Genomic DNA, 144,179 nt, shown 5'->3' with positions numbered 1-144,179 from the left:
ATACTGTTATTTCATTATATGTTAATCTAATATACTAGCATGTGTGGAAATATTTAAACCACGTGTGTTACAACTAACCCCGCATTATAGTTTGTGCCCTGAGCTCCCCATTACTATTTTACTGCCATAAACCATGGTTAATGTTCGTAAGGGTATATCACCTTATTAAACGTGAGCATATGGGCGAGGCTTCCGGTTCATTAGCCACTATAAGGAAATAAGAAGAATAAAAACGCGCAGTAAACGGTAAAAGTGTTTGCACTACAAACCAGTGTGTTCATAATTAAGATAATATATTAAAATAATATGGTAAGACACACCAGTTTGCAATATCAAGCGGCAAAACAAGCTATTTTGTACGAACTGTAGTCTGAGGATGAGACCGGAAGACAAAAATTTACAACGGCCGCACCCGCTCTTACGGGAAAAATAAAGGTCCTTTCACACGGGACGCGGCGAGCGGTGAATTCACCGCGCGGCTGCCGCCTTCTCTTGTAGTGGAAGCGTTTTGTGCCGTTAAAGCTGCGTTCACACTAGCAGTGACTTCTGTCGCTGCATGTCGCCATGTCTTCATTTGCATAAAGTTGAGGGATTCTGAACTTTGTCGCGTCGCTGGACACGCCCCATCCGGTCGCCAACGGTCGCTGTAGCTCGATGTCGCTCTTGTCGCCGGGAATCGCCAGCTCTCCATTGAAATGAATGGGATCGCGTCGCTTTGTCGCTTGTTCGCGACGTGGTCTCCGGGTGGATGTTGCCATAGTTACAACTGTCACGGTAACAGTACTTACTAAAACTAAATAAAACGTAACGGAAATTTGTGTCACCCTGTTATTAATTCATTAAGTGGAGTTGTTTTTGAAGAATTGCCTTAAAAGCATAAAAAAACAATCTTCTCCATTTTCAACTGTCCTTTATAATTTCAGTTAAATGTTCTATGATTGGTTGTTAATAATCTGTTCACTGATTGGTTAAAGCCGACGCGGCTACTGCTGCAGCTCACATAGGCCGCGATCACACCGAACGCGTTTTTGCAGCGAGAGGCGCCTTTTTTGAATTGTTTTCTATGGGCAGTGAGCGTTATGCGCGCTGTTTATGCGTCGCCGGCGCCTCGCGTTTTAACCGCCTGCTGCGCCTCGCGTTTTTGCCGGAGCGCTCTGAGCTAGTGATGGGTCGTTCTTGAACGATTCGTTCATTTTGAACGAATCTTTAATGTGACTCGGGACGAACGAGTCGCCTCGGGGAGTGATTCGTTCAGTCGCGCATGCGCAACATCCTATTAGGTTCTGTACTGGAATTAGTTCACCTGTTTTAGAGTCGTTCGTTCACCTTATGGGGCTGTCACGTGATGAACGAACGATTCAAACCCGAAGACTCAAAAGATGAACTAATCAATTCTCCTTCCGGCTCAGGCTGCATAGGTTAACATTACAGGGCTGTCACGTGATGAACGAACGACTCAAACCCGAAGACTCATAAGATGAACTAATCAATTCTCTTTCCGGCTCAGGCTGCATAGGTTAACATTACAGGGCTGTCACGTGATGAACGAACGACTCAAACCCGAAGACTCATAAGATGAACTAATCAATTCTCTTTCCGGCTCAGGCTGCATAGGTTAACATTACAGGGCTGTCACGTGATGAACGAACGACTCAAACCCGAAGACTCATAAGATGAACTAATCAATTCTCCTTCCGGCTCAGGCTGCATAGGTTAACATTACAGGGCTGTCACGTGATGAACGAACGACTCAAACCCGAAGACTCATAAGATGAACTAATCAATTCTCTTTCCGGCTCAGGCTGCATAGGTTAACATTACAGGGCTGTCACGTGATGAACGAACGACTCAAACCCGAGGACTCGAGAGATGAACTAATCAATTCTCTTTCCGGCTCAGACTGCGTTGGTTAGCTAATTGGGCTGTCACGTGATGAACGAACAACTCAAACCCGAAAACTTGTCAGATAAGAGGCGAGGTGAGCGAATCATAGACTAAAGACCCAGGTAAACAATGAATGAATCTTTTCTGTTTCTTATAGCATTATAGTTTTGTTTTGTTTGTAGTGTGATCAACGTTTGTGTAAGCAGTAGATGTGTTAGGGAGGTAAAACGTAACATTTTAATTATATTTTGCTAAAATGAACGAAATGAACGAAATGACTCGAAAAAAGATTCGTTCATTTTGCTGAACGAGACTCAAAGGACCGAGTCGGTAAAATGATCCGAACTTCCCATCACTACTCTGAGCGCCTGAAGTTGAAAAAAAAGCAACTCTGCGCGAAAAAGCGCCCGACGTCATCGCGGTTTTTTCCATTATCCAATCGAATGAATGGAGAGGCGGGCCTTCTGTTGTGGTGACGAAAGTTTTACCGACGCTTAAAAAGTCGGAGACTGCAGTGATGGAGGAGAAACTTTTGGTGTCTATTGCGGGTTACCCGGAGCTGTATGTTTTAAGTTTTTTGCTGATATGACAGTTTACTTAACGGCTAAAAACCAAAGATTTTAGAGCGCTCGCGCTATAATCCTTTGATTAGATTGACAGGACGGCTGATTTGACGGTTGCCTAGCAACATAAAAAACCGCAACGCACTGCTCTTTTTTTAAAAGTCACCAGAAAAAGGCAGTGCAGTGCGCCTCCCGTTTTTAGAACTAAAAAACGCGTTCGGTGTGATCGGGGCCATATCGCGCCTAAAAACGCGTGGAAAACGCTAGGCGCGCCGATTTTTCCTCCTTTCCAAAGCGCTCTGTGGCTTGCGCTTCCGTGGCGTCTGCCGTTGCTAAGCAACCATGACCCGCACTCTCAATGAAGACGCGGAAGTTTCATCAAAGGACAAACGGATTTCCAGCACTAAAAATCACTTGCTGTAGCTCTGCTATTAAATTTATTTTAAAATGTACAGCTATGATCAGCTGTTTCTCCATCTTGGCTGAGCTTTCAATGTTGTTACGGGAAAGGATGAAGTTAATTGGTTAAATCTTGTCACATGACCCGCGGTGAGCCTGCAGCATTCTGAAAGGTTGAGATGTTTTTATCGGCTCGGACGCGTCTGAAAAAACCGAGCGCGTCGCACCGTGTGCGCGTCGCTTCCGTTATGAGCGCGGCTGCCGGGCGTCTACATTTGAAATAACGAACTTGAGCGCGCAAAAGACGCAATATGTGAACGGCCAAAAAAGATAAAACATTCTTATCTTTGGCGGCGCCTTCCGCGAAGCGCAGTGCTCATGGAAGCGGCAGGATTTTGGGTGCACGAGCACCGCTTGTGCCCCACCTCCGCGCCGCCAGCGAAACCGCCCGCGGTTTGCCGCTTTCGCAAACTGCCGCTTCCCGTGTGAAAGGGCATTTAGGCGGATAGAGTAGTACTTCATCCTTCATATCTCCATAGAATCTTTAGCTTTACTCGAAAAAACTTTCCGAAACTTACACAAACCCAGGAGTGTCTTTGGCACAGAAAAACTCGTCTTATACTTAGTCGTAAGTCTAACTCGTTTTTTGAAATTTAAAATGTTTAGCATGAGAATCAACTTTTTAAAAACTTTGTAAATTAAATAGTGTAAAATAGCATTAGATCTCCGGTTTATAGAAATGTAATACTATGATTTACTAATCAAAAGTGACAGTAAAGACATTTTATATCTATATCAAATAAATTCTGCTCTTTTTAACTTTATATTCATCAGAGAAACCTAAAATAATATCACGGTTTCTTGCGCATCGAATCAGCATATTAAAATGATTTCTTAAGGATCATGTGACACTGAAGACCAGAGTAATGATGCAGAAAATTCTGTCTATTTTTCTAGCTATCTGCTTGGAAAAGACAGTGATTTATATTTGCAAATATGAATACTTGTGGAAGCAAGCGCTCTTTAAAGATTTAAAGAGGGAACTTTTTGGGTTTAGACTAAATTTCTACTATTAGGCCTCAAGCTAAGCTTTTACGCAACCAAAACAATAATTATCCTCGAGCACGTGCACGAGCAAGTCAAAGGACGAAAATATATGTGGTTTTTATGCACATTTGCCAGTTACACATGGTCAAATTCACAGTAGCCTATTCATCTGTACAATCTCACATACAATGTCAGTCTTTGTAGGTGCCGGTTGTACAGTCTAGCCCACCCAGATGATGAAAGGTTTTGAAGCATTCATTAGAGTAAGGAAGCTTTGTGTAAGACACAAGACCTTGTTAGTGTGTGTTGACATTATGTGAGGCCTATGACTTGCGCTCCGGTGGGACGGGCGGCTCCTTCATTATTCATGATCCGCCTTGCTGATGCTATTTATACCATTTTTTTGACTCATCACGCTCCAGTGATTCTGTCTGCTTCTGGAAATTTGTCCATGATTGTAGTTCCTCAATACATTTTAAGGCCTTTGTGCTGCTGCACCTGTAATAAGAAAGGGCAGAGAAACGCATTACGCACAATAAATTGCATTAGTAATAATTTATCACATAATTCCCCTATTTTTATCCCTGTTTGGACAGACTGTATTGGCAAAGTCAGCATACAAGCATGTACATATTGTAAAATAAGCAGGATAAAGACAGAAAAAGCCAACTTTGTACATTTTAACATCAAAAACACTATATTGGGTGCAATTTGAGTTGGTATTTGAACTATGAAACTCATCTGTGGGTCTTTGCAGGTCTTGGGTCTCTGGGGGATCTCATTTTCTCTGAAGAGGAAACTGAAAATGCCAAGTTTCTTCACATGGGAGGCTGCCCCATTAAAAGAGAAAGAGGTTTTGGAGCATGTAATTTCAGCAGCAGTCCGCTGGCCATCTGCGAAAGCTGGCCTGCACCGGGCGCAGCTGTTTAATAGCACTTTCAAATATAGAGTCAGATGTCAAGGGCGAGACCACCCATTTTAAAATCATATTCATAGAACAACAATGACTCCCAACTCTGAGGGATTACACTGATATTACTGCTGAAATATATCTTGAAAACCTAAGATTGGTCGGTCTTAGTTGGTCTACGCTGGTCTCTCAGCCAGGCCAAGCTAGTTTACAGTTGGTCACAGAGCCTGGTTAGCTAAAAAGTGTCTTTTAAACCTCCAAACGCATAAGATATGATTGTTATGAAGTTCTAATTCAATTACACACTCATTAAAAGTATTGTAAATGCCTTGAAATTATTTTCTGCAGGGCACTTTTGAGTCTGACACATGGTAACACAAGAAAAGTCTGCCATCTAGTGGTGTATTCTCAACAACAGCAACCTTTCTCAACTTCAGACCTGTCAAACTAGTTACACTTCTCACAAACATTTACCATGGTAACCACGGTTTCAAAAATACCATAGCTACTAGAGCAAAAACAAACACAACAAAAGGGAATCATCTTCCAACGGCATAAACAGGTTTCAAACTATAATGACAGAGGATTTTATCGTAGTACACAATTATATCATGGCAAATTCTTTCAGGGTTTCTAAGACATAGCAGTGCTATTTTAGTATTATTTTATATGTTATTATATTTATTAATATTTTCGATTATCTTATTTTTACACTAGCAGTCAAAAGTTTTTGAACAGTAAGATTTTTAATGTTTTTTTTAAAGTCTTTTTTGCTCACCAAGCCTGCATTTATTTGATCCAAAGTACAGTAAAAACAGTAAAATTTTAAAATATTCTTACTAATAAAAATAACTTTTTTTTCTATTTGAATATATTTTAAAATGTAATGTATTTCTGTGAATTCTAAGCTGAATTTTTAGCATCATTACTCCAGTCACATGATCCTTTAGAAAGCATTCTAATATTCTGATTTGCTGCTCAAAAAACATTTATTATTATGTTGAAAACAGCGGAGTTGTATTTTTTTCAGGTTGCTTTGATGAATAAAAAAAACAGATGGACAGCATTTATATTGTATAATGTTACAAAAGCTTTTTATTTCAGTTAAATGCTGATTTTTGGGTCTTTTTATTCATCAAAGGACCCAGAAAAAAATGCTCACCTGTTTTAAATATTGATAATAATAAAAATAATAAATGTTTCTTGAACAGCAAATCAGCATATTAAAATTATTTCTTAAGGATGTGACACTGAACTGAAGTAACGATGCTGAAAATGTAGCTTTGACCACAGAAATAAATTACATGTTTAAAAATATATTCAAATAGAAAACAGTTATTTTTAAATAATAAGAACATTTCAAAATGTAACTTTTTACTGAACTTTGGATCAGATAAATGCAGGCTTGGAGAGCAGAAGAGACTTCTTTAAAAGACATTAAAAATCTTACTGTTCAAAAACTTTTGACTGGTAGTGTATATTTTCAGTTTTAATTTCAGTGTTTTATTATTTTATTAGTCATTTTAATTTATTAAACAGAATCAGGTTTAATATTATACCTGCACAAATTATTTTTCCCATCACAGCCCTCAAATGTAGTCCACAAAGACACACACACACACACACACACACATATATCCAGTCTGCTCAATCTTTATTGAATAAAGTCGAGATCAGAGGAAACGAACATATCACTTTGTAGCTTTAGAAGGCAGTTTGTGCCAACAGAGACGTGTGCGGAAAAAAAACGGCTTTACATGGCTCTTTAAACATTAACTTGCAAAAATAGAGATATAATCATCAGTGGGCTAAGTGCTTACGGAAGGGGGATCCACATTGGTCACTAGTATTTTAAAGCTAACTGGACTTCACTGAGTGATGCCTATAACACCACAGGCCAGACGACCTCCAGCGTTGCCAGTCTTAAGACTTTCCTCATTGCCTCCCTTACCCAAGTCATCCTCCTTCTCATGGATCTAGAGCAGAATATACACAATGAGGTTAGCTAGTTATTAGATATACTGCTAATTATAAACCCACACAGTTGTTTTCTTACCACCATGGTCCTCCCAATGACGGAGTGTTGCCCTGACAGGGTCACCAGTTCATCCACAATGTCAATTTTTGCAGTACCATTGTCACCAGCAATCACATTACCAAGGTCTCCAACATGTCTGCGGGATACAGTACATTACAGTATTAAAAACACATGTGCTAGATGGCTGTTTGAAATTACACTGAAAAGATAACCGTTTACAGTTTGAGAAAAAAAAAAAAAAAAAAAAACAGATACACTGTTTACAGTTAGAAAGGTCTGCATGATACTAGAAAATAACTGGCATTGCAATATTTAGTTTTCTGTGATACATATTGTGAAAATACAGACATTTTCCTGTCTAAAGATGAATATAATAGTTATATTTGAAAGAAATTAATTAATCATTCTAGAATGACTAGGGGGATTTATCTGCATAGAAAATACAATTTTTAAAAAGCTAAAAAAAAAAAACTGGACATATTTGTGTCAACACTAGAATATACTCTTTATTATAAAAAAAACCAAAAACCTCAAACCATGTTTACCAGGTTTTTTTTTTTTTTTTTTTTTTTTTTTTTTAAAGGCAACATAGTTACCATTTTTGATCCTTTAAATGACCATAAAATAATTATTTTTGTGAATATCATGAACTAAAAAAATATTATTCAAAGTAAGAACTGTTAGGGCTGAGTTTTGACAAAAATTTCATAATTTGATTAGATTCTGATTCACAAGCTTGCAAATTCGATTTGATTTTCGATTCTATATTGAGTATGTTGGATATATATCAGGTACAGGACATGCCAAATTTTCTCAAGGGGAAAAAAATAAAATCTCAGCTAACGCTGTAAAATATACATGGGAGTCATTTGGTATTGCATTACTAAAATATTGAAGATTAAAATTAACTGATTTGTTTACAGTGTGGTTTCATGATATTAGTTAATTATTAATCAAAACCTTAAATGCTTTTTGATTAATACAACTTAATTTAACCATTAAAAAGGAGTCCAGAAAAAGTTAAATGGAAAAGCAAATCCAGTAAAATTTGAGGAAAAAATAAAATAAAAATCATACGGCCCTAAATATTGTAATAAAATATAGAGAATTTGAAATCTGAGACCTTGTTTCATATCAAAAGTAACAAAGCACAAAGCTTATTACGACATTACAACCACATTTCTGGAGGTCACACAACACTGCACAATTTGCATCTCTCCTGTGTCTGACACCCCCATTTCAGGTACTGAGCTGATGATCTGAATCAGGTGTGTTTGATTAAAATTACATTATCTCAAACTATTTTTTGAGCCACTGGACAAAGAAACAAAATGTATCCAACAATAAATCACTGAAAATAAATTTAAATAAAGCTCAAAAAGTTTTCAGTTTACACATCTGTTAGGCTACATTTAAACATGTTCATTTTAAAAATGCATAGCTCAGACAGAATCATAATTTCTATTCATTTTCCACTAATTTACTGACAAGCACTAGCACCTTCAAGCGCCATCTGCCAGTATGTATAACGTTATATGCCTTCTCTCTTCTGCAATCGCTGTTCTGACTCAGAGGACAGAACATATTTCAACATTACACACATTCGACGGCAAAGTTATTACAAACACTCTCTGGTGGCTTAAAATGAGTTAAGTAAAAGCGGAACATAAATTTTATTTATTGTCTTATGTAGCATCATGCTACAGTGTTCGTGAATGATCACGTAACGCACACTTTTGGTCGTGTAGTATGGACAGATATCTTTTCTGAAATGGCACTATGGATGAGGATTGTTTTCATTTTTTAAACAAAAATGCACCAGTGTAAACATAGACTTACGTCTAAGGGGGTTGAGATGCTTTCACGCTACAGCCTCATGTGTGCTGTCTGTTCGACTTTGTCGCAGCCAGGAGAGCTTTAGAGAGCAGTGCTTCGTATGCTTTCGGATCACTCTCGCGGATGTCAAACACTAATTGATTTGCCACCTCGAACACGCCTAGTGCTGCAGACTTTTTAGCACAGTGACGTTCACAGTGACGAGATTAACCCCTTAGGTATCGAAGTTTGGTACTGAACGTCAAGAGGTTTTTTGATACTCGATGATAGAGGCATTTTGGTCAGTGCCTAAAAAGTATCAAACTCGATACTCAGCCCTAGTGTTGGGGGGCTCCAGGAACGTCACTGGGAACCACTGGGCTAGACTAATTGGTTCCTGTGATTTAAGAATCAACAATGTTCCATAAAAATGAGAATTTTTTGTTTTTACCCAGCCCTAAGCAATATATAGTAATAAAAACTATTGCTCAGTGAAATATAATGCTCTTAAAAGCATGAAAAATACTAATTTTTACATGATCCTGGACTGTGTTGCCATCAACCTGTCAGCGTTTCCACACTGTCATATACTGTTGGTTCAAAATAATCATAACATTCATAGCTCAGGTGATTAATTCACATGCTTCTGTAAATAACCAAGTAATTTCAAATGAGATGAACACGTCAGCTAACAGACAAATTATTATAGTGCTCTCTGAACACTGCAATATCTTACTAAATACAGAAGTAGGACACTATGTAGGAAGTACTGTTCTTTTAATATACACCTACTTGATTTGTAGAGATTTACCCAAATCGGACAACTTCGTGGGCAGGTAGAGTTTGTACTGTGATCTGTAACCATACAGCACACTCATTAACTCACCTGACACTATCAGTTGGTCCACCGTGAGTTTTATCATGAGGGTTGAAGTGCGGACCTGCACTGATGCAGCCTGTGAGAAAACAAAATGGTTTGAAGTAAAGTCTTCAGTCCTAATGGGATTAACCTGTACTTTACAATCAGCGACATGAGTAACTGATCTTACCATTTGTGTTGTCTCCAAAAGCATGGACATGGAAACCATGCTTTCCTGGAGTAAGACCAGTGATTTCACCTGAGAGCTTCACTGGAGATGTATCACTCTAAAAGAAACAGATCACTCCTTTAGTCAATGTTAGTTTCATATCACTTCAGAAAACAAATGTATTAATTGTTTGGCATGATGCATGGTTATAAACAATACCAAAGTTGTGGGTTTGGTTACCAGGTAATTTTATTTTTATTTATTTATTTTTTTTTGCGCAACGCACGCATCATTTAATGCCATAACTATGAATAAGACTCTGCTCAGTTTTAATTTGTGGAAGGGTGAATTAAGACTTCTTAAGGACCTCTTAAGACCCCAAAGACACAATTGTGGATAACATGCAGATTAAACTTTATAGTGTTAATTATCAGTGTGAAGACAAAGCATAATAAATATGATTAGATTTGCAACTATAACAAACACTATAAATGGTGTTTTCAACTATTACACCAGCACAGCATGCAACTTGCGCCGTGATCTCTGTCCTATCTGGCAAAATTGTGACAGCAAACAAAGAAAGACAGAAGAGCATGACTCAGCAAATGTGCCTTCCACTTATAATTTCATTGGATTTTTAAGGCCACACCAGTGCCTGCCACCAAACGCTTCAGAAAGTCCCAATTTCATGTGCAAATGCATGACAGACTAATAACGCAAACCTGCCATCGTATCAAAGGTCACTGCTGACCTGCTTTTAACGGTTCTAACGCATTTATGCAATGTAATTTACATTGCACATAAATCAGTCATCTACTGAAATCGTGTAACAGGCCACTGTAGTTTAATATCAGATTTGGCCATCAATATCTGCGTGACATTAGCAGAGCTAATCCCGTGCAAATGCATATCACGCTTAAGCATGTCAAGCTAACGCGTGGAGTCTTGAATTATACGTTACCGTTACATATTTGACATTACGTAAAGCGAGACGTAGTTACAGGCTAGCTCGCTGCGCGGGCTGCTCTCCTGCTACAGGAGCGTCATAACATACGCAGCAAAAACACAATTTTGTTTACCTCTTGCTCGAAATAAACGGTGCCGGTCACTTCCCCGGTGCCTTTAAGCACACAAACAGCCTTCTTCACCATGCTGCCTTTGAATTATTCAAACTGTAAAGTTCTGACTGAGAGTGAAAGAAACGGATACTGTTTGATAAGAAATGGGCGGCGCGTCAGCCGAACTGACCAATCAGGAGGCAGAGGGTAGTGGTCGACGCTGATTGGAGTAAAGTCTGGCGTGTCACTTTGGTATCACGCTGTCATATGGAAGTGACGTTAATGTCGCTTTATAATTCACAAATTCTGGCTTTCTATTTTTTTTTTTTTTTTTTTTTTTTTAAACAAAACCAGTCAAATTTTTTGAAATTGAGATTTATAAATGTATGCATGTATGGTTTGTTAGAACAGGACAACATTTGGCCGAGAAAATCGTCTTTAAAGCTGTGCAAATGAAGTTCTTAGCAATGCATATTGCAAATCAAAAAGTAAGTTTTCATATATTTACAGCTGGAAATTTACAAAATATCTTTATGGAACATGATCTTAATATCCTAATGATTTTTGGCATTAAAAAAATGATAATTTCGACCCATACAATGTATTTTTGGCTATTGCTACAAATATACCTGTGCTACAAACGACAGTTTTTTTGGTCCAGGGTCACATACATGAGATATAGCAACTGATAAATCAAAGCACAAGGTTGTCACTTTGACCTTGACATACGGTCACATGATTTTGGCTAATTCCACAGTCATGGCCTATTCATATAGACATAGATCCTATTCAAACCATAACGAATGGTTTAGAAATAGAGTCACGAGATAAATACCACAGTATGGCTGTATATGCCATAAGGCCCAGTAAACAGTAATCAGTTTATTTAGTTTTAAACTTCTTAACCTTACTAGTTGGCACAAATACTTATATAAATCACTAGGGTATGGGATAAAAAGACTGAAACAACTTGCATACAAGTCAGTTCATTCATTTGGTATGAAAATATTTTATTAAAACCAAATTCCTATCACTGAAATATTTGGAGGTGCTATCTCCAAAAACTTAAAAATTATAAAAACATCTTGTGTTTTTTTTTTTTGTTTTTTTTTTTCTGTATGTTGTAAACATTAAGTTAAAAACATTACAGCAAAAGGGTCTTAATGTCATATTTTAGTCAATGTTTCCATTACTGAAACTCAACAGGGATATCTTTGTAAAACAAAAACCAAAAAAAAACAACCGGCCAGTCAAAATCTACAAACATTATTCGAGTAATGTTAGCATATTTACAGCAGGATCATTAATCGTTTCTTTTCCTTATCTTCAGTTTTAATACAACATTCAAGCTTCATTGAGGTGGGACAATAAATTCACAAGGCAACGCTCCACGTTTGCCAAAAGATGCTTTATAAAGTCTGAAAAACTTGGTTTAGGATGAAAAACCAAGCATCGTATGCGTGCGTAAAGCATCCCACAACAGTTGGACTTGCTTTCTAGCCAGCAGTATTCAAGATTAGCACTGACATGTGAGAAGCTCATATGGTCTTGACATATAAAGAGGCCTCTATGATTCTTCCGCGTGTGTTTGCTCGGCAGATTTGTTCTCTGCTATAGGTTCTGAGGCTTTTGAGTCTGCGGTGGAAGGTGCTGGAACATCTGGCTTGGCTTCGGGAAGTTCTTTAGTAGCGTTTGCACTAGGCTCGTTGGTACTGGCTGCAAGTCTCTCGTTGGGTTCCTCGCTGGTGAGACCCAGTCGATCGAGTCTATCGTCTCTGTCCCAGCGTGTGCTCCTCTCTCTGCTTCCTGCAGAGCGCCTTGTCCGTTCTTCACCATCCCGTCCTCGATCTCTATCTCGATCTCGATCTCGATCTCGATCCCTATCTCCATCCGGACTTCTCCTCCAGTCCCTGCGTTCTCTCTCTCGGTCCCACCCGCCTTGTTTTTCCGGCTCCTCGTGCCAGCCTCCAAATCGCTCGCGACCTTCCGGCCTCTCACCGAAAGGGCGCCGCCCTCCGTACCAGTCCTGCTCTCGATCTCTGCCCCTTCCTAAACCAGGGCGCTCGCCTCTGAACGGTCTCACCTCGTGATCATTCGGCCCGTCTGGTCTGGGTCCGCCAGGTCTCATGAAGGGAGGACCTGGAGGTGGGAAGGGACCCCTCATGCCATGAGGAGGAGGTGGCATGCCGAAGCCTCCGGGTGGTGGCTCTCGGTGCATCATCTGAGGTGGACCCCTGGGTGGCATCATTTGTGGTGGGATGGGTGGCATGCCAGGTCGAGGAGGTGGAATGGGGAAGCGCTGCATGTGTGGGAGCGGCATCCCCGGGGGCCGCTGGAGAGGCATCATACCCGGCCTTGAACCTAGAAGACCTGGTGGAGACTGCATGCCCATGCCTGGTGGACCTCCAGGAGGCACCTGGTTTCCTGCAGAGTTAATGAAATAACAATGAAATGACTTCACGCAGAGAGATTAATCACTGAAAAAAAATGCTGGAGAATGTCTGTGATGCTACATTATCAGCGTTTCCACAAAAAAGATGTTTCTTAAGCTCCAAATTAGCATATTAAAATGATTTCTGCAAGATCATGTAACACTAAAGACTAGGAATGCAAGGATATTGTCAATATCGTGGTATCACGATAGCAAAACTGCCTTGATGATATTGTGGTCACATGACGATATTAAACCATTTTGATCTTCCAGACAAAAATTGTAGATTTTTAAAATATTCTAACATAAAACGTCTTTAAAGTTGTGTTTTGGGCCATTATGCTTTGGCACAGTACTTGTCAAACGAACTAAAATCGAAAGCACAATATGGCTTAATCTCGTCATCAAGTCATGCACTTCGTTCAGGCCATCAGCTCGTGATCCAATGTTTTCCGTGCCCCAGAACGGCTCCGTTTACAGCAAATACAGTGAATTTGTTTATTGCATCTGCTGTGAGTTTAGCACGCATTTGGGAACGCAATGGCCACCAGTTATGCTTTATTATCATGTACTTTATAATATTTTGGTTGATTAATAAATCTACACATAAACACACCTGAGTTGAATCCCTCTGTTCCATCACTGTTGATTCTTGGGCCCATACCTGCTGGATCGTTCGAAAGGTCTTCAACTGAGCTGCCAACTACAGCGAAAAAATCATGTCAGTGTTGCTGTCAAGATGGGGAATATATAGAAACTAAATACTGGCTTACTGGTCAAGCCTATAAAAATCAAATTAGGTACAGTCTATACAATAAAGCCCGCCCACCTGGAGGCATGCCGATCCCTGCTGTAGGTGGAGGAGGCCCACTGGCACCTAGAGGAGGCATGGCACCTGGGGGGAGAAATCCTGAAACAAAGAATAATGGTGTTAGTAAGTGATACAGTACTCTTCAAAAAACAAAACATCTATTCTGACAAGACACTTAAAGGGATAGTTTACCAAAAAATGAAAATTCTGTCATTAATTACTCAGTTGCATGTCATTCCAAACCCGTAAGACCTTTGTTTATCCTCAAAACACAAATTAAGATATTTTTGATGAAATTCAAGAGCTTTCTGACCCTCCATAGGCAACGCAGAGGAAAAGAATCACTGAATAAATTAGTTATTTTTGTTTTCTTTGCACACAAAAGTTATTCTTGTAGTTTCATAAAATTATGGTTTATCCACTGATGTCACATGAGCTACTTATATGATGTCTTTACTATGTTTCTGGGAGTGGGATCATTTCAGTTACATTGCCGTCTATGCAGGGTCAGAAAGCTTTTGGATTTCATCAAAAATAACTTAATTTGTATTCTGAGGATAAACAAAGGTCTCATGGGTTTGGAGGACATGACACTGACATGAGGGTGAGTAATTAATGACAGAATTTTCTTTTTTGGGTGAACTAGCCCTTTAACAACATTGTGTCACTAGTTTTGCCGTACCTGGAGGCATCTGCATGGGGTTAAAGCCCGGCCGTATGAAGGGACCCGGGGGTGGGGGAACCCCAGGTGGGAATGAGGGAGGTGGGATGTTCATGGGTCCTGGGAATCCTGGAGGTGGGACACCAACTGCTCCCATAGGCTGGACAGGAGGAACCTGAAAAAGAACAAAAATAGGACAAATAAATAAACAGGACCAAACCCAAAAACTTTAAGATTAAGAACCAGGGCATTATAAGTTACCTGCATAGGTACTACAGCCGGGCTCTCCTCCACTTTTCCCACCTCAGGCCTGCCGTTTTGAGACTCTTCTGCCTTCTCCAGCTCAATCTGAGAGCTTCTCCACTCTGAACATGGACATGCAAACAATACATTACTATGTGCCCTCAATGGACATGAAAATGAAAAAAAAAAAAAAAAAAAAAAAAAAAAGGAAATTCTGTCATTAATTACTGACCCTCATGTCATTCCAAACCTGTAATAACTTTGTTCATCTTCAGAACACAAATTAAGATATTTTGATAAAATCTGAGAGCTTTCTGACCCTGCATAGACAGCAATGCAAATTACTACCTTTCTGGGCCTTGAACGTGTCAGTTGCATTGCCGTCTATGGTCAGAAAGCTCTCAGATTTCATATTAATTAGTGTTCTGAAGAACAACAAAGGTCTTACGGGTTTGGAACAACATGAGGGTGACTAATTAATGACAGAATTTTTATTTTTGTTTGAACTATCCCTTTAACAATTGGTTGCAAATGTTACCTGGTGCAAGAGTATCAGGGTCCAGCATCCCTCCTTCTCTAAACACATCCAGGTCCTCCATCTTTACTTTGGACCATGGTACATAGGTCACACCCAACTCCACATCCCAATACTGCTTGAATTCAGCCTTAATGCCCTTATTCAGAGCCCAGGCAATCTGGAGAAATATAGTGATGTTTTAAGTCGAAAAGATTCAAGTTTAAAAGTTTCCAATGTTTTGGGGGGGGGGGGGGGGTTGACAATCTGTACTAAAATTATCATCAGATACCTTAATGGCTTTCTGGTTGACTTTGTATGGACCTCTACTTAGTTTCTGCAAGGCTCGATAGGCATCCTGACGATGAATCATGACAATGTAGGCACAACCACGAGGAGGAATCATCTATTGAAATCAGACAAGACGAAATGAGACTTCAGCACAGAAATTCAACATCTTATCTTACTCTAATTCTCAAGAACGTACATTAATTGAATCTATCTGCCCGAACTCCTCTAGTAAACAGGCCACGTCCTGCTGCTGTGTCCTTTTATCTAGCTGCCCCACCCAGAGAGTAGTACTGCACACTGAAAGAGAGAGATACACAGTGTCACACTAGCTTTAGGAAGAAGGTTTATTACTGTGTTTATGCATACTTTATAAATGGGCGAGCGTGACTGGTGGTTACAGTAGTAAAAAAAAGTTGCCTTGCTTACCACTGAGAGTGTTATTCTTTACAGGAGGAAGGCCTTTCTGCCTTCGTTCTCGTTCTTTTTCTCTGTCTCTTCTTTCCTGAGACCGCGATCGAGGCGACTGACGCCGTCGCTCTCGAGAACGAGAGCGCGACCGTCGATGCCGCATTCGTCTCGTACGGGAATTGGATCGTGACCTTCTTCTTTTAGGAGATCTGAAACAAAAACAACAACATTTAACCTTGTCATGAGGACTTAAAAATGTTGTTCATAAGGACAGTGATTTGTTGTACGCACCTCGACCCTGAACGCGACCGTGACCTCTTGCCATCGGGGTAAGGCCTGGTGGATGCATCTGAATTCATCATTTCCTGTGCCACAAGTTATCAGATTAGTATGAAATTCTACAACAACTTAACAGTTAACAATCTGTTATTTTTCTTTTTTTATTTTTGCAATGATTTTACCGGATGCTGATGTCCAGCCATGTGTTGATTGAAGGTGTCATTCTGAGGTGGGAAAGCTGCATGTGCCTGCCCCATCTGAGGCATCATGTCTGGATAGGGTTGAGAGGTCATTAGACCAAAGCCTTGGACCTGTCCATTCGAAGGTAGAACAACCTGAGCATACAACAATAAAAACCAAAACGTGACTATCGATTTATTAAATTACAGAAAAATGTCAAAATGAGATTTCCAGGGTTCATACAGATACTGTAAAATGAAACTTTCAAGGACTTCAAGCACTAATATTTTGATTTTCAGGGACTTCAATCAGAGATCCCACTTACCAAGCAATGTCTTCTCTTTCAAATTAAAACCACAGTTTAAGGTATGCTTTCTTTTTCTTTTTTCTGTTTTGTTTTTCTAATTGTACTTCCTTAATGGTTTGATGTTTTCTACTATTTATTTATAAAAAAAGATCATAAAAAAAGATTTGCAAAACTATTTTGAAATCCTGATCTGAAACAAATGATTCATGATAAATGAATGAAATGATTCACGAACCTGCACCAAAGTCATGATCTGAATCAAATGATTCGCAAACCCACTCCGAAGTTCCAATCTGAATAAAATGATTCACATATATGCAAAGTTCCATCTAAATCAAATGATTTGCGAACCCACTCCAAAGTCCAGATCTAAATCAAATTATTTGTGACACGCAATCTGTAACAGATACACGATCCAATTGGAGCACTTTGAAACAGTAAATCATTTTCAAATTATTGTCTCTTCTAATTGGATCCAGTTTGTGCTAGTGAATCGCTTGAAATTAATAATCAGAGTCACAAGTTTGAATCAGTGTAAATGAGTCACTCAATTGACTCAGTTACTACTGGCTTAGCTGTTTTTTTTTTTTTTGTACTACTTTTATTAACTGAAATAAGCAAAAAATGAATTTGCGTGAACGTATATTAAAGAGATATAAACATTTAAACACTTACTTCAAAGATACATTGTCTTTCAATAACTTAAGCACTTTTCAAGTACCTCTTCAGGAATATTGCTATTTTCAAGGGTCTTCCAGGCCTTAATTTTAAAAAAGTCAAATTTAAGTACTTCTAGCACTTTCAGTACCTTGTACGAACCCTGGATTTCAGCCCAAAATGTCTCTGTATATAGGGGTTGTAGTAATATACCTGTTGCCGCTGTGATACGGCCATCATATGTTGTTGAAAGTGCTGCAGCTGATTGGCTGGTGGAAATCCTGGGACGGTCTGCTCAGGAAATCCCCTGCAGAGACACAGGAGAAATGACAAATTTAAAATTCTGCACAAATGTAATAGGTAATATACTGTATATCAGAGTTCAAACATAGTAAAGGAGATGCTTCCTACATAGTAGGTTGGACAGACGGCGTTTCATCCTTCTTAGCTTCCTCACCCGCTTCTGGCTCATCGTCATAATCAAAGCGATCCAGAAGGGTCTGAAAAATGAAGAGGAAAGAGAAAGTCAGCAATTTTAGGCCAACTAGGGATGATTTTCCAGCCATTACTCCAAAATTCAGTGTCACACGATCCTTCAGAAATCATTCTAATATTCTGATTTGCTGTTCAAGAAACATTACTATTCATGATGAAAATTGCATTTTTGTGGATTTTGTGCATTCTAGGGAAACGATCGGTTATTTTCATTAGAAAACTACAATTTAAATACTTTTTAATCTCAAACACTCATCTTGTTTTGCTCTCCCTGAACTCTGTGTATTCTGGCTCAAGACAGTGGTGTGTTGAAAAATTCCGATCATATTTTCTCCCTCAACTTCAAAAATCATTTCAAAATCATCCTACATCGCCGTTCAAGTTACGACCCAATCTTTGGAAAGTGAACATGCAAAGATGATCAAACACCCTTAACAAAAAAGGTAAAACAGCAATATAGGATGATTTTGAAGTTGAGGGAGAACATGAGATGGGAGTTTTTCGACATACCCTAACTGTCATGAACCGGGAAAACACAGAGGTCGGGAAGAGCAAGACAAAATGAGAGTTTGACATTAAAAAGTATTTAAATTGTATTATTTTTCTGAAAATAACCGTTTCACTAGATAAGACCCTTCTTCGTCGACTGGGATCATTTATAAACGCATTTGGGATCATTTGAAGCCACATTTAAACTGCATTTTGGAAGTTCAAACTCGGGGCACCATAGCAGTCCATTATATGAAGAAAAATCCTGAAATGTTTGCCTCAAAAAACAAATTCTTTATAACTGAAGAAAGAAAGACATGAACATCTTGGATGACATGGGGGTGAGAGTACATTATCTGTAAATTGTTGTTCTGAAAGTGGACTTCTCCTTTAAAACAGATTTTTTATTGTAATTTGTTATTATAAATATCTATCAACTACTCTTTAAGAAAAAAAAAAAAAAGTAGTTTTATCTCACAGTTTTTAGATGAGCTGTACTGTCTGTTTTTAAATACCCAGAGCAGGTTCAAAACCAACTGAAATCTTTTTTCACCTTGTCGAAGGTGGCTTTCTTTTCCACAGGCTGTGGTGCGTGATGGATGTGCTGATGTGTGAGCGTAGAGGTGGCAGTCATAGCCTGAGCCTGTAGGTGGAGGTGACTTCTGTTATTGTCCACAGCTGGAGACTGAGGTTTCCCCGGCGGCTGAAAGTTCTGAAGCATCTGCTGAAGCTTAAGAAAACAGTGAACATGAATATCCTAAAAGGACTAAAATTCTTTCATAATTTCTCTTATTTTCTATGTTAACACCCCAAGGTGTTCAATGCTTTGATCTTTGCAAACATCTGATATGCAGGAAGTCGACTAACCTGCTGTCCTTGAGAAGACTGAATTAGCTGAGCAACAGCCGCAAAGGCATCTGAGTTCTGAAGCTGAGGCACAGCTGCTGCGATCGTGTTTGGCGTCACCACAGGATGAGCCTCCTGCTCCCTCACAGGAGACTGTGGAGATGCTGCAGAAACACATTGATAATGAAGCTATTATAGGGCAGTAAGAAACTCTAAAATTAAACCTAACAAGGTAAAACCTTTTAAAAAAAACCTTTTAAAAAGAGATTTCTGACCCTGCATAGACAGCAACGCAACTGACACGTTCAAGGTCCAGAAAGGTAGCAAGGACACAGATAAAACAGTCCATGCGACATCAGTGGTTCAAACAATGTTATGAGGCTACGAGAATACTTTCTGTGCGCAACGAAAACTAAAATAACTTTATTCAGTAATTTCTTCTCTTCTGTGTCAGTTGTGTTGCTGTCTATGCTGGGTCAGAAATAGTGCTATCTAACATGAAATTTTAAAAACGTCCATTTCCCACTAACATTTGAGCGCTGTTGAGTGGATTCTTAAAGGGGTCATCGGATGCCCATTTTCCACAAGTTGATATGATTCTTTAGGGTCTTAATAAAGTCTATAATATACTTTGGTTAAAAATTCGCAATGGTTGTGTAAAACAACACCATTTTTACCTTGTCAAAATCAGCTCTGTAAAAATCATCAATCGCTCAATCAGAGATATTCTTGTCTAACTTACGTCCCTGCTCCAGCATCGAAACAATAGAGGTTGGACTGTGACAGCTGATCTGAGGCAAGACGCTCATGTCAATCAACTATCATGGGAGCAGCCTCTCGGCGTGATGCCACACCAACACACCTCATCTGAGAATGGTGCGATATGAATTAAAATAAAAATCACTGCATGGATTTTTATCATTATAGGGTAGATTTGAACATACTGCCAATACATGTAAAAGTGAACTTTGCATCCAATAAACCCCTTTAAACACTGCTGATTGGCCATTGCGTTCACATGCTCAACAGATATGACTGTGACTGGCTACAATGATCATCGGTTCAAGCTCTTCAAGCGCTCACGCAGAAGCACATGGGAGCATATGAAAGTCGCATCTATCAGCAGATCCGTCTATGTGCAGATATCAGGGATCCGCTGATAGACGCGGCTTTCAAACGCTCTGATGCAGTGTTGCCAACTCTGCGTTTTTTTCCACGAGATTGGGCTACATTCGTACTGTTGCTGTAGGTTGTTTTTCATGTCCGTGTGTTGAAGCAACCCCAATAACGTAATGTTTAGATCCCGGAATGCTAATTTTATTAGATGAACCGCACCAAAAACGTGCATTTTACCCCCTGAAATGCTTTTACCAGGGGACCCCCCTCGAAATGAGAATGAGAACTTTTGGGCTAGTTTTGAGCAGCAACTGGGCAGGTTTTGTTGTGAAAACCTGGCAACCCTGCTTCTATGTGCTGCTGTGTGAGCACCTGGTTGAGCATGTGAACACAATGGCCAATCAACAGTGTTTAGCAAACTGCTCAACAGCGCTCAAATGTTATCGGGAAATGGACGTTTTTAAAATTCCACTACCAACTGGTATCGTGGTCGCTACTTTTGACAACACTCAGATTTCATCAAAAATATCTTAATTTGTGTTCCGAAGATGAACGAAGGTCTTACGGGTTTGTAACAACATGAAGATGAGTAATTAAAGACAGAATTTTTTATTTTTGGGTGAACTATCCCTTTAAATGATAGACTATTAAAACATCTACACTACAGTTCAAATGTTTGGAGTCTGTAAGTTTTTTTTTAAAATGTTTTTGAATAAAGACTCTAATGCTCACCAAGACTGCATTTATTTAATCAAATATACAGTAAAACATTAAGACTGCGAGGTATTATTACATTTTTAAATAACTGTTTTGACTGTAATATTTTAAAATGTTATTTATTCCTGTTATAGTAAAGGTGAATTTTCAGCAGCCATTACTCCAGAAATCATTATAATATGCTGATTTTGTGCTCAAGAAATACTCAACAAAAACAATTTTGCTGCTTAATGTCTTTGTCGAAACTATGATACGTTTTCATAATTGTTTGTAATGAAATGTTAAAAATAACAGCATTCATTTAAAATAGAAATCTTTCTTTATTGTTACTTTTGATCTATTTATAGTTTCCTTGCCGCATAACAATATTGATTTCTCTCAAAGCAAATCTTACTTACCCCAAACATTTGCTACTGTCTTGCTGCTCATACTTGCGACCAGAAAGACAAGTTTGTATCACAAAACAAATCTCTTAACAGATAAGAAGCACATTAAAATCACTGAGATATTCACAATGTCACACATCAGTTTCTTACCCCCATCAGGGCCATTGTCCAATCCTGTTGAGCTGCTGGATCCAGCAGCCATGTCCAACAGAGGCTGAATGACCTCGATCTTAAACACTCCATTCTTCTGCCACAGGTTCAGCACTCTCACTATCTTACTCTGAAGGAGGAAGAGAAATATTATGAAGTGAGCATTCAAAACTTTTAAATCACAATGTGGGTACTAAAAGAATTATAAAAATAGGCGTATTGCTAAACAGATATTCTCACCCTATCTTCTGTGGGACACAAGCATAGATTCTCAAATGTTCCTGTGATGTTTTTGGTGAACCTAGGTCCAAACACATCTTTATCGGCTCCAAACTGATGCCGTGACTGTCTCACGATGGAATCCACTACGTAGAGTCCTGGAACTTTATACTCGGGTTTGCACTGCGCACAAAACATCACTCAGTAAATGAACACAAGCAACCAATTATCCATCTCAAATTCAGTCCAGATGGGCACCTACCTTCTTAATGAACTTTTCTACGATTTGGACAACATGCTTGTATAACTGGAAGACACACAAAATTAAAACAGATTAAAAAGATAATTTTTAAATGTGCTAAAGCATCTTTGATTAGGATTTAGAAATCTGAGCCGTACACACACTGACCGTATCATATTTTAACCCAACAGCATTAAAGGAGAAGTCCACTTCCAGAACTACAATTTACAGATAATGTACTCACTCCCTCGTCATCCAAGATGTTCATGTCTTTCTTTCTTCAGGCGTAAACAAATTGTGTTTGAGGAAAACATTTCTGGATTTTTCTCCATATAATGGACTGATATGGTGCCCCAAGTTTGAGCTTCCAAAATGCAATCAAAAAGTGGCTTCACACGATCCCAAATGTGTTGTAAACGATCCCAGCCGAGGAAGAAGCGATTTATCTAGCAAAACGATCGGTTATTTTCATTTAAAAAATACAATTAAAAATTTTTTAATCTCAAATGCTCTGAACTCTGAGTATTCTGACTCAAAACAGTTAGGGTATGTTGAAAAACTCCAATCGTATATTCTCCCTCAACTTCAAAAATCATTTCAAAATCATTCTACATCGCCATAAAAGTTACGACTCAGTTTTTGCAAAGTGAACATGCAAAGAAGATCAAACACCCTTAACAAAAAAGGTAAAACAGCGATATAGGATGATTTAGAAGTTAAGGGAGAAAACACGATCAGAGTTTTTCAACATACGCTAACTGTCTTGAGCCAGAATACACAGAGTTCAGGGAGAGCAAGACAAGACGAGTGTTTGAGATTAAAAAGTATATAAATTGTATTATTTTTATGAAAATAACCAATTGTTTTGCTAGATAAGACCCTTCTTCTTCAGCTGGGATCCTTTACAACCGCATTTGGGATCGTTTGAAGCCGCATTTAAACTGCATTTTGGAAATTCAAACTCGGGGCACCATATCAGTCCATTATATGGAGAAAAATGCTGAAATGTTTTCCTCAAAAAACATAATTTCCTTACAACTAAAGACAGAAAGACATTAACATCTTGGATGACAAGGTGGTAAGTACATTATCTGTAAATTGTTGTTCTGGAAGTGGACTTCTTTAAGTGTCCGTTGCGATTGGTGTGATCTCTGCACTTCAACATCAAGATCAACTTACTTTAATGGCTTTTATGGCAGATTTGGTAATGGAGATCATCTTGGCCCTCGAGATGGGAGGCTTGGTGTCCATCAAGGAGAACAACTGCAACAGAGACATAAAGTAAAGTTAGGGCATATGATGCTAATGAGGGCTGAGGTGAAATATGGAAAATATATTATTGGGTAACCTCACCCTAAAAGCTTAAAATTGCTGGAAATGCTTGTTGAGTGGAAGCAACCTCAAGGTAATTTTTGTGCGAAGCATAACAAGTACCATGATATTGCTATGTTTATTGAATACTGTGATATTACACCATGGTTCATGGACATGTAGTATACTTACATATTCCATTTTGCCCTTTATAATTTAATACCATTAAAAAATATAGATGCATCAGAATGTGGTTGACGGGTATAGCTTTTAAATAACTTTAATACTCATATATCCTTGGCACATTCAAACTTGCTTATACTGAACTTCTTGTGGAAAGAGGAAAGTGATTTAATTTAATCGTAGTTAAAATACCTCCCTTTATTTCATCTTAACATGCAGAGACAACTGTAATAAATCAATTATACACTGACTCAGTGACAGTTCTGGAAATAAAAAACTCAATTTGTGAAAAAAAAAAAAAAATCTCCAGTCTGAGAATCAAACAAACAAATCACACCAAATTAACTCTTCAGCACCCGCCCACTTCAAATGAAGCACTGGGAATGATGAAACAGTCAGTCTGCCTACGCTCTCTAAGCTACTTTAATATATGCATATGAATGCATCTGAATACTACAACACAGTATGCAAAAAACAGGACGCCAAAAGACTAATACGTCTTAATTTATAATATTTAAAAAACAAAAAGTACCTGGACGACCTACTAGTTCTGGCATGATTCTGAAGTGATGAACACTTTAAACTATCCCATGAGGCAACAGGAGATGATTTATGAATGTCAGTAAAGCGACTGATGCTAGTAGGTCACGTGACAGTAACATGACACATATAGCACTTTCGAATTTCATTCATACTACCCATGTTTATACTATATAAAACATACTTTTTTAACAGTTCCGAAGTAAGTTCATATTCAAATGTATCACATACTAATAGTTTTGTAATGTTGTGAATCACATTCTATCTGATTGTTCTAACAAAGAAAAAAAAATCTGTATGTGAAAAATGAATGGAAAAAATATTTCCAGAGTGGGCAAACACTGTTGCACTCTCAGCATCCTGACCAGTCCCGAAATAGTGACACTCGCTAAACCAATGCTGTGAGTCTGGGGGAGGGACTATCGATTTGCCTGACCAATAACACACAAGGAAGCGTGTGCGGAAAAACGTGTTTGAAAACAATCATTTTTGCATTCAGTGTAGTGGTAACTTACAGAAATCACACACAATTTACCTATCAGGTTTGAAAAAATAAATACAACACTTTACAAATAACCGCTCATATTTACATAACCTTAAACAACGCATACTGGAAATCTACTGATAAGCACTGAACTACAGTAGGCGGAGGTTAGATGAGCAGAATGTGTTTCTTAAAGGTACAGCAACAAAAACATCCTTTTAAGGGGCCAGAGAAAAAAATAAAAATTTCGTTTGCGACTTATTTTCACGGTTTTCGGTGCCAGAACTTAATGGGGGTTACTAAAATGCTGCTTCTTTGTAGAATATGGTCTCTTAACAATATTTCTGTTAGAATTTTGGACAATTTGCGGGCACATTTGTTTATCTTAACTATTAGCGAGCAATATAAAGTTAGTGAAAGAATGAACTGTGACAGCTTATAGACGTCCCATGACCATGAATGAACCTTTACGCTGGAGACTCATACAAGAGGAGCTAACGTGCACACACAGAGCGCGTAGACTGTAAACAACACGAGCACAAGTTTGTACGTCATCTTATAACTTTTGCAGAGATGTGTATTCATAAATGTGAGATCAGGCGTTGAAAAAAGCAGAAACAAACATGCAAAGTGACCAACTGCAGACCATGCTGTCTATTATCATTGCTAGGCCTGTTATCATGGCGTTTAAAGTATCGTAATACACAGATCAAAGCTTTTACACAACGTTTACGAAAGGACGGTCCCGTATGATCATCTAGATTCAAACTGGCAGCATGCAACTGCGTATTTTAAACACTGAGGCCTTCATCTGGCTTGGGCCGTTGCTACACATTGAACGCTTGTGCTCAACAAACCGCCATTTTATAGTCGTTTCATCTTATTGGATACACACACACCTCATGATTAAAAGCGTTGACGGCATCCATGGTGTCCCGTCTCTGCTTTGCGGTCACTTTCTCCGGTAAAATTAGAAATATATGTGGTACTGTCCTCCAACAGGCCGCCCCAACATGTCCGCCCCTGGCAGCAGACAGACAGCTCGGACTCGGAGTCGGCGCGGTGCTCGCGGTGCAGGATGGGATTGAGAGACTGTTGTTGTGAGTAACGGCCACTAGATAGCGCTGCAAGAACGCACTAAAGAGAGAAAAACACATTCTGTTTTTATAATAATACAAAGGCTTTATCATAAGTTACAGACAGGCATTTAGTTAATAACATACATCAAAATACATAAATCTCTTTAAAACCAAACACTGAAATCGAAACATACGTGACCCTGGACCACAAAACCAGTCTTAAGTAACATAGAAATAGCCAAAAATACATTGTATTATTCTTTTGTGCCAAAAATCATTAGAATATTAAGTAAAGATCATGTTCCATGAAGATATTTCATACATTTTCAACCGTAAATGTATCAAAACTTAATTTTTGATTAGTAATATGCATTGCTAAGGACTTCATTTGGACTACTTCGTATGTAAACAAGTGTTCAAGCAATAAATAAACATATTTTATTATATTATAAACATCATTTTCAACAGGTTTCCGCCGAATGAGAACCACTGATTTAGATTTAACGTGGACACTACTAATTCGTATGTAAATAGGGTGCATTTATTATAAACATCTGTTTTAAAGATTTAAACTATGGTTTAACTATGGTTTTTGTAGTAAAACCATAGTAACCACAAAATAAAAAAAATGATTTTACTATAGGATTTGGAGTAAAACCATGGTAACTACAAAATTAACCATGGTTTTACCTTAGAATTTGTAGTAAAACCATGGTAACTACAACATTAACCATGGTTTTACCTTAGAATTTGTAGTAAAACCATGGTAACTACAAAATTAACCATGGTTTTACTGCAAGAACCATTGTTAACTATCGTTTTTTGTAGTAAAACCGTAACCACAAAATTAACCATGGTTTTACCTTAGAATTTGTAGTAAAACCATGCTAACTACAACATTAACCATGGTTTTACCTTAGAATTTGCAGTAAAACCATGGTAACTACAAAATTAACCATGGTTTTACTGCAAGAACCATAGTTTTACTATCATTTTTGTAGTAAATCAGTGGTAACTACAACATTAACCATGGTTTTACCTTAGAAGTTGCAGTAAAACTATGGTAACTACAAAAATAACCATGGTTTTATCTTAGAATTTGCAGTAAAACTATGGTAACTACAAAATTAACCATGGTTTTACCTTAGAAGTTGCAGTAAAACTATGGTAACTACAAAAATAACCATGGTTTTATCTTAGAATTTGCAGTAAAACTATGGTAACTACAAAATTAACCATGGTTTTACTGCAAGAACCATGGTTTAACTATTGTTTTTGTCGTAAAACCATAGTAACCACAAAATGAAACTACTAATTCATATGTAAATAGGGTGCATTTATCATAAACATCTGTTTTAAAAACATCTTTTTCAACATTTTTATTATACAAAAGATTTAAACTATGGTTTAACTATGGTTTTTGTAGTAAAACCATGGTAACCACAAAATTTAAAAAAATTATTTTACTATAGGATTTGGAGTAAAACCATGGTAACTACAAAATTAACCATGGTTTTTTAGTAAAACCATAGTAATCACAAAATAAACCATGGTTTTACTACAAGAACCATCGTTAACTATCGTTTTTGTAGTAAAACTGTAACCACAAAAGTAACCATGGTTTTACCTTACAAGTTGCAGTAAAACTATGGTAACTACAAAATTAACCATGGTTTTACTGCAAGAACCATGGTTTAACTATTATTTTTATGGTAAAACTATAGTAACCACAGAATTAACCATGGTTTTACTACAAGAACCATGATTTAACTGTCGTTTTTGTAGTAAATCCATAGTAACTACAAAATTAACCATGGTTTTACCATATAATTTGCAGTAAAACCATGGTAACTACAACATTAACTATGTTTTTACTGCAAGAATCATAGTTTAACTATGTTTTTGTAGTAAAATCACAGTAACCACAAAATTAACCATGGTTTTACTACAATATTGACAGTGAAACCATGGTAACGGCAAAATAAACCACACATCTATAGCTTAACTGTGTTTTCTAGTATAAGCATAAAACACAAAATTAAATATGGTTGTACTAAAATATGTGTGCTGACACGTTTATACCCTGGAAGAAATGATTAAGCATGATTTTGTAAATAAAATAAATAAATAAATAAATAAAAGAATGGCTTTTTACTGTCACTTCATATACAGTCAACTAGTTAGCTCAGCAATAAGATAGGATAAGAATATATAATAAGAATAAGATATTGTTTCTACCCCTCTTTTTGGAAGGCTCATGCATTTAGTTACTTTATTAAAACTTTAATAATTATCTACAGTTTTCCACAACATATATATTATCATTGTTATATTATTATTATTATTTTCCCCATTATCATTGTTATTGTTATAGTCATTACAAAATACTTGTGTCTGACAATGAAAATATGAATGTACAAATATGTGTACTCCAAACATTATGATCATTATAAATAATGCAATCCTGGATTATAAACCATGAAAATATGGTTTGACAACACAACATATGGTTTATTAAAGCCTTTGGGCTTAAAGTCTATTCATTATTATTCCAAATGCTGGAGGCTGCCTGATGTTCACCCACCAGCCTTGATAGTTTGGATAAAACTGATGATTCAGTCCCTCTTTCATGAGCAGCTGCATTCACTTAAAACTTGCTGTAGGTCTGTAATAGAAAACAGCTGATGTTCAGCACGTTTGTGAGATGAAGATCATTTCAAATAAAAAAAAAAGACAAAAGGGATTAAGAAGCTTTGAAAACATTAATGACAAAGCATTACGTCTGCTGAGAAGCCTTCCCTGACCTTTGGTGCTTGCATTAAAAAGTGTTCCATTAAAGTCCTTTGTTTGCAGAAATGAAGCAAATGAATATACACTAACATTCAAAAGCCTGGGGTCGATAAGACTTTTTCATGTTTTTAAATGCAAAAGTCTCTTATGCTCACCTAGGCTGTGGTTATTTGATCAACATACTGTAATATTGTAAATTTTAATTTTTTAAAATTTATTTTAATATATTTTGAAATGTCATTTATTCCTGTGATGTCAAAGCTGAATTTTCAGCATCATTACGCCAGTTTTCAGTGTCACATGATCCTTCAGAAATCATTCTAATATGCTGATTTGCTGCTCAAGAAACATTCATTCTCATTATTATCAACATTAAAAACAGTTGTGCTGCCTAATATATTGTCAGAGTTTTTGATTCTTTTTCCGAATGGATTCTTTGACAAATTAAAAGTTCAAAAGAACTGGAATTGTTCAAATGATAAATTCTTTGTAACATTAAAAAAGTTTTACTATGTGCTAATTCTAGCACTCCAACAAATCTATAGTAACTAGAGGGCATCCTTTAGTTAAAGTCAACTCATTCATTTGAAATAGGATAAAAATATTGTCCATATGCAGCTTATCATTCACGAAATGATTGTGGAAAAAGTCTGCAAAACATTTCAGAATATCATGGTAAACAGATTATTTATATGATTTGTCAAAATTTCACAAACATTCAGACTTTTTCCAATAAACTCAGTGACTTATGAGCATATTTGTAAAGTATGAGTGGATTATGAAGCTCCTCCCTTCATTTAAGTATTAACCACCCTTATTAATGTTTATAAACATAGTGTTAATGATTGACAGTGACATGCCGTGGTCCGCTAAAACAAATGGCTTCGATCCAAGAGTGAAATCATGAGCTAAAGCAGATTACGTAACCGTGCCTCTAGCTGCTTGGACTGCTCACTGTCACTGTCTTAATGTAGGAAGAAGGAAATCGTGAAATCCAGAGAAAGTGTCCAGCTTTACTATGGTTTATTTTGCATGCCCAAGTGACCGGCGAACATAGAGATATTGTGTAAGACCATGTAATTTAAACCATGATGCTTGGCATCACACTACTTGCATTGTGTTTTGCTCCAAACGTTTTAAAGATGACATTAAATTTGATTGAGAGAGAAAAAAGGGGTTTTGAAACCAAAATGCGCTCTGTGCGAGTGGAAACGACCCTTGAGGGAAAAAACATTGCTCAATATGAATCTTCTTGTTGCTATGGTGTATTTGAGTAAACTTGCTATCTTGCAGTACCTTGATTCGGTTTATATAATATCCCCTCAAATGTCTAATTGTGTTGACAGCTCGGGGAACGGGTGCAAACACAATTTCCAGGCTGGGATGAGAAGAGGCTGCTTTAAAACAGCCTTGCAATAGTCTGTATAGTCCCGGTGACCTAGTCTGATGTATTTTGCCATTCCTTTCTGAGGGATTTTTTTCATTTTCTTGAGATTTGTGGGCTCTGTGTTTACCTATCCTTCAGAAATAGAGTTCATGACCTTCATAAAATAGTCTACACCAAAATGAATAGGACCATACTTCACTACAGCTTAACCCTGCAAAGCCTGAAATAATCTTCATTTTTTTAAATGGAGGTGTATTGAACCTTTAGACAAAATGTATTTTTTAAAAAAAAGCAATTTGGTGGCGATGCTGAAATTTACAGTTTACATACACCTTGCAGAATCTGCAAAATGTTAATTATTTTACCAAAATAAGAGGGATCATACAAAATGCATGCTATTTTTTATGCAGTACTGACCTGAATAACATATTTCACATAAAAGACATTTACATAATATGCCCACAAGAGAAAATAATAGATGAATTTATAAAATGATTCAAAAGTTTACATACACTTGATTCTTAACACTGTGTTACCTACATGTTTTTTTTTTTGTTTTGTTTTGTTAATAATAGTTGTTCATGAGTCCCTTATTTGTCCTGAACAGTTAAACTGCCTGCTGTTCTTCAGAAAAATCCTTCAGGTCCCACAAATTCTTTGGTTTTGGTTCTTTTTGGTTCTGTCTGATTTTGAGACCCATCTTTTCACATTGAGGACAACTGAGGGACTCATATGCAACTATTACAGAAGGTTCAAACGCTCACTGAAGCTTTAGAAAGAAAAATGATACATTAAGAGCCAGGGGTGTAAACTTTTGAACAGAATGAAGACGTGTACATTTTTCTTTTGCCTAAATATCATATTGTTTTCATTTAGTACTGCCCTTCAGAAGCTTTCCTAGAAGACAAAATAAGTTAAATTTACCCTGATCTTCAAAATTCAAAAGATTTTCACCCCCGGCTCTTAATAAAACAGCTGAATATCAAGCATATGTAAACGAGCAAATGTAAACTTTTGAATGGGATCACTTTTATAAATTCAACTATTATTTTCTTTTGTGAACAGTATGTAAATGACTTTTATGTGAAATATATTATTCAGATCACTACTAAATAAAAAATAACATGCATTTTGTATGATCCCTCTTATTTTGGTAAAATATTAATTAAAATATAAAAGATCAATTTAGCTATAGGCACATAAATCAGAAAAGATATTGAACATTTGCACCGTTATCCCTGGTGAAAAAAACAGCATATGCTGGTAGCTATGTTTTAATGCTGGGATGCTGGTTAGGTATGTTTTGATGCTGGTTTATGCTGGTCTTTTGCTGGTTTATGCTGGTCCTTGACCAGCAACATGACCAGCATAAACCAGCAAAGGACCAGCTTAACTCATGTTGGAATGAGCAACGGAGGCTTGAGATGAGATGCCTAAAAAACTAGTCCTGTACACAACAGCGTTTTAAGGACAAAAACTTGTTTTGAAATACAACAACTGAACAATGTGAGTTGTTGTAACCATAGTATAAGCAGAATAATTGACAATAGACAACTGAATTATTAGAAAAATAATGCACACCTAAGGTGTTCTCCGCTTCTGCATTACCACCTGACTAACCTGACATGTAATGCTTTCTTGTAGCATTTTGATGACAGAGACTTACAGAAAGGATTCTTCTAAATTATATGAGCTAGACTTGATTTTCCATCACCACATAAACAGCACGTGCCCGCACACGTGCAACTGCTGGGCCACTTCTCTGACAAACTATAGTTATTTTTATTATTATTCATTGTGTCACCTCCCTTTTCATCTTTTCATTCTTCAACTTTGATTCATACTTTGTCCTGTGGGCCAGATATTTCCATCCATCAGTCCTGTCTCCACTTGTACAGCTTTAGCAAGCACGTAACATGCAGGTAATGTGTAAGCGCGTATGTCTGTCTGGATGTCAGCGTGCAATGACATTGGGTAAATCTGAGTATGCCAGAGGCCATAAAACCACAGTGCCTAAGCACTGTGTGACGCCTGAAGACAAATGACAATCAAGAACACAACCACTGCCAAACTGAGCTGTGTATGTGCCAAGTGGGAAAAAAACAACTGTGACTAAATTGTGATTAATGAATGAACAATCTGTATTCAATTGGATCATACTTAATGTTGCCTGATATTTCAGCAAAATAACTAAATATCTTTAAAAAAAAAAAAGACAAAAGACAATATTGCATAGATACATAAGACTAGATTTCAGTGAATATATAACATTTTTTTAAATTGATTTCTTAAATAGTTTTAAACATCAAAAGGGTCCAAAAGGGTTACAGAAGAAACATGTCTGAGTGCACATTATATAGTGTCTCTCTGTTAATTATTGATTTGCATGTTAATAATTTAGGTGGACTTTGTAAAGCATAATTTGAACTTTGTGGCTCAGATGAGTAGAGCTCTGGAATGAGCAAGTGTTGGTCCTTAACGCATGCATGAACAATTAAGGTAAGAACCTCATCAGTTAGTAACAATTTAGTTATATTAGTAAGCAGAGCTGGGTAGTAACCGATTACATGTAATCTGGATTACGAAATATGTTTCCAAAAATTAAGTACTTCTAATAGATTTTAAAATAATCGTAATCAGATTACAGTTACCTTTTAAATGATTACATAATTACATTTTATTAATATAGGCCATTCTACAGAATTGGTCCAAAGTCAGAGTTGGAAACGTTCCTTAAAGTTACATACAGATTTTTCAGACTTTTGAACACATTTATCTAAAATGATGGGATTTATCTACTCACACCTTGTAGCTATGAGAGATTGGGACACGTGAATATTTGCTGATCATAAATTTATGGGTTTAGTTCAGTCTCGGCCAATTAGACTAAAACATACACAAATGCGGGACACATTCAAGTTTCGTAATTTACAAAGAAAATATAAAATATATTTTTTGAACTTCACTTTTTTAAAGAATCAAAAAAGATATTGCAACTGGTTCAGGACAACCACCTCCCAGTTGAAAGTACCCAGTAAATTATGATTTTATAAGTATTAAGCTTACTAATATTTTAAATATTATTGTGGGTTTCAAAAGATAATAGAAGAATCTTAATAAACATCTAAGATTTGGATACTTAAATGCTTTTTAAATTTGGTTGTGGGACAGCAGTTTGCTCCAATTCTGAAGAATTTTTTAAAAACATATTTTAAAATTAATTATTTTTTACATGTTTATGATTTAATTAATTATTAGCTTTTCAATAAACTCACAAACCCCTTTGCAGTTTGTTTATGAACCCCAGATTGGGAAACCGTGATTTTCTCACTCTTTCTATTTTTATATCAATATGGTACAAGGTTGTTCTATTTAAAAGTTTTACATATTTTTGTGAGTGCAAAGGAGGTATAACTAAAATATGTTAATATTTATTTTATTTGATCTTTTAGCCAGATACAATGAAGTCACATTTCATTGTTGGATTATTTTTGGCAATTTCTGTTTTCACGCCGAGCTGCAGCGGAGGAAAAGTTTTACTGTTTCCCGTCGATGGAAGCCACTGGGTCAATATGAAAGTCCTTATAGAAGAGCTGCACTCCAGGGGCCACAGCATCACCGTGATCCGACCCAGTTCCAGCTGGTACATCACGGAAAACTCCCCTCTCTACACTTCCATCACAATCGCAGATGAATTCAGCGAATCTGATGACTTTTTGAAGAGTATTTATTTAAAGTGATAGAGATAGAAAGAGGCGACGCTTCTGGACTGTCATTCTTGAAGATCCAGGTCGATTTGTTCTCCATGTTGTCAAAAGCACATGATATGTCTTGTAAAATGGTGTCGGTCATTTTGGAAGATAAGATGCTTGTGAAACGACTTCAGGATGAGCGGTACGACCTGGTGCTCACCGATCCTGCCTTAGCAGGCGGCGTGATTTTAACTCATTATCTAAAACTCCCTCTTGTTCTCAATGTACGATGGATCACAAGTGGTGAAGGACATTTTGCTTTAGCACCATCTCCACTGTCTTATGTACCTTTACCAGGCTCTGGCCATACAGATAAAATGGCTTTCACTCAAAGGGTTAAAAATGTTTTATTTCAGAGCTTTACTTTCTTCCAGGACAGATTTGTGGTCGGTCCACATTATGATGCGTTAATAGATAAGTATTTTGATTACAAAACGGACATTGTTAGCCTCCTTCAAGCTGCTGATATTTGGCTCATGAGGACTGATTTTGTCTTCGAGTTCCCGAGACCAACCATGCCAAATGTTGTTTACATGGGTGGATTTCAATGCAAGCCTTCCAAGCCTCTTCCTGCAGATCTGGAAGAGTTTGTGCAGAACTCGGGAGACCACGGTTTTATTATTATGTCATTGGGAACACTTGTTAGAAGTATCCCCGCCGACATGGCGAATGATATTGCGTCTGCTTTTGCTAGTTTACCTCAGAAAGTCATCTGGAGACATCTTGGAGACCGTCCATCTACCGTGGGCAACAACACTCTTATTGTAGAATGGATGCCGCAGAACGACCTCCTGGGACATTCCAAGATCAAAGCCTTCGTAGCCCACGGAGGAACCAATGGAGTGCAGGAGGCCATATACCATGGGGTCCCGATTTTGGGCGTCCCTTTGTTCTTCGACCAGTTTGACAACTTAATACGCATTCAGGAGAGAGGAGCGGGTAAGATACTTAAGTTGTCAGAGTTCAGCAGACATACTTTTAGACAAGCCCTACAGGAACTGCTTGGTAACACCTCCTACAGGACAAACATGCAGAAACTCTCCAGTCTGCACAGGGACCAACCGATGAGGCCTTTGGATTCGGCTGTCTTCTGGATCGAGTATGTGATGAGAAATAAAGGAGCGACTCACTTGCGCTCAGAGTTCTACAAGATGCCGTGGTACTCGTACCATTCTGTGGATGTGTTGTTGGTTCTGTTTACTGTTGTTGCTGTGTTTGTGTTTTGTACAGTTGCAATAATCAGGTATGCGTGTTGTAAAATGTGCTGTAAGCGAAAAATAAAAAATGAATGATGCTATCTGGATTTTTATACTAAAGTTTGGGTGCAAAAAGAAATTAACTGGGGAATAGTTAAAGAATTTACTCATACTGTTACTAAATGATTTGATCATTTCAAAAATAAATACATTTTTAAAAAATATTGCAGAAGTTATTTATAAGAGTAAATTATTATAAGAGTAATTTGTTTTGGAATCCGATTAAATTTGTCACAAAGAATTTTTGTGATTAACTTTGTTCGAGAATTTGACTTAGATTGGTCACACTGTATGTTTATGATTCACTAAAAAGAACCGGTTCATGAGAGTCATTTGTTTGGGAATCAGACTAAACTGGTTGTGCCATATGTTTATGATTCACTAAAAAGAACCGGGTCATGAGAGTCATTCATTTGGGAATCAGATTAAAATGGTTGCGCCATATGTTTATGATTCACTAAAAAGAACCGGGTCATGAGAGTCATTTATTTGGGAATCAGATTAAACTGGTTGCGCCATATGTTTATGATTCACTAAAAAAAACCGGGTCATGAGAGTCATTCATTTGGGAATCAGATTAAACTGGTTGAGCTATATGCTTATGGTTCACTAAAAAGAACTGGTTCATGAAAGTAATTTGTTTGGGAATCAGACTAAACTGTTTGAGCTATATGTTTATGATTCACTAAAAAGAACTAGTTCATGAGAGGAATTCATTAGGGAATCAGACTAAATTGGTTGAGCTATATGTTTATGATTCACTAAAAAGAACCAAATTCATAAGAGTTATTTGTTTGGGAATCAGAATAAACTGGTCAAGCTATATGTTTATAATTCACTAAAAAGAACCGGTTTATGAGAGTCATTCATTTGGGAATCAGATTAAACTGGTCGAACTATATGCTTATGGTTCACTAAAAAGAACCGGATCATGAGAATCGTTCATTTGGGAATCAGATTAAACTGGTCAAGCTATATGTTAATGATTTACTAAAAAGATCCGATTCATGAGATTCAAAAAGAACTTCTCATAGGAGTCATTCATTAGAGAATTAGACTACACTGTTGTGCTGTCTAAGACATAGACATTAAAAAAAAAGATAGACAACACATCTCCTCTTTCTTCTGCTGTAGAAAAGTGAAGCAAAAATGTCCCAAAGATGACCACTGCAATCTTACTTTGATAATGTCATTTGAAACCAGAGTCTACAGTAGTGATTGTGACGTGGAGCCATACTCCTGCTTGTAATAAAAAATGAATTGTTAAAGGGATAGTTCACCCTCAAATGTTCCAAACTCGTAAAACCTTCATTAAGGTTAAGATATTTTTGATGAAATCCGAGAGCTTTTTCACCCTGCATAGACAGCAATGCAGCTACCATGTTCGAGGCCCAGAAAGGCAGTAAGGACATCGCTGAAATAATTCGTGACATCATGCCTCCAAGCTATAAATTCCAAACTATTAGAAAAATAAACACTTGAAAAATACATCAGCGTGATAGGAAAGTTACAGAAACCATCTTTGGGAAAAATGTATTTTAAGTGTAATTAGATTTTTTTTTTTTGACTAACATCCCATCTGTTTACCTGGTGAGAGTGGCGTTTATGACCTATACTGCAGCCAGCCACCAGGGGGCAATCAAAATGTTTTGCTTTCACTTTTCTGGATGTATGTGGTTTAAGATTTAATAAAATGAACTGGCTCATAGGAATCAATGGTTTGGAAATCAATAAACTGGTCACACTGTATATTTATGATTCATTAAAAATAACTAACCTGACTAAACAAACACTGCAGATTCATAGTGGTGTTGTAATATCACTGAAAAGCACATGATGGAACCAGTTCTGAACAAACCAACTGTAAAATAATAAATAAACTGCTTCATTGTAAGCTCCATGGTATAATATTACATAAAAGCAGTCATACCTGCACACTTGAGCCATACTTGAAAAACACTGCCCTGGGCTAATGTTTCCTGTTTGAGGCCATAGCTGCAGTCTCAGTTTTTTCAAACTCATGCTGACAGAAGAGATGAAGAGGGTGAGAGATGAGTCATTGTTAGCATTCTCTCTGATTCTTTGGAGCAACTTGAGCTCATGAAGGTCACCGCAGAAGGTCACTTCATGTGCCACATGTGCTAACATGCTTGCTTTATTCAGAGAGACTCTCTAATAGGCATAACGGTGTGAAAATATTACTGCTTTTACGCAAGATTAGAGTGAACCTTCAGAGCAGTTGGGCCTCAGATGGCATCCAGCTGTGGTTTGTTAACTTTTTAAAGAAATTACATGCCATAGGTATCAAAAATGCATTTAAAATAACAAAAAAAAAAAAAACCCCAAAATTTCTAACAGTCAGTCAGCAGTCCATACTGTACTATTGTTGGAAATGTTTGCAGATTATCTTGTGGTTGTGTGATGTGATTTTATAAAAATTTTAAAGGGTTCTTAAATCCATACCAATGATTCAAGATGTTAACAGACCATGAACACAACCAGCATTCCAACATATCTGGGTTTTTGCACATAAGAGCAGCTGTTTCACTGACCATGAATAACTGTTTGTGGGTCAGAGGCTGCTGAGCCCTGAAACCACGATCTATTACAGAAGTACTGCAATAAATTTGTGTACAGCATTGCAATTTAACCTAAACCACAGCCATTCAAACAAGGCTCCAGAATGATTAAATGAGAAGTCGGTAACGCTTTAGATTACAACCCGCAAAGAACTACGTAAGTAAACTGAATTTACGGTGTATGTTTCTGTAATTATAGTGTACCTATAAAGAACGTACATGTAGGTATAAGGGAACAAAATGTTATATTTGGGTAATAAAGGGATAACAAACCAGATATTCAACCTGCAAAGAACTACATAAGTATACTGAATTTACGGTGTATGTTTCTGTAATTATAGTGTACCTATTAAAGAACGTACATGTAGGTATAAGGGACCAATATGTTACGTTTTGGTAATAGAGAGTAACAACCAGATATACAACCTGCAAAGAACTGCGTAAGTAAACTAAAGTTACGGTCAATGTTTCGTATTTATATTGTACCTACGTGTAAGTATAAGGGAACAATAGGTTACGTTTGGGTAATAAGGGGGTAGCAAACAGCTATGCAAATAATTTATAATGGATTAATTTAAAAAAAACTTAACAGGTACCTGTTCTATTAAATCGTAAGTTTGGTGTATCTATACGTAAGCTTTTTAAAATTACTGGGAAATTGTACTCTTGTTCCATGTAGTTACAGGGTAATTGTGCCCTCTGCGGGCTGTAAATTAAAGTGGCGATTGTTCCCCTCTTGTTCAACGAAGTTACAGGGTTGGTACATATAACAACGCGACGTAAAATGTGGTTCTACAAAATGTACATTTATTTACATTTTTACAAACATTAAATGTACAATACTGACATATTTACATCATCTAAACATTTAACGTTTACTTAATATGAAATTATAACATTTCATTCTGTTCTGTGTGATTTCTGTTGCCAGCTCGTTTCCAAGAATAGGTCTACATAATGTTATCATGACTACACGTTAAACCCTTAAAATAAATAATATTTCTGCAATCGTTTAATCATTCATGTAATATTAACTTCGTTTGCCGTGGTGGAACACAAAGGCGTTTTCTCTAACATGCTGTGACTAACAATAGAACCATAAAATACACCGAACACGCATCATAATTACAAATTAAACCATTTTATTTGTGTGCTGTAACCCAGATCTTGAGAATCCATACGATTTGCGAGGACCAGAACCAAATTCAAGGCTTTGTCCGGCGATCTTCATCTCCATCTCTAGCAGCGAGTCCAGCAGCAACAGCCATAAACCCGTGCTAAAGTGCATTTGCGACAGGAAAATCGGACGTTCATTGGCTCTCGCCTGCATTCGTCACAGATTACGACATGCCGTGTTTCTGGTGAGATGTGTTGGAATGACGCGCGGGCGCCTTCGAGGAGTGGATAAGGACAATAATCTGGATAATATTTTCAGCGATTAACAGTTTAAATTCTGCTCTCATCCTACTGCACCTCAAACCTACTGTATTCCGCCAGAGAGGACTGCGGCTGCAAACGCATCGTTATTTGGATTACTTTTTGTATGGCTGTTGACATTTTTGCAATAAATAAATGATTGTGATTGCACTTTCCTGTTTTTTATATTTTTATTACTGTTCAGTCATAGTTAACGTTAGGTTTAGAGGTAGAAGTGGGATTAGCGACTATAAAAAATATTTTTAGATATATTTTCAGATTGTGTGTTTATGTATTGTACCTACCCTGTAACTTCGTTGAACAAAGGGGAACAATCGCCACTTTAATTTACAACCCGCAGAGGGCACAATTACCCTGTAACTACATGGAACAAGAGTATAATTTCCCAGTAATTTTAAAAAGCTTACGTATAGATACACCAAACTTACGATTTAATAGAACAGGTACCTGTTAAGTTTTTTTTAAATTAATCCATTATAAATTATTTGTATATCTGTTTTCTACCCCGTTATTACCCAAACGTAACATATTGCTCCCTTATACTTACACGTAGGTACAATATAAATACGAAACATACAGTGTAACTTCCGTTTACTTGCGCAGTTCTTTGCAGGTTGTATATCTGGTTGTTACCCCCCGAATTACCAAAACGTAACATAGCCTATTGTTCTCTTATACCTACACATACGTACTAATAGGTACACTATAATTACAGAAACGTACACCGTAAATTCAGTATACTTATGTAGTTCTTTGCAGGTTGAATATCTGGTTTGTTATCCCCTTATTACCCAAATATAACATATTGGTCCCTTATACCTACATGTACGTTCTTTATAGGTACACTATAATTACAGAAACATACACCGTAAATTCAGTTTACTTACGTAGTTCTTTGCGGGTTGTAATCTAAAGCGTTACCGAGAAGTCCACTTCCAGAACAACAATTCACAAGTAATTTACTCACCCCCCTAGTCATCCAAGATGTTCATGTCTTTCTGTTCTCAGTTGTAAACAAATTATGGTTTTTGAGAAAAGCATTTCAGGATTTTTCCTCATATAATGGTCTTCATTGGTGCCCCGATTTTGAACTTCCAAAATGTAGTTTAAATGCAGCTTCAAAGGGCTCTAAATGATCCCAGCCGAGGAAGAAGGGTCTTATCTAGCGAAACGACCTGTCATTGTTTTCGGAAAATAAAAATGTGTATACTTTTTTAAGCACAAAAGCTTGTGTAGCACAGGTTCTGGGATGCGTGTTTACGACGCTACGTACTATTGAATCACGTCGAAAGGTCGAAACTACAGACCCAGTGTTTACAAAGCGAACGTACAAAGACTAAGAAAGTGCAAGTAAGACAAACGCTGTTTACAAACAAAAACTTACAACGTGTCGGATCATTCTGAAGTTGTAGGAGAAAATAATATGGAGTTTTTCGCCATTCTCTACCTTTTTTTTAGCCGTAGTACACAGACAATGAACTTAGACGTGATTTGTAGTAGTGATGGGAAGTTCGGATCACTTTACTGACTTAGACCTTTGAGTCTCGTTCAGCAAAATGAACAAATCTTTTGTCGAGTCATTTCATTCATTTTAGCATAATCAGCATCACGTGACAGCCCCATAAGATGAACGAACGATTCGAAAAACCCAAAGACTCGAAATAGGTGAACTAATACCAGTACAGAACCTAATAAGATGTTGCACATGTGCGAATGAAAGAATCACTCCCCGAGACGACTCGTTCTTCGCGAGTCACATTAAAGATTCGTTCAAAATGAACGAATCATTCAAGAACGACCCGTGGACGCGCATCCGAGAGCCCGTGCTATGTGAGCTTTTGTGCTTAAAAAGTATACAAATTTTTATTTTCCGAAAAAAATGACCGATCGTTTTGCTAGATAAGACCCTTCTTCCTCGGCTGGGATCATTTAGAGCCCTTTGAAGCTGCATTTAAACTACATTTTGAAAGTTCAAAATGGGGGGGCACAATTAAAGTCCATTATACGAAGAAAAATCCTGAAATGTTTTCCTCAAAAACCATAATTCCTTTACGACTGAAGACAGAAAGACATGAACATCTTGGATGACAAGCGGGTGAGTAAATTATCTGTAAATTGTTTTGGAAGTGGACGTCTCCTTTAAGGACAATTACTTGTTGGATGTAGCAGCTTGATTTTACCTCAATGAAAATGTTTGCTAATGTTATTTGGAGTTGAGATGATCTCACTGGAAGTTCCACACATTAGTGTTTAGTTTGTGCGACCTTTTTAAAATCAGTTTGACACAAACAATCACACAAATCATGTTTGCTGTAATATGTTTCCAACAAAAGCTCATTTTTACAAAACACAGACCTTTACAACTAAGAAAATCCACTAATTGGTTTCAGGTAATGCAAACAAACAATGGCTGAACTGAACAAAGCACCAAGGGGGATTGTAATGAGCTTACCCAAGAAATGTTCACAACAAAAGTCTATTTACCTTTACATGTGTGCTCTGTAGAACCTTCAGTCTTGTGTTTGAGAAAACGGCCAGCCAGCAGGAAGAATTTAAATGTGTCTTACAGCAATCATATTTGTTCACAGCACTGTTTGAACTGAGGTTTCATGCACACAGCTCTGCATCCGAAATCGTTTGTCATAAAAGACAGCTAAAAATAAATATGTGCATTTTTCTTGATCAAAAAGTTTACAGCTTTATTGTAGTATAAATGAGAGCACTAACTGAAAATGAAGCAGAGTAAACCTATGATTAATAAGGAACAAAAGAACAGCTTTATTGCCACATGCTACAAGTGATGCACACACACAGATTGACATTTCTGTACACTCTTAAAAATAAAGGTGCTTTAAAAGGTTCTTCACAGCGATGCCATAGAAGAACCATTTCTGGATCCACAAAGAACCATTCAGTCAAAGGTTCTTTAAAGAGCCATATCTTTCTTACCTTTCTATAATCTGAAGAACCTTCTTTCGCCCCTAAGAACCTTTTGTGAAACAGAATGGTTTTTCAGATGTTAAAGGTTCTTTATGGAACCATTTAAACAAAAAGGTTCTTCTATGGCATCATGAAGCACCTTTATTATTAAGAGTGTATGATGTTTCAAAGAACTGGATGAATGAGAACTTGTTGAGATGAGTATGAGATTATTTATGTCTATAAGATTTCAGTTTTTACTAAAACATTTCTGACATGTACTGGATACTGTATTTGTATGTTTTTACAATCTGTAAAAAACAAAAAACAATTTGTTGAGTCAGCTTAAAATAATTTGTTACCCTGCTGCCTTAAAATTTTAAGTTCAGTCAACTCAAATAAGTTTAGTCAACTTGAAATGTTAAGTTGTACTAAGTAATAACTTAGATATTTGTGTTTGTTAAACTTAACAGATGGGTAAGTAACCCAGCTGCCTTAAAATTTTAAGTTGAATCAAATCAAATATCAGTTGTCACTTAGTATAAATGAACATTTCAAGTTGAATAAACTTTTTTTGAGTTGACTAATCTTCAGCCAGGTAACAAATTATTTTCAGTTGATTCAACAAATAGTTTTTTACAGTGTAGAGACAATCAATGCGTCATTTACCATTAAGGAACTGGGCATTTAAAAGTTTTACAGGCCTTAAAAAGGATTAAAATCAATTGTCAATTGTTGTTTATCCATTCTATCCATCAAAAATTCTGACTAATTTCATTAAAGGGATGATGATCATATGATGCGATTTCATGTTTTCCTTTGTCTTTGGAGTGTTACAAGCTGTTTGTGCATATATAAGATCTGTAAAGTTGCAAAGATTAAAGTCTCAAACCCAACAAGATATTCTTTTAAGACTAAAACACCTCAGTCAAACACACCCCCACATGTCTATGTCATGGTGTGGGAAGATTTACATAACCGCCCAAATGTATACGCAAAGGCGTAACTATTATTCTCAGTGTAGTATTGTTGTTGCCGTCGCTATGTTGTGGAGATGCTGTATGTTTCGTTGTGAAAGCGAAACTACTTTGTTTGGCCTTCCAAATGAGTACTAGAAATCAGTGGCTAAGTTATATTTACAACACTGTTCCAGAACAGTACAATGCAAATATTTGAGTTTGTGCAGCGCATTTTACGGAGGACTGTTTTTTGAACCTGGGAGAGCAGCCTACAATGCTGGCTGTGCACACTATAAGGTGGGGCAATTCCAACTTTGCAAGGACACTCTGGCGCTTCTTACTCACAGCTTGTAAGTACATTTCATATTTGAAGAATTTGCTACTGGCTATTCAAACAGGAGTTTTGAGCAGTGTAGAGTAGTGCTTGTTTGTCGTTTTTACAATCACAAATGCAGACATGGTGTTATGTATGCAACACAATGCGTAAAAAGACAGTGTAAGTCATTATAATCAGCAATTATGTCCTCACTAGATTCAACAAATGGCTCATTCATAATGGGTGTTATTGTTTTTGTCTTGTCTGTGCCGGGACACGGCATCACAACATGGTAAGGGACGTAAGCTCACTTTGTGCTTTTCAGAACGATGGGCAGAGATAATGTACAGTATGTGAAAAATAATGTTTTTTGAAACCGCGTAAACGCATTGCATTACACCAAATACACAAAATAATGTTCTTTTTAGCAACATCATATGATCCCTTTAAAAATCTGTGAACGGTGGCCTATTCTTTGCTTTTGACAGCTAAAAACTCTATGCTTTTCATATTTCTGCCTTCCTATGGCCGAAGCTGGTACTGCTACTATAGTCATTTTAGGTTTCAGGGTTTCATATTCAGGGTTCTGCCATTTAGGGCCACAATTCTGCAAACTAAAGAACACAGATGCAACATCTCAATTACATATAAGCAATATACCAAGCGCAGCACAAATTAGCGTAGTCGGAAATAAAGAATAAAGAAATAAAGAAGCCACAGTATGTTAAAAAGATCTGGAGGCCAAAAAAATAAAGGGTTGCAAAATGTTTTGGTTATTGCGTGACTCTTGTTGAGGGTTCTAAGTCGTCTTTTATTTCCTGTAGCAAATAAAAAAATAACATGACTTGGCGGATAATGTGCTCTTTTGGCATTTTTGGCCGTTCATTAATGGCGCAAATAATTTGACGAGCACAAACGTTAGTAAATTGCAATGTGTGTTTCATTTGAATACTCTCCTCCAATACAATTTGCGTAAATGCATATTCAATAAGGTCAGGCGCAAATAAGGTCCAGGTATATATATGCAGTCATGCGAAAGGACACCCTATTGAATTCTGTGGTTTTCCATATCAGGACATCATTAAAACAAAACTGGTCCTTGGATGGTCTTAAAATTTTGAAAATAAAACCTCAGATGAACAACAACACAAGACAAATTGCACTGTGTTATTATTTACTGAACAAAAATAAAGCCAAAATGGAAAAGCCATGTGTGACAAAGTTAGGACACCCTTACTGTTAACATTGGAATTAAGAGAGTAAATAACAGACAAGCACTGATAATCCAATACCTTTGATTAACTGATCATCAGCAAGTCTGAGCGCCTCTATAAAAGCATAAGCTTTGGCAGTTTGCTGGTCTGGAGCCTTCAGGTGTGTGTTAACACAATGCCAAGAAGTTAAGACATCAGCAATCATCTTAGAGAAGCAATTGTTGCTGCTATCAATCTGAGAAGAGTAATATGGCCATTTCCAAACAATTTGAAGTTTATTCACAAGTGGAAGACATTTAAAACAGACACCTCTCCTTCCAGGAGTGAACGTCCCAGACAATTCACCCCAAGATCAGACCGTGTAAAACTCAGAGAAATGGCAGACAACCCAAGAACTACACCTCAGACTCTACAGCCCTCAGTTCACATGTTAAATTATAAAGTTCATGACAATACCATTAGAAAAATATGGGACAAAAATGGCATGTTTGGAATCTTGGCAGAAGAAAGCCTCTTCTATCTAAAAACAAAAAACAATGCAGCACAGTTTAGGTCTGCAAAGTTGCATCTGAACAAAACACAAGTCTTCTAGAATAATGTTCTTTAAACAGACGAGACCGAAGTGGAGATGTTTGGCCATAATGCACAGCGCCAAGTTTGGTGAAAACCTAAAGAGCATATCAGCACAAACACCTCATACCAAAAGACAAGTATGCTGGAGGAGGGCTGATGATTTTGGCCTTGTTTTGTAGCCACAGGACCTGGGCACCTCACAGTCATTGAGTTGGCCATGAACTTCTCTGTATATCAAAGTATTTTAGAGTCAAATGCGAAGGCATTTGTCCGACATCTAATGTTGGGCCAAAATTGGGTCTTGCAACAGGACAATGATTCCAAGCACACCAGCAAATCTACAACAGAATGGCTGAAAAGAAAAGAGTCAAGGTGTTGCAGTAGCCCAGTCCAAGTCCAGACCTCATCCTGATTCAAATGCTGTGGTGAGAGCTGTGCATAAACAAATGCCCACAAACCTCAATAAACTGGAGCAACGGTGAAAAGAAGAGTGGTCCAAATTCCTCCAGAACGATGTGAGAGACTGATAAAGTCACACAGAAAATGAATGCTTTAAGTTATTGCTGCTACAGGCAGTTGACTCATAGGGCGTCCTAACTTTGTCACACATGGCCTTTCCCTCTTAGCTGTATTTTTCTTAAATAAATAATGACGTTGTGTGATATGTCATGTGATGATGTTTATCTGAGGATTTATTTTCCAAATTTTAAGACCTGCCAGACCAGATAATTTTTTGAAATTCAAAACCATGAAATTCAATAGGGTGACTGAACTTTTTCACATGACTGTATATATATATATATATATATATATATATATTTTTTTTTTTAGAAAATGACCAATCGTTTTGCTAGATAGGCTAAGACCCTTATTCCTCGGCTGGGATCATGTAAAGCGCTTGAAGCTGCATTGAAACTGCATTTTGTAACTTCAACCTGTTGATCCCCTATTGAAATCCACTATATGGAGAAAAATCCTGGAATGTTTTCCTCAAAAACCTTAATTTCTTTTCTACTTAAGAAAAAGACATGAACATCTTGGATGACAAAGGCGGAAGTGTTAGGGGTAAATTCCAAGTAAATGATCAGGAAATTTTAATCCTAGAGTGAAATTCTGCAAGTATTTGCAAACATCTCCCATGTTCCCTCCAAGGCACAAATTTGCGAAGTATGAATATTCGCAGCGAGGTCGCGTTTGTCCGACATGCACATTATGTCTGACTTCAGGTGGAACAACATTGTGAATTAAGAATTTGGTATATGAAAATGTTGCGTGTTTTTAACGGTTTCAGGGAACCATCTGGAGCATAACATGCAGGAAAAAATTACATACCTGAGGCAAATAATGACACATAATAAGGGGAATAAATCTTCAGTGTGAAACAAACACACGTTCACACAGCAGCTGAATATGGTTATATTATATGAAAATACAGATTACATTTTCTTTATCATTCTAACATGTCAAACATGTCAAACATGTCCTGCCACGCAGTTTAACAGTTAAAACTGTATTTAATATCATGGCAGGTGTGAGCACGCAGATGTATATTAGTACTGTGGGCTTCAGTGAATCTAGAGCAGGAAACAACAGGCCTAACATCCTCTGTGGGCCTCTAACAATGGACGATTCCAGAAGTGGAAGTAATTTGACTGACAGATGTTATTTAATGCTGTGAGAGCCCAGCCTTGGACCCAAGCCCCATCCATCCACACAGCCCACATCTCCTGCCTAGAACCTGGCCAGACACTCACTGATTAAGTCATGGTTCCATGCGTTCAGACTGGAATCTGTTTTCTTAACTCCTTCATTTTTATTTTCTTTTGCTTGTAGTTCCTACTGAACACTAGATGTCTTGACAAGACTGTAAAAATATGTATATATTTCATTGGTATGCAGCATTCAAGCTGTTTTATATAGAATGAGATCATTAAAGGGATAGTTCACCCCAAAAATGAAAATTCTGTCATTACTCACCCTCATGTCGTTTCAAATCCATAAGACCTTCATTCATCTTCAAAACACAAATTAACATATTTTTGATGAAACCCGAGAGCTTTCTGACCCTGCATAGACAGCAATGGTACTGACAAATTCAAGGCCCTGAAAGGTAATAAAGACATTGTTTAAATAGTCCATGTGAAATCAGTGGTTCAACTGTAATGTTATGAAGCTACATAAATACTTTTTGTGTGCAAAGAAAAAAAAAAATACTAAAATTATTTAAACTCTCCTGCTACTTATAAATTATAATGCCATAAATAAATAAATTCATGAAGCAAAAGAATATAATTATTTTTTTTTCTACACTACACTTTGATATGACACATCTGACAGCTAAAAAGATGTGCTCATCATTGCTAAAATTAAGTCTTATAGACATCAAAGCTACTAAGAATCCACGTAACTCTCTTTTTTGTATAAAACCACATGAAGAGTAGATTTCCTGAATTTCTTTTGTCATTTGGTGCAGTTCAAACAGTCCTTCCATTCCTAACCTATTTGTTTTCCATTGAATAGTGAGGTGTACCTTAGGAACAAACTGTGACAGGATAAATAACGTACTGTAAGTCTTAAAAGCTTTTCCTCCCTCCAACAGCTGCATTAGAAAATGTGGTTTTCAATAAAATACATTATTTTAATGTCAAATCTCTGCCATAACAGGTTTGGCAATGGCATCCTCACTGAGCACAGATGGCTCAAATAGGGGAATTACAGAATGGAAGAAGGTGCTCACAAACCTATTGTGTGTTCAAGGGAATCTTTGTAGATCTGATATAATCCATCTCACAACAGAGTGTACAACAGAGAACATTTAAGTGGAAAGCTGACTCACTGCCCGGTGGATCTTTGCATACAGGTTGTTAAAACCCAGGTTTTAATCTCATCAAGCTCCACAGAGAGGCTCCTGATGACATTATAATGTTTTCTTCAACTCATTAGTTCCCTATGTCATGAATCAGTACAACATGATGAATTTGTATACTGAAGGATCTTGATCCACTAAACATTTAAACAATGATCCCTCAAATGCTGTTTCTAAAACAAATACTACAAAAAATGTAGTTTTCAAAAAAAATATCATATTTTTTCAACATTGAAAAAAGGAGCAGAAAATCAGCACATTAAAATGATTTCTGAAGGATCATGTGATACTGAAGACTGGAGTTATGATGCTGAAAATTCAGCTTTGCATCACAGGAATAAACTACTTTTATAAAATATCTTCAAAAAGACCATTATTTTAAAGGGATAGTTATTCAAAAAATGAAAATTACCCCCTGATTTACTCACCCTCAAGCTATTCTAGGTGTATATGACTTTCTTCTTTCAGATAGATACAATAAGAGTTATATTAAAAATTACTGGGCTCTTCCAAACTTTACAAATGGCAGTGAATGGCTGTTGAGATTTTGAAGTCCAATAAAGTGCATCCATTCATCATAAAAAGTACTCCACACAGCTCTGGGGGGCCTTCTGAAGCAAATCAATACAGTTGTGTAAGAAAAATATCAATATTTAAAACTTTATAAACCGTAATCTCTAGTTTCTGCTAACTGTCAGACATGCGATGAATGTGGAAGTCCTGAACATGGAAGCACAGTGGAGAGACAAACATTGGTCACGAATTAGAAGTACAAAACAAGAATTTGTAAAGAAAAATGTTGAAGGATTTCGATTTAAGCCAAGAGGGGACTGGTTTTCCTTCGCTGTAAACAAAAATTGGTTCTCACAAGACTAGCATACTAGCGCTATGCCTACGTCCTACGTCATCCGCTGGAACAGCACTCTCGTGAATATGCGTATGTATATTCAGAAGGCCTTTATTAATCCCTGGAGCCATGTGGAGTATGACATCATCACTTTTTGTGATGATGGATGCACTTAATTTGACTTCAAAATCTCAACACCCATTCACTGCCATTATAAAGCTTTGGAAAAGCTAAAACATTTTTTAATATAACTACAATTTTATTTGTTTGAAAGAAGAGTCATACACACCTAGGATGGCTTGAAGAAAAGTAAATCAGAGGGTAATTTTCATTTTTGGATAAACTATCCCTTTAACAAAACAAATGCAGCCTTACTAACGTCATACTTTTTATAGCACATTAGTTATTTCTGTTGGAAGCCTTTTTTAAGCATGACTCCAGCTCAAATCAGATACCCTTTCAGTGGGTACAGTACTTCTTTGAATAAGTAATTTTGCAACCGTTATTAAAAGTATATTTAGTGTGAATGTGTGTAATACAGTCTGGAAATACATCCACCATTTCGGCACTGTCAGCTTACCCACCATTTACGAATCAGCTCCTGTGGCGTTACGGAATAGTAAAATAATCTTTGTACAGGGACTTTAGAATGTTGTCAGCAGTAATGAAATCATGAATTCAGACATATATGACCCTGGACCACAATAGCAGCTGTAAGTAACATGGGTATATTTGTAGCAATAGCCAACAATACATTGTATGAGTCAAAATGATTGTTTTTTCTTTTATGCCAAAAATCATTAGGATATTAAGTATCATGTTCATTGAGGACAACTGAGGGACTCATATGCAACTATTACAAAAGGTTCAAACACTCACTTATGCTCCAGAAGGAACCACAATGCATTAAGAGCTGGGGGTGAAAACTTTTGAACCGAATGAAGATGTGTACATTTTTCTTGTTTTGCCTAAATATCTTTTTTGTTTGTTTTTTTTAGTACTGCCCTTCAGAAGCTACAGAAGATACTTCACATGTTTCCCAGAAGACAAAATAGGTTACATTTCCCCAGATATTCAAATTCAAACGTTTTCACCCCCTGGTTCTTAATGCATCTTGTTTCCTTCTGAAGCATCAGTGAGTGTTTGAACCTTCTGTAATAGTTGCATATGAGTCCCTCAGTTGTCCTCAGTGTGAAAAGATGGATCTCAAAATCATACAGTCATTGTTGGAAAGGGTTCAAATACACAAAACTGATTTTCATGAAGATATTTTGTAAATTTCCTACCGTAAATATATGAAAATCTAATTTTTGATTAGTAATATGCATTGCTAAGAACTTCATGTGGACAACCTTAAAGGCGATTTTCTTAGTATTTTTATTTTTTTATTTTTTTTGTACCCTCAGATGCCAGATTTTCAAATAGTTTTATCTCGGCCAAATATTGGCCTATCCTAACAAACCATACATTGATGGAAAGCTTCTTTATTCAGCTTTCAGATGACCTTTTTATTTAGTAGAGAAGTGTGAATATTTGAAATACTATCTTTAGAAACTGACTAAGGATAAACTAAGACACACCCAAGGACAAGACATTACTGGGAACAATGAGCAAGGAAGACAGGAAACTAAAGACAGGAAATGAAACCTTCATGTAAAAATAAAAGACCTTGACACAAAAGACTTCAAAACCCAGAAGTACAAACGTCACACAAAGACAAACCCAAAACATCATTATACCTTTTGACTGCTGCAGGCATGGCAAAGAACAGCTGTGTGTTTGCTTATTTGATGGATTATTTGATTATGTGCTGGAGAATGTTCAAAGATGTACAAAGGAGAACGCCCTGAGCTATTTTTTTTTTTTTTTTTTGAGTTATGAGAGAAACGGTGTCCGCTATAAGACTAATGTTACAGAACATAATACTTAACCAGATGAACAAATGAGCATAGGGCTACACTGCCAAATAGGTGTACTGCCTACTTTCTATGTTTGAATTTACTGAAAAACATGTCCTACTATAAAACATTTTAGCCTTTGCCCCTTTGAATGAACATTATGTTTCCTCTCAATGCTGTGTACATTTTTGAACCAGTTCTCACATAATTTAGGAAATGGAAACTTTGAGTTAGTTACTGTGACTCAAACAAGCTTAGACATTACCTTGAGCTTCATGTCACTGTCCAGCATGAGACGCCTCAACAAGTTTGAGCTGAAATGAGGCCCGCTTTGAAGATGTGATGTCGATCATCCATAAGAATTTATGACCTGGACATCTTTCTTTTTTGTGATTTATATATGCGGTTTCTCTGAGGCCATACCACCATGTTTCAGTTCTAATTGTAGATAGATGGAGAGAGTTGAAGTCAAAAGTTTTCATACACCTTGCAGAATCAAAATAAACTAATGCTTCAGAAAGAAGGTTGAAACCTTTTGAACCGAATGAAGAAAGTACATTTTTCTTGTTTTGCCTAAATACCTTTTTTTTAGTACGGCCCTTCAGAAGCTACAGAAGATACTTACATGTTTCCCAGAAGACAAAATAAGTTACATTTTCTCAGATCTTCAAATTCAAAAGTTTTCACCCCCCGGTTCTTAATGCATCATCCATCAGTAGCTTCTGAAGGGCAGTACTGAATGAAAAAAATATGATATTTAGGCAAAATAAGAAAAATGTACACGTCTTCATTCTGTTCAGACGTTTACACCTCCGGGTCCTAATGTATCGTTTTTCCTTCTGAAGCATCATTTAGTGTTTGAACCTTCTGTAGTTGTCCTCAGTGTGAAAAGATGGATCTCAAAATCATACAGTCATTGTTGAAAAGGGTTCAAATACACATAAAAGGCTGAAAAACCACAGAATTTGTGGGACCTGAAGGATTTTTCTGAAGATCAGCGGCAGTTTAACTGTTCAGGACAAACAAGGGACTCATGAACAGCTATCACTATTTTTTTCTCCTGTGGACTATATGTAATCGTCTTTCATGTGAAATATCTTAGGTCAGTACTAAATAAAAAATAACATGCATTTTGTATGATCCTTCTTATTTTGGTAAAATAATTAACATTTTCCAGATGTAAACTTTTGACTTCAATTGTAAATTGTTTGATGATTCAGAAAGAAAAAAAGTTCCATGCAAAAGGAATACAAGTGTGGTTCACATTTTCATAAGATCTTCCAAAACGCTGTGGTAACTGAAATAAATGTTCTGGTGCAGTACTACAGATCATCTGCAATGTTCTTCTCCAACAAATGAAAGAGAATTATGGCAACTGATCAACAAACAAATAACAAACAAAGCCCTGCTGACAACTAAATGTGATATAAAAGACTTTTATATGAAGGACCCCACTGGCCAAAAGGATGTTATTGTGTGTATAAAACATTTAAGGTGTTCGGAATAAAATTGTGTTTGTTTTTCCGACTCCTCATGGAGCCGATGGCATCTCCAATATGATTCATGAAGACATGTTGCTGTTTAAACCTTACTGACCTCTTCTCATTTCTCATTCTTTTTTTACATGACACCCACATTAATCATCGCTCAAGATTCAGGCTACCTGGAACATCCACAGTGTTGATATGAGTTGTCATCCACAGGATACATCAGTGTCTAGAAAAAGACGTTGTTTTTTTTACACCTTGACTAGACATATTACAGTTACAAGGGATGTTACACTTGGCAGCTCCTTAACCGGCTGTCCTCAGGAATGAAAAAGTGAAGACGGACACAACACCAGAAGGTCAGTGAAGCACCAAATAGCGGCGCAACAGTGAAAAGATTTGTTTATTCTTAGAACTAGTCTGAAAAGACAAGCCAGCTGGAGTGGTTCTCCAGATGGTGGAGAACAAGCAGGTCTGTTTGTATTCCCATTTACATTGTACATCAACTCAAGAACATTAGACTAACGACTCTCTAAAGCCAGTTCAATAAGAGCTGTCACAGTTTGAAAAATCACACAGTGCTGATCCATGATGACTAGCTATGGAAATTAGAAAATGGAGAGTACCAAAAGCCAAATATGTATGAGAAAACCTCTGACACCTTATACGAACACTTCCATTGTATTTGCCACTAATGTGGTGTTTTGAAAGTAAAGCTTTTCCAGTGGAATAAAGGTGACATCATAACAGCACTCTTTTAAAACAAAGGCAATCACATTCCATTTCCTTCTGAAGAGACATTTCCAGAGACAGTTTGAAATCAAAACATCACAGTCAGTGTGGGGAAAAAATGTATAAATTAAATATTAATCAATGATGTATGTTATTTAACAGATTTTATTCTTCTCTGATATTAGAGAAATATTTTAGTGTAATTTTAAATATTTTAATATTTATTCTAGGTATACTTAGCTATAAACAATGAGACTGTCAGAACTATGGACCTGTTTTGTCCGGTTTTGTCCTGTTTTGCCTTATTTGGTCATTTTCCTGTCCTTGTTTAGTTGAACTGATTATCCCATGCACCTGTGTTTCCCTAATTACCCTGTGCATTTAAGTTCCTGTCTGTTCATTTATCATTTGTTGGGTCTACTCGTTGTTTATGTGTGTCTGCTAAAGCCTCTGTTTTGATTATTCCTTGTGTTTACCTATTAAAAGACTATTGACGTTTTTTTGTGCTTCCAGCGTGTTTCTACTACGGCGTAACGTGACAGAAGACCCGACCAAAAACCTCTGTGTTTATCCCATGTTTTATTTCTCGTTTTGTTTTTTTCCTTTGTTTTATGGATCCCTTTGAATACCTCTCGAGGAACCACACCGGATTGTTCCATTGATCACACCAGCTACCGCGCCATCCGAGGATGGACCTCTGGAGACTTTCACCACCTTTGTGGAGTGGATACTGGTGAGAAACGGATGTCCTTTTACCATTGGACCTGAGGATGATCTCATCAGTCCCACTCCGGACCCAGCGCACTAAGTCCCTGCTGCACGGAGCGCATGCCCGAGCATACGCTGACGGAGAGCCAGAGCCCCGCGATAGGTGTGTGAGCCGGCATTGAGGATCTGGGACTTTTTGAGACTGAGGGGGTATTAGACTGGGACATTTATGCTGACCTACTCCCTCTCCTCCCACATTCATCGGAACTGACTGAAACTATAACAAGCCCGAGCTCAGCCCTGAGAGGGCTTCCTTGCCAGAGCTCATTTCAGAGGAGGTTCACAAATACCCACCCTCCCACCTGCTCCTGCCTCCTCCTCCACTGTCTGGCATCCCCTCTGCTCACCCTCAGCCCTCCATCTGTGCAGTGGGCTCACCACGAGTCTGCCAGTCTCCATCGGCATTACGGCCGGAGGATCCTTATTCTTCGCCTCCAGCCCCAGAGTCCAGGACTCTGCCTCAGCCCGTCAGCTCCACAATGGCTCCTAGCTATCTCCTCTCCGCCGTGGAGTCCACTGGCTCCACCAGGCTCCCTCGTCCCTCTGGCTCCGCCTTGGGCTGTTGTCGTCCATACTACGCCTCGGGCCTCCACTCCTCCGGCTACGCTTCGTCCCTCCGTCCCTACAGCTCCGTCAGGCTCCTTCATCTCTCCGGCTCCATCTTGGTCCTCTGTCGCTCTGGTTCCACCACGGCCTCCTGGATCCACACCTCTGCATCAGTCGCCAGAGCCATTTGTTCCACTTCGTATCTTCCCATCCTCCTTGTCACCCTGGCTCATCGGCTCTCTGTCTCTGCCTCGAGCTCTTCCGTCACCTGCTCTGCCGCTGTCGGTCGGCCCCTTGGAGTCATCAACCCTTCCTCCTCCATGGCTCCTCCCTCTGTTGGCTCCACCGTGGGTCGTCATCATGGTTGCGGCCTGGGTCCCACCTCTAGGTCCCTCATGGCTCCGTCTGGTCTGCCCTGGTCTCTCCTGTCGTCTCCCTGGCTCCTCGCTATGTCCTCTCCACCCACTCTGTTCGTCGTCCTCCTCCTGAGCCTCCTCCTAAGTTTCTACCTATGCCTTCCTCTGTTGTTGTTGTTGTTGTTTACGGCGCGGGAGATGATATGTCAGGACTATAGACCTGTTTTGTCTTGTTTTGCCCCTGTCTCTGTTCCCCTTTTGCCTTATTCGGTCATTTTCCTGTCCTTGTTTAGTTGAATTGATTATCCCATGCAACTGTGTTCTCCTAATTATCCTGTGCATTTAAGTTCCTGTCTGTTCACTTATTATTTGTTGGGTCTACTTGTTGTTTATGTGTGTCTGTGTGTATTTACCTATTAAAAGACTACCAATGTTTATTCGTGCTTCCAGCGTGTTTCTACGGCAGCGCAACGTGATAGAGACCAGGCTGGGTTCTGTACAATTCGTAATCAAAATTTTAGCATATTGTACAAATTAAATTTTCTCATGAGACTGGGTAAAACAAACAAACAAATACATGAATAAATAAACTTTATTTATTTTGTTTATGAATACATTTTCCAATTTCAGATTTCCCCAAAGGGAGATTTGTCCGATTTAGCTTTCTTCTGGGGCAAATTTGTCCCTAAACCACAGCTAAGCACATACAAACTCACATACATAAACCATATATAACCCATCCATCACTCCTTCCCATTTAGACGATGATCTTTTTTGAGAAAGTAGCTATGCCAGAAACAAGGATCCAACTTGAGTCCCATCCAGATTAATCAATCAGATCCAAGAGATACTGTAACCACAATGGCTTCAGTTGAAAGAGCTGAGATCCTAAACACATAGAGTGTCCCATCTGTCTGATTAGCCAATGAACTTTAATCACACTGAAACAGTCCAGGAAGTCCAGGTTTTTTTTTTAAATATCCTTTTGAAATAGTCCCCTTAGGGGACAAGATGCATATACTGAGTCATTAATCTTGAAACTGTAGAGAATGCACTCTTTGAACCTTGCACTTAGTGGATAAATCAAGAAAGCATTATCCATGGGCACTTAAACAATTTTAATTGGTTCTTCTTGCATCACAATCTCTCTGCTAAATTCTCCATTTCATCTCAAGTAAATATGTCCTGCAGTATCTCAAGGGCTTTACACAACACTGTGGGCAAGGTAAACAATTATTTGAAGACCCTGGCCTGAATTTGTTTGGGCGAGCTGTCAGATGGTGACTCACTGTGGACTGAGGTGGGGCTGAGAATAATCTCTGTCTGCGAGTTTGGCTGAACGGGACCCTGCGGTGCTATCGTCAAGTTCTCATTAACAGTGGTAACAAAAGTCGAAAAAAGTGGCTGTATGTCAAAATCAAAAAACAGAAGGAGTGATTCCATCAGGTGCATTTAAGCCAAATGAAGAGGAATCAATGCCAAAGCAACAGTGGTTTCCACACCACATCTGAAACACTTTTATATTGTTTTGGAGATTGGCAGCAAAATATGGTACAAACAGAACAAATGTTAACATCACCCCATCTGTGTTGTTTTTATTTCCAAATTTCAGTTTCTGTGACGTATTTCTTGAGAAGTTAGATCGCTTAATCTGCTGTAACAGAATTTGATGACAAACTTAAAAATAAAAACTTGCAATTCTGAACTTTTCCTCACAGTTCCCGAGTTTCTATCTCACATTTCTGACTTTTTTCCTCGCAATTCTGACTTTCTCACAAATGCGAGTTTACAAATCTCGCGATTCTGATTTTTTTCTTGCAATTCTGAGTTTGTATCTCATGATTCTGACTTTTTTCCCTACAATTCCGAGTTTATATCTCGCGATTCTGATTTTTTTCTTGCAATTCCGAGTTTATATCTCACCATTCTGACTTTTTTCTCGCAATTCCGAGTTTATATCTCACCAGTTTGACTTTTTTCCACGCAATTCCGAGTTTATATCTCACCATTCTGACTTTTTTCTCGCAATTCCGAGTTTATATCTCACCAGTTTGACTTTTTTCCTCGCAATTCCGAGTTTATATCTCACCATTCTGACTTTTTTCCCTCGCAATTTCAAGTTTATATTTCACCATTCTGACTTTTTTCTTGCAATTCCGAGTTTCTCACAATTCTGCTTTTTTCCTCACAATTCCGAGTTTATATCTCGCAATTCTGACTTTTTCTTTCATTTCCCAAGTTTATATCTCACAATCCAGACTTTTTTCCTCACAATTCTGACTTTTTTTTCCCAAAATGCATTTCGTATTTCAGATTTTTTTTTATTGCAATTCTTACTTCTTCCCGCAATTCCAAGTTTATATCTTGCAATTCTGACTTCTCTCTTGCAATTCCGAGTTTGTATCTCACCATTCTGGCTTTTTTCTCATAATTCCGAATTTGTATCACGCCATTCAAACTTTTTTCCTCGCAATTCTGAGTTTGTATCTCACCATTCTGGCTTTTTTCTTGTAATTCCGAATTTGTATCATGCCATTCTAACTTTTTTTCTTGCAATTCCGAGTTTATATCGCAATTCTGAATTTTTCTATCAGTTCCCAAATTTATATCTCAGAATCCAGACTTTTTTCCCCTCGCAGTTCTGACTTTTTTCTCCCAAATGCAAGTTTATATCTCATGATTCTGAACTTTTCCTCAGTTTTCTCGCAATACAGAGTTTATATCTCGCAATTCTGATTTTTTCTCTCAATTCCCAAGTTTATATCTCACAATCCAGACTTTTTTCCCCTCGCAGTTCTGACTCTTTTTCTCCCAAATGCAAGTTTATATCTCATGATTCTGACTTTTTTCTCCCAATTCCGAGTTTATATCTCACAATTCTGACTTTTTTCCTCACAATTCTGAGTTTACATCTCACATTCTGACTTTTTTCCTCACAATTCTGGGTTTATATCTCACCATTCAGATATTTTTCCTCGCAATTCCGAGTTTATATCTCGCAATTCTCACTTTTTCTCTCAATTCCCAAGTTTATATCTCACAATCCAGACTTTTTTCCTCACAATTATGACTTTTTTCCCCAAATACAAGTTTATATCTCGCAATTCTGACTTTTTCCTCTTAATTCCCAAGTTTCTCTCTCACAATGCATACTTTTTTTCCTCCTAATTCTGACTTTTTTTTTCCCAAATGCAGGTTTATATCTCATGATTCTGACTTTTTCTCGCAATACAGAGTTTATATCTCGCGATTCTGACTTTTTTCTTGCAATTCCGAGTTTATATCTTGCAATTCTGCCTTTTTCTCACAATTTCGAGTTTGTGTCTCACAATTCTGGCTTTTTTCTTGCACTTCTGAGTTTGTATCTCGTCATTCTAACTTTTTTCTAGCAATTACAAGTTTATATCTCACCATTCTGACTTTTTTCCTAGCAATTTCTAGTTCATATCTCACAATTCTGACTTTTCCCTCGCAATTCCAAGTTTATATCTCGCAATTCTGACTTTTTTCTCTCAATTCCCAAGTTTATATCTCACAATTATGACAATTATGTTTTTATCTTTCAATTCTGACTTTATTTTTTGCAATTCTAACTGTTTTTTTTTTTTTTTTACAATTGTGAGACAAACTTGAAACTGCAAGTTATATCTCACAATTCTGACATAAACTTGCAATTCTAAGAAAATGTCACAATTGTGAGTTTATTTTGAGACTTCCTTTCTCAGAATTGCGAGGTTTTTTTTAGTGGCAGAAACAGGCTTCCATAGAATACTCAACCAAATTAGGACTATGGGCAAAGTTGGGCAAAGACATATGGGCAAAGTTCGATAAATTAGATAAATCTGTTCTTCTTAATCCTTAAGGGTGTGATGTGAAAATGTGATGTTAATAAAAGGTATTATTTTGCTATCGATAATTTAGGACAGTCTTTATGTCAGCAGTTGGCAAGGCAACACATTTTTTCTTAACAGGAAAAAGCTGGTTCCACAGTAGGGGACATTAATAACTGACCCTTGCAAGATGACCATGACACTCCAAAACAGACAAAGCATGCAAACACAAGATGTAACTGAAAAAATAAAGAGCTGAATAATATAACGAAAATCCTGAAGCACAAGCTCTACTGTCATTAAAGCAAAAGATTAAAAAACAACTGACAAAATTAAAAACATGCAAAACAGGAGCATTTCAAACCCGACTGCATGAATTTAATTCACAAATAACTGCAACTGAGCCATTTATACAGCATATCAATGAAACGTTGAGTTGCAGGCAAGATGAATAACAAATAAAAACACTATTTTATATGCATTTCTGAACATTCGTTCTCCAATTCACTTTAAATTGTACTATACCCAGAGGTTTGGCAAACCCTTTAGATGTAATAATCTAGTAGTCAGACTTTCAGGACTTGCAAATCAATGTCCATTTATTAAAATTGACCCTTTGGCAGCATTAGCTTGTTAGCTAAGTGCACTGTCTCCTGCTGTTTCATTTGTGAAGGAAACATTCATGTTTTGTGCCATACAAAAATCCTCAGTCCTAGGAGTAATTTTTGGCCCTTTGTTTAAGGTAATTATGAGCAGCACTCATACCCAGAAGTTTCAGTGAATTAAAGTTAAGTACACATGGTTTGCTGCCAAATGTTCGCCAAAACATGGACTGCGCCCAGGGTAAATTACAGATCCATATGTGTTTACATCACAGTTTGTGTTGTGATTGTTTGGAGACACTCTCATTTCCTGTAAACTGACTGCAATTTGGATTCTGTTTCATCCCAAAAAAAAAGTACTACATAATGGACAACATGAATACATTTTAAAATAGGGATTACAATTGTATGTCATCCATTATCTGTGCTATTAAATGCACAGTAACATTGAACCCAAAGGATTCTTTAGTTAATAGGCAATAAATAAGTCTGTACATGTTTATAGATGCTCTTTATTTGTTATGTTTGATTCTATAACCTTAAGGATTCGAGTGTTGTAAACACAGCTGCCTTTGACTAGTAAATCAAAGGATGTCCTTTTTCTTTTCGCCACACAAAAAAGAATTATTCGCTGGGTTTGACGTTCTTGACAGTCTATCGTATGTGTTCTGCATCTTTTGAAAAAACAACCTGAAGATACATACATGTCATCTGGTCTTTTTTCTCTGCGACATGACGGGGTCGAGCGTACTTGTGTGTTCATAAGCGCATTTGAAACATGTCAAGCATGTTTATACAAAGAATTCTTGAACATGCCAGGGTGAAAGTGCAGCTGAAACCATAAAAATTGACTAATACGGCCTTTCAGAACATGAGCAGTGGTAATAATCACAAACCTAGACATTATATTTTAATGCCTCGTTTCTTTGGCTCCATTTTTGAAGGTTCGTAATTTTAGGAGTTTGGGATCTTGAGTTTAGAAGAACTGAGCTGATGTAATTTGAGGTGAAAGGCGATCCAACAAATGATTGTTCTCTCGAAAATTTCATGAAAAGGAATGAGATCATTATGGCACTCTATTATAACTGTTGTGAGTCATTTTCAAAGGAAAACTTGCAGAATAATGAGAAATTCTGTCATAATTTACTCTTCCTTATGCTGTTTTAAACCTGTATGGCTTTATCTTCTACACAAAACAAAAAAAAAGATAAAGAATATTGAAGAATATTTTTATATCTTGTTTTGTGTTTAACAAAAGAAAATTGTACAGGTTTGGAACAACTGAGAGTGAGTAAATGCCAAGTTCTGTCATGAAACTGGAGCAGTCTGATGGGTCCTTAAAGGGGTCCTATTATGCTTTTTTACAAAGTCTTGGTTTTGTTTTGGGGGTGTACTAGAACATGCTTTTATGCTTGGTGGTTTAAAAAAAGAATTATTTTTCACATAATTTACATTATTACAATACCTTTCTCCCCAGCCTGGCACAAATGGCTTGATTAGTTCCGGGTTTAATGAAGGCCCACCTTCCGAAAAACAAAATGTGTTGTGATTGGTTAGCTGTCCCACTGCACTGCGATTGGCGAACAGCTTAGACGGTGTTTCTGTCCTGCCGCGCCCCTTACCAAAGCAGTTAGCGCAAGCTAGATTAAAGTGATTCTTACATTTTAAATATGGATATTTTTCTTACAAAATCACATCGATTCGCGCACTTTTTATTATGAATAAATGCACTTTATTGGACTTGTTTTGGACTGAAGAAGGAAAAAACATCCGCCCATACCATTCTAAAGCTTGGAAGTGGCAGGATCATTTTTAATATAACTCTGATTGGATTCATCTAAAAGAAGGAAGTCGTATACACCTAGGATGCCTAGAGGATGAGTAAATAATGGGCTAATTTTCATTTTTGGGTGAACTATGCCTTTAACATTGTCAAATCCATTATTGTGCCAATATATGTGCGTCTTCTGGCAGTTGTCATGATAGAAATGATTTAATTTTTGAGTAAACATGGCATGGAACATCTTTTTTTTGTTTATAGAGAGGAACATGTTTCTGGATGACACTGGGACTAATATAAATCTGATTCTTTCAAGCTTATGTTTTTTCACTCTCTCTACGTTTTAGAAAAAAAGTATAAAAGCACAGCTGCAGGCCTGCTCCAAAATCAAGGTCACTCCTGTTCTTATAAGTAAAATAAAACAATTTAAATGGTCTCATCTCTCACACATCATGTTTCATCAGATTTTCCCAAGAGCCAGGTATGATAGATAACAACCAGAGGTGGGTAGTAACGAATTACATTTACTTTGTTACATTTACTTGAGTAAATTTTTGGGGTAACTAGTACTTTTAGAGTATATTTAAAGATAGGTACTTTTACTTTTACTCAAGTACATTTTTAGTGAAAAAACTTTACTTTTACTTCGCTACATTTGATGGCGTTCCTCCGTTACTGACAAAATTGTAATAAATATTAGATATATAAAATAATAATTCGTTTACGTGACTTGATCTGAAGTCTCGCGAGGCATTGGAGAGGCTGCTTCGCGAGAGTCTGCTACGCATCTCCCGCTTAAGTTCAGCACGCGTTTAGAAAGATGATGGCTGAAGCAGAGGATGACGTGTGTGAGCTATCGGGGGCAGATCACCCGTGGCCTCAAATCAACTCTATTTTTTCACTTCAAGATGTGAGAAAGAACAGTTTCATAATGCGATTCAGGCTGTGTGCACCAAAAAAAGCGACATCGCTGCGTACAAAAATTCCAGCTCCAACCTGAAAAAACATGTAGCGGTAAGTGTCAATATGATGCCTATTTGAACCCTATTAATGGTAATTTGGTAACTATGGGCACTTTGACCTTATAGTACCATATTTCACACACTGTCCGAATGTTTTTCCCAATATGCGCGCTTGTGCAAGCAATGACAAATATCTTGTGAACCTTACAAACAACACACGTTCGTAAAAAAAACGTTCATTCTAAACGTCTGCATGTTTTCATATCCATTTTCCAAAAATCTAAATAAATTGAAGTGCATACTGTGACGTTACTGCGACAAATTCGTACACTTCACTAAAGGTTTTATTTGTGACACTTCACCTAACGTTAAGTGCAGAACATGTATAAAATGAAAACGTCATTGCATTTTAATTTATTCCTATCTAATGAATGAATGTACTTAAAATGTAAGAATAAAGTAAATAAATGTTTTTAAAGGAGACTGCTTTTAAAAGGAAGAGTTGCTTAGCCCAGCATATTATTCATTCACACCATTAATCACAAAACACATACATAATAATTCATATATATATATATATATATAAATTTACTTATACTGACAAATTTGATGCTGACAAATTTTGTGTTGTGAATGTGAAAATAAAGACAGAGTTAACAGTTAGAAAAACGTCTGGGTGTGTTTGAAATTTTATTGCAGATGACAGTTTATGTGATGTTAATGTGTCCATCACAGGACTGAGATAGGTTACTTTACTTCAGCCTATGTTTTATATAATCAAAACAAAGACACTTTCAAGGAGAGGTGTGTGGAAGCTTTCCAAATAGTTTGAAATTCAAGGTTTTTGCTTCATATCAATCAGATCAGAAGTAACTAGTAACTAGCTACTTGAGTAGTTTTTCCATCTGATACTTTTTTACTCTTACTCGAGTAACTATTGGGATTGTTACTTTTACTCTTACTTGAGTAAATATTTCCATAAGTACTTTTACTTTTACTTGAGTACAGATTTTGGGTACTCTACCCACCTCTGATAACAACACCACCACAGACATATTCAGCTCACAAAAAATTTGAATTGGTTGGCACTTTATACGTTTCAATAATGAAAAATGCAAATCATTCATTTACTCAGGCGCATTAAATAACTGCAGCCTCTTACAGACACAAACATTGTTTAGTTCATCAAATAAAATGTTGGCCGATCCATTTAAAATGACACGGAGCTCAGTGTGCACATCAAACAAAAATGTTATAGCCATGGTGTTTGAATATGAAATGTCATAGAAATGAAGTTCAAATCAGTTCATTTATTCTCTCAGTATGGAGCACAGCTGAGGAATTCCAGAAATGACCTGTAAAATAATGAGCTAAGAGCCATTAAGCTGAACTTTATGTCCGCTCTGGTATATGTCTGCTTCACATCTAGAATGCCTCTTAAAGAGCTTAACAGAAAATTCCAAATAAAACACAAACCCCCAAAAGACACGTGGTGAAATTACTAATGAACGAGAAGTTCTTAGTCAAAGAAGTCATAATAGACTAAAAACACAACTAAAGTACAATTAAATTTGTATTCGAAAGCACATAAAACTGCTGTAACTGTAGTCCATATGTCTTGTGCGCATTATCCCAAGCCTCCAGAAGCCATACCATAGCATTCTGTTTGTTTACACACATGAGGTGGTTATGTTACTTGTTCAACACCATATATGGAGAAAGAAGGCGGGGTATAAGAATTTGCACACAAACCTCACTGGCTCTCACGTGTATCATTAAAGCGGTAGAGTTTAATGTGTGAAAACTATTTATCACTTCATCTAGAGGATGTAACTCATACAACTACCAACTACCAAATGTATAAATGTGTTTTATAATGTAAAATAAATTACATTTTAAGACTTGATTCAACTGTTTCTGCAATAAAGTCGAGCCAGCTCCACTGTGTATCACTCAGGGCTCCAGCAAAACGGTAATCATAGATGTAGTGTTACAAGTCTTTCTTCATAACTCTTTTCCTGTTAAATTCGATCTCTAAGAACTTGCGCAGGACTTCCAGTGAAGTATGGCTAAAGGCCAGTGTCCATCAAGAGTGTGCCTTGGCTGTCAAATCAACAAGAATGGTTTTTGTTGAGAAAGTCACAAGAGAGCACGTTTTTCTATGAATTCGGGCCTTTTGGCCTCCAAAGTTGCGTACGAACAGAAAGGTTACCCTGTTGCCAGCAAGCTGCATTCCATCAGTCATTTTTACAGTTTTGTGTAAGACTCTGCAGAGCCATTAGTCTTACAGATTTGTGTTATTGACCTTACAGCTATTGATTCGCTCCACATTCTACTACTACACGATAAACTTCCTGCTGTGCCCTGCTAGAGAGAGAAAAGGAATGATTATATGTTTTGGTATGAGAAGACAGTAGAGCTGCTTCAACATACTTTAATGGCAGTTTGTATCCGTTTTACATTTTGAAGATTTGGTTGCCATATTTACGGTATGTTTACACGCCAACAATGAACTAAACACTGAAAAGTTAACTTCATGTTTTTAAAAAGTTTCACATGAAAATGTTCACACAGATCATACAGATCCTCAAAAATGACTAAAAACGTGGTATGCCAGTTCAGTAGTTGGCAGTGGTGCTTTAGTAAAGAAAAAATACATGCTTCGCTTGCACATGAAGTCACTGTTTTCACAAATTCCAAATTTCACAAATTCAAAAATGCATTTTTGTAGTTTACATGCAGATGATAATGGTATAATTTAAAAAACTTGAACTTTGAAATCTGCGCAATTTATGTAAATAAACAGCCCAAAAGCATGAAAAGTTTTCCATTTTTAGTTGAAAATGGTGTCATGTTAATGCCCTCTTATATGAATTTGCAAATCTCATTAATTCATTTTTATATAATCTGCTTACACCCCACTGACGGTTCATACCAAATCACCACCTTTGTAAAGTTTTCTCATGATATCAGGTTTGGCGTTTTGTATCTTTTGACCAGTAGGTGGCGCTGTGCTGAAACTACTCATGTGTTCTCGGGTCATGCTCGGTATTACACATACCAAGTTTGGTCTGAATCCGCTAAGTTGCAAAGTTATAGCCTTATGTCCTATTGCCCAAATTTCGTCAAATTTTATGAAAATGGTTTGGTATATCAAACCATATCACAAATCTTTTAAAAACCTTTTTGCCAGCACTGTCTTAAGATAATCCAAGCCAATTTTGGTGAAAATCAGACAAACCGCCTAGGACGAGGTTGAAAAAATTCAAAATTGTGGAAAATCTCGACTATATAATTCTTAATTTTGGTATGCATTCAAATCAGCATGAGCCAAGGAATTTTGCTTCTAGACCTCATGGTTCAAAAGTTTTTAGCAGAAATATGAGATATTTGGCATATTGGCAGTGCTGAAGTTTGAGTTAGAGACTCCAAATTTGCTATGGTTAATATTGAGACTGTCCTTTATTTGTGTGCCAAATTTCATAACTTTCCCACAAGCAGTTCTTAGGGCTGCCATAGACTTCTAGACCGGAAGAAGAAGAAGACGAAGAAGAATACAATACGTGCCTAAGCACCTTTGGTCATAATTTTTATATTTAAGGAATATCACACGAGTAGACGCAAGATATGGCTATATATCGGCACAGCTGTGATTCGACACAAAGCTGCAGGCTGAGTGCCGTAGGTAATCACAGCAGGTCGATATACAGCCATATCTCACATCAACGAGTGTGATATTGCATTTATACAACAGTTAGATGGCATGTGTGTGTAAATACATAAACAAAATAACAACAGAGTGTCTTTAAAAGCCCTCTTTTGTGCAGAACTACTTCCTTCTGCCAAGGATTCAGATCTAAAGTTGATAGTTTAACAGCTGAGCCCAAGCCTCCGTTACTAATTCCAAAACGTCACTTTAGAACTGGTAACGAAGGAATGTTGATTTTGCTTTATTGAAAGCTTATTGTATTACTGTATATTGAAACTAAAAATAACTTAAGTTTATAGCATTTACTTTTCAAAGTAAAAGTCTTTCTTGTTGCCATCTAATGGGGGAACAATGTAACTCACATGTCCGACAATGTCGACGCAAATGTTCAAATAAATGTTATCTTTATTAACAAACTGCATATTTGAACTATAAACAGGTACATTCTCATCTGAAAACCTCTTAAATCTACATTCTGTGACACAAAAAGAGCGATATTTATAAAATGATACTGGATTTGGGTGTCCACCATTACAGTGAAGTGATACGATTACATACTGTGAAACGGCTGTTGGAGTTCTGTTATCACTCTAATATTGCACTCTTATCAGCCAATCAGATTCAAGGACCAGAAAGAACTGTTGTATAAATATCTATACATTTCTATGATGGATTTACATGTTTTAAGAAAAAATAAGTGAAATACGTTTATAATACTCATCATATTCACCTATACACTTTGTTCTGACAAGATGACAGCTGTAATGTATATTTAAAAAAAAAAAAAATAATAATAATAATAATTCAAGACCATAATAATATTCAGTGACAGCAAGAAACAGAAGTACAGTTCTTTACTTGTGTTTAAAGAGTCTGAAGCCTCATGATGAAAGAGACCACATCTGATTCAGTATGTTTTACGACTCATTTGCTCTCGTAAAAACTCCTAATCACAGCAATCATCCCCACATGCAGGGATGTTTTGGCAAAGTCTTTTGAAAGTGAAAGTCGTGATGTGTTGTCAAGTATGGTGACCCAAACTCGAAACTGGTGCTCTGCATTTAACCCTATCACAAGTGCACAAACACACACAGCAGTGAGAAGTGAACAAACACACACACACACACACACACACACTGTGAACACACACCTGAAGCAGCCATTGCTCCAGCGCACGGGGAGCAATTGGGGGTTCAGTGCCTTGCTCAAGGGCACCTCAGTCACGTTACTGAAGGTGGAAAGAGCGCTGTTCATTCACAATCCCGGTGCAGGAATCAAACCGGCGACCTTTGGGTCACAAGCCCGACTAACCATTAGGCCACGACTGCCCATTAGGCACCGCTTAAGAACATTTCCTCCTTTCTTTAACCTGACACACACAAACTGTTCTTCCAGTGAATTTGTCACAACTGATACAACTCCAAAAATCACCCAAATTATTCTGTTTTATAGACCAGAATATTCATTATGATAGTGTTGTTGATGTTTTTATATACTGTTTTGTGCTTTATAGTGTCCTAATCACAGAACAAGATAATAAAAATGTAAATTTTAAACATAAAATAGTAGTGTGATTTGGAGGTGGGATTATATGTTGCTCCAGCCAATGGAAGATTCAATCCATAAGGTTTATGTTGGATAGATAGATAGATAGATAGTATAAGAGTCGATATGACATAAGTGAACTGAAATATGATAAAATAACAGTCCATTAGATTTAACTGACCGTGAGAAGCTCAAACAAAATCATTTTTAATGATCGTCTCTGCTGTTTTATTACTTAAATTCCTATATTCAAACAGCAATGCAGTAAAAATAGTGTTTCTTCAGTTCTCTAGCCAATGGCACAGCAGATGTACTTTTGACTTTCTCTGTTGGAGCCCATCTCTCACTACCGCCGCCGTCTAATGAAGGAGCTCCTGAACCTTGCGGGCATATCACTCATCACCTCACTACCAATATAAATCACTGTAAAACTACATGCTTACAGCCATGACGACTTTATGTCAGATATATGACTGGAGTCAAAGGCATGCCAACACTCTGATATCAGGGACAGCATCTTGTTACACAGAAGGAGGTGCCTCTCATCTTAATTATTGCCTTCAATGCCATGACTTGCCTCCAAGTAAAGTTAATATTATGTGGTCTTTGTGGTTCTTTCAGATTATTAATAGAAATTACACTCAGTTATAGGAATTTGCAGAGAATAGAGAAGTAATAGGCTAGGGTAAGTGTTTTTGCTTTTATAGTGTATTAATATTTTTTATACAAATCAATTTTTTAGTAATAATATTCTATTTTATAATAATATTTTAAGACCAGTCTTTCACAGCAACACTGACTCTACCAATGGTGTGAGTCTGGGGTAGAGCTCTCTGTTTTTTGTTTTGTTTTTTTGACCAATGGCAGGCGGTTTTGGTGGTTTTGAAAATTCCTGTTTAGAAACAGCCGTTCTTTTGCAAGATTTTCCAAATCAGACAGGATTTTGGAATGTAACTCTTGTATTGTGTGTAGATAATCAGGGAAGTTTTCCCTGGGTCATCTTTCCAAACATGAGAAATTATGTTCACTCTGCAAAAATGTCCCCATGCAAGAGCACACATATGGAGAGTAATCGAGCACATGTGTAAACCTCCAAGTTCAGCCACAATACACAAGACCTTCTCTGCAGCAGATGTGGAGAAAGAAATGGCCTTTACTATTGGCCTTATACTGTAAGAGCATGTCAGTTGTTGTTGGCTTGCTAAGGATAAACTTGGATCCAATAGCATGACACTTACACAAAGAACTAATAAAGGAGATCTAGGCAATCTAAGTTTACATCACTTAATAAATAATAGCAATGGCAAAAGCAATTTGGGTTACGTGCTGTTCCGTAATGTTATTTTAATATCAATGTTACATATTGAGTAGGCCTAGATAATAAATAAATAAATAATAAATAAATAAAATCACAGTGATGTTCATTAATCACAGATCTTTTCCCTGCACTATCGCTGTAGATGTATTCAAAGTTTGATTGACAGGTGATCTGACCAATCACAACGCTGAATCTGCCATTTTTGGATGACAAACAAACAAACAAACAACAAAGGAGAGTAGATTCATGTCGGTGGACTTGAATTTGAAAAATGGTGTGTATTAGTGATGGGAAGTTCGGATCATTTTACCAACTCAGACCTTCAGTCTCGTTCAGCAAAATGAACGGATCTTTTTTTCCAGAGTCATTTCGTTCATTTTAGCAAAATGTAATTAAAATGTTACATGTTACTTCCCTAACACATCCACTGCTTACACAAACGTTGATTACACTACAAACAAGACAAAACTATAATGCTATAAAACCAGAAAAGATTAATTCATTGTTTACCTGGGGTTTTAGTCTATGATTAGCTCACCTCAAGTTTTCGGGGTTTGAAGCCCCGTTCACACTACAAGCGACACGCAGCGACAAAGCGACACGATCCCATTCATGTGATCGTTCTCCTCTCTCAGCCACAGATAAACATACTCAATGGAAAAAAGTCGACTCTGCTTTTCATTCGTTTTTGTTTGTATTTACAGATTTAATTTATATTTATATTATATTTAGTCTTTGCCTCCAAAATGTTTGTATTTAGTGGCAAGAAACCTGATTCGCTGTCAAGGCAACCAGTAGTGAGAACGCCCACTAGCAACCCCGTCGCCAGCCTCTGGCGACATTCCGTTCACACTACAAGCGACACGCAGCGACAAAGCGACGCAATCCCATTCATTTCAATGGAGAGCTGGCGATTTCCGGCGACAAGCGCGACATCATGCTACAGCGACCGTTGGTGACCGGATTGGACGTGTCCAGTGACGCAACAAAGTTCAGAATCCCTCAACTTTATACAAATGAAGAGCGACTTTCGGGAGCGACAGCCAATAGGAAAGAAGACGGTAGAGCTCATGTGATCGTTCTCCTCTCTCAAGCCCCGTTCACAATACAAGCGACACGCAGCGACAAAGCGACGCGATCCCATTCATTTCAATGGAGAGCTGGCGATTTCCGCCGACAAGTGCGACATCGAGCTACAGCGACCGTTGGCGACCGGATGGGACGTGTCCAGCGACGCAAAAAAAAAAAGTTCACAATCCCTCAACTTTATGCAAATGAAGAGCGACTTTTGGGAGCGACAGCCAATAGGAAAGAAGACGGTAGAGCTCATGTGATCGTTCTCCTCTCAGCCATAGATAAACATACTCAATGAAAAAAGTAGACTCTGCTTTTCATTCGTTTTTATTTGTATTTACAGATTCAATTTATATTTATATTATATTTAGTCTTTGCCTCCAAAATGTTTAACCTGATTCGCTGTCAAGGCAACCAGTAGTGAGAACGCCCACTAGCGACCTCGTCGCCAGCCACTGGCGACATTCATGCAGCTGAAGTCGTTCGTTTATCACGTGACAGCCCTATAAGCTTAACCAAGTCAGTGTGAGCCGGAAAAAGAATTGATTAGTTCACCTCTCGAGTCATCGGGTTCGAGTCGTTCGTTCATCACGTGCCAGTCCCATAAGATGAACGAACGATTCCAAAAACCCGAAGACTCGAAACAGGTGAACTAATTCCAGTACAGAACCTAATAGGATGTTGCGCATGCGCGACTGAACGAATCACTCCCCGAGACGACTCGTTCGTCCCGAGTCACATTAAAGATTCGTTCAAAATGAATGAATCGTTCAAGAACTACCCTTCACTAGCGTGTATTGACGTGTTCCTGCGGTTTAAAGATACCTTTTGATTTTCATTTGTTTATTTTGTGCTAGTAAAGAGGAACAGATGATCAGTTCTTGTGTGTCGTGTGAACTGAGGCGCTGCAGCGATCTGTCAAGACGCATTAAAGCGCCACAAAACGGACTTTTTTGTTTGAATTTCTTTCAAAATGACAGAATTAGAAAGCTGAGACTTTGTTTCATACCTAAAGTAATCTGCTTTGTCTTGTCTGTCGGCGTGTTGTCAGTTTCCTGTTTGCTCCGCGATGTATTTGTTACTGCAAGAGAGAACACGGGCGTGAAAGCGGAAGTATATAGCCCATATATTTGCTTTACACTACCAGTCAAAAGTTTTTGAACAGTAAGAGATTTTTTTTTTTTTTTTTTTTTTATATACCTCTCTTATGCTCACCAAGACTGCATGTCAATTATTTGATTCGAAGTACAGCAAAAACCTGAATATTTTTACTATTTAAAATAACTGTTTTCTATTTGAATATGTCAGATTCAATTTATTTCTGTGATTGCAAAGCTAATTTTTTAGCATCAATACTCCAGTCACATGATCCTTCAGAAATCATTATAATATTCTGATTTGCTGCAAAAAAAAAAAAAAAAAACATTATGTTGAAAACAGCTCAGTAGATTTTTTTTCAAGTTTCTTTGATGAATAGAAAATTTAGAAGAACAGCATTTATGTGAAATAGAATTCTTTTGTAACATTACAAATATCTTTATCATCACTTTTTCCATTAACATTTATTTTATTGATAGTAGCAGAAATGTTTTTTTGTGTTTTTAGTATTAATGAATCAACTGAATCAATATTTGGTATGACTGAGCAGCTTCCACTTTAGACCATGATGATAGTCTGTGTCATTCAATTTAAAGAGTGTATATACTATCTAAAACAACTTGCCATGCTTGACAAGTTTATCCTCCCAGATTATCTATACTACGGAGCAAAGCCTTACTTCTTTTCAGGCATAAAGACATCCCTATGTCTTTATGTAAGGCATGCATGCTCCTACATAATCCCGTATGTCAACATACATGTTTCTTTGTTAGTTGTTGCATTCACTTCGTGTCATTTTTGACATGTTATTTATTTGGAAACGTATGGGGATTAACATTTTTAGCTCATACTAAAGTCAAGATGAATAGCAAATTGATAGCAGAATGTGTGGAGACTATGAATCAGTCACTTCAAAGGTGACTTGGATAGAAATAGTTGGTGATGCCTATTATCATTAAGCTCATCATTAGCAGTCACTGGCATCATATTAATAAAGTATATGATGAGACTGCTAATATAATGAGCCTAAAAGTTACAACACAATGTCCCAGGACATTTCACACTGCTTTTCAGTATTTTCTGAGTTATCATCCAAAACAGTTGACTCACAGATTAAAATATGAATAGACACATAACAGTTTTTGGAGATAAACAGTAAAATCACAAGTAGAGGTGCTGTAAGAAGAATTTTTTTTATTTTTTAACACCACTGAGGCTTATTTCAATGTAATGATTTGAATTTCTACAATTTGAAAAATCCCGTCTATTTAAAAAAAAGAAATTAAAAAAACATAGACGTGAACAAATTCATAAAAAATGAACAGAAAATTAGAAATGGATAGTTACAAGCTGCATAATTTAAAGTGAACTCAACAGCCAAAGCTTTGCTGATCCTTATTTATAAAATGCATTCATGTCTCTGAATGCAAGCACCACAAAATATCATGTGCACGACAAGCTCAATGACAAGGCTCATACAGTATATATATTTAAAGAAACAATATAAACAGCCTAAAAAACAAACTAAAATTACCAATGTCTCTCTTTATAACCACCACCATTTCAAGTACCCCTTATCTGAGTTGAAGTGGGGTGTGTGCCGCACAGATCCAAGATATTACTGCATTGGTTTGTAATGTGTAAACATTCAATGCGGTGTGTAGTAAAAGTGTATTCACACTATTCTACAACCCTGTCTTTCACTTTAGCTGGATCTTCAGGTAGAGTCAGCCTCCATTCATCTCACTGTCTGGGTCTGGAGTGACGCCTGGCCAGTCTTCGCCTTAATCCTGCATTTTAGTCCACAAACACATACATATAAACAAATCTACACATCTATGCTTCGTTTTTTTCTTTGTATTATAAAGGTCTGGATTATGGTAAAGTTGGGGCTAGATTTACTGAACAGAGCAGATAAGTGTTAGAGCGCAATTCCATAAAAGCGCCGATGGGAAAGAACAATTCTGTGAGTGCTTTACTGAAAATGCGCACATTAAAGGAGAAGTCCACTTCCAGAACAACAATTTACAAATAATGTACTCACCCCCTTGTCATCCAAGATGTTCATATCTTTCTGTCTTCAGTCATAAAGAAATTATGGTTTTTGAGGAAAACATTTCAGGATTTTTCTCCATATAATGGACTTCATTGGTGCCCCGATTTTCAACTTCATAAATGAAGTTTAAATGCAGCTTCAAAGGGCTCTAAATGATCTCAGCTGAGGAAGAAGGGTCTTATCCAGTGAAAGAATCTGTCATTTTTTTCGAAAAATAAAATTTTGTGTACTTTTTAAGCACAACAGCTTGTGTAGCACAGGCTCTGGGATGTGCGTCCATGATGCTACAAATTAATAATGGGTCGTTCTTGAACGATTCTTTCATTTTGAACGAATCTTCAATGTGACTCGGGAAGAACGAGTCGTCTCAGGGAGTGATTCATTCAGTCGCGCATGCGCAACATCCTATTAGGTTCTGTACTGGAATTAGTTCACCTGTTTCGAGTCTTCGGGTTTTTTGAGTCGTGCGTTCATCGTATGGGGCTGTCACGTGATGAACGAACGACTCAAACCCGAAAACTTGAGGTGAGGTGAGCTAATCATAGACTAAAGCCAGGTAAAAAATGAATTAATCTTTTCTGTTTCTTATAGCATTATAGTTTTGTCTTGTTTCTAGTGTGATCAACCTTTGTGTAAGCAGTAGATGTGTTAGGGAAGTAACACGTAACATTTTAATTATATTTTGCTAAAATTAACAAAATGACTCGAAAAAAGATTCATTCATTTTGCTGAACGAGACTCAAAGGTCCGAGTCGTTAAAATGATCCGAACTTCCCATCACTACTATGAATCACGTGTAAGTTTATCGTGTACTGAGTATGGCGAAAAACTCTTTAATTTTCTCCTACAACTTGAGAGGAGGACATCATTGTACCTTTTTGTTTGTAAACAGCGTTTACAAACTTACTTGCACTTTCTTAGTCTTTGCGCGTTTACTTTGTAAACACTGGGACTGTAGTTCTGCCTACATTCCGCGTGACCTTTTGACTTGATTCAATAGTATGTAGCGTCATGAACGCACATCCCAGAGCCTGTGCTACACAAACTTTTGTGCTTAAAAAGTATAAAAATGACAGATTGTTTCGCTAGATAAGACCCTTCTTGTTCGGCTGGGATCGTTTAGAGCACTTTGAAGCTGCATTTAAACTACATTTTGGAAGAAAAATCCTGAAACGTTTTCCTCAAAAACCATAATTTCTTCACAACTGAAGACAGAAAGACATGAACATCTTGGATGACAAGGGGGTGAGTAAATTATTTGTGAATTGTTGTTCTGGAAGTGGACTTCTCCTTTAAAGAACACAGACGCAGATGCTTTAGTAAATCGTGACGGTACTATTTTAATGGCAAAAGGCGGTTTCCTGGTAGTAAAAGCTGTTAGTAAATCTGGTCCTAAGTGTTTTAAATCTTGATTGATACAAAAATTAGCAATGAAATGACTTCAAGAACAAATCAGATGTTAATGAGCTGAAACACATACCTTGTGGTCGTCTGACGGCAGCTCGTTTTTTAGAACGGCCCTCTGAGGAGAAAAACAATTAAATTAAACCTTGGCCAATAGATCTGTTCTCATATTATGAAACCACTAACCCTTGATGATTCTGGTGATTCTCTCTGATTCCGATTCAAGGAGGTCTGGACCTCCTACAATCTTTGAGAAATCTGGTCCTAAAAGAAAAAAAATACTATTAAAAAAATGAAATTCAGCATGTATGCAAATTATATATAATATTAAATGATATTATCAGATCAGTATGAGTTTTATATAAATATAACCAGCTACTAGAAAGACTAGAACACACACAAAAAAACTAAAAATCACTCATTTTTGGCATAAAACTTTATAATGCACAGGTCAAAAGTCAGCATCCCCCTTTCAGAATCTGCAAAATGTTTATTATTTTATCAGTATAAGAGGGATCATACAAAAGGCATGCTATTGTTTATTTAGCACTGACCTGAATAAGATATTTTACATAAAATATATTTACATATAGTCCACAAGAGAAAATAATAGTTAAATTTATAAAATTATCCTGTTCAAAAGTTTACATACACTTGATTCCTAATACTGTGTTGTTACTGAATGATCCACAGCTGTGTTTTTTTGTTTAGTGATGAGTTTATGAGTCCCTTGTTTGTCCCGAAGTTAAATTGCCTGCTGTTTTTTTAGAAAAATCCATCAGGTCCCACAAAATTCTTTGGTTTTCCACCATTTTTGTGTATTTGAACCCTTTCCAACAATGGTTGTATGATCTTTTCACACTGAGGACAACTGAGGTACTCATATGCAACTATTACAGAAGATTCAAACGCTCACTCTTGCTTCAGAAAGAAAAACGATGCATTAAGAAGCCGGGGGGTAAAAACTTTTTGAATTTGAAGATCAGGGTAAATTGAACTTGTTTTGTCTTCTGGGAAACATGCAACAAATCTTCTGTAGCCCATGTAGCATCTATATATATATAAATGGTGTAGTATCAGAAGTGTAAAATCATAAAATCATTTCTTACCTTTAATGATCCGTGGTTCTGATTGAATAATGGTGTCCCCTGTTGCACCTTCGAGCACAAAAAGATGAACATTTGATTTTATTTGTAAAGGGATAGTTCACCCAAAAATGAACATACTGTCATAAATTATTCAACCTCATGTTGTCCCAACCCACAAGAGCTTTGTTAATCTTCAGAACGCAAATTAAGATATTTTTGATGAAATCCGAGAGCATCATATCACTATTTGAAGCATTGTGTCTTACCTTCAATCACATGAGAGTCTTTCTTAATCACTCTAGTCAAGGTGGTAACCCCTGGTTCAGCTTCAAGCAAAAAGACAAGTCAGTTACACAAATATCTAAGCAAAACTTAACTCAGATCATATCATCATTTGATTTATTAGGTCTTACTTTCAACAACCTGGACTCCTGGTTTGACTACTCTAGTTATAGTGGTGATCCCTGGTCCGCCTTTGAGAACAAAGAGACATGAGAGCAGTGGATGAACAAACTTCTGAGCGAAAGTCAAACCAACTCTGAGCCAAATAAGTGAGTAATAGTCAATAATGAAAGCCTTAATCTTACTTCAGCTGCACTGCTTAAAAGTCCTAAAATCGATTCTTTCTTTTAACGCAATCATAAATATGGTCTTGCCAAGAATGAATCAAAACCATACGTTAGGAACTTATTTCAAAAGCATCTGGAGAAGAGCCATGTGTGTGAGCCATGAGAAAACCAACGGGCCTTTATTCTGTTACGTAACTAGCGATTGTAATCCACGGGCATAAAATTGGACAGACAAACAAACATTAAACATTATTAAACGAGGACGAATCACTGCATTCACAGCTGCTCTTAATAAAATGTCAAGCTCTGTAGGAAGCTACAAAAGAGTCTTACAGATCCCAAAACCCTTCAACATCATAAATCAAATTAATGTTTGAATCAATGGCATAAAAAAGAAAACAATACAGGAAAGAACATGAACATTACATGTGCCAAGAATTATGGGTAAAAGTGTTTGGCAGGAGAGAAAGATGTATCTGAAACGTGCTAAAGGGCAAGATTCAAGAACAGTCTCCTGTTTAAGTGTAATTGGCTCAGATTCGGTGTCAATGAGTTTGATATACATAAACAAATTGTATCCAAGTCAGTGCTGTTGTTATTAACCAAAACAACTGAACATGTTTTTCATTATCAGAAATAAAGCTGAAATAAAATAAACTATAAATGAATTAGATGAAACTTTAAAAACTGAAATGAAAATGAGAAATGTTGCCTTTGCGACAATCTAAAATAAAGTAAAATTGAAATAAAAAAGCTAAACTAAAATAGAAAAGCACTTAACAAAATTACAAAAAACTAAATTCAGATGAATTTAAAATTTTAAATACTTTAATAATATATAAATAATGTTAAAATAACACAAAAAAAGTCTACAATGCTTCGATATAGGCATTTATTATTACTATAGCAACTTTAACTCATACAAAACTCTTGGACCAACCTCCTTGAGTGATTGCATCAGTAATTTGTTGGATATCTTCCTCCCGGAGGATGTGTACGTCACCATTCTGAAATGTCTCCACCTTGGTTATACCTACAACATATGGAGACACAAGAATCCTTTAAATGTTTTATCAGACAGAATAACAAAAGTTTTGAGAACAGACTTGAACATGCTGAGTGTCTCTTTCTAATCCAGTTGTTACTGCACTAGAATCAGTTTTCAAACTTGGACAAAAAAATAATGTACACATAACTACACAACCAAATAAAGCTGTTAAAATTAATGACCTTCGCCTGCAATTCTCTTGATTTCTGCCTCAGCATCGATTTCACCATCAGATGAGGCACTGTGAACTGAGCAAAAAGGGGGAAAGGTTACATTAAAACAGTAGTTTGTCATTTAAAATCAATTTACTAATAATTAATAGTTGACCCAACAATGAAAATCACTTGCTGACCAAAGTGGGGATGTTCATTTCGGTTATTTTTCCTAACCGTCAGCCAACACTCGTTATCCGATCATTAACCGTTAACCAACAAGATTATTTTAAATTGGAATTTAATTATTTTAGAAAGGATAACTGTCTGTGACCCATTAAAACTACCAAAATTAGTTTTCCAGGATTCATTTTACATGCGCAAAAAGCAGCAAACAACAGAACATGAGACACATCACGCATCTGCAGCGCTTCTGCAGACAGAAAAAAACATAATAAAGCTAGGCTATATATATAATGAATAGGCCTATACGAAAAATATTTTTACTTAAAACGAACGAAAAAACTCTGCTAGTATGCAGAGTTTTGGTTCATTTTTGAACCATCCTATTTTTCTTTTTTTACAAAAGCACAAAGATTTGTTTTGTGAATGTACACAAATAAAAGCCAACCATTTACAGTTTCGATTATCTGTATGACTAGAGTCGTTTCCAGTGTTAGAAGGAAAAAAATCAAATGATTGCCCCAGCACCGCACGCGCACACACAGTTAAGCTTTGCTAACTTGACAATGCAGCCTTCCATTATCATAATAAAATAGAGTCAGCCAAACATATGGGAAAATTACACTGCTTAATCATTATCAACATACTGCTGTGATATTATGCCAAACAATTTGTTTTATGTGGATACTGAAATGCGAGTGATGTACAAAACCAGGTTTACATAATAAATAATATTTTGGAATTCAAATACATCTCGAATACGGAAACATTTGAATTTGTGACGTATGAGAGACTCAACGTTAGTTAGTCTAAATGAATTCGTTTTGGCTTGTCGTTTATATACAGTAGCCTAGCTTCTTATATTTTTCATTCTTGTTCTTTTCTGAACACTGTTAAATTGAAAAGATTTTTTGTGGAGTGAGGGGAACTAAAATAGGCTAGCCTTTGTTTATAGTGTTTGTAAACATTTTGTGTCGACATCAGGTCTAGCTCTGAATGTAATAATAAAATGCGATGTTTTAGGCCTACGTAATTTTTTTTTTCTCTCAAAAATGCAATTTTATTTTACTTTAACCATCCAGCAAACATTTCAAAATATAAAAAAAAAAATCAGAAAAAAAAAAAAATAAATGACTTTTAATCAGTTTAACTGATGTTAACTGATATATTAATCAGTCAAAAATCTTTCTGTCGGTTAACGGTTAACCAGCTAAAATGAGCATCCCTACACCAAAGTATCCTCTGCAGTGAATGGGTGCCGTCGAAATTAGAATTCAAACATCTTATAGAAACCACAATAATCCACAAGTAATCCACAAAACTCCAGTCCACCAATTAATGTCCTGTGAAGTGAAAAGCTGCATGTTTGTAAAGACATAAATCTATCATAATAACATTTTAACTTAAAACTTCTAGCCAAAATAGCAGTCCATAATCTATAATAGTCAAAGTTCACCAACATATTTAATTTGTTTGGAACTATTTTTGACTGCTCACTTGTAAATGGTGGATATTTCTATGCATATTTCTCTCATGATTTAGACTTTCTCAACTTTTTCATCTGGAAGAAAGCGACATTATAGACTTGATGATTTTTTTTATAAAGCTTTAACACAGCTTTTCACTTCACAGGATGAAAACTGATGGACTGGAGTGGTGTGGATTATTGGGATGTTTTTATCAGATGTTGCACTCTCATTCTGATGGCACCCATTCATTGCCATAGCTCCACTGTTGAGCAAGTGATAAAATGCTAAATTTCTCCAAATCTGTTTCAATGAAGAATCTCCCTCAGGCCATCTATGATGAGTTTGAATAAACTGTCAGCAATTTTTCATATTTGTGACCATGGACCACAAAACTAGTCATAAGTACCATGGGTATATTTTTAGCAATATCCAACAATACATTGTATAGGTCAAATTATCGATTTTTCTTTAAAGGATATTAATTTTAGGATATTAAGTAAAGATCATGTTCCATTAAGATATTTTGTAAATTTCCTACCGTAAATATCAAAACGTAATTTTTGATTAGTAATATGTATTGCTAAGAACTTCATTTGGACAACTTTAAAGCTGATTTTAGATTTTTTTGCACCCTCAGATTCCAGATTTTCAAATAGTTGTATCTCCACCAGATATAACCATACATCAATGGAAAGCTTATTTATTCAGCTTTTAGTTGATTTATAAACCTCATTTTCCAAAAATGGACCCTTATGACGGGTTTTGTGGATCAGGGACACATTTGATTGATTTTTTCCTAAAGAAATTTGGACATTCTTTCAATGAAGTGATTTTTTTAATGAAGTTTGGACATACTTTCAATGAACCTTGTGTCCTTTGTAACGGATGGCTTCGCTTTAACAACTCGTGTAACTTTGGTGACGCTTGGATCTCCTTCAATCACTCGTGTAACTTTGGTGACGCTTGAATCTCCTTCAATCACTCGTGTAACTTTGGTGACGCTTGGATCTCCCTCAATCACTCGTGTAACTTTGGTGACGCTTGGATCTCCCTCAATCACTCGTGTAACTTTGGTGATGCTTGGATCTCCTTCAATCACTCGTGTAACTTTGGTGACGCTTGGATCTCCCTCAATTACTCGTGTAACTTTGGTGATGCTTGGACCTAAAGGAAAGGCACAAATCCTGTCAGGTGTCATGTCAAAACATACTGGCCATGACATTTCCAATAATCTTCTCAGTACTTGTGAAAAATAAATTATTTAGAGACATTTCTCTTCTCTTGCTTCCAATGTTTTTAAATCCCTTAGTGCCGTTTCTCCATGCTGCATTTACTGATATGAATCACGAGCTAAAAAAGATGAGAATGGGAGTCTAAGCCAATCATTGTTAGTCACTGGCGCTGCCAGAGCTGTTAATGAACACCAGGCCGGCCTTTGTTTCTAGACACTGCAAGGAAGGTCACGTTTTGTGCTACTGCTGGATTCATAAAACATAAATAAGTATATTCTGCCAAAGATGAGCTAAGACAGTTCTGCTCAAATGGCACTTTGTGTTTTATGATGGATTTCAAACAGTATGAACAGACTGTATATAAGAAACAACTGTACAAAATAAAAGACATTACAGAGAATAACCCAAACTGGGATCGAAGAAGTATGTAACTGCAGATGAATAATTTTTGTTTAGTTCATAGTTGCTGATAAAGATAATTAAAATAGTTGTGCAGCTTTTTTCACTCTTTGATATAGACAAAGTTCAAAAGAGCAGCATCTATCTGAAAGTAATCTTTTTAAACATTCTCTAACATTTATCATTTTAGTGTGTACTTGAATATTAAGTAAAATAAGTTGTTAAACTTTTCAATGGTTATTTGGACATTTATAATGATTCCATTCTATTCTGTTTGGCTTTCAAAACTGATTGGAACCATTGTGACACACACAAAACAGTAAATGAATGACACATGCGAATGTTACACTATGACATTGAATTCAATTAATCCATACAAAGACTCCAAATGATTTGATTTTTAATAGTCCCATCTGTATTTCATTTATAACTAACTTTGTCATTAAAAAGATCTTTCATGGAAAAGCTTTGTCTATCATTTACCAAAAAATAAGAGTCTCGCTATGGGATTGGATCTCTTACAGCGTACCCTCGCAGAGCTTCTGAAAATTTCAGATCTGATTTAGCAATACTTTTCTGATTGTAAAGTTACATAAAAGACTTTACAGTTTACATACTGTTGTCAGTATATTAATACTCTATATTTCAGTCCCAAATTTAAAGTAATGGAAGATCCAATGTTGGGCTTTGACACTTACACATCAGCTCTTTTTCAAGATGAAAGGTACCCAGTGAATGCCAGGTACTGTAGTTTGAGATCCAAAGCTCTGTTTTAAGTCGTAACTCTCGAAATCGCTGCCATTACCCATGCTTTAATCAATTTTTATTTTCTCAAATACGCATTTTAAGCCAAGTTTCCAATACCATCAATTTACATAAATTCCTTTTCAATTTTATCATCCTGAATTTTGATATTCACTCCTACCCAGCAGGTAGGTCTCTTGCCATGGTCTGAGGCAAAATCCTCTCCCTCCATGTCTCTAATGGCTCTTTATCTGCTGTATCTGTCCAGCAACTACCAGAGGAGTTGCCAGTGCTACTTCCAGCCAGCAGAATAACATATGCTCGCTCTCCTCTGGGGCTCTATGAAGAATCGGTTTTCTTGGGCTGCAGCTGAGGCAAAGTTCAGGCTTGTTGGTGTACTGAATAATGATTGCGTAAATACACGATTTTGCAAATAGACTACCTAAAAGTGCTTCTGGGAATAATCGTCTGGCATAGAAGGGCTTGCCTGAGGAGCCCAGTATTGCAAATAAACTGAATAAGCACTTATGGATGTAGAAAGAAACAGGGAAAAGTGGATAAGGTCTGAAATAAAAGAAAATAAAAGATAAAGTGGTGCAATAATGTATTACCTTTCTCAATGACATGTGTGGTTATAGTCTTCTCTGCAAGGCGAAACACAATATTCATTATTGAAAACATGACTAATGTAATCCATATGCCGCTGACGACGTTATTATGTTATGTGGAATGTAAAAGAAGAAATAAAAAAGAGAGATGAAACTGAACTTACTGATAAATGTAAGTGGAATCTCACGGTAGGTGTATCCAGATACAAACTACACACAAGCCAAACAAAAAAAAAAGTAGAACCAACTGATAAAACTGTATGTGTGTTTGTACGGTGATGCACTGGAATGTGATGGAGCCGTTATAATGTGAGTCAATGTTCACATATTATGTGTGTATCTGCTGTACCTTCAGCTGCATGTATTTAATGAGTCTCTTCAGCAGAATCAATATGTCTTCACGGCCAACTGGCAGATCTGTGAAATGCAGTGAAATTCTTTATTAAGCTCTAGGGACTGTGTCATATGGCTCAGGAATTGTACAGTTACATAAGTGGAAAAAACAGGTACATTTATGATTAAAAAAAAATCTATGCAATTGATTTTAATGGTAAAAGTCCCTCCAAAATATGACATTTTAAACATATATTCACATACAGCGCATTCACTGCTGTTAATAATTCACCTTGAGGATATAATATGGTCTTCACTACATGGACCACTCCATTGGATGCCATAAGATCAAAATCTGGAACCTCCACAGAATTTACATTGATGGAGTTGTTAACCTGAGAATGAGATAGTGTTAATCATTACACTTTTTTAAATTAACTAAATTAACATTAATTAAACTAATGAGGAAAATTATATACATATTAAAAAATGAAAAAATATATGAAATACATAAAACAATATTAACATAAATATACATAATATATCACGGCCAGAAATGAACTTTTCCATTAAGGGACAATATTTGCCCCCTAGAATTCATTTCCAGGGGCTTTTTTACATTTGTGAGGGTAAAATGTTTAATGTAAAATTCCTAAATTTACTCAATTGCTTTAATCAATATTTTACAGGAGACTCTTTAAAATGTTATCTAAATTACACATTTAAAAAAACAGGAGCTCATAGCGTTAAAATATTATGACAAACTCATTATTCTAGATTATTCTACATTATAGTTTTTATATTGTAATAATGATTATTAATATCGATATAGAAAACAATATAAACCGTTTAAAGGTTTTTGTTTCCTTTTGGGCACGTCACATTCTGGCTTCACAAACAAACATGTCGGTCCATTACATTAGACTACTAAGACACATGAAAAAACTATTACATACCCGTTATAATCACTGAAGCTACGAAATTAATCTTTTACTTACACCGTATATGCACTGTGCTGTTTATGATGAGGGAATTCGCGAATGTGCGCAATCAACAACAGCTCCGGCGTTTTCAGCGCTGACTAATCTAAGCGCCTCTGATTGGCCAATGCATTCCTAAGTTCAACAGAAACGCGTCTGATTGGTCAGCTCGTAAACTATGGAAGCCCGTTTCCACCGATGAATAAAAAATTTATTTCAAGTTTATATATCGCAGTTATAAACTCATAATTGCAAGAAATAAAGTCAGAATTGCGAGATATAAACTCACAATTTTGACCTTTTTTTATCAGAATTGTGAGATACAAACTCACAATTGCGAGTTATAAAGTTCTGAGGAGAAAAAAAGACTGATATGTTAACAGAATTGCGAGTTTATATCTCACTTTATTCAAACATTATTTCTCAGAATTGTAACTTTATATCTCGGAATTCTGATTTTATAACTCGCAATTGGGGATTTATATCATGCAATTGCGACTTTATTTCTCAGAATTGCGAGTTTATATCTTTTATTTTTTTTATCCAGTGGCAGAAACGGGCTTCCATATAAAACCAATCTAAAGCAGTGTGTGCGAATATAAATGTTATTTCACTGATTTTCACATTTTATTTTAATCATGGCAGTCGTAACACATAGTTTAATTGTGCAGAGGCAATTTGCCCCTTTGTCTTAATTTAATGGGGCAATTTTTTCATTTTCGTGGCATTTTGACCTTTCTATATACATCCATAAAACGTACATAAAAAAAATAAAAAATAAACATCGTGGTTCTCAAAGATTTTTGCAAGCTTAAGTGGGGTCTTATAAAACCCTTTGAAACAAACAGACAAATATTTACCACACTTTTACAACAATAAAACCAAGGTTAATTTTCGCAAGGGTAGGCATACACCAGCTGGACAACTTATTAAGAGGCCACTTTCTAGTTTGTAAGATATCTGTGTTAAAGTAAATTTACATTTCCAGTGATGATATCAGTTTTCCACATAGGAAGTGTCTGAACATTAGAGGACTTGTTCTAGCTTTTAGAGGGAGTTACGGGTGGAGGCGTTTTTGAGATTTGAGCTGTGTTGAGTTTGATTGATGGCAGAAAACTGTCTGGACGTTATGACTACTGTTACAGTTCTCCAAACTTACACACAAAAATGCCTTAGACCTTCAGCTATACACAAATGCACAAAGAGAAATGTTTATAGTCCTAATTAGGATGAGACAGTGCATGTTTTTATACTCAGGTCAGCTTCATACACAGCGTTAACATACTGGTACTTTCCCTATAATGGATTTACGTGAATGTTCTGGATTTGGTTCATGGAATTTTTTGAGAACAGACACAGGAAACTTGTGCTGCGTCTAACTGCATTGTCTGATGATAACAGTATGTCAGGTCCTTCCTCTCCTGTGCAACCCAAATATTAGTATTGGCTCAAATTTAAAAGTCTAAGAGTTTCATTGTGGAGTGTGCAAAGGCCTGTATACATTAATCATGTAACTAGAAAAGCTAATTATGGGACAAATTTATCCTAATCACTGTTGGGACAAAACTGACTTTGTTGAAATCTCTACATGTTCACTTATTACAGTGTTTAGTCAGATAAAGTTGATTTGTTAGTGCCTAAAAACATGGTCGATAAAAGATCCTATCTTAAAATAACTATTCCAGTGTACTTACAGACAGCACTTGAAGGTTGTTGCCCTGAATGGTCTTGAGAAGATTAGTCACTCCACCCTCCAAGCCTCCATTAATAAAGACGCCACTGCTAAAGTGGTAGAGCAAGATCGCCCTGAGGACGTTGATGTCGCCTGGATAACAGAACAATCACAACGTCACCGTGAGGAAACAGACCGAGCAGAAGTTGGACATTATATAAAAAAACAGAGGACAAAAAGTTTACTTTTCAGAAGAGCGATGTCTTCCTCTGTCAGGGTCCCAAAGGCAGCATCGGTGGGAGCAAAGAGTGTGTACATTCCTTCCTGCTTTAGGAGATCTAACAGTTCAGCACTCTCCATCAGAGACAGGAAGATTCTGGAATAATTGAGCCAGTCAATTAGTTATTTGTAGTTAAATAAATTAATGAATATTATGTAAGTTTTCATTTAATATTTTAATGATTTTTAATTTTTAATTACATGCAGAGATTGTCATGTTAAATTATAATTGTTTTTATTGTATATAGTACATTAACTTGCAATTTTTACAATTTATTTTGTTACCTTTACAGTTAAACAGTTTAGTTAATAAATGTCATAATGATAATCTCACTTGAAGCGTCCATCTTTCACGAGCAGCTCGTAGATGGTTTTCTCGGGTGGCTTAATCAGTGATCGCATGATGTGAAGGATTCCATTACTGCCCTCTCTGCTGCCTCTGACCATACATGCATTCTCAATACACACAGCCTAAAACACACACATAAGGAAGAGAATAAATGATAGTTGTGCCTTGGACACTATAGTTATAGTTACAATATAGTTAGACAAGGACAGCTTTAAGCTTATTTGAAGAAAATAATGAAGAGTATAAAACTTAACTGCCAGTACAATAAACATTTAAAAAGTGGTTGTTTTCATGTTCTCATGGAGTTTACACAATAATTGTTTGCAGATCCTCAGTCTTTCTCTAAGTCTTTCTTTCTCACCGTGCGATAAATGAAGACTCTGAGCAGTTTTCCTCCCAGGGTCTCGAGCAGCTGGCCGTTGTAGAGGTCACTCAGTGAGAGCTTGAATTTCACAATGTGGTTTTCCAAAATAATCTTCAGAAGACGCTGATCCATGGTGATTACCTCATCTGCATGACAGGTAAAGACATTTTAAGTTTTAAGGTTTTTATCAACATTTTAACCAGGACTATCGGGCAGATATTTTATAAAATTATATATTTTTTATTTTTTAGAAATTACATATATATATATATATATATATATAATAAAAATATTACTTAAATATTAAATATTAATTATTGCAATTATACAATTATGGTTATATTTATTTATATTTTATTTATATTTTAAAGTGATAGCTCACTCAAAAATGAATCATTAATCACTCACCCTCATGTCATTTCAAACCCGTAAGACCTTTATTTATCTTCAGAACGCAAATTAAGATATTTCTGATGAAATTCAAAAGCTTTCTGACCCTGCATAAACAGCAACAAAACTGACACGTTTAAGACCCAGAAAGGTAGTAAGGATATCATTAAAATAGTCCATGTGACCATCAGTGGTTCAATCATAATTTTATGAAGCAACGAGAATACTTTTTGAGTGCAAAGAAAACAAAAATAATGACTTTACTCAACAATTTTTTCATGCATCATGGTATGAAGACTGACACAGAAGAGAAGAAATTGTTGAATAAAGATGTTATTTTTGTTTTCTTTGTGCATAAAAAGTATTCTCATCGGTTGGACCACTGATGTCACATGGACTATTTTAACGATGTCCTTACTACCTTTCTGGGCCTTGAACGTGTCAGTTGCGTTGCTACCTACGCATGGTCAGAAAGCTCTCAGATTTCACCAAAAATATCTTAATTTGTGTTCTGAAGATGAACAAAGGTCCTACAGGTTTGGAAAGACATGAGGGTGAGTAATTAATGACCGAATTTTCATTTTTGGGTGAACTAACCATGTGTTTTTTGTAAATAATTTTTATTAGTTTATTCAGTCCTCCTCCAAAGGAAAAACAAAAAAGAAAAACAGACTCCTGGTGAGCGCTCACAGTTATCTCTGCAGAAACATCCTGTATTTGCTCATAGATTCATGAGGTCAACTTACCAGAGAAGGCTCCATTCAGTGGGGCAAGAATAGTATATTCAGTTTCAGGCTGCATGGCAGCAGACAGGCCGAGCTCAGACACCATGTCACTAAAGACGCTCTGAGATTTGCCTATAAGCTCCATCACCTGCTTGGCTGCAAGACAAGATACACAATGATCACAAGGATGTATTTGGGTGAGCTTTCCCTTTAAGATAAAGTCATGCTTAACCCAGGTACAGAGTCTCACCTGAGTCAGGCATGAGCACCTGGTCTATCAGATGAATCACCCCATTGCTGGTGACAATGTCCTTCTTCAGCACCATCTTGATACCATTGACTGTAAGGCTCTGACCATCACATCCAATCTCAATATTGCTGCCTTCAAGAGTCCCATAGACGGAGCCCGCCATTATGGCCTCAGAGCACTGCACTGAGTTCAGAAGGTGGTACTTCAAAAGGGCTTGAAAAATAAACAGAACAAGAGAGATGGAGAAAGGTTAAGTGACAGATTGAAAGATAAACAGTGCAGTGACCTAAACTGTTGCAATGTCTTTATCGTCACAGTCCAGTAAGCATCATGATATAGACCACTAGAGACAATTAAAAACACAGAAGCTCATGTTGTCCAATGGGACACCCACCCAGTTCTTCCTGTGCGGAGGCAATGTGGTGAAGAGCTGAGACGCTTACATCAACTGTGATATCACTTTCCCAGCAGCTGAGATTGTTTTGCCAGTTTCCTGCATCTGTTTAAGCTGCACATGCATGTGCTTTCTGGCAAATTTAAATGTTTCACCAAACCAAAATAAAAACCACAATATTATTCATCCTATTCATCTACACTTCTATACTTTACCAGATGGGCTATTGGGTAACGGTCAGCTGTGGGGCCCACATTAATGCACAATGGTGCATTGAGAGTGAAAGATGGCCGCAAAGGAACAAATAGCACACTTCAGAGAAGTGGTTCTCAATCAGGGAGCCAGGAACCACTAGATGGCCACTAGACAGTTCACCCAAAAATGGAAATTCTGTCTGTAATTACTCAACCTCACGTTGTTCCAAACCCGTAAGACCTTCGCTCATCTTCGGAACACAAATTTAAAGATATTTTTGATGAAATCCAAGAGCTTTCTAACCTTGCATAGACAGCAACGCAACTGACATTTTCAAGACCCAGAAAGGTAGTAAGGACATCATTAAAATAGTCCGTATGACATCAAGCTACAAGAATACTTTTTGTGCGCAAAGAAAACAAAAATAACGACTTCATTTAACAATTTTATGGTATTCTCATGAGCATGCGTCGACTGACACGGAAAAGAAGAAACTGTTGAATAAAGTAGTTATTTTTGTTTTCTTTACGCACAAAAATATTCTCTTAGCTTATAAAATTAGTTGAACCACACTCTTAAATAATAAAGGTGCTTCACGATGCCATAGAAGAACCTTTTTTGTCTAAATGGTTCTATAAAGAACATTTAACATCTGAAGATCCTTTCTGTTTTACAAAAGGTTCTTTGTGGCGAAAGAAGGTTCTTCAGATTATAATAAAGTAAGAAAGAGATGGTTCTTTAAAGAACCTTTGACTGAATGGTTCTTTGTGGAACCAAAAATAATTCTTCTATAGTATCGCTGTGAAGAACCTTTTAAAGCACCTTTATTTTTAAGAGTGCACTGATGTCACATTTTAATGATGTCCTTACTATGTTTCTGGGCAGGTAGTAAGAGTAAGCTCTTAAATTTCATCAGAAATATCTTAATTTGTGTTCCGAAGATGAACAAAGGTCCGGGTTTGGAACGACATGAGGGTGAGTAATCAACGACAGAATTTTCAGTTTTGGGTGAACTATCCCTTTAAAAAGCAGTTCAAATGTTGCTCATTTGATCATAGAATTTTAAAAGCATGGTGTCTAGCTCTGAAAAAGTCATGGAACTTAATAAAATCTTAGCCATTTCTATAATAAATATATAACTTTCTACTTATGTCAATCTCTAAGATATTTTATTTGAAGTACTGCAAAATTGCTATTTGCTAGTAAAAGAAAAAAATATGTCTTATAATCACAAACGTAAAAGAGTGTGAACCCTGAGGAACATTTCTTACAAACTTCTTCAATTCTTTTAATTATTCGCTTGTTAAATCTGACATCAAGCGTCACCTCTTCCGTGACTTCCGGGTCAGATGACATGAGAAAACAACAAACAGTACTAATTATGCACTCACAATGTAACATAATACTACCAAAAAATTATAATCCTACCCTTTAACTCCATACTGAAATTCCAGATAGCCATACAATGAAAATATAAATATAAATAAATAAATATAAAAACTATTTGTGTTTGGGACGCTGTGAGCACGGAGACTGTAGTGTACACCATAAATTTGAAAACGTTTAGCTTAAATGTTTAATATGAATAAACAGTAATAAACTGCTGAGATGTTCTGGGGTTTGGACCTGGAAACAGCGTTCGTTGGTGCATTTAATGGACGCATTACGCCATCACTTAACAAGCCTATTAAGATATTGCAACAGAGTGAGCATCACGTAAACGTGAGCAAAGTCCACTAAACATTTGGTCAGGCCAAAGATCCTGTAAGAGCCAGAAGTGATGTAATGCTTGAATTTTACATCTGTGTGGTCTTTCCTTTCTAGCCTAAAATGAGGCACACTGAAAATCTAATTTAAGTAGACAAAACACACAAGAAAATCAGCTTTTTTTTCCTTTGTGCCATAGGGCTTTAAACCAGAACCCTGATGCCTGATCTGTTCTGATGATTTGTGTTTTTACTCTCAGCATTTACATCAGTAGGGTCTTGAGATAATTGGTCTCAGAAGAACTGAATGCTTATTTTAAGCTAGTCTTTGCTTTTGAATATAGGTCTCCACATTATTTTCCTTTAATGCCTTTCCTAATACTAATCTCAGGCATTTAAAAGGTCACGCAGATTAGACCTGTAAAGAGACCCTCTGCTCTTTTTCATGGGGAGAACTGACTTAGTCTGGTGCAACACTTATAATTGTCTGACCACAAAATACTCAATCTTTTTCACTAGAATCAGATAAAGTATTATTCAGCATTGAAGCATTTCCCATCAGGAACCGTTAGAGATCATGACCAAACTTGGTTTTGGATCCCCGTGTGGCTGCGGCCAGATCTGCTGTTTGCCCGCCGTCTGAGAATGTGCCACTGCTTGGATTGGACTGCATTTGTGGAGTTTACTTAAAACATGAGGCTGCTAGTCTTTCAAATCTTTGAAGGTGATTATTTCATCCTGTGCTTGTTTTCAAAATGTTTTAAAAGTTTGTGGTCGGTCGTTGAATGCTTTTGAATGAAGTCTTTTATGCTAAACACACTAAGGCCGCATTTATCTGATCAGAAGTCTTACAGGGCCCAAACATTTGTACAGAAGTGTAACCGATAAAACCACAGTAATAGTATTGTTACTACACTACCAGTCGAAAGTTTTTGAACAGGAAGTTTTTTTAAATACTCACCAAACCTGCATTTATTTGATCCAAAATACAGCAAAAGCAGTAATATTGTGAAAATATTTTTACTCTTTAAAATAACTGCTTTCTATTTTAATGTATTTTAAAATGTAATTTATTTCTGTGATCAAAGCTAAATTTTCAGCATCATTAATCCAGTCTTTAGTGTCACTTGATCCTTCAGAAATCATTCTAATATACTGATTTGCTGTTCAAGAAACATTTTTATAATTATTATTCATATTTTAAACAGTTGAGTACATTATTTTAGGATCTTTGATTAATAGAAAAATCCAAAGGTCAGCATTTATCTGAAATAAAAAGCTTTTGTAACATTATAAACTATACCATTTGAAAGCTAGCATGATCATTTTTATTTATTGATTTGTTTTAAAAGAAAATTACAGAAATTAATACTTTTATTTAGCTAGGATGCTTTAAATTGATTGAAAGTGATGATAAAGACATTTATAATGTTACAAAAGATTTCTATTTCAGATAAATGCAGTTCTTCTGAACTTTCTATTCATCAAAGAAACATTAAAAAATTCTACTCAGCTGTTTTCAACATAATAATTATAATAAATGTTTATTTGAGTAGAATATTAGAATGATTGCTAAAAGATCATGTGACTGGAGTAATGATGTTAAAAATTCAGCTTTGAAATCACAGAAATAAATGACATTTTAAAATATATTCAAATAGAAAACAATTATTTTAAATAGTAAATATATTTTAATTTTTTTACTGTTTTTTCTGTACTTTGGATCACATAAATGCAGCCTGTGAGCAGAAAAGAAAAAAACATTAAAATCTTTCTGTTCAAAAACTTTTGACTGCTAGTGTACATTTGTAGTGCATCAAGACTCCATCCACTTCAGCACAAATCCTTTTCTTACTAAATTATGTTCTGTGGCTGTGGCCTGTCTTTACCTTGAAGTACAGTTGTGTCACCCATAAGTCTCTCCAAGACATCTCTGTCTATTTTTCCAAAGGCGTTGTTGGTTGGAGCAAAAAGTGTGTAGTGTCCGGGCTTTCCCAGTTGATCCTGGAGACTTGATCTCAAAACAACTGCCTATAAAAGACATCACAAACAAAACGTTTCCAAAACGTTCTGGGAATGTTATATTTATTTATCACTTTATCTGTGATGGTTCCTGTCAGAAGTTTAGTAAGTTTCCAAAGAGTTTTGGTCATTTATTTGAGGTCAGAGGTTTGCAGAATCTGCCAAATGTTAATTATTTTACCAAATTAAGAGAGATCATACAAATTGCATGCTATTTTATTTTATTTCAGGACTCATATGCAACTATTACAGAAGGTTCAAATGCTCAATACTTCAGAAGGAAACAAAATACATTAAGAGTCAAGGGGGTGAAAACTTTTGGAATTTAAAGATCAGGGTAATTTGAAGTAGTCTTAAATATCTTCTGTAGCTTTTGAAGTGCAGTAATAAATAAAAAAATATAATATTTAGGCAAAATAAGAAAAATGTTTATTCTGTTCAAAAGTTTACACCTTTGGCTCCTAATGCATTGTTTTTCCTTCTGGTGAGCATTTGAACCTTCTGTAATAGTTGCATATGAGTCCCTCAGCTGTCCTCAGTGTGAAAAGATGGATCTCAAAATCATAGAGTCTATGTTGAAAAGGGTTCAAATACACAAAAATGCTGAAAGCCAAAGAATTTGTGGGACCTAAAGTTTTGTTCAGGACAAACAAGGGACTCATAAACAACTATCGCTAAACAAAAAACTCAGGTAACAACATAGTATTAAGAATCAAGCGTATGTAAACTTTTGAACGGGGTCATTTTTATAATTTCAAATATTATTTTCTGTTGTGCACTATATGGAAATGTTTTATGGGAAATCACTTATTCAGGTCAGTACTAAATAAAAAATAACATGCATTTTGTATGAACCCTCTTATTTTGGTAAAATAATTGTGGATTCTGCAAGGTGTATATGTTTGTTTATAAAACCATGGGTATAATAACACATACACTAAGTGAAGCCAGATCGTCGTCGGTTTCGATCACGTCCTTGATCGTTTTTTTTACGACGCTGATGACCCGATCAATGACATGAACAACGCCATTAGTGGCCACCTGGTTGCCGTGAATGATCCTGGCACAGTTCACGGTGACAACCTGCAAAATTGTTGAAAAAGAGTTTAGTGACTTGAAAACTGTATGTAGCTGAGGAAAGTTAACCCAAAACTAGAAAATGTATTGGAAAATATGAAAGAAAACAGAAACATACTCCATTTGAGTAATGATTGATATAGAGGCCTTGTTTGTTATACATGGACTCTAGAGTCATATCATTCTTCAGGTCCTTGGTGAGAAGACGTTTGTTGACCATGTGATAGTGGAGTGCATTGTGGAGCTCAATGTTTCCACTGCTGACCAAGGCAGCTTTCGATGTCTGGAAATAGAGAAACAACACTAAAATGATTATTTCACTGGGGAAATAAGACAGCATGATGGAATAGTCCTCAATTTATTTCTTTTTAATAAGTTCCATTCAGTGCTTTACTTATTAAAAACACGCACATTCGATCACCGATTTAAACATAGCATGCAAATACTGTGGCTCGAATGAAGTATATCGTGACAGGGAATTGGACTCACTGGATCTAACTCTGTCCAAGCATCGTCGCTGGGCGCAAACATTGTGTAAGTTCCCGCTCCATCAAGTTCTTCCTTCATTTTGGATTGATCCGAGTATTTCTTGGTGATCTTGGCATTCACCAGATCCAGGGTGCCATAAACAGTGTCAATAGGAGCCACTAAGTGGTGAAGCAAAATTGAAAGGAAATAAACAAAAGAGAGTCACACGCACAGACTCAGTAGAGTTGCAATACAGCACATACATTTCACATGAGGTAAATGTCAAATCCTCATTCAAGCCTAGTTGTGGCCAATTAACTTCATGTAGAAGTATAGCCAGCTGGGTCTGAATTTTGTTTAGAGAGCAAAAGCTAATGTTCTCCTCAACTGAACTCATAGCCAATGAATAACCTGACATTTAATCTAAGCATGACCTTGAACTGAAGTCAAACGTGTGATAATTGCTGGTGCTTAACCATTTAACTATAAAAATAACCATATGTATTAACCTTCGGCATGTGCGCTACAGACGCGATGACACCTCAAGTCATACTGCTTGGTAAAATACTACGTAATATTTCTATTGATGGAATAAATGAATACTGACCTGCAGGGCACCCATGCTTCCCTTCTAACTTCATATAACCCGGACAGCACTCATATAAGACCATCCTGCATAGAAAGAGTCAAACTATTAAAGCTGTATCATGAACTTCATATTCAAATTATGTTAATAGTTTGATAACTGTCTTTGAAGATTTTGAAGCCCCAAAAAAGTGTCCTAATGACAGTTAGTGGAAGCTAGAGATTATGGTTTATAAAGTTTTAAATGTGGATATTTTTCATACATAAACATTGTTTCACTTCAGAAGGCCTTTATTAACCCCCTGGAGCCATGTGGAGTACTTTTTATGATGGACGGATGCACTTTATTGGACTTCTCAAAATCTCAACCCATTCACTGCCATTATAAAGCTTGAAAGAGCCAGGATATTTTTTAAAAGTCCCCAATGAAATCAAAATTGAAGCTTTTTTGGCTTTTAGTATAAATACAGATTAGCCTTAATCTGTAAGCGGGTGTGCTCCATAACAATGACAAAATTCGCATTTATAAGATATAATCATTTAAACTTACGGTAATATGGATCAACGATTTTGATGACATCACCCTGCACTTAAGCTTCTCACCAAACTTTCTGTCCAATCAAAGAATCCTCTCTAGAATCCATCGCGTCCCGCCCCCTTCACTCTAAATAGACCCTGAAGCAGCATCTGAAATTGGTCACTTGCTCACTGAATTTGTATTTTCTGTACAGTAAATGGCACCTAGTGCACTCTATAGGAGATAGGAACGATTCAGACAGTGTAAAAATTCATTCCGTTGGGGCGAATAAAATCTGCTTTTGCGTTGTATCACAAGAAGCATTACGCACACTTCCTGCTCCGGCCCAGAAAGACGATATAACAGAGCGGATCTTATGCGCGAGTCAGCGCAGACCACAAAACGTATCGGAACCATTTGAATTCTACACAGAATGCTATATTTTAATAGTGATATGGATGAGACTGTGGCTGTCATACGCTGTCAAACGCAGTTTTACCAGGCTCAACTGGCCCAAGCTGTCATATAAATGAGACGCTATTGGCTATTTAAAAAAAGGAGGCAGGGCTATCTTCCTGTTTCAGTTGAAATTACATGAACACATAGAATAAGCCTGCGTGTTTCAAAGCACTTCAGTGGACCTTTAATATAACTCCGATTGTATTTGTCTGAAAGAAGAAAGTCATAGACACCTCATTTTTGGGTGAACTATCGCTTTAAGACTTAGAAAACACCATCTAATAAATTAGATAAGACACTAAAAGACCCTCTCTGTACATACTCAATGAGCAAAAAATACAGTAAGACAAGAGGCTATTACTGTATAATTTCTCCTTGGAATGTTGACAGGAAAACTAAACCTTCCACAGTATTGCCTCATCGGCAAATCCTCAAAAATTTGACAACATAAGAAGGCAACAAGCCAAATCTGAGCCAGCCCTGACAGAGAAAGTGTACTGTCTGAAACGTGTGAGGTCACCTGCCTCTGGGCTGTTTTGACAGTATGATTGATGTTTATTTTTTAACAGTAAATTCAACTGGTATAGTATATCTGGCATGCAGTGGGGAAAAATTTGAAGTGTTCCAGCGGTTTATTGAACACATCATGAGCGTACAGGTTGATATCTGCTCTCAGAGGGAAATTTTATTGCTCAAAAGGTGGCTCGGGTGGTCTTCATGCAAGTATCAACTTTTTTGTGGATGTTTCTCATTAAATTTCTTAGGGAATGTAAAATCTGATACAAATGAGAAAGTAGCAGACATATTAATTTAACAAAAAGTCTATTTTCAAGTACAAATTCTTGAGTTTAAACTGAAATCTCTTGACTTTTGATGCCAAATCTGCATCCAAAAGAGAGGGGACAAGAAAAAAACAAGGTAAGATAAACTACTTTGATTTTCATTTATATTTAAATCTATCTTTTTAGATATTTATTAAGAGTAAACACACCACTTTAAATGTTGGCCGCAGGCCTAAAAGTTGTTCGAATGCACTAAAAAAAAGAGTAAAGAGGCTTTCTAACAGCTGTTTGCAGATTCCGTGCATGTAATTCTCCCATGACTAATACTATTCCTCACTAGTTTTAGTGAGCGATCTGTGATTCTGAGAATTATCGTGCCATGTAGCCCTGCTCTTTGTCAGACAGCGATATGGTTGGAAGCACACACCTGATACTGCACAGATTCAATTGCTCTATTTGTCTTTTTTTATCATCGTGATAGTGTCTGGAGGCACAGACATTGCAGCTGTGGAGGAGTTCATCCCCTGACACTGAACAATGATCCCAGTGTCGGTAAAGGAAGGAAAAAGGAAAGCCAGCAGGACCCCAGAGAGAGGCTTGACTCAGACTTTCCCTGATGCGGCCAAAGCAGAGACAGCAAGCTGGGCAGCTCCGGACCTACTGCTGCCCAGAGTTTAGTCAGGGGGAAGTGGGGGGAGACTTTTGTTATTGACCTCCCAGCAGACACATTCAAAATTGCTTTCATATGTTTCCTACAGTGACCAGAGGGGCTGCAGCTATGCTGGAAGAAATCCAGGAGAAAAACAACGCTGCAGTTGAGAAAGGGTGACAGTTGTCATAAATCTCACAGAAGATTGATTAAAGTTCCCAGGAGACTCACTGTAGTTTTGTATAATTCTCTTTTTATAAGTACCTCATGAGAAAGATAAACTGAAGGAAACAGGTATGAAATAATTTAAAGCTTAAAAAAAGGAGCTGAGCTTTTTTGTTTTCTCTCTTCCAAAATCAATTTATGAAGAAGAACATGCTGCTGCACGATTAAACGCACACACACACAACCAAATGTACTGAGACCACACCCATACAAACCATGCTCACCAAGCCTGCATTGATTTGATCCAAAATACTGTAAAAGCAGTAATATTGTGATTTTTTTTTTTACTTTTTAAAATAACTGCTTTCTATATATATATATATATATATATTTTTTTTTTTTTTTAATGTAAAATAAATTAATATAAATTAATTTATTCCTGTAATCAAAGCTAAATTTTCAGCATCATTAATCCAGTCTTCAGTGTCACATGATCCTTCAGAAATCATTCTAATATGCTAAATTTGCTGTTAAATAAACATTTTATTATTATTATTATTATTATTATCAATATTTAAAACAGCTGAGTAAGTTTTTTTCAGGATTTTTTGATGAATAGAAGGATCCAAAGATCAGCATTTATCTGAAATAAAAAGCTTTTGTAACATTATACACTATACCATTCAAAAGCTTATAGTCAGTATAAGAAATTCCAGAAGAAATTCCAGAAATTAATACTTTTATTTAGCAAGGATTCTTTAAATTGTTCAAAAGTAATGATAAAGACATTTATAATGTTACAAAATATTTCTATTTCAGATAAATGTTGTTTGAACGTTCCATTCATCAAAAAAAAACTAAAAAAAAATTCTACTCAGCTGTTTTCAACATAATAATAATAAATGTTTTTTGAGTGGCAAATCAGAATATTAGAATGATTTATGAAGGATTGTGTGACTGGAGCAATTCAATTAAGCTTTGAAAGCACTGGAATAAATGACATTTTAAAATATACTCAAATAGAAAACTTATTTTACGTAGTAAATATATTTTAAAATTTTACTGTTTTTGCTGTACTTCAAATAAATAATTCAAATAAATGCAGGCTTGGTGAGACTTAAAAAAAAACAAACAATAAAAATCTTCCTGTTCAAAAACTTTTGACTGGTAGTGTATTATCATCTAAGATATATGAATGCATTGCTTTAGATAAAATATAAAACATATATTTTGTATATATACATTTACAAGTTTGGGGTATGAAAATTAATGAAAATAAATTACTTTTATTAAACTAGGAAGCATTAAACTCATCAAGAGTGACAGTAAAGATGTTTATAATATTACAAATTGTTCTGTTTCAAGTTTTGTTCTTTTGAACTTTCAATTCATCGCAAAAATCTATCACTGTTCCCACAAAAAAAACTAATCAGCACAAACTGCATTCAACTTAAATAATAATACTGAGCACCAATAACTGATCACAATCAAAGCAGCATTACAATAGCACTGAAGAATTCACAGAACATTCACTGAAAATTCAGCTTTTCCATCACAGGAATAAATTACGTTTCAAAATGTATTAAAATAGAAATCAGTTCTTTTAAAATTGTAATCATATTTCACAATATTATTCACATGTTTTATATTTTTATTATTATTATGCACACTGTTTATACTGTATTTTTTATCAAATAAATCCAGCCTTGGTGAACATAAGTAAAAAAAAAAGTAATTATTTTAAATTTTTGACCGGTATCTGTGTGTGTGTACTTGTTTATGCTACATTGTGGGGACCAAATGTAAAAAATGATTAAAAATAGTAAATGATGTTTATCTGAAAATGTAACAATGCAAACAGGTTTTCTGTAAGGGGTAGGTTTAGGGTTAGGGTTGGGTTAGGGGATTGACAATATCATTTGGTCAGTATAAAAACTATAGAAGTCTATGGAAAGTCCCCACAATTCACAAAAACAAATGTGTGTGTGTGTGGTATTCCCTACATTATGGGGACCAAACACAGGATAGTAATACCAGTAAATGTTGACCTTGTTAGGACATTTTTGGTCCCATTAGGAGAACAGCCTATAAATCATATAGAATGAATATTTTAAAAAAATCTATAAATGCTGAAAGTTTTGTGTGAAGGGTAGGGTAAAGGTAAAGGGAAAGGAAAATACAATTTGTACAGTATAAAAACTACTATGTCTATGGAATGTCCCCATAAAATATGGAAATACAACATATGGAGATACCTAAGATCAAAAAAACAGAATGACAGAACAAAAACCGTACAGCCAAACACAGACGTTTCCTGGGGCCAAAGGTTTTCTCTTTTCTTTCACACAGCACATCTCTGCCAGTGGAAAGGCTGAGTTGAGCCTGAAAAGTTTTGCCTGCCAATTACTAGTCTCCAGTCCCTTAAGACCTCCATCATGCTCTCACAGAGCCCAGAAACACGCTTACATCATCCTCTCAGTGAACATGCAGTAAATTAGTGTAGCTTTCGTGAAGAAAACAGAGAGAGAAGCCACTGGAGCAACAATAAACATGTCAAGCGTGCATGAGCTGCGGTTTATCTGCTATAAACAAGTACAGTAAGGTGCACTCGGCTGACAACTGATGTTTCATCCTGCTGCGAGCTGAGATAAGAGCTCCAAAGAGTGTCATATGTTTCTGTATCAAAAATTCTATTGCTCTAGGGAGTATTTATGCTCTGGACCAGCTCGTTTTGGCCAAAATCCAACTTGTTTTCAACCATTACTAATGCAAAACAAAGAACAAAACTGATCAGTATGAAGAGTACAAAACAGCTTCAAATGCTTCTGCTTCATTCACTTTCACTGGACAAACCCTACAGCACCGAACCAAATGTAATCCATCACCAGCATGTCCAACATTTTCATTTAGAACCACAGGTGCTGTCTCACGGTGACCCCTGACCTCCATGGGCAGAAATCCAGCTAAAGCAGAGTGAAAAGTGATGGATAACTTACGCCTTTTTGCCACAGATGGATTTGTTGTACCAATTCCTGCATGTGCTGAAGTACTTTTTCTTGGTCCCCATGACCTGCTGTAAAGCGCACACATTGGGCCTGGAAAAAGAGCGGAGGGAGCATATGCATTACAAAAAACCCTCTGGAGGTGGTTGATAACTGCATACATGACAGACTTACAGGCCACAGGGTGTTCCATTAGGCAGGTGATTATATAGAAGTCCTGACAAATTGCTTTAAATTGCTGACTGAACAAAGCGAAAATTACTTTTTAGACTATTTATGTTTTAGAAATACACGTATGGTTAATAAATAAAATAGATTAAAATATTTTGCATTCCTAAATCACATGTTTATGCGTTTGTGTTATTTAATAATATTTAAAAAAAAAATTAATGTAATTTTTCAGCATTAGTTTCAATTACATACACAAAAAAAAAAATAATAAAATACTGTTATTTATAAAGATTAATTATTTAAATGAGCATAAATTCATACTGTATGTAAGATAAATTAAAGATCTAAAAAACGCTGAAGTGAAAATACTAGTTTTGTATTTTCTTTTTTTAATTTAATCCAATTTCATCCAGTTTTGTAATTTAATACTTTTTCCCATTCAAAAATATTACATATCAGCATTATCTGAGTGGGGAAAAAAATTGCACAAGTTCAAATGCTACATTTCACAATTTTTTATACTTCATTAATGACCAAGAAATGAAAATCATTTTATGTATTTATGAATTTTATGCATATGTTAAACATTTAATTAGCATTTAAACACCAGATTTGTAATATGTAATTTTATATTTGTCATTAACAATATTAACATAACTGACAACCTTGTTCCCAGCCAGCAAAGGTGAATCCTTAAAACAATCAACCCTTACCCTTCATTTTTAGCCCTGATGCGACTGTGTGTGACTATCTTGTCATACGCTGAAGACTCCACCTGGTCCAGGGTGGACAGCACCAAGATGGTAAAGGTGGCCGTAAATAGGAGTATCATACCGGAGTATCCCCTGCAGATCAAACCTGCTGAAAAAACAGAAAGAATGGGAGCGAGCAACAGGGAACCGGCCTTTATAGCAGCCCTCCCCTTCTCTTTCTGTCTCAAACACACACAATGACACACTAACAGAGATTAATACAGAGAGAGAATCAACCTGCTTCCTATGGATCCGCCCCCTCCGTGAGAGCCCTGCACGCCTAAGAAGGACCTTCTGCATTTACAGAGATAGAAAGAAGAGAATCGGAGGCCCTCACAACGGTATGATCATCTGGAAGTGTTTAGATGCATTACATATAAAACATCTACATTATATGGCAAATGATTTATGCACATATTCTGCAAACGCTACATATTTTTATCACTACAGCTCAGTATGAATCTTTTTAAGTGACAGAACAAAGCTTTTTTTATTAAATTACACCATCACTTTCTCAGGTGCTCAGTTGGTTTGTCCTCAAAAACAGGTTGTTCATTATCTGTAGAATGCTACTGGGGAATCAGATGAAAGGGTGATGACTAACCATACTGTAACTGTTCAATCTCCTGCCAGTTTTTTTATCACCGGGCTGCTGTCCATATCTGGATTCTGACAGCTTTAAGCTGGAACTCGTGATTCAGGCCTCAGGCAGTCCTTTGGACAAGTCAAAGCCAGATGGGAACGTTTTAAAAGCTCCCAAGAATCTCATCTGCATTTATCTCATGCTGTCTGGCATTGAAAAGTGAGTGAGGGAAAAAGTGAACAGATGATGGGAATAATTTTGGGAAAGGGATTTGAACTCGTGTCAGAAAACACAGGTTTAAAACTTATGATCATTAATTTATGTCTGTTTTAACCCTGTGTGTGCATCTACCTCTAGTGGTGGAGTCCTAGCAGTACACAAAATGACAACAATGAATTCCCCATTGCTGCAAATCAGCGTCCTGTAGTGGGTGAACGGTTTTCTTTTTTTTTCTGTAATGATAAACATCATAAAGATAGTCTCTTGAAGCTAGGGTAGTCTTTTTTTTTCTAAAAACACTTTTTATACACCTTTTTCCTGAAGTCTCGTCCGTTAATGGAAGATGCTTTACATTTCCCTTCTCTGGTGTTTCTAGTCAAATCAACGCACACCTTAACCCTATGCACATTTTATATTAAGTACTGTTTACAAAAAGTTCAGTTTAGTTAATACAGTAGAAGTTGGAAGTTAAATGTGGATACTGTTATTTTGTTATCCTAGTTGAAAGTCTCTTTACATTCTGATAGCAATTAATAATTAAAGGTCTAAATATATAAATATTCATCTTCTGTGGAAAGCTCAGGACCGAATACAATGATGTGATGTCCTGTCTGCCTGGCAACTTAAGTATTTGCATACCTCCGCACAGCCAATAGAGAGAGTTTGGGGCGTGGCTACTGTAGCAGGTTGAGCCAGATGGCGTTTAGCTGATGTGGAAAAAGAAATGATTGATTCTGTCACAGAAATGCAAGCCAATATTCTAAAACTTGCCAAGATACACAGAGACAAACAAGGGAAAACACTAGCAGAGTTTTTACAATATTGAGGAAGTTGATGGAGTAGATTGCAGAGGTTCTTCTCGACAGGTACATTACTCCAAGCCAAATGTATTACTAATATGTTGGACCTTTTATCAAAAGTAGCTTAGCTTTTGAGACATGTCTTCACTTATAGACTTGTAAGGTATGTGTTTGTGAAGTTGAGGGAGACGTGAGGTACAGCAAAGGTTGTTTGAAAACATGCTTTATTTTTGTAGCTTTGCTACGCGACACTAGTAGCGCAGAAACTGCCTCTTCTAGCTTTAATTTGGCGAAGTAATTATTGTTTCAGAACTGTAATGTGAATTAAAAGAACCTCTGTCATGAGCTAAATCTATGCAGTATTACAGGAGCAAGAACTTTAATGTTGTAACCAGTGTTGGGCACTTACCTTTAAAAAAGTAATTAGTTATAGTTACTAGTTACTTCTCACAAATAGTAACTGAGTTTGTAACTGAGTTACATCATTATAAAAGTAACTAATTACCAGGCAAAGTAACTATTGCGTTACTTAAAAAAAAATCTAATTTAATATAACTATAAAATAAATATAAAACATTGTACACTAATCTACACTATTTTAATGTTGTTGTGGGCAGTGTTGGGAATGTTACTTTGAAAAGTAATTAGTTATAGTTACTAGTTACTTCTCCCAAATAGTTAGTAACAGAGTTACATCATTATAAAAGTAACTAATTACCAGGGAAAGTAACTATTGTGTTGCTTTTTAAAAAAAAAAAAAAAAAAAAAAAAATTAAATATATTAAATAACTTGGATGACCCCAATATTAAATATGTTAAATGAATGAAATTTAAATGAAATTAATTACATTTTTAGTTTACTCGCCAGACCAATATTAAATATCTGATATAATATTATAATTATAATTAGCATTCAACTTTAGCCATTAGAACTTTAGTAATTAGAATAACCATGTATGAATGCATGTTTGTCATGTTGACTGAACTTAGGACTGGTGGTGATATTGTTTGTAATTTAGTGTTTCTATGAACGTCTTGTTACTACCACGAATTCTACTATTAATAACAATATTAAACACACTAAGGTTTAATGAGCTGCTGGGTTCATGAATATTAATCACGTTGTCTGCGTTCGCTCTAACTGATTTGCTGTAATCAAAACAGGGACGATAATAGGTGAGCGCCAGCCAGTGAGATTGCTGTTTGCACATTAGCTCCGCCTACTACCGGAGAAACCAGCAGTTCTTAAAAGCTGAAGTATTCCAAAGGAGCTCCGTTGTTTTGAGAGGAAAATACAACAAAGAATATCGTTTACACGTAGCGCGTCAATTCTGCATGGTATAAGACTCTGTCGCTCTGTATCTTTCTTTGGGTGTGTGAGAAAAAGTGACGGCTAGTCGTGTGCCTTCACACTGGAGTTTACAGCTCGTCAAATACAGGTACGCTGCGCATCCATTCAGATGAACTGACCATCAGGTCGATCAAACCCATGTAAGACCTTTGTTCAAATTAAGATATTTTTGATGAAATCCGAGAGATTTCTGACCTCTTTAGACAGCAAGGGTCCTACCATGATCAAGGCACAGAAATGTAGTAGGACATTGTTAACATGATCCATGTGGCATCAGTGGTTCAACCGTAATTTTGTGAAGCTATGTGAATACTTTTTGTGTGCATATAAAATAAAAACACTGACTTTATTCAACCATTCTTTTCCTATGCGTCACCATAGACACCATTAATGAGAGCACCACGGCGCATGTGTGAGCGTTCCTCTGCTCGTAAATAAGGCCCAGCACATGGTTGTTCTACGGTTTCTTTGCGCACAAAAAGTATTCTCGTAGCTAGTTGAACCAGTAATGTCACATGGACTATTTTAATGATGTCCTTACTGCGTTTCTGTGCCTTGGCCGTGGTAATACCCTTGCTATCTATATGCAGGGTCAGAAAGCTCTTGTCTTTCATCAAAAATATCTTAATTTGTGTTCAGAAGATGAATGAAGGTCTTGCGAGTTTGGAGCGACATGAGGGTAAGTAATTAATGACAGAACTGTCATTTTTGGGTGAACTATCCCTTTAAATACTGCACAAAAATGCATCTCTATGTGTTGTTACTGAAAGATTCAGGATTTCTGACAGAATCGGTTCAGTGTATGATTCAGTAACTCATATGTGCCATAGACTGTAAAAAAGATGGACAACATGTCTCCACTTTCTTTCCACTATAGAAAATTGAAGCCAACAAAGTATAGTGTCATCTTGCTCCAATTATGTAATTTGGAGCCTGAGCTTGCGCAGTCGTGATTCATTTGGACCCCTGGACAGTAGTAATCATGAGGTGGAGCCACGGTATCAGAGTCTCACCAAAATTGTAAGCTCACAATCATGACACCACACCCCATCAAATAACTAATTAAAAGCAGACTTTTTAGAAAAACAAACACTTCAACATACGCCAGTATGATAAGAACAAACTAAAATGATGGAAACCATCTTTGGGAAAAAATTAATTTGAAGCGTAACTTGATTTTTTAGTTTGGGTTATGTCCCATTCGTCTACATGGAGAGAGTGGGGTTTTAGACCTTTTCTGCAATCAGTCACCAGATAGCAATTGAATTGTTTTGGCTTTACTTTTCAGGATGTGTGTTGGCACATTTGATATGGACTTAATTGACACCACTTTGGATATAATCTGGAGAAAATGAATCACTTTAAAAATGAAAGAATGAAAAATAACTGTAAAAAATATTTCTGTGAGTATTCTTTGGTTATTTGCACATGCTAGTAATATGTGCCTCTGGACCACAAAACCAGTCATAAGTATCATGGGTATATTTGTAGCAATAGCCAACAATATGTTGTATGGGTCAAAATTATAAATTTTTCTTTGATGCCAAAAATCATTAGGATATTAAGATAGGATATAGGAACATACAATATAGACAACAATGTGCATCACACAAAAAGTGCTCATCATACAAAGTGCATGTAAGTTTCTACTCGCAATTGATTTCAGTTTGTTAGCATCCTGCTAATACGGCACTACTGTAACAACTATAGAAATACATAAAAAGCTAGTTTTAAATATTTAACTTAATAAAATCTTAATATACTTCAAAATATAATTTATTCCTGTGATGCAAAGCTGAATTTTCATCAGCCATTACTCCAGTCTTCAGTGTCACATGATCCTTCAAAAATCATTCTAATATTACATTTTTTTTTTTTTGGAAACTACTTTGGAATCTATATTTCTCTCTTTCTGCTCTTTTTTAAAAAACTATAGTATTGATTTATTGACAGAAAATAAATACCATAACATCCTACTGAATCTCACATCTATATTAAAATCATGCACAGTTCACTGCTGGATCACACAGTTTCACTGATGATCCACAGTAAACCTTAAACCCAGGATAGATGGGCTGAGTGAATTTGGTGTGGACTATGTAGATGAGTTTCATTTTGTCAGAGATGCTGAAAAAGAACACAAATCCAGCACTGTAATCCACATACACTGCTAATCTAGATTGTATTTTAGAAGTGTTTACATAAAGTTTTGTTTTTTTGTTACGGTCCCAGAATGTGTATTTGGAAGGGGAGCACTCCAAATTCATAGACTGATCATTACATCCAAATTTACTCTCATCGCCATTTCCCTTCCTGCAGATGCTCTTATAGGCCAGTGATACACCCACACCAGCTCTTCCACTCCACTCAAACTCCCAGTAGGCTCGTCCACACACACTCTCTTTACACAGGACCTGAGGCCAACAGTCAAATCTGTCTGGATGCTCAGGATATAGCTGGACTTTGCCAGTGTTTGTAGCCACTCGGTTTCCCCCAGACAGTAGGAGTGTTTCATTCATTGTGTTTGAATCCATTGAGAGCATGTGTGAATCTAAGGGAGATACAAATATAATTTTTTTAGTAACATCCCCTCTCTCTTATGACATATTTTCTCTTCTCTGAGGGCGGGACAACCTGTCACTCACATCAAATCACAGCAATAGCAAACTTCAACGATCCAATCAATTCCACATGATTGACAAAATCAAGTCCTGCGCTACATTTTTTCTTGTTCAAGCATCCATTTTACTCGTACATACGTCAAAAAGAAAGAAAAACGTTTTCCTAATTTCTATTTCATGCCTTTTTTCTATTAACAATTTGAGGGTATGTGTGTTGGGTAACTTACATTGTAAGATCTGACTCCTGTTCGTAGGTCCATCGGTAGGAAATGTGTAGCGCATTACTACGAAAAAAAAACATATTTAATGTAATCTGTAAGTGAGGACACAACTTTGTATTTAACATTCACAAACAGTAGTATTTATTTACGTGCATCATTCCTGAATGAATGCAACCTACCATAACCAGATACAAGCAGTATCTCTGAATTAAGGAAATCATCCACTTTTTTCTTTAGCCTTTTAGAGAAAGTTTTTTCACATAATCAGAATGAGAAACAACATCAAAACTTAAAGGTGCAGGAGGGACCGAATAAGATGAAGAACTCTGAAAAAAAGTTAAAAAATAATGAACATGCATAGAAAAATCTTCCACATCACTTTCAACACATATTAAACCTGCACAAAAATTAGTTTGACTTGTCACAGTTTTGGTAGATTTGACATTTGTTTAGGATTGAACCAAAAAATGGTTTTTTTCATTTTATTTTTTAATACATTTTATTCATTCATTATGTTTCTTATTGCAGTGTGCATAAAATAAGTTTCATACAAATTGGTATGATGTATATGGTCCATTTTACAGAATTGGTTTAAACTGTTGTCCCACAACCAAAAAAACATTTAAAAAGCATTGAAGTATTCAAATCTCAGATGTTTATTAAGATATTAAGATTAATAGTAATATTATTAATATTATTAATTATTAATATTATTTAAGATAAATCTTGAATATATTAGTAAACTTAATATATATAAAATCATCATTTATTATCCGGGAGCTTTCTGACCCTGCATAGACAGAAATGCCATTGACACGTTCAAGGCCCAGAAAGATAGTAAGGACATTTTTAAAATAGTCTATGTGACATCAGTTGTTCAACCATAATATTATGAAGCAACAAGAATACTTTTTGTGTGCAAAGAAAACAAAAATAACAACTTTACTCAACAGTTTATTCTTCTCCATTCACAAAAAAGTGGCACGACACATGCGTGTGGTGCTGCTGATGCAGGAGCCAGCATTCTAATGTAAAACCTGGATGCGCTGCGCCTTGTTTACAAGTAGAAGAGCACACTTTCATCTGAAGAAAAGGCTGACTCCAAATTTTTGTAATTATTTGAAAGATAAACAAATGGTGTTAAAAGTTTGCAGCACCACATGCATGCAGGATGAAGTAATTGAAAGTTTATGACTTAATAAAATTAGTTAAATATAAATTTTTGGTAGTTACACTTGATACAGGGCTACAAAGCTCTCAGATTTCATCAAAATACCCAAATTTGTATTCTGAAGATGAACGAAGGTCTTACAAGTTTGGAATGACATGAGGATGAGTAATTAATGACAGAATATTAATAATTAACTGTATCCTTCAGATTTGTGTCAATTTAAAAATGCATACTATTACACAAGGCAGAACATTTGTAATGTACTGTTTGCAAGCCATAATTATACTTTATGTATTAATAGACAGCTGTGAGCGCTTATTGGGTTCTTCAGTGGATGATTAACTTAGTTGAAATGGGTTGGCAAGCAACCAAAAACCAAAATCGAAAGCAACTATGCTTGCATGCATGCGATGGCCAAGCATTTGCTTGGTTGCATTATTAAATGTTTGTAATTCATACCTGATTCATTCTCTGTGCTCCTGATGTCACATCATGGTTTTTGTGGGTATCCATTGCGCACCGCATACAAATACTCATCTGGTCAGTACGACAGAAAATCTCCAAAAGCTCATTGTGTATTGGACAGATCATCTCCTGGAGCTGTTCAGTAGCGTCGATCAAACAATGGCTCTCACCTTTGAAGGCATTCTCATGTTGTTTAAAGTGAATTTGACAAAAAGAGCCCAAACACACCAGACAGGATTTTATGGCTTTATATTTTCTGCCAGTACAGACATCACACTCCACATCTCCAGGTCCAGCTTCAGTGTGAGAAACTTGAGCAGGCTGGGGAACAGGTTGGGGAACAGGTTGGGGAGCAGTCCGGGGAGCAGGCTGGCGTTCTGACCTCTTTAGCTTCTCCACCATTTCAGCAACCACGACATTTTTCCCTAAAACAGGTCTTGGAGTGAAGGTCTTCCTGCACTGAGGACAATTGTATTGTATCCCACAAGCATTTGCATCCCAGTGGCGTCTAATACAGCTCATACAGTAACTGTGTCCACAGGGGATGGTCACTGGATCGTTCAGTAGCTCCAAACAGATCGAACAGCTCAACTCTGCCCGGCTCACATAAAGTCTAGCTTCTGCCATTTGAATACTTGTAGATGAAGAAAGACAACTTGACAACACTTGTCACACTAGTTTCCTGGTTCTGTGTTTAAGAGAAGGCTGCAGAACAGGTGTGTCTGGAAGATATGTTTGTGTTTAACATTAACAAAGTCCCATAAAAAGTCCACGAGGGTCACTAAGCAGATTTCCGCTACGGTAGCTTTACATTTTACAACATTTCTGAGAAATGCAATGATAATAAAGATACATCCCTGAGTTTCGACGAGAAGTGACTGAACAAAGGTCTGAAGAGTAATCTAGATGGCATTCTGGAAGATACTGATTACAGTCATGTTCAATAGTTTATAGATTAAAATACGTGTTTCATTCTGTATCTCATTTTAATCTTAACAACAACATAGTATTATCATGGGATATCCCTTAACAGGTGAAATGATACTATGGCAAAGATATCATTTTTCTCAGGAGACATTTAAACTAATGTTTTGTTCTGAATATGAGATTGAGCTGAGGAATGAATGCTGTATCAGATGCAGGTAATCATACTTGCTCAGTCCATGTCTCTCTCATAATACTCTATTCTACATAGTACAGTTCATTCTCAAAGAAGCGACTCAGCATTCCTTAGTTACATCTTTAAATTAGTAACAGAGGCTTGGGCTCATCTTTTGAACTGTCAACTTGACATTTACATCTGTGGAAAAAGGAATCTGCGGCACACTATTTGGTTGTTTTTTATTTATTTACACACTCAAACTGTTGTTCTATTGAACTGTTGTAAAACTGCAATAACACACTCAAAGCCGTGTGACATAATCCCTATTTATTTATTAATGGCTGAAATGTTGCACATATATGTAACAGGCCCGTAGTGGAAGTAGGCCTGGACCGTGGCATGGTGTGCCTGGAATATGGAGCACCACTGGGCTTGGGCCATGCAGGAGTGATGGGCCTGGCATATGGACCACCACCGAGCTCGAGCCATGGAGGAGTGATGGGCCTGGACCATGGAGCACCACTGGGCTCGGGCCATGCAGGAGTGATGGGCCTGGAATATGGAGCACTGCTAGACTCAAGCCATGGAGGACTGATGGGTCTGGACCATGGAGGAGTGATGGACCTGGACCATGGAGCACCACCAGGTTCGGGCCATGGAGGAGTGATGGTCCTGGAATATGGAGGAGTGATGGACCTGGAATATGGAGCACCACCAGGCCCAAGCCATGGAGGACTGATAGGTCTGGACCTTGGAGGAGTGATGGACCTGGACCATGGAGCACCACCAGGTTCGGGCCATGGAGGAGTGATGGTCCTGGAATATGAAGGAGTGATGGACCTGGAATATGGAGCACCACCAGGCTCAAGCCATGGAGGACTGATGGGCCTGGACCATGGAGCAGTGGTGGGCCTGGACGGTGGAGCAGTGCTGGGCAAAGACCGTGGAGTAGTGGGTCTGTCACTGCTCCATGGTCCGGGCTCAGATTCTGAAGTTGTGGTGTGTCGAGAACGTGGAGCAGAGGTGGGCCTAGACTGTGGAACAGTGGACCACAGAGAACGTAAAATTAAAAGACATGAAAACATAAACAAAACCTATAACAGATGTGGCAAATTAACGATTTTTCGTCCAGTTTTGAAAAGCTTTGGTATCAATGTTTCGACCCCAGGCAAAACCTGTTTTGTGACAATGTGCTGATTCTTGTTTACTTACAGTGAAGTGCTTCATTTGATCGAGCACCTAAAATTTATAGATGTGTGGATATTATATTTTTTAATTCATTGTTGTGAAACCCCCCTTTGCAGCCTTTGTGTGGCAATGCATGACTTGGCATGTTGAAATGTATCGGCAAGCGATTTAAAAACTGAAAGCAAGTACCGGTACTGTATGTCTGTATGTGCATGTGCTGGCCAAGCATTCATGTATATATTATTACATACATCTGAACTAATTTATACCTGATTAATTATCTTTGCTCCTGGTGTCACGTCATGGTTTTTGTGGTTATACGTTGTACACCACACAAATATTCTTCTGGTCAGTATGACAGAAAATCTCCAGACGCTCATTGTGCATTGGACAGATCATCTCCTGGAGTTGCTCGGATTCTGAAGCAGTGGCGTGTCTAGAACTTAGAGCAGAGGTGGGCCTAGACTGTGGAACAGTGGATAAGACCAGAGAGAACTTCAAATTAAAAGACATGAAAACCTAGCACAGATGTGACAAATGAACAATTTTTTCTCCAGTTTTGAAAAGCCTTGGTGGTGTGTTCTTCAAAAGCTGGGAAAGAAGTTCATTTATGTATTGAATCATTGAGGACAATGATTTATTACATTTTGTGTAGAAATTCCATTAGATGTATTTGGTTTGGTGAAACAAAGGTGAATTGGCTTTGCCAATGTGCTGCATTCCAGGTTGTGTTCCAGGTTGCATTCCAGGTTGGCTTAACATATTTCAATTAGTTTTTCCATATTTCTGTTTGTTCTTTAGTAATTCATTTAAATCTGATGTATTTCAGAGCATTCCACTGTATTTCAGTGCGTAACAGGAATTGGCACACTGTCACTGGTACTTCAAAAGATCAAATTTATCAAAATAAACACAATGCTTTGACTCTAATTTTTTTTTTGTCAGGCAAAACCTGTTTTGTGGCAGTGTGCCAATTCTTGTTTACTTATAGTGAAGTGCTTTATTTGACCAAGCAGCTGCCTTGTTTTTGAATATGCGCATATTATATTATATATTAATTCACTTTTGCAAACCCCCCACTTTGAAGTCTTTTTAAAGAGTGTGGAGATGCATGACTTGGCATGTTAAAATGTTTCAGCAAGCGATTCCAAACCAAAAGCAAGTATGTCTGTAAGTGCATGTGCTGGCCAAGCATTCATGTACACATTATTAAATATGCTTCTGGCCTAATCCATACCTGATTCATTCTCTCTGTTCCTGGTGTCACGTCATGGTTTTTGTGGGTACCCATCGCACACCGCATACAAATGCTCATCTGGTCAGTACGACAGAAAATCTCCAAAAGCTCATTGTGTATTGGACAGATCATCTTCTGGAGCTGCTCAGTAGCGTCAATCAAACAGTGTCCCTCACCTTCAAAGGCATTCTCATGTTGTTGAAAGTGAATTTGACAGAAAGATTTGATGGCTTTATATTTTCTGCCAGTACAGACATCACACTCCACATCTCCAGGTCCAGCTTCAGTGTGAGAAACAGTGTGAGCAGTCTGGGGAATAGTCCTGGGAGGAGTCTGAAGTTCTGTCCTCCTTAGTTTCTCCACCAATTCAGCAACCACCACATTTTTACCTAAATCAGATCTTGGAGTGAAGGTCTTTCGGCACTGAGGACAGTTGTATGGTCTCGTACGAGCATTTGCATCCCAGTGGCGTCCAATACAGCTCATACAGTAACTGTGTCCACAGGGGATGGTCACTGGATCGTTCAGTAGATCTAGGCAGATCGAACAGCTGAACTGTTCCCAGCTCACAGAAATATTTGCTTCTGCCATTTCAGTACATATCACACTAGTTTCCAATATTTGTGTTTAAGAGAAGTGCCAAATAGGTGTGTCTGTAAGATGTAACTTCCTGTATTTTGCTACATAAACAAAGTCCAAAGTAATAGTCCACTAGGATCAATAAACAGTTATGTACTAACTTTTGTGAGAAATGCGCATACAATAATACTAAGTGCAAAGGGAAAAAGGACTGAATGGCTGAAAGAGGGTCTCTACAGGAAATTTAGATTATGTTTTAGAAGCACCAATTGCGATTTACAATGTGCAACACCCACACAAACAAACAGAATAGACTTTTGACTTTGATACATTGTAGCACGCAGCTCTATTATATTTTATAATTGAGATTCTTTGGATCATTGCCAAATTTGAGTCCAGTGAAAATAGTTCCAAAGGACATCAAAGCAGAATCAGATGTTGCATGTCCCTGAGCAACACACGGTAGCGACATTTGGTTCTTAAAGGAGAAGTTCACTTCCAGAACAAAAATTTACCAATAATTTACTCACCCCCTTGTCATCCAAGATGTCCACATCTTACTTTCTTCAGTCGATAAGAAATTATGTTTCTTGAGGAAAACATTCCAGAATTTTTCTCCATATAGTGGACTTCAATGGTGCCCCCAAGTTTAACCTTCCAAAACGTTTTTCCTTGTTTCGCAAAAGCATAATGTTTTGTTGATATTGTGAGTGTACTCAAATAAAGTAGATCCTCTACAGATTTAAATGATGTATTACTCTTATATGTACGATCAAAAATGAGCAAGCATTTTAGGTTATTTTTGCTCGTGTCATGAAAAGATGCAATTGGCGTTGCCGGCGCCACCGTCGACCCCAGGTGGTTAAAGCAGTTTCATATGGCTCTAACGATCCCAGCCAAAGAAGAAGGGTCTTATAAAGCAAAACGACAGATTGTTTTCGAAAAAAAATTGACAATTTATATACTTTTTAACCTCTAATGCTCGTTTTGGAATCTGGGTCAATACAGTTCAGGTATGTCCAAAAACTCCCGTCTTGTTTTCTTCTTCAGCATCAAAATATTTCTACATCGCAGTTTTACCCTTTTTTTTTACCTTAGACAAGATGAGCGTTTGAGGATACAAAGTATATAAATTGTCAATTTGTTTCGAAAAGGACCAAACGTTTGGCTTGGTAAGACCCTTTGTCCTCGGCTGTGATTGTTTAGAGCCATTTGAAGCTGCATTTAAACTGCATTTTGGAAGTTCAAACTTGGGGGCACCATTAAAGTCCACTATAGAACTTTTTCCTGACTAAACGATGAGCACCGCTGTTATGAATTCTAACATCTGCGACATTGCAAAGTGATGGCGCTTGTGGAGTCATATGCTTTTTAAAAACATTTTAATAAGTTTAACATTAGATTATCAGCTCGGAATATATGCTAATATGACTAGAAACACTGGAGACCGGAAATGCAAAACATCCTTCCGGTTAACAGTCAGGCGTGACTTCCGCGTTCAGGAAAAATGTCTATATGGAGACAATTCTTAGAATTTTCTCATCAAGAAACATAATTTCTTATCGACTGAACAAAGAAAGACACAAACATCTTGGATGTCAAGGAGCTGAGCAAATTATCTGTAAATTTTTGTTGTGGAAGTGAACTTCTCCTTTAAATAGTTAAAAAATAATAATTTGAGTGAATGATTCAGTGACTTCCAAAGTCACTTATCACCACCTACTGCAGAAGAAACCTGCAGAAGCTGTCTCAAAATCCTCACCATTAATGCACTGACTGACAGCCTGTATACCTGGAATGTGCAAACAAGAAGTTTCAGTATTTTGCTATCCCGTTTCAGTGAAGTAACTGTCGAAAATCCCTCTGAGGTCAGCTCAGTAGTTCTGGATTTTAGCATGCACAAAGCATAGCGTGTCAGCGCATTGCCCCTTCCTGCAGTGCAAATGACTCACTGCTCTTTTAAACTTCATTCAAGTGCCCTTGGGCTGCACGCTGGACTCTCTAGGGTGCTAATTCAAATAAATTATAGATAGGCCTCTGTATCCGGGTGAAGGGAGGAGAATGTGAATCAAATTAGATGGTGAAATCCCCCCACAGTTTAACATTCCCACCCCATCAAACTGTGCAGAACTGCAGGAGTCTGAGCCTATTAAAGATCCTATATTTACATCAGCACAGTAGATTACCTGCTGCTGATTAAATGGGTTAATATAAAATTAATCACAACAGAATTTACATTAAATCTAATATAACTTTTATCACTTTAAGCTTTCTCTCACTGTGCTGTTTGAATGTGAGATTTTCAGTTTTCCCTCAGGTTATGGAAATATATAATGAGTCACTCACAATAGTCATAGTACAGCATATATTTATTTATATTTGTGCATTAATTCATGATCTGTAATACGAGGCATTAAACTGTTATGGAAACACTGAGGATAGATGGAATAAGACATTGAGAAGCATAAAGGACTATGTACTGATGCTGTGCAAACTGTATAATACCATGATCTTTATTATGAATACAAATGAGAGGAAAATGAAACAGACATGATTACACAGTACATTGTACCATATTGATTTTATGATATGTAGTGTTTACTTTGGACTTCAATCCATGTTTATAAAAAGACACTCTTCAACCGGTTCCTTCTCTTATACAACTGCCTCATGCTTAATGCAAAACATGACTAAAAAGTTTAAAAAGTTGTAAATATTTGCATAGAAACCTTTATCAAAGATATTAAGTTGCATGATGGTAATGACATCTCTTACGTTGGAGCCACAGATAGCATAAAATGCTAAATCTAACAGAGTAAGGCAGAATGAAAGGTCTAGCAAGGGGTTGGCTATTGCTCCTTCATATATGATTCAGCAGAAAGGAGAGCAGAGCAGCGATAAACTACAGGAGCATTTACACACTCGATTGTGTAAATCACTGTGAATGACAACGTTGGACCCCATGTTCTCCTAAAAGTGGCAATCATCCCTGAGACTCCAGAACAACACTTGATGTTCGGATCATACAGACGCAGAACATCACCACAGCTGCTTCTGGGATAGAGCGAGAGTTCAGGAGAACGGCATCTTTCTCTTTGTTATCCAGCATCACTTTTTCAAAATGTAAATGCCGTTATAATCTGCTTCCTTCGTAGTCCTTCTCCTCATTCATTTCTTCATCGCACATATAACGCATATATATCATTTCTTCATCCTCTTCCGAAGTCTCATTCAGTCTGTCCTTCCCTGTTTTTATTTTGGTCCTCGTCTCCTCGCTGTTCGCCATCAGCCTGTTCTTCGCTCTCGGATTCTCCAGCTTCTTCTGACACAGAGTAAATCTCTCCTGGGTTGTTTGGCCCTGTGCGGTTTATTTGATTGCTAACAGTGTTTTTTTGAGATGAAGCCATCCGCTAGGCTGCTTAAGCCGCCAGGCTTCCAGGCGTTGGCTTTGGGTCCACCCTCCTGGATCACAGAAGTGGCGACACTCTGCAGTCTCATTTTGCCTTTTAGTTGACTTCCAGCTGAAGTAGAATTGCACTTCATAGAGTTATCAGGATACAGGTTTGAAGCTCCTGTGCTTCCTTTTGAGTTCGACACACCAATCTTAGTGCCCTTCATCATTCCCATCACTTCATAACGGAAGCTTGAGATGTCCTGTTTAAGTTCCTGTTAATAATATTCACACATTGCTCAGTAAACTATAATGTATAGCTGATGTCAAACAATACAAACAAGGTCATTCATATATATATATTAGTCAGGGCTCTACAGCGCGACCATTTGAGTCGCATTTGCAACTGAAAACTACTGCATCCGACTACGAAAAATTATTTAGGAGCACCAGTGCAACTGACCCGATCAGCATATTTATGTTTGCGCTGAGGGGAGCTTCAAAGGTTTCTACGTGTTTTTGCAACATTGAGTTATGTATCACAGAAATATCTCACAAAGTGTACAGAGAGATTCATTGTGCAGTGTAGGGAGCTTTGTTGATTATAATGAAACTTTGTGAGATGTGACGATGAACTAAGACGAGTGACAGCTTTTAATGATTATTGCGGGGGTTTGTAAATGTGATACTGATTTAATACAACAGTTTAATAAACAAGAAGGTAATGTTAAGTGACTTACATTGTCTGACTAAAACAGCATTGCCGGATTTTGCTCCATTTCGTTGACGAAAATAGTTTAAAACGTTTATGAATGAATGTGCATTTTAAGTGAATCAAGTGAGTCAATGAATCAATTGAATGAATGGTCTCCAATTTATTAAAAATAACTGGGATTCTCAATTTATCCAGAATTGCGAAGCTCTTGTTTAAATGTTGTTTATTACTGCATATAATTGATTAAAATGAAAGTTTAATTTCATAAAGTTTTAAAAGTTAGTTCATGAAGTGCATTTTGTCTTTTTCAGTTGAATAAAAGACTATTTTCCCTATATATTTCATCAAGAATTTCTTAAGAAAAGTTTAAAAATCTCGTCTCGTTCTCGTGAACCCAGTCTTGTGTCTCGTCTCTCGTCTCGTGGGATAAGTGTTTCGTCACACCCCTAATATCAGTCCATTATATGGAGAAAAATCCATATAATGAAATGTTTTCCTCAAAAAACACATCATTTCTTTACGACTGAAGAAAGAAAGACATGAACATCTTGGATGACAAGGATGAATCTTTGTTTTGGAAGTGGACTTCTCTTTTAACAATGGCTATATTGTGATAATGGTTGGTTGACTGTAAATTGTCCCTTACTATCAAAAAAAAAAAGTACACTTTACCTTAAAGTTCTCCTCAGTTAATCCCTCTTCTTTCTTGGCATCTCTAATCATTGCTGCCACATACCGTTTAACCAGGTTTCTGAGTACCTCCTAAAAAAATTAAATTAATTTGATTATGCGAAATGATTAGCCCAAACAAGCAGCCTGCAGAGTCTTTGTAAAAGAGTCAAAATGTATTTGAAAGGGAAGATTAATGTCTCAATTCAGAAGGACTTGAGTTGATTTACACTGTATGAAATAAGAGATTATGGCGTGCTGTAACCTTTCATCTGTTGATCTGATGCAAAATGCACTTTGTAGACAGATTTAATGATCAGTTGCTTTGAAAGAGACACCATTACCTGGTACTGCCGGTTTGTGCGGACGTTTTCAGCAGCTCGCATCTGAGAAAAAAAGAGAGTAGCTCAATTGTATTGATTTTTCAGGACACCTATTTTGCTAAATTACAAGGTAGTGAAAACCTCAGCAACTCCAGTCATTTTGTTCACGGAATAGCCTCGTTTGAACATTTTGAAGATTATTCATACAAAGCAATAATATGTTTTTTCATTTTCATTTCTTTTTAGATATTAAGTATAAATCACCATCTGTCCAGAAAAGCAGCATGAAAATTCAAATAAAAATCAGATTTTGAAGCAGAAAAATCACTTATTGTTTCGTTTTTTTAAGTGAACTAACCCAAATTTTACTATTTATTATAAATAGAAGAGAAGAGCAAATGGCTTTTTACCCCAAGTGATCCAAACGTCTCTGTTCTTTTTCTGTGTTTAATATTGAAGCAGTGCGCCTTGATCCATCTGATGAGGTACCACGCTGATTTTGGACTTGGAATGATGTTGAAGGGAGGAGGCAGCGTGCCGCCCTCCTCAAAGTAGCTCATCCAAAGTTTAGTTCTGGCAAACTTCCACTCAATGTCAGCATGGTCCTGTGGAACAACCAAAGAGAAGAGCTGAATATGCTAATTAAACAGTAGAACTAAAAGAATATTCGTACTTTAAAAATGTATTTGTCACATCAAAGAGCCATAAAAAGAACTAATGAGGCAAAAAGTGATATTAAGGAAAAATAACTAATCATTTATACCACTTACAGCAATATGTTGGTAGGAATTATTCATCATAGCAATGAGCATATTAAGAAGCACCACCAGGGAGATTATATTGTAGGTCCCAAACATTGTGGCTCCAACGAATTCGGTGAACTCGTGTTCGGCTTCAACATTGGTCACATGCAGGGCAACGAGACCAAAAATTGACCAGAACAATGACTGTAATGTCTCGAACATGCTGGAAAAAAACAATTGAAAAACATAAAATCACTATTTTAATGCAATACAAGCTAAATTAAGATTAAATCTATCAATCTGAGATTGCTTACGTGGTGAATGCATTGTTCTGGTCTGAGCATCGGATGCCCTTGCATGTCTTGTTGCCAATCAGTCTGCCATCGGTTTCATAATAGAAATACAGTTGATTGAGTCCATTTGCAAATGCGAGTAGCACCAGGCAGTAAATGAAGAGGAATTTGAGGATGTCCAGCAGCATTCGGCCGAGAGAGATCTGAAGAGGGCCCAGGTGGGAGTTGGCTGTGAAGAGTGAAATCAGTCGTAGGGAGCTAAATATGTTAGCAATGGCGAACAAGGCCTCGCCCACCAAGGCGGGATGCAACATCACCCATGAATTCCGAGACCCGTAGTTGTCAGAGCACTGCAGAAAGATAAGTGTTTAGAATTACAGAATGTCATCGTTTCGAAAGTCTGGTCAACCTCTTTCTAATTAAGACTAGACTAACATCTTGTTCTAAACAGGCACAACAAAATACACAGCCAATCAAAAAACTATTTATGTGTAATTTTGAACCAATGAGATTTCATACTGTGTGGGGTGACCAACCATTGGTTAGCAGCTTTTTCAACTGATCAGTGGGTGAGATTTCTACTTGCTAAATTTTTAAAAACATATATTATTTTTATTGTTTGTTTAGGAGTTATACTTGAATTCTTTGTGGTCAAAACTATGGAAACCCTTTCCGCCACTGATTAAAAAATAAAAAAAGGTAATTGCGAATTTTTATCTCACAATCACATTTTTTTTCTCAGAATTACATGATACAGACTCACAATTCTGATTTTATTCTCAGAATTGTGAGATATGAACTCGTAATTGCGAGTTATAAAGTGAAAACTGTGTTATATAAACTCCAACAATTTACAAAATAACATTTTACGTCAGAATGGCGAAATATAATAAATATAATTCTGACTTTATAGTTTATATCATGCAATTTTGAGAACATATCAGTCTTTTTCCCCTCAAAATTGTACGTTATAACTAGCAATTGTGAGTTTATATCTTATAATTCTGAGACAAAAAGTCAGAATTGTAAAAAAAAAAGTCTGAATTGCGAGTTTTTATCTTGCAATTCTGACTTTATTTCATGCAATTTTGAGTTTATATCACGCAATTCTGAGAAAAAAAGTCTGAATTGTGGGTTTATATCTGTGAGTTTGTTTTATATTGAATGAAATTGTGAGTTTATATCATGCAATTCTGGGAATTTTGAGTTTATATCTGTGAGTTTGTTTTATATTGCATGAAATTGTGAATTTATATCATGCAATTCTGGGAGAAAAAAATCAGAATTTTGAGTTTATATCTGTGAGTTTGTTTTATATCGCATGCAATTTCATGCAATTGTGAATTTATATCATGCAATTCTGAGAAAAAAGTCAGAATTGTGAGTTTATATCTTTTATGTCGCAATTCTGACTTTATAACTCCCAATTGCGAGTTTATATCACACTATTCTGACATTATATCTTGCAGCTGTGAGTCTCGTGGCAATTTGTACATAATCACTTATACAAATTAGTTTAAATTTTGCTAAATCATACATACGTATTTTATGAGTTCCCCAATTGAAGAACATGAATACGTATGAATGACCTACCCCTAACCCTGCCCCTAAACCTACCCCTCACTAGGGTCTAGACAAATCGTACAAAATCGTACAATTGAGGTTGTATGAATTAGCCACCTTGTAAAATATGTACTAATTCATTGTGAGATAGCATTGTTATATCTCACAATTCCGAGAAAAAAAGTCGCAATAATCTTTTTTATTTTTAATTCAGTGGCGGATATTATGTTACAGTATTACAATATTCACATCTAATGCCAACAGTTTGATTGTTGCATTAATCAAGAACCATTTGGTCTATTAAAAAGTTTGGTGGGTTTATAAAAAGCTTTTAAAAACTTTTTGCCAGTGTGGTCTGAAGACAATCTGAGCCAATTTTGGTAAAAATCAGACAAACATTCTAGGATGAGTTCAAAATGCAGAAGAAGAAGAAAACTAACAGATACAATAGGGCCTTCATGCCTTTGCTGCTTTGACTAATAATATCTGACAATAATTATGCTTTTACTGTATTTTCAATGAAATACTCTTGATGAGGATGAGAGCTTTCTTTCAAAACATCTTACCAACCCCATACTTTTGAACAGCATTGTATATGATTATTTTTCAGTGAATGTTAAGTTTTCTTTTGATAAACAGTAAAATAAACATAAAATTACAGGAAAATGTTTACGTTTGTAAAGCATAAAATCTACGTTTATAAAAAAGGTAAAATCAAGCCAAATTCGGTTTGTTTTATATGGGCCATTCTATAATTGTGGGTACATCTCACATCTGTGAAGTATATTTTTTAATATATTTTCATCAAAATAAAGCCCCGATGCTTAATTTTCTGGTACACAATTATATTTTTCCGATCTTTTGTTCAAAAATGATGGTCATATCACATACAACCCTGGTATTCTGCTGTCCGATTTTGTAAAATTTAATGCATTTAAGTATTAAAATGACCTCAAATATAAATGAATTTCATAGTTTTGCCTTAACTTAGATTAGGTTATCTAGAAATTTGCAAGTACTGCTCACTGCAGAGCTGAATGGCCTCCAGCTCCCCCTCTCTGGATGTCCAGCTCCCCCTCTGTGTGAACTAATGGGTGGAGTTAGGTTTAGGATAGGGTAAGGGGTAGGGTTAGGGTGTGATTAGGTGTCTATCTCCACCCATTACCTCCAGCGAGGGGGAGCTGGAGCTCCAGCTGAAGTATTGGTTAAACTAGCAAACCTATGTCAAGAGTGGACTAATTGACTGTCAACAGTGTTACACAAGTATTACTGCTGCAAATTTTAACAAGAAAATGTAACTAAAACATTTTGTTCATGAAAATATATTTCTAAACATACCATATGCTTAGTAGTTCTAGGCTTCTATGTTGAGTATAGGCCCAAAACACTAAAAATGTCAATTAAATTACCTGTCAACTGTGTTACCCAGTAAAGGTAACATGGTAGACAGTAGCAAGCATAGATGATATTTTATGCACATATTCCTACAGATCATCTTTATTTATATAGCATTTTATACAATACAGATTGTTTCAAAGCAGCTATGTAAGGCCATTTTTGGGAAACAGGAAAACTTTTTTCTTCACATAGTCAAATTCTAATTATAGAATGACCCATATAAAAAGAGAAAAAGAGAAAATGTTTGCTTAATTTTTGATTTGTTACCTTAAAGTAAGTGACAAACTTCAATGAGATGGTGGCCAGATACAGCGAATTCATGACAAAGTCCATGAGGTTCCACCAGTCGTGAATGTAATCTTGAAAGCCACCGTCCCACATTTGTTTGATCTCAGCCCATACAAATCCTGTAAAGAAAAATTTAAGTAACTTATTCTACAATTGATCCAAATCAAGATCAGATTTTTCAGCCCGAAACACATATTACCTAAAACCCAGGGTAGGATCATCCATTCGACAGTGGTGGGCTCTGGACTCTGCTTGGGGAGAACTTGACCATGTTTGGTAAACTCTGGACTCTGCTTTTGACCCTGCTCTTCATTGTCCGGACGATCCACGTGTTGGGAGGCCAACAGCAGGAGAAAGAGGAAGGTCAAATAAGAAGCAGTGTGGCATATGAACTTGATGAAGGGTTTCCGGATGAAGAGGCCGTAGTGGCTCTTGGGAGCAATCAGGTAGAGCAGCGAAAAGAAAGGGAAGAGGAATCCGATGAACATACAGGTGATGAACTTGCTGGCCCAGTGGCGGCGTCTCCAGCCTGAGAACTCATCGTACCAGCGAGATGCGAGCAGCTGCTGGCAGTTTGGCTGTGCTACAAACTAACCACAGAATAATAAAAAGAGATTAAATTGACAGTGAATGATAAAAGAGTCTCTAACTGGAGTTAATAAATCAAGACATACAGTACATGTAAAAGTATACATCTGGAACTTTGCTGAACTTTAATTTAATTATCTGCTTGCATTTTCTCACTGGAATGTGCAGCAAAGCAGAATCATTTTTTTTGCCTACTTTCATGCATAGGGACTGTCATCATATTCTGCAGTTGCATAAGAAACGCTCTCTGCAGGAGAACACAAATAACAGAGCCATGTCCTAATGAGAAACAAGTGCCATTTGAAAAAGAGCAAACAAAAAAGGCACAGAAAGGCTTACAGTAACACACTGTTCTTTTCTCTCAGGCTGCTATATCTGGTTCTCATCATATCTGGTTTAAATCCCTATATGGATGTTGAATGAGAGTTTTTCTGCACCTTTCTGGGCTGCACATGGAACTCAGAAAGCCAAACACTGACTCGTGTATTTAACATGGATACATGTGAGTGTCATTTTGTGATTTCAGTAGCAAAATCAGCAGAATATGTGGTCAAAAAAAATGGTAAATGATTTATGAAAAAAAAAAAAAAAATATATATATATATATATATATATATATATATAAAACATAAAACTTTAATGCTACATATATTTTGTAATTAAAATCTAACAAATATAAAGATTTTATTTATTTAATGATTTAAAATGTAAGCAAAATTTAAATAAAATTTATAAAATTTATATCTTTATTTGTGCACCCTCAGGAAAAAAAATCTAAATCTGCCCCCGATTTAGTATTTTTTAGGTAATATGTACACTTTACGTACTAATATGTACCTTAAAGGTTTTGAAAAGGTACCGCCCCAGTGACAGCTTTTGTTTTTTTTTTTTTTTTCAGAAAGTGTATAAGATATATCAAATATAATGTTATTATACTAATATTAAGTTCATAATTATTTGCTTTTTTATACACTACCAGTCAAAAGTTTTTAAACAGGAAGATTCTTTTATGGTTTTTAAAGAAGTCTCTTCTGCTTACCAAGCCTGAATTTATTTAATCCAAAGTACGGCAAAAATGGTACAATTTTGAAATATTTTTACTATTTAAAATAACTCTTTTCTATTTGAATATATTTTAATTAATTTAAATAATTTATTCCTGTGATTTCAAAGCTGATTTTTTAGCATAATTACTTCTTTAAAAAAAAAAAAACATTAAAAATCTTTTGACTGGTACATACAGTATATAGAATCAAAAGCAGGCATTGTTAATATCTTGACCATCAATTGAATTTCCTTTCAGGTTTAATTTTTCTTTTTTGCTTCTCTAATTCATAAAAGACAAATAATTAAATACAACGCTTCAGCCATTTAGCCAAATTTTCAGTCATCTAATTGTGATGTGCTAGATCGTCCAGAGGAATTTCAATGACACAGCTATGGAATAATCCTACTGTGCTTTTGTTAAATTACATACAGATGACACAGGTGAATAACATCTTCCACAGCTTGTATGCATCACTTCTTTTGCATTTTTAGTCATGTTAAAGCAAGCACACATATACAATACCGTACACACCCATGGCAAAGTAAAACCCTGCAAGCTGACGTATATCACATAGAAGCTTCTCCTGCACAGGAAGAAATTTCCTTCACCTACCCTTTAAACAGATAGAGCTTGTAATGTTTCTTGTGCACAGAAGGGGGCAACATAGATCCACATAATGTTGCAGCCACTCTGCAGCATCCCTTTAGTGTAGTGGTTCCCAATTACGTTCCTGGATGCCTCCGACACTCCACATTTTGACTGCTTGAATTCATCAGCTCAATACTAGAGACTCCAAGTGCTCAAATGCTCCTCCAGGAACGTGATTGTGAATTTGCTCTAGAGGGAATAAAAACAAAACCTACCTTCTTGGGGTGAAAATATTCTACTCAGTTTGAAAAAACCAAAATGTGCTAAATAGAAAAACAACACCACCTGAAGTATATTATCCACAATATCTAAAATACACCAAATTGCTAAATCAGCAGGGCAGCCGTCCAAGCACAGTCCCTGACTACCGAAAAAAACAAGTATTAACACCTGTGTTTGTAATAATGAATCTTTGCTAATATGCGTGATGCTAATATGCATTTCCTATCTGGAGTGATTCTTTTGTTTTACTGCTAATGATCTTGAAGTAGTTGTGGATTGCTTTCAAAGTTCTTGTTGTCTGCTAATGTCTGAAAGGCACAAAACTCACCTCTTTCTGGTGGTACTTGATGGCCAGTTTCAACCTGGCGAGATCATTATTTCCTTCATCCTCCAGAAGATTAACATCGTCCTTGTAGTTCAGAATCAATTCGAGCTCTCTTGAGCTTCGTGTTTGGTCGAGCAGATCTTTGGCGAACTGCTTGCACTGCTGGGAAAGTTCTTCATACTCGGACTTGAATTCGTTCTCCACCTTGCTGAGCTCTTGGAGCTCCCAGCTAAGCTGGAAGGCTGTCAGGAAGGGGTCTTCGCTGGAGAGTGCAATGAGCGAGGGACTGGCCAGGGCGCGGTAGATGTTGAGACGGGATCGGGAATGTCGTAGGCTGTCCACATCTGAGCTGGACACGCATTCCATGCAGTTGCAGCGCACCTGGTGGGGCTGGGGCATGGACACACCCTTCTGAACCAGCATCTTGATGATCTCATAGTTGTTGGTGTGAGCGGCCAAGATGATGGGTGTTATGTCAGGGGTAAAATCAGAGAACTGCTTATCCAACAGGATAGGAGGCACCTAGAAAAGAGAGAAATCAGGGTTGATAAAGTTCACTGCGAACAAAAAATCAAATACTTATTCTGTATTTTTGTCATGTTTTCTGGTCCTTAAAGGGATAGTTCACCCAAAAATGAAAATTCTGTCATTAATTACTCACCCTCATGTCGTTCCAAACCCGTAAGTACTTCGCTCATCCTCAGAACACAAATTAAGATATTTTAGATGAAATCCGAGAGCTTTCTTACTGCATAGACACCAACACAACTGACACGTTCAAGGCCCAGAAAGGTAGAAAGGATATTGATAAAATAATCCATGTGACATCAGTAGGACCCTATGATTTCTGTGATGTGGAAAACGCAGACGGAATCATGGAATCCAGTCATAAAAATGGAATTTACTGTATAAGTTTGGATGAATTAGTCAAAAGTAGGTCATTACACCTAAAACAAATTGTGATATGGACTAGTATGTCTAAATATTAAGCAGAAAGACAATTTAATGGTTCATGCTCAAACAAAACCCAGATGCACGGGTTTGTTTACTACACACAGACTGAAGGCCGCCTGACACTCGCAGTGATTTCATTGTCTGCCGTTTTACCAAATGAGGACATAAATACATGAACAACATCTCCAGAACTGCTCTGACGTTTCTTCACGAGCATTTTACCCTTTCTTTTGAGAGAAACTATTGTCATATCATATACACACAGATATGTAAAGGTATTCACGGCAACCCGTCAAAATAAAAGTTCGGTTTAACTTGAAGACTTATATTACTATTGTTTAGTAGAATGTACGTAATACTACTACATCTACTATTATTAAAACTGTTAAGACTGTTAAAACAAAATAATAATTACACAATATTTCTTTCATGTTTTAATTTTAATAGTAACTTTATTTGCCATTTGATTAAAAGATAAATAACATTTTATGCCTTTATTTCATAACCAGACAAATTTAAATATGGTAAAAATATTGTAAAAATACACTTTAGGAAATTAAGTTGTTTTTATGCATTCAAATAACTAGACATGCTTAAAAAATGGGTAAGAATAAAACAGAAGGTGAGAAGAATTAAAACATTTCATAGGGCACTAAACATGTAATTTTTGTTAACTTGTAATAAATTGATGTTAAATTGTATAAGTTGCATAATTTAAATTAATTAAACTTGCCTTTTGATTAATAAAATGTAATTTAACTATTTAAAAAAAGAGTCCAGACAAATGAAAATGGAAAAAACAGAATACAGAAAAAATTATACGGAAAAAATGGAATGGAATTTGGAAAAAAATAAAGCAGAATCTGAGAAAAAAAATTAAACGGATTTCACAGGGCCCTACATCAGTGGTTGAAACCTAATGTTATTAAGCTATGAGAATACTTTCTGAGTGCAAAGAAATCAGTTCAACAATTACTTCTACTTTGTGCCATTCTTTGTAAAATTAAGGCTGAACCACTGATATCGCATGGACTGTTTTATCGATGTCTTTACTTCCTTTCTAGGTCTTGAATGTGTCAGTTACCTTTCTGTCTATGGAGGGTAAGAAAGTTCTCAGATTTTATCAAAAATATCTTGATTTGTGTACCAAAGATGAACGAAGGTCTTACAGGTTTGTAACAAGTTTATTTTTCATATCCTGTTGGAAAATATTTTAACCAAAAACCTCATTAACGGTTGCTTTCTCAGAAAACAATACTTCTCCCAGTAGTGTCTTATTTTAATGATGTTTGCACTGGAAAACGAGAAGAGAATACTAAGTAAGATATTGATTTGTTGTTAAGGAAGCCATGAGTTATTACTGTGACCTCTGCACTTAACCCCAGGATGCTTTGTGGTGTCTGTCTCTACGATAAATTAAAGTCCATGCAAGGCAAGTCAATTCAATCTGTGGCCATCTTGGTTACACCTCCAGGCAGATTTTTTTTTTCAAGGAGTTTTTGTACAAGGAGTAGATAAAGAGCCAGTTTTACTAAACAGGGCAAATTGGTGCGAGAGTGCAATTCCAAAACAGCACCGACAGGACGGAAAATTTCTGCGGGTGATTTACTAACAATGCGCAAATTAAAAACACAGACGCAACATCTCATTTACAACGCAATATACCAAGTGCAGCGCAGATAGTGTAGTCACAAATAAAGAATAAAGAAGCCACAGTATGTTGAAAAGAACCGGAGGCCAAATAATGAAGGTTTGTTAGACCTGGTGTTGCGTGACTCCTAGTTGAGGGTTCCAAGTCATCTTTTATGTCCTGAAGCAAATTAAAAATAACTTGGCTTGGAAAACGATATGTTCATATAATATGTTCTTCTGGCATTACAAATAAATTAATACATGTGGAAAAAATCCTCTCCTTTCTACCATGTGCTCTGTTCTCTGCGATGCTTCCTCCCACCTATTTCAAGTGCAAAATAGTTTAAGACATGCTTTTTTTGGCCGTTAAATAACGGCACAGATGCCAGTAATTTGACGACCACAATTGTTAGTAAAACACGTTTCGTGATTCATTTGAATACCCTTCTCTCATAAATTTTGCATAAATTTTAATGCAATTTTAACACCAAAAGGCTGTTTGCGCTGGCGCAAGCTGCTAGTAAAGCTACCCATAGTCATCTTGCTAAAATATAAATTTCTTCCAAAAAGAAAAAAAAAATGCTGACCCCAAATGTCAAAAGTTATACGTCTATGATAACTCAAGAAATTAATACCATTAATAGTAAGGTAAAACTGAGAAAAATGAATGAATATGGATACTATTGTGCGCTGTGTATTATATTAAATATACAGTGTGCCATAAATGATAAAAATAAATTGAACTCCAAGCGGTTCAGACTGAAACCCATTTTCAAAAATTCAGCTATAATCTAGTTGCAAACCACATTCAAATGTGACCTGGATCAGGTTAGTTAAAATTTCATGTGTTTTGTTCTGCTGTTCAGAAAAAAATCATTTGAGTGGGATTTTTTGTGGTATACAACAAGAAATTAGATTTTTTCTGCCTGTCTAAACAAAGCCTTTAAGCTTCTCTATGCATGATTCAATTATTCTGTGCTATCCCACATAAAAACTTAAACATGCATTTCACTTTCTCAACCAGTTAATATGACAAATTCATCTTATTTTTCTATGAGACATGGTGGCATGATGATCAATTTGTTACACTGTGTGCCACTGAAGTCATTAGCACTTTATCTGTAGCAGAGGTCACAGCCCTTCGAACAAAGTGGAAAATTACTTAATCTTCAGCGGCAAGACAGCAAAAAGGATAATAGAAGCAATCTTCATGAAAAAGCAAGAAAGCGCTACTGAGAAGAGCACTACTTTCGAAACTTTTAATTAAACAGCCACGTCCACAGGGGAAAATGTCCTATTGAGAGAGGATTAGTTCAGTTCCAGGTATCACTGCGACAGTCGGGAAAACTATTTGAAACGGTCTGAAACAGTTTGGACATAATCTGTACATTTACAGTCGCTGCACAAAAGAAGGGATTACTAAGGCAACTGGGAATTCCTTCATTGAAAACAGCACCCAAGAGATGCTACAGTAGGTGAGACATCATATTGTTTCGGTTATACAGAAAACTCCTAAGTAAATTTGTCAGTGATTGCCATCTTACCTGCATGCCCCCGCTGGGCTTTTTATGATTCAAAAGCAGCTCCACAGCCCCCACCACTTCCTTCCGTATGGCATGTAAAAGCGCATCCCCCACGTACACGTTAAAGCTGAGCAGCAACTCGATGATTTCAAGGTTCTCATTCTCAATGCCAATCAACAGAGCAGTCCGCCCCAAAGGGTCGATGCAGTTGATGTTGATTTTGAAATAGATCTCGGCTTCTATCAGCGCTTGTTTGACGCTGGCGTAGTCGCCTTTCTCCACAGCACACAGGTAGGCCTTTTCCAGCGGCGACAGCTCAGACTCTGCTCGAACTATTCGCAGAGGGATCCGGTCCCTGTACGAGAAGTTGTCTGTTCTGCGAAAGTAGAGCTGTGACATTGCTGCTATGCCTTCATGCGACACAACTGGACATGAAGAGAGATGGAAAGAGAGACCAAGTACAGACAATGAATGCTGGTAAATGAGGGTAGGAATAATGCATTACAGAGGAAATGGCCCTAAGCATTGCAAACCATCATCTCCACACCCAACATCCCATTAGCATGACACTTAGCCCTCATTTTTGGTTGACTTTGAGGTTATGAGGAGGTTATTAGATTTGGGCATTTTGTTGAAGGCCACAATGAAAACCTCAGATGCTTCTAATGTGACAAGATCCTAATGGAGTTAAGAGAGCACTTTATATAGATTAAGTCATAAATGTATATCATGGACTGGGTTTTTGTTATCTGTCAAAGGGCAAAGCAACTTGGCACCTTCAAACATCATCATTAACATTATCAATAAATGTAGGGGATTCTGGCAGTTGCATTTAGGCTTTAAAATTCAAAATTTGTGCTGGTCACAAACCTTATTTTTTGCGATAATCCAAAAGCCAGTGCAAAAATCCTATTGGGTTTTAGTTGAAAGGTTGGCCTACAGAAATATGTCATAGATGACATGGGTCAATTATTTGCATTCGTTTACATCTGCATGCGTGTTCTGTAGATATGAGCTGGGTATTTGTCATAATAGGTTCATGGCATCAGGGGACTGAAAAATCAATAACCATCCACAATTGAGTCAGCCTGTAGATGATGCTAATGTTTTATGGACAGTGCTTTCTGGTGTGTGTGTTACAGGAACAGGCTGTTAAAACATTTTGCTCTTTAACAGACTTAACAGTTACTATTCTAAAACCGCAAGGTGTTTTACTTGCCCAAATATAGGCTAGATCAAGTTAAAACGAACACTTGTGACTGACAATGACAAATATAGTCTAGTGATAAAACATTATGGTCCTTCACAAACTTCTCAGTGTTCTCATACAACATTGTACACTTATGAGGAACTTCCATATTGGCTTCTATGGTTGAAAACACTCATTTGTTTGTCAAATCAAACAATTTGTAAAGCTTAACCTTAATGCTATTTGACTATGTTTTTTTTTTATTTATCATTTTACCTTGATAAAATTCACTCATGAACCCTTGCACTTAATTAGTCAAAGATTTTGAGCATATGTGACCCTTGACCACAAAACCAGGCATAAGTAGCACGGGTATATTTGTAGCAATAACCAGCAATACATTGTATGAGTCAAAATGATTGATTTTTCTTTTATGCCAAAAATCATTAGGATGTTAAATAAAGATCATCTTCCATGAAGATATTGTGTACATTTCCTACCATAGATATATGAAAACTTAATTTTTTATTAATAATATGCACTGGTAAGAACTTCATTTGGACAACTTTAAATGTGATTTTCTCAATATTTTGATTTTTTTGCACCCCCAGATTCCAGACCCATCCTAACAAACATCAGTGGAAAGCTGTATTCAGCTTTTTTGTTTTTTACTAAAAATGGATGTAGATTTGAGTACTTTTGTCTTATGTTGTCTATGTTGCATTTTGTAAGTCACCATATTAGTATGATTAGTGTTGCCTCTAGTGAAATTGGATCTTTTCTTCACACAACTGTTTATATTCTGTTTTACATCCACTACTTTTTATTTATTTATTTTTGTATGGGGAGAATCCATTGTGTATTCAATAACTGACCCGGAGGCCACTCATAATTCCCTTAATTTGCTATAATTTTACGATATTTAAAAAATGATAAGCTAATTTATTTTATTTTATTAAGCAAAAACATCAGATCTGAGTTTAATGAATTGATTCAGTTCACACTCTCTTAAGACTACCTTGGGGGAACTTGATGACAGGCTCCAAGAGAAAGAAATGCGTTGTATACTATAACCAAGTGTGTATTTCAATTTCAAAAGCGTTTTTAGACACCTCAGCACTTCGTAGATTTGAATTCTGGCATTATTTGGAATATTTATGAACCTTTTACTCAGTGAAGTGGCTTTCCTATAATTTACGAGGGCATTTATAATGTGCGCAGAAGTGGTTGATGAACAGACAGATCAGTGCGCAGTGCGCTCTTCAGTCTCCACTCATGACTGCCGCAGGCTGTGTCTCAAAATATAGTGAGCTGCCTACCTCAGCAGCATTTCTGGCCATTTTTGTCGCATTTCGAGTTAGCAAGAAGTCAAAAACATATCCATGCGCACCCAATGCCTAAACATGACTGACGCGCGTATAGTGCCCAAAACCGCTATAAAGATAGGCAACGTGCATTGGTGGGAAAACAGGCACTGTTGTAGTTTAAAGCAGTCTTGAGGTTCAACATGTTATTGATTTTCAAATACCACAGCAATTTATGAAGTGTGTGAAAAAGTGCGTTTGTAAAATGGAACTGGTTGTCACTTTAAAGGAATCGTACACCCAAAATGCAAATTCTGTTGTCATGTACTCACCCTCGTGTTGTTTTGAACGTGTATGACTTACTTTTTTCTGTTTTACGCGAAAGTAGCTGTAGTAAAAGCCTCAGCTATCCATTCGCTTTCAAAAAGATAATATAGGCAATAAAGTAGGCTATATAGTGACCGAGGCTGTCATTTTGCCGAACACCTCCATTTGTGTTTAACGGAAGAAAGTCACACAGATTTAGAACAACCTGTGGGTGAGCAAAAAACAGAATTTGCGTTTTTCGGCGAACTGTTCTTTTATGAAATAACGGAATCTCACCTCACCTGTTGGTTTTGGATGTTGCACTGACTCGTGACTGATTCCGTCTAACTAACGTACAACAGGTGCCCAGCGCGAAGAAAACCCGTTACACTCCAACCGCCTCCACAGAGGAAAACGCGCGAAAATGCGCAACGATAGAAATAGAACGCGGGAAAATAATATCCATTTGTGCGCGCAGCGAGGCTCAGTGATCCTTTCATTTCGCATTCAAGATGGAGCTAATCTGCAGAGTTTCCCAAAGCCGAACATATTTGTTGTCTCCAGAAAGTGCATGTGCGAGATCTTTGATCGTTTATCATCTTGCATATTCGCTTTCCCATGTAGGTTTCATAGCACTTTGATGTGACGCGCTCTCATCTTTCCTTAAGAGTTATTTTGATCATTGAAGAGACTTGGAGCGCAAAGGCTACCAGATGTCCTGTCTGCATAGTGTCTGTCTCTCTCTCCCTCTCTCTCTCCTGAGAGAGCGCTTGTACATGTGTACGGTTCACCACTCGACGTCTGGTGTCACAGACAGTCTTTAAAGGTGCACTCAGTAATTTTTTTCAGATTTTAAATGCTAATTAAAACGTTTTCCACATAATGAATTGAACACACTTTTGAAAAAACTAGAAAAAAATGGAGTTGTAACATATAATAGCTTATATTTACAAAAAGCTGGCTTATTGATGGGCACTGCTGTGTTTGTAATCACATGACTAATAATAATAAGAATAATGTTTACTTTCAGCCAGTGCTCAGGGCACTTTGTAAAGTATAGAAGTTAACAGAAATAAATAGTTTCAAATCCTACCAGTAAATTTAGTCATTATTTATGTCAGGCGAGGGTTGATATATAGAAAGGTCGTTTTACATTGAGATGAAAATGTTTCAGAGTAAATCGAGACACTGTCCTTCTGAATATCATTTGTTTTGGCTCACCAGCAACATGAAACCTGCAGATTTATCATCAGGAATTTATCATTTTGCCAAGCTGTCTGTTAGAACAGATGAACGTTTTGGACAGTCTAGTCTGTAAACCGGCGAGCACCTGTGCCATTTATTCACATGTACACTTCACCATCAAAACGGTACAAATGAAATGTGTCCAGGCACTGAGATGATTTTTGTCTCTCCTGTTCAAACCTGTGAAGCTGAGTCATTGGTCTGGGTTTGAAGCATTAGGTGTGAAGAAGCCAACTCTAAAACTTCACATCCATCCTGCAATTTGTCAGATTAACAGGTTCAAACATCACAGAGCAAGACGAATCAAACTGCAGAAGCAGTCAAAGACATTTCTCTCTGAGGATGTCATGTCATCTTGGAGATCTGAAGGACATACAAATCAAAGATTTGAAGTCATAAAGCAAATTTCACAGAATTCCTCAGCAACTATTGCAAAATGTCCCGTCATATCACCTGTCATATTCAAAGTAATCTGAGAATATGCTGGTCTTGGCTTGGTCTTGTAAAATACCACATCTCAATGATGTCGAATATTGATATATGAAGATATATGAATATTGATTCTCAGTGATGTAGAGATGTTTGGAAGCATCTCAAGAAGGCAATCCCAGAATATTTCCACCACAGGATGGGGAAAGAAAGAAAATTTAATTGTGGCTTTTTATCTCACAATTGAGACTTTTTTCCTCACAATTCTGACTTGAGAGGGAAACATATCTGAATTGCAACATGCAAAATTGTGAGATATAAACTCGTAATTTTGAGAAAGAGTAGGAACTGTAAAATAAAAAGTCACAATTACCTTTTTTATTTTTAATCCTATGGTGGGGACAAAACTATAGAAGGCACTGAATAAAAAGTAAAAAAGGTTATTGCGACTTTTTATCTCACAATTCTGACTTTTTCCCAGAATTGTGACTTTATTTCTCAGAATTGTGAGTGAATTAAATGTTTATATCACACAAATCTGACTTAATTTCTTACAATTGTGTGTTTATATGACAATTCTGACTTAACTTCTCAGAATTTCAAGTTTATATCACACAATTCTGACTTCATTTCTTAGAATTGCGAGTTTATATCACACGATTCTGACTTTATTGCTCAGAATTGTGAGTTTATATCACACAATTCTGACTTCACTGAACTGCAAGTTTATATCACACAATTCTTAAGTTATTTCTCAAAATTGCCAATTTATATCACAATTCTAACATTATTCATGAGAATTGAGGAAGAGTTTATATTTCACAATTCTGACTTTATAACTTGCAATTGTAAGTTTATATCTCACATTTCTGAGAAATTCTGGGCTTCCATACGATATGTGAAATCAGAATTATGAGAAAAAAATCTGGATTGCAAGGGAAAAATGTCAGAATTCTGAGTTTATATTTTGCAGTTATGACTTTTTCCCCCCCATCTATTAAAAAATCTGATTTAGAAAAAGTTGCGATTAAGCTGGTTTTTCTGGCTTCTACAGCTGGCTTCTATACAGTCAATTTATTGATTAAAATAATAATAATAATAATAATTAATTAAAATAATTAATAAATTAAACCATTTTTTTTCCATTAAAATGTGTCTTTTTAGAGTATTGCATAATTAGCTTAGCAACAGCAACAAGCTATTGCAATCAACTGGTTCAGCTGCAAACAAATCATAAATAATCCAACGTTTTTAAAAAATAAAAACGTTAAACAAAGTTAAACCAGTTCGAATGTGTAGGCCTTGATCCCAGATGCCAATTAAAGCCAATAAATTCTTTTGAAAAGAAGAAGTCTTGCTTTTTTCATTTCAGAGATAGCAAGTTGTTTTTTCCTTTAAGTGCTGCTGGAGACTCTATATCTTATTTCAACATTTCCCCTGGGTATAGAATAACACAGGGTGAATAAATCATATAATGTCTATACTGCGCTACACCCTGTAAATTCCTTGCATGGGAAATAAATATGGCAGTGAGAGGAAGGATGATGAGAAAACAAACAAACAGCTCAATTAGCTTTAGATGTTCATGTTTCTATATGAGCCCTGAAAGCTGGGTATACTGCTACCTCCAGGCAATAACAGAAATATCCTGGAATTCACACATCTCAATATAAATACTCACAAGCCTACATAAAGAAAAAAAAACAGGGGAATCAAAATGAGAACAGAGAACAAATTCAATATCATCTTCTTGATTTTAGTCTTTCTAAACAAATACCAAGATTTTCAGTGTATTCTGACCTTCATTTCTCCATTTGGATCATTAAAGCATGTGAGCAGATAATGACACTTTGAATTATTATAAAATGGGATAATCTTGCAGAATGTCAGTATTGATTTGCTGGGCCAGACACAATAAATGAAATGGCTCCTGTTCTTTATTAGTGCAAGTTGGAGAGATTGTGTATAGCCTACTTTTGTAGAGATGGAAAGAAAAGCTTTATTAGGCCCCTATATTCATGGCAACTGTTTAAAACCGTATTACTGTTTGCCACACAGAGACCAGGCTAATTAAAATTGATTGGATTTTACCCTCAGAAAGGCCATGACCAGTCACTGCTTATTCCAGTGATCAACATTCTTGGACCCTACTAGTATTTGTACAGACAGCAAGACAGCTTACCTCCTCTAATAGTGCAGTTAGATAAATAGACAATATTATTCTCATGCAAAAAACATTCTTCAAATACTCAGACTTCACAAGTATACCAAACTGCAGCGGATTTATTTTGTGCTCAGTGACACATTTTTGTGTTGATTTTGATGTTTGTTTTGGATCATTGTCCTGATGGAAAATCCAAACACAGCCCATTATAAGATTTCTAACAGTCAGGTTTAGACTTTGTATCTGTCGGTATTTGATAGAATCCATGCCATGTATCTGAAAAGGATGTACAGGATATCCGGCAGAAAACTAGACCCACAACATTAAAGATCCAGCAGTAGGTTTAACCTTGGGCATGGGGTACTTTTTATCCCATATTGAAACCCATATTTAAACCCACCTTTAGTGTTTGCTGCTAAAAAGCTCTTTTTAAGTTTCATCTGACAATAGAAGCCAACTAAATATGCTGGAGAGTTTTTTGGATGAGCGAGGTGGATTTTTCTTTAAACCTTCCTGAACAACATATGGTGTTTGATTTACAGTTGAGGTCAAAAGTTTACATACACCTTGCAGAATCTGCAAAATGTGAATTATTTTACCAAAATAAGAGGGATCATACAAAATGCATGTTATTTTTTTATTTAGCACTGACCTAAATAAGATATTTCACATACAAGATGTTTACATATAGTCCACAAGAGAAAATAATAGTTGTTTACGAATCACTTATTTGTCCTGAACAGCTTCTGCTTCTCCAGAAAAATCCTTCAGGTTCCACAAATTCTTTGGTTTTTCAGAATTTTTGTGTATTTGAACCCTTTCCAAAAATGACTGTATGATTTTGAGATCCATCTTTTCACACTGAGGACAACTGAGGGACTCATATGCAACTATTACAGAAGGTTCAAACGCTCACTGATGCTTCAGAAGGAAACAAGATGCATTAAGAGCCGGGGGGGTGAAAACTTTTTGAATTTGAAGATTAGGGTATATTTAACTTATTTGTCTTTTGGGAAACATGTACGTATCTTCTGTAGCTTCTGAAAGACAGTAGTAAATGTAACTACTAAAAAATGTACACATCTTCATTCTGTTCAAAAGTTTACACCCCTGGCTCTAAATGCATTGTGTTTCCTTCTGGATCATCAGTGAGTGTTTGAACCTTCTGTAATAGTTGCATCTGAGTCCCTCAGCTGACCTCAGTGTGAAAAGATAGATCTCAAAATCAAACAGTAATTTTTGGAAAAACTGTGGCTGTGGATCATTCAGGTAACAACACAGTAAAAATCAAGTGTATTTAAACATACATTTTAATTCCACTATTGTTTTTTCTTGTGGACTACATGTAAATGTCTTATATGTGAAATGTCTTATTCAGGACAGTACTAATTAAAAAATAACATGTAGTTTGTATGATCCCTCATATTTTGATAAAATAATTCACATTTTGCAGATTCTGCAAGGTGTATGTAAACTTATGACCTCAGCTGTATATGTTTTTTAGGCTTTCTGACCCCAAGACTCAACTAATCTCTGTAATTCTTTAGCCGTGATCCTTTGGCCTCTCAAACTCTGCTCCTCACCATGCATTATAGGACAATATAGTCACACATAATTTTCCAGGCAGATTATTGGCCTGATGGTGAAAATGGGGATTTTCAATGCTTTAGCTATTTTCTTACAGCCACTTTCTGTTTTGTGAAGCTCAACAATCTTGTTCTGCACATCAGAACTATATTCTTTGGTTTTACTCCTGGTGATAATTGATGATTAAGGGAATTTGGCCTTTGTGTTTCTCATATTTATAATCTTGTGGAACAGAAAGTCATGGCTGGAAAATGTAATGCTCGTAGTCAACCTGGTGTGCTAAAAAACAAAATATAAATATGACTGGGAATATACTTCAGAGATATTGTACTCATAAGAACTTCACGGGGTGCCAATAATTATGGCTAACAAGCACTGGAAAAAAACTAATTTCATAATGAGATTTTCTCCCCACTTAATTGTTTTACTTTAATGATTTAAGATTAGAATTTTGTGAATTGTTTGAATGAAAGATCAAAAACATAAACAATGCAGGTTTATTTTTACAGCCAGCCTTATATTGCTCATATTTACCAAGGGTGCCAATATTAGTGGTGGGTACTATAGATAGATAGATCTAAATGAAACAGCTTTTTAGTTTTACATAATTGCTTTTATTCTTGCCCGTGCTTACGAAACAACGTGTCGCCGTATGGCAGCGGAATATGTTCTCTCTGTGGTAGCATGAATTTGTCTGGCTCTTTCAGTTTGAATGGATGGTAAGCCAGGCTTTTCTCCGTGCTGACTTCACACTGCCGAGCTTGATCTGTCACACAGAAGCCACAACAGTGGAAAAACTCTCTTGGAGATCTGAGCTGTCATTGCTCAGGGCACTAGCTTGCTTATTTTGAATGAAGAAATGTGAGAGGGGCTGACGGCGAACTGTCACTTGAACAATGGGGACTCAAATCAAAAACATACAGGACAGAATAAATGAGGAAAATATATGAGAAAAGGCAGATGGGGGGGAGGGGAAAAAACACCTCCTGTTACCTAGGCTACGGGTCTCTGGAGATGGTGTGATGAGCACCCGTCACATCACAGTCCTGTGAATAAATACGTCATTAGCGTGTGGATTAGGTGGCGTCTCGGTTGCTTCCCATCAGTGGCCTCACATTTTGGACACATGTGATGATTCTGACTGACCAAACGCCAGCGTTCCTATCAGGAATAGTTATCATTCTAAACATACTCACATTTTGACCTCTCTGCCACAGGAAGTCGAATGAAGCGATACTACTCAGAGAAACATTCTGATATGCTGTCAATCACAAATTGGCAAATTGTGTCTGTTTGTACAAGGAATGTGAATGGACTAATGAAGCGTCTGAGGGGGCAATAGAGAGCAGAAAGCTTCCCGCTGAATGCTGGACAGATTCTTTGGAAGGTTGTAGGCAGCACTGGAGCGGGATAAAACAAAATCACCTCAGGAGCAGCTTGATAGTCTTTGATGGCTTTAGGAAGCCTTACTGAGGAGGATGGGATTCATGGGTTCAGAACTGTGTTAATGAAAAGGATTTGTGAATTACACACTTATCCGAATGGAGCGATTTTTCAATTAGGTTGGAAAGATAGAAATTGCAAATGGTGCTTTACCTTCCTATAAAAGTCAGAAGACTTTGAAACCTTTCTGTGTGTGTGTGTGTGTGTGTGTGTGTGTGTGTGTGTCATTTCAAATCCCTAGCAACAACAAACACAAGCTCTGAGCTCAAAAAGTGTAGAAAAAATTGCATCTCCAGTCTCCTTTCTACTTGACTCAAGAGACTTGCGTTTGAAATCCACACTATGAGGTAAACATATTGAACCGAAGAGTGGTCCACATGTTCTTTTGTTGTTGTTGTTTGCATAAATTAACCTTCAGAGACCTGTTGATATATTTTCATGTTTCCTCTTTGAAAGGGTTTTCTCTGACTATTTATCTGACTATAAATAAATAATGATTTTATTAAGAAAACAATAGGTTTCCAAGGTAGCACAGTTTCACCACTCATATATGAACACAAAGGCTTTATTAGACTTTAAATCATCTTTAAGGGTTGCATTTTAAATATGTTCATGTTAAAACGGTTCTCTTACATTTTTTGAAGTTTTGTAATCTTGAGGCATTTCTATACATCACTGACACCCTGTAAAGTACCTGAGAATCCATTTTTAATACATACTTTAATGCACTCAGTTGCTTTGACCTTTATACCTGACTTCAGAGTAAGCTGTAAAACTGGAATATCAACATGTTCGTGTCATGGCACATTCATATACCTGGGATATTCCTAAACCACACTGACCGCTGGTATAATACCCAAAATAGCATGTTAAAAGCTTGCAGCACAGTTGTTATGACCTTTATAAAACAGAGCAGAAGGCTGAAACTTTATGTTCACCTCAGAGCACCCCTCCAACACTCTTTATCACTCTATAAAGTTTTATACATTACATAAATTAACTTAAAGAAATAGTTCGCCCAAAATGAAAATTCTGTCATTAATTACTCACCCTCATGTTGTCCCAAATCTGTAAGACCTTTGCTAATCTTCAGAACACAAATTAAGGTATTTTTAATGAAATCCAACAGCCTTTTGACCCTGCATAGACAGTATCGCGACTGGCACGTTCGAGGCCCAGAAAGATAGTAAGGACATCATTAAAATAGTCCATGTGACATCAGTGGCTCAACTGTAATTTTATGAAGCTACAAGAATACTTTTTGTGCTCAAAGAAAACAAAAATAACAACTTTAATCAACAATTTCTTCTCTTCCCATGTCAGTCTTTGAAACATGCATGGATGATGAAAATCTTACAGGTTTGGAATGACATAAGGGTGAGTAATTAATGACATAATTTTCATTTTTGGGTAAACTATCCCTTTAAGCTTATGTCGTTTATCTGTTACATTTACTTTTGTTTGAATTAGAGATTTGTTTTATGTTTACATATTTTTGGGAGATATAGACACACACATACACACATATTACCATTCAAATGTTTAGAGTCAGTAAGTTTTTTTTTTTTTTTTTTTTTTTTTTATTGCAGAAATGAATACTTTTTTTCAGCAACAACACAGTACATTGATAGTAAAGACAGAAAAGACATTTGTTATTTATTATGTACAGATTTCTAATAGAAATAAATACCTTTGAAAAAAAAAAAGTTTTCACAGGAAATACAATAAATTAATCAATTATATTTTAAAAATAGATTAAAATAGAAAGCAGTTATTTAAAATTAGAACAGTATTTCACATTCAAATTGTGACAATGTTCCTACCAAAACAGGCATTATGTGAACTGCATTTAATATATATATACAGTGCATGAATATATATACAGTTGAGGTCAAACGTTTACATAAACCTTGCAGAATCTGCACAATGTTAATTATTTTACCAAAATAAGTGGAATCATATGAAATGCATTTTATTTTTTATTTAGTACTGACCTGAAAAAGTAATTCACATAAAAAGATGTTTACGTATGGTCCACAAGAGAAAATAATAGTTAAAATTATAAAAATGATCCTGTTCAAAAGTTTACGTACACTTGATTCTTTATACTGTGTTGTTACCTGAATGATCCATAGCTGTTTATTTTTTATTTTCTTTATTTATTTGTTTAGTGATAGTTTTTCATGAGTTCCTTGTTTGTCCTGAACAGTTAAACTGCCTGCTGTTCTTCAGAAAAATCCTTCAGGTCCCACAAATTCTTTGGTTTTTCAGCATTTTTGTATATTTGAAACCTTTCCAATAATGACTGTATGATTTTGAGATCCATCTTTTCACACTGAAGGACTTATTACCGCAACTGTCTTGAAGGTTCAAACACTCACTGATGGTCAAGAAGAAAACACAATGCATGAAGAGCCGGGGGGTGAAAACTTCTGAACAGAATCAAGATGTGTACAGTTTTCATATTTTGCCTAAATATCATATTTTTTTCATTTACTACTGACCTTCAGAAGCTACAGAAGATACATGTTTCCCAAAAGATCTTCAAATTCAAAAAGTTTTCACCCCCAGCTCTTAATGCATCTTGTTTCCTTCTGAAGCATCAGTGAGCATTTGAACCTTCTGTAACAGTTGCATATGAGTCCCTCAGTTGTCCTTAGTGTGAAAAGATGGATCTCAAAATTATACAGTCATTGCTGGAAAGGGTTCAAATACACAAAAATTGTGAAAAACTAAAGAATTTGTGGGACCTGAAAGATTTTTCTTAAGAACAGCAGGCAGTTTAACTGTTCAGGACAAATAAGGGACTCATGAACAACTATCACTAAACAAAAAAACACAGCTGTGGATCATTCAGGTAACAACACAGTATTAAGAATCAAGTGAATGTGAACTTTTGAACAGGGCCATTTTTATAAATTCAGATATTATTTTCTTTTGTGGACTATTGTATTAACCCTCTTATTTAGGTAAAATAATTAACATTTTGGAGATTCTGCAAGGTGTATGTAAACTTGTGACCTCAACTGTAGATATAGATATGGACATAGGTATATAGATAGATAGATAGATAGATAGATAGATAGATAGATAGATAGATAGATAGATATAGATTGTTTAAAACAACTGCTGCAGTTTTGCTACAGTGGGTCACTTGTGTGTTAATTGGTGAAGTTAGATACCCTTTTAAAGTAATAGCAAACTGCAGCTGAATTAGGCTCTAATTTCAGATAAAGTTCATCAAATGCCTCAGGACAAAAACATAAATGCTATTAGTGTCACTCACTCACTTTACAAGTGTGACCACCCCCTCTCAGCAGGCGTCTGTGAGGGGTTTTACTTAATTAAAGATTGATCCATCACAGATAAAGTCAGGAGAGTGGCTTCAAACTCATTTCCAACAACATGCAGAATGACTCGAAATGTAAAAATGTAAATCGAAACTTTAATAATCATTAAATGATTTAAGAGATGTGATTAAATAATGTCTAAAAAGAGTTAAATGCTTCCTGATATTCATATAGCTATGTGTATTTGTTCAAGATGTTTTCATCAGACAAAATAGCTGCTAGTACATCACAGGTCAGTGATCATGCAAACAATGCCACCATGTCTATGAATGGCAAAAAAGGTTTTTACTACAAAATGGGTTTTCAAATACTACAATTTTCAAGCACTAAAACCAAAAGGAAGAAATCCTGTTTACGAAATGAATCCTTTGATACTCTTCCCCATTAAATGGATGGCAAATTCAGGTGCGATGGCAAGATAAGCCTTTGTCATGAGCTGAGGTTAGATGAGGTGTCTGTATTCTGGAGGTGGTTTTATTTCCAATGTTTGGATTCTCGTGAAGCGAGTGGGTGGAGACAGAAGATGAAACATATTTCCCACTGTCTGGAGCTCAATATGAGACACGAGTGAGCAGCTAATAAAATTCACTGCAAGCACAGCCAGGGGAGCAACCAGCTACTTTAAGACAATTCTGAAATGCCGTTTCCAAACGCTTCTGCAGAATTTTCACTCCAAACACACAAAAGCCCAACAGTATTTTAAAAATCATAATTTAAAGTCACCACTCAGCTCAAGAGGAAATAGCAATTTTGTGATGCATTTAAAAATAATGAGGGCAAAAACTAAAAAATAATGGATTAACTCATGTATGTTTTAACAAATAAAGGGTCAATTTGCTGGTGAGAGATAAGGGAGGAGAATCCTGCAGGTTTTCGAATGGTTCATCTGTTTCTGTGGTTCAATTCACATGATTGACAAGTCGAAGTTAAGTCAACAAAACAGCTGGATTTGTTCCATTTCAAGGGTCCAGATAATTACTCCTCACCACGAGCAGATGGATTTTAAATAGGGCTGAAAAATCAAACCATTTCTTGCCATGAAAAGTTTTAATGCCGAAGGTTATTGCTATTTAATGTATCAACCTTATTTCCTCTTGTGTTATTTTAGTCTAAACAGGGTAAAACAGCAACAGCTTTTTCAAGGTCAAGGTTGAGTCTTAGTTATTGACTGCACTCAAAATGTCAGAAAAAGCCTGTTATTACAGAACACAATCTACAAGAGCTAAGAAGACCATTAACAGTGTGAACATTTAAAACAGAAAGCACCGGATATCGATCGCTTATGATTAGGCATTAAGGGAATAGTTCCCTAATTGAGCATGCAGTCATTATTTTCTCACTCTCATAAACCCGTATACTGTTATTTCTTTCTGTACAACACAAAAGCAAAATGTTACATAGGTCTTTTCATAAACAACAGCACACTAGCAAATAAAAACACCATTAAAGTAGTAAGTAGCACTTTTTACAGTCCTGTTTTGCATGTATATACTATGTAGTTATTATAGTACATACAACAACTCGTTTAAACCTACTAACCTTGAACCTACCGCTAACCCTAACCTTAACCCGTGTAGTTAAGTTATATTACCAGTACTTTTTTAGCAGAGGCATTTCCTCCGGCAAGGGAGGCAGTGGCTCCTTAAAATACTGTTTGTGAAAAAATAAAACAATACCAATATTACAAAGTATAACATTAAAAAAAGTGTATAAATTACTCATGTTTCTAAAGAAACATTGTCCAACAGCGACACCAGCAGGTAAAGTTACAGCGTGAGTCCGCATTTCTCTCGCCTTCCCCGAGCCCACTGGGTTTCAAGAAAGTGTGCGGTGGGTTTGGTGGGGACTCAAACACAACTAATGAGTCAGTTCTTTTCAGTGAATCAAACACAACTAATGAGTCAGTTATTCACAACTAATGAGTCGGTTCTTTTTGTGAATCAAACACAACTAATGAGTCAGTTCTTTTCAGTGAATCAAACACAACTAATGAGTCAGTTCTTTTCAGTGAATCAAACACAACTAATGAGTCAGTTATTCACAACTAATGAGTCGGTTCTTTTTAGTGACTCAAACACAACTAATGAGTCAGTTATTCACAACTAATGAGTCAGTTCTTTTTTGTGAATCAAACACAACTAATGAGTCAGTTCTTTTTGTGAATCAAACACAACTAATGAGTCAGTTCTTTTTTGTGAATCAAACAACTAATGAGTCAGTTCTTTTTTGTGAACCAAACACAACTAATGAGTCAGTTCTTTTTAGCAAGTCAAACACAACTACTGAGTCAGTTCCTTTTAGTGAATCAAACACAACTAATGAGTCGGCTCTTTTTAGTGAATCAAACACAACTAATGAGTCAGTTCTTTTTTGTGAATCAAACACAACTAATGAGTCGGTTGTTTTTAGTGAATCAAACACAACTGATGAGTCAGTTCTTTTTAGTGAATCAAACACAACTAATGAGTCAGTTCTTCTTTGTGAATCAAACACAACTAATGAGTCGGTTCTTTTTTGCGAATCAAACACAACTAATGAGTCAGTTATTTTTTGCGAATCAAACACAACTAATGAGTCGACTCTTTTTTGTGAATCAAACACAACTAATGAGTCAGTTATTTTTAGTGAATCAAACACAACTACTGAGTCGACTCTTTTTTGTGAATCAAACACAACTAATGAGTCAGTTCTTTTTTGTGAACCAAACACAACTAATGAGTAAGTTCTTTTTAGTAAATCAAACACAACTAATGAGTCGGTTCTTTTTAGTGAATCAAACACAACTACTGAGTCGACTCTTTTTTACGAATCAAACACAACTAATGAATCAGTTCTTTTTAGTGAATCAAACACAACTAATGAGTCGGTTCTTTTTAGTGTCTACAGTGTCTTTTCAGCTGTTCATACTGCTAGTCTGTAGTGTACCTTGTTCAGGTAAGTGATGATTACTGCTACAGTGTTTTGAAATTTTTTTTTTTTGTTTGGTTGTTTTTGTTTTTGTTTTTTTCTTCTAGTTTTGTATTCCACAGATAGATAATTGACTAACTTAATTAATTAATTAATAAACATTCAAACAGTACATGGTTTTGGAATAACATGAGGGTTAGTGAATAACAGCAAATATATAAAAACATGTCGTATTTCATAGCAATGAAATCAATATCAAATATTTCACATTGGTCATAAATTGATTCATATTGAAAGTGAACACATTAAAACGTCTTACTCAGAATGAAGAATGGCCCAGAGTAGAAATTTATTGTCCAATTATCTGGTAACAAGTCAAAGAGAAAGACAGGCCATCTCTGACTTCTTTAGGGTGAATAGAATCATAATCGAGTAATGCTTGTGGCTCCAATGAAAGCCAACACTTCACTCCTGTCAAACAGACTAACAATGAAGTGCGTGTTGTGCTGGTAAGTGCGGAAAGGAAACCTAATGGAGCCCAGAGGGCTGGTGAGTGTTTTTCTGAGAGTGAGGTAATGACTGTAACCTCTGCTGCCGCCCCATCTGCCAACTCAGGCTGAAAAACCACTCAAACCAACTGAAGGAGAACCTGCCAGGCTATTGGGGCTGCAGACAGCAGGCCAGGCAATGGTTAGGAACTGCTTCAGCTGTGTGTGAAATAAAGAAGCAGTACAAAAACTTATGATAAATAGACAATTTCAAGAAACAAAATTGGAT

At 36.5% G+C, this 144,179-nt stretch overlaps 6 protein-coding genes and 1 pseudogene across 7 annotated transcripts; 1 reads left to right on the top strand and 6 right to left on the bottom strand.

Annotated features, from left to right (window-relative positions):
• Nucleotides 1-6,440: 6,440 nt before the first annotated feature.
• On the bottom strand, nt 6,441-10,932 carry sod1 (superoxide dismutase 1, soluble). The gene is made up of 5 exons (XM_051121865.1): nt 10,764-10,932; nt 9,706-9,802; nt 9,543-9,612; nt 6,860-6,977; nt 6,441-6,779 (listed from the first exon to the last, which is right to left on the bottom strand). Exons 1-5 carry the CDS (start codon nt 10,833-10,835, stop codon nt 6,672-6,674), a joined length of 465 nt encoding a protein of 154 aa, XP_050977822.1. The 5' UTR covers nt 10,836-10,932; the 3' UTR covers nt 6,441-6,671.
• A 380-nt stretch (nt 10,933-11,312) lies between these two features.
• scaf4a (SR-related CTD-associated factor 4a) lies at nt 11,313-25,772 on the bottom strand. 2 transcript variants are annotated; one of them, XM_051121566.1, is made up of 20 exons: nt 25,601-25,772; nt 23,363-23,446; nt 22,205-22,249; nt 21,964-22,125; nt 21,724-21,853; nt 19,376-19,518; nt 19,062-19,238; nt 17,936-18,024; nt 17,738-17,831; nt 16,563-16,691; nt 16,393-16,466; nt 16,120-16,310; nt 15,890-15,990; nt 15,695-15,808; nt 15,427-15,583; nt 14,907-15,010; nt 14,667-14,820; nt 14,003-14,083; nt 13,790-13,876; nt 11,313-13,166 (listed from the first exon to the last, which is right to left on the bottom strand). In XM_051121566.1, exons 1-20 carry the CDS (start codon nt 25,628-25,630, stop codon nt 12,310-12,312), a joined length of 3,003 nt encoding a protein of 1,000 aa, XP_050977523.1. In that variant the 5' UTR covers nt 25,631-25,772; the 3' UTR covers nt 11,313-12,309. The 2 variants fall into 2 exon arrangements, with proteins under 2 accessions (XP_050977523.1, XP_050977522.1); XM_051121565.1 differs by having other exon boundaries at nt 11,319-13,166; nt 16,563-16,715; nt 25,601-25,771.
• A 6,620-nt stretch (nt 25,773-32,392) lies between these two features.
• Nucleotides 32,393-35,107, top strand: ugt5d1 (UDP glucuronosyltransferase 5 family, polypeptide D1). The gene is given in 3 exon segments (XM_051120321.1): nt 32,393-32,456; nt 33,410-33,671; nt 33,674-35,107. Coding segments are annotated over 2 exon segments (1,581 nt in total). The 5' UTR covers nt 32,393-32,456; nt 33,410-33,418; the 3' UTR covers nt 35,002-35,107.
• Nucleotides 35,108-71,554: 36,447 nt separating this feature from the next.
• Nucleotides 71,555-99,786, bottom strand: postna (periostin, osteoblast specific factor a). The gene is made up of 26 exons (XM_051121725.1): nt 99,580-99,786; nt 98,690-98,788; nt 93,144-93,208; nt 92,558-92,715; nt 92,187-92,351; nt 91,928-92,074; nt 90,859-91,000; nt 86,675-86,887; nt 86,446-86,580; nt 85,307-85,455; nt 84,931-85,067; nt 84,563-84,693; nt 84,340-84,470; nt 81,958-82,060; nt 81,682-81,749; nt 81,497-81,542; nt 81,336-81,368; nt 79,205-79,513; nt 76,728-76,793; nt 76,438-76,530; nt 75,342-75,401; nt 75,195-75,254; nt 74,950-74,997; nt 74,027-74,104; nt 73,917-73,958; nt 71,555-72,170 (listed from the first exon to the last, which is right to left on the bottom strand). The coding sequence occupies exons 1-26, from the start codon at nt 99,696-99,698 to the stop codon at nt 72,124-72,126; spliced, it is 2,844 nt and encodes a 947-aa protein (XP_050977682.1). The 5' UTR covers nt 99,699-99,786; the 3' UTR covers nt 71,555-72,123.
• A 4,071-nt stretch (nt 99,787-103,857) lies between these two features.
• LOC127172310 (E3 ubiquitin-protein ligase RNF135-like) lies at nt 103,858-107,772 on the bottom strand (annotated as a pseudogene).
• Nucleotides 107,773-109,077: 1,305 nt separating this feature from the next.
• LOC127172322 (E3 ubiquitin-protein ligase TRIM47) lies at nt 109,078-111,196 on the bottom strand. The gene is made up of 3 exons (XM_051121578.1): nt 110,577-111,196; nt 109,609-109,804; nt 109,078-109,185 (listed from the first exon to the last, which is right to left on the bottom strand). The coding sequence occupies exons 1-2, from the start codon at nt 111,165-111,167 to the stop codon at nt 109,655-109,657; spliced, it is 741 nt and encodes a 246-aa protein (XP_050977535.1). The 5' UTR covers nt 111,168-111,196; the 3' UTR covers nt 109,078-109,185; nt 109,609-109,654.
• Nucleotides 111,197-113,647: 2,451 nt separating this feature from the next.
• On the bottom strand, nt 113,648-131,009 carry trpc4a (transient receptor potential cation channel, subfamily C, member 4a). Its single transcript, XM_051120196.1, is given in 13 exon segments — nt 113,648-114,406; nt 114,408-114,541; nt 114,543-114,821; nt 115,934-116,023; nt 116,275-116,316; nt 116,664-116,858; nt 117,024-117,219; nt 117,311-117,639; nt 120,518-120,657; nt 120,738-121,128; nt 123,373-123,891; nt 127,500-127,903; nt 130,575-131,009. Coding segments are annotated over 12 exon segments (2,811 nt in total). The 5' UTR covers nt 127,878-127,903; nt 130,575-131,009; the 3' UTR covers nt 113,648-114,288.
• Nucleotides 131,010-144,179: the final 13,170 nt, after the last annotated feature.

The sequence above is a fragment of the Labeo rohita genome, chromosome 10 (genome assembly GCF_022985175.1).
Source record: "Labeo rohita strain BAU-BD-2019 chromosome 10, IGBB_LRoh.1.0, whole genome shotgun sequence".
Taxonomy (NCBI): Eukaryota; Metazoa; Chordata; class Actinopteri; order Cypriniformes; family Cyprinidae; genus Labeo; species Labeo rohita.
Note: the sequence above shows the minus strand (reverse complement) of the source record. Positions and strands in the feature narration are given on the sequence as shown.

What these genes read in the sequence shown, in the direction of transcription:
- scaf4a (XM_051121565.1), bottom strand. Translation starts at nt 25,630, where the DNA reads ATGGATGCCGTCAACGCTTTTAATCATGAG. An exon ending in CCGTCTGTCCAACCTACTAT is followed by an intron (nt 17,832 to 17,935) that starts GTAGGAAGCATC and finishes GTGTCTCTGCAG; the next exon opens with GGGATTTCCTGAGCAGACCG. An exon ending in CCCCATGCAGATGCCTCCAG is followed by an intron (nt 14,084 to 14,666) that starts GTACGGCAAAAC and finishes TCTTTGTTTCAG; the next exon opens with GATTTCTCCCCCCAGGTGCC.
- sod1 (XM_051121865.1), bottom strand. Translation starts at nt 10,835, where the DNA reads ATGGTGAAGAAGGCTGTTTGTGTGCTTAAAGGCACCGGGGAAGTGACC. An exon ending in TTTTGGAGACAACACAAATG is followed by an intron (nt 9,613 to 9,705) that starts GTAAGATCAGTT and finishes GTTTTCTCACAG; the next exon opens with GCTGCATCAGTGCAGGTCCG. An exon ending in GGACCAACTGATAGTGTCAG is followed by an intron (nt 6,978 to 9,542) that starts GTGAGTTAATGA and finishes TGTATCCCGCAG; the next exon opens with ACATGTTGGAGACCTTGGTA.
- LOC127172322 (XM_051121578.1), bottom strand. Translation starts at nt 111,167, where the DNA reads ATGGCAGAAGCAAATATTTCTGTGAGCTGGGAACAGTTCAGCTGTTCG. An exon ending in GAACAGAGAGAATGAATCAG is followed by an intron (nt 109,805 to 110,576) that starts GTATGGATTAGG and finishes ACTGTTCCACAG; the next exon opens with TCTAGGCCCACCTCTGCTCT.
- postna (XM_051121725.1), bottom strand. Translation starts at nt 99,698, where the DNA reads ATGATACTCCTATTTACGGCCACCTTTACCATCTTGGTGCTGTCCACC. An exon ending in GTGAAAGATGGACGCTTCAA is followed by an intron (nt 84,694 to 84,930) that starts GTGAGATTATCA and finishes CAATTATTCCAG; the next exon opens with AATCTTCCTGTCTCTGATGG. An exon ending in TGCCGTCAGACGACCACAAG is followed by an intron (nt 72,171 to 73,916) that starts GTATGTGTTTCA and finishes ACTAAAATGCAG; the next exon opens with GATTAAGGCGAAGACTGGCC.